General features: G+C 33.5%; 1 protein-coding gene across 2 annotated transcripts; it reads right to left on the reverse strand.

The window, feature by feature from the left end:
* Nucleotides 1–31,412: 31,412 nt before the first annotated feature.
* On the reverse strand, nt 31,413–76,961 carry LOC149580257 (serine carboxypeptidase 1-like). Of its 2 annotated transcripts, XM_089790109.1 has the most exons (16): nt 76,819–76,961; nt 76,353–76,412; nt 62,848–63,039; nt 62,606–62,751; nt 62,035–62,114; nt 61,725–61,847; nt 61,351–61,453; nt 61,191–61,228; nt 60,968–61,069; nt 53,815–53,895; nt 53,473–53,709; nt 52,886–52,951; nt 32,612–32,733; nt 32,002–32,115; nt 31,852–31,897; nt 31,413–31,623 (listed from the first exon to the last, which is right to left on the reverse strand). In XM_089790109.1, exons 3-16 carry the CDS (start codon nt 62,994–62,996, stop codon nt 31,540–31,542), a joined length of 1,491 nt encoding a protein of 496 aa, XP_089646235.1. In that variant the 5' UTR covers nt 62,997–63,039; nt 76,353–76,412; nt 76,819–76,961; the 3' UTR covers nt 31,413–31,539. The 2 variants fall into 2 exon arrangements, with proteins under 2 accessions (XP_089646235.1, XP_089646236.1); XM_089790110.1 differs by lacking the exons at nt 76,353–76,412; nt 76,819–76,961 and adding an exon at nt 64,630–64,748.
* Nucleotides 76,962–144,179: the final 67,218 nt, after the last annotated feature.

Below are 144,179 nucleotides of genomic sequence, written 5' to 3' on the forward strand. Positions count from 1 at the left end.
AACACAAAAAATGTTTGCACAAAATCTTGAACATTTTCAAACACAACAATGAAAACTACTTTGCAGTCGAATACATCTAAACACTGCCATTAAGTATGGGTTCTGAGTTCACTAAGATCCAAGAATGAAGAGCTTCTAAACTAGAATAGAAACCACAAATATCTCCAATAACATCCAATTCAAAAAAAATAAGATATTGTGAGTAATATCATTCTCAAACTCAACAGTGACATCAACCAGCTTTGTTGATGGGCTTAAAGAAAACCCTCAACTACCCATTTTCTTATTTTCCATATTGGGAGGGGATACCATCAATTTATCCAAGCCATTTATGGACTTAACATTGTTTTTCCCCTGCTTAGGTTGGGTTCTCCTCCAAAATCTTCTCTTCACACTTGAAGCGGAGTGTCATTCTCTTGCCTATTGTAAGCCTTTGTCCATTCACTTACTTTCACCATCACTACTTTGATGCATTCCTTTGGCATGTCAGAGCAAGCATTTACTATTTTCTCCCACAACCCCATCTTAGCCTTCATCATCTTCCACGAATCCTTGCAACTTAGGCACTCCACCACTAAATCTCAACCTCAATCTTCCATTGTTGGAAGATTCACCATTTGAAAAATGGAACCCCAATTTGTGAAGCTTGAGGTGGTTTTCAATCTACATTTTGAATGTTGCAACTTCCAAAATGATCTTGTAGTACTCCTAAAACCTTAACACTAGGAAGTCAAATACAACCAAATACACCACCAATGTCAATTTTCCCCAACACCTCCTTATTCCTACCACTTGGACTATAATTTTAAATTAGGTAGGAACTCAAAAAATAAATGTATAGGAAGTAGACTGATGAAATATATATTAGGTTGTTTTAAGTATGTGTGCAAGTTTAATTTGAATATTTTTGTATGGAAACTTTTGGTATGTTTCTAAATTTATCTAAGATCATTATTTTTTATTATAGAAAAACAAGCATTTGAAGGGGCCCCAAAACATTCTACATACATATTTTAAATGGAATCTAAAACCCCACACAAACAAAATACTACAAGAAAATAAACAATTAGAAAATAAGAACCCAAAGCCAAAAAAAAAATAATAGCCAAGGAAAACAAGACTAGCTTCCCAAGAGGCCTAAGCCTTACATCAAATAACAGATCTTAGAGGCAAAGAGATCCAAGTAGAAACACAAGCTACCCAGGCCAAATGACTATAACATCCAAATTTGGTACATACAAGTAGTCAATCAAATCCTTAGCTCTTAAGTAACTTCCACACAAATCATTACTAACACATACCTCAACCTCAATAGAAGAAAGATCCACATCAATAGGATTTTTCAACAATAGACCTAGTATCTGTGCCTTCAACAACCAAAGATGTAGGTACCTAGAATGAGAGGGGTAAAAGGGGGGGCTGTAATCATCAAAGTCCCTCAGAAAAAAAAAAAAAAAAAAAGATAACACCTAGAATATTCCTCACATTAACAAATAGGAAACAAACATCTCGAGAAGAGAAGACATCCCAAGAATGAGCATTGACCAATTAAGACAACAATACAAGCAAGAGAAGGGCCCACAAAAGAGGGACAAAAATTGTCAACCCCCCCCCCCCCTCCTAAAAAGAATATTTTTACTAGCCAAAATATAAATCTCATCCTCTAAGACACCACCAACTCACAAAGGGAATCTACTCAAATGTTCATTCAAATACCCCAAGTAAGAATATCCATAAGAGGATGGATCCTGAAATCAATAATCAAGAAACCACCACCATCCACATAGAAATTATGAGTCTTATCATAGACTCCTTCCTCTATCTCAATAGAAGATAGATCCGCCTCAAAAGGATTTGTTAGCAAGAGATTGATAATATGTGCCTTCACCAACCAAGGGCCAAGGAACTTAGAGGAAGGAGGAAAGAAAGAGACTAATATCATCATATCCCCTTGGTTAAAGAAAGACAACACCCCCAATCTCCCCCACCTTCAAAAAAACAAGAAGAAAACATCCAAAGAAGAGAAACCACCCCAAAAATGAGCATCAACCCTGTTGATGTTTAGTAGCTTCAATCAGATAAACCTTACAATATCTATATGTGTGTATATATATAATAATTTATTATTATATAAATTATCAAATTTAGCAAACAAACATGTCTCTTAGGACATGTCTCTTCATAACTTATACTTGATATAAAAACAAGAGAGTTATCTTTGAAATACACATACCATGTAGAGGCAATGCTAATACACTTACGACATTCCTTATAATTTAACATAGTATTAGAGAAGGTTTATGTTTTGAACCTATGCATTGATCATTGATTGTTGAGAAGAACAACACTGACAGAACACAAATATCAGTATAGGATGAAGTCAATAATATATTGAATGCATTGCCAATTATATAGAAAGAAAATGTTGATCCATCAATAATTAAGGAAGGATTAGCTTCTTGTGTATCAACAATTAATTAATAAAGACTAAGTTGGGGATAATATGACTCCGTTAGATGAGATCAAAATATCAAGGATATGAAAGTGTGAACTATCTAGCCTATATGAGTTAAAGTAAATTAGATGGGGGATGCTAGGACCATTCCTTTAAACTATTTGGCTTGCATGCTCGATATGTCTATCGTTGTGGATGGATATTAAATTTCAAATGAGTTTTTGTTATGCTGAATTGAAGGGCATAGATGAATAACATAAGGTGGTGAAAATGATAATAAGTGGGCATGTGAAAGATGACCTACTACAAACTAGGATAAAATTAGAAAACAAAGGAAGGGAGAGGTCACACACAGAAGTCAACTTATAACTTTTATAGAATATACACTATGGGGATGTATATGCCATAAATTGATAACCCTCTGAAGTTGGCAAATGATAAATTAATATGTATGGTTTTCATAGTGGAAATATAGGCTTGTGATTTATTTTTGAAATGGATTTACAAGTTAAGGTATTTCTACCACCAATTCATTCATGATGAGTGGATCACAAACTATAATAATTGGAGAGTAAGAGACATGCCTTCAAGAAGCTTTCAATGACTACTAATAGAAACTAATTCATGGATAGAAATAAGAGGTGAAAGAAATGATCTTGAATGTAGCAAGATTAAGAACCAACATCCTTGAGTATTGAACAAGATAAATTAGAGCAGTATGATTTGTTCAACAAATCTTTAAGTTTGATAATATATCAAAGGAGTATTTCATAATCATAGTTGGATATGATAATGGTTCATAAAAAGAACTAAGTTAGTTATTGTAAGAAGCGATCAAATAGGTCAGGGATATGACTTCTGATGAAAGAAATCCTACAGAGTGTACAAAATAGATATAATTAGTACTATTTTCAAAAGGGAGGTTAGTCAAATTCTTCAAAATTATTACTTGAATTTAATCCCAAGTTCAACAAGTGCATCTAGTCTTCCAAGTATGATGAGACCTATGGTTTGTGGAGACTTAGCACTAAGAATTATCCCAAGGGTGGCTCGGTTGTGCACAAATTTGAGTACACTTTTCGTTAGTTTATGGTTGCCATAGGAGAGAATACTAAACTAGACATTCCAAACATTGCTAGAATTGAGTATTCTACAGGGAAGATTGTTCATGCCTATGAGTACAAAAATGGTACAAACTATTAGGGGAAGAAGGTGTTCATGGTGGGATGTAGTAATAGTGGAATGGAAGTAAATCTCAATCTTGCTAATGACAATGTAAACCCCTTGATGGTTGTCTAAAATCAAATGCATGTGCACTGCCATGAGAAATCTTTGGAAAGTTCACTTTGGAGTGGTCATGGCATCAATAAGATGAAAATAGACATTTTGTAAAGATTGTGATCTCTTAATCAAGCATGGCCTAAGATGTTCCAAACATACAAAGGAAACTATATAAATTTTTGAAGTATTATCTTTTAGTGAAACTATGAGATGGGTTACATACCACTGATAGTCAGTTGATCCAAAATTATTCTTGAAAAAGGAGACCCAATATCATAATATTGGGATGACGAGAGGTAAAGTTCTTTGAAGAAGCTTGACATAATTTGATGTGATGCAAAATTATTTAAATGATTTAAAAGTGGGAATTTTACACTGTGGGGAATAATAAATGATTCATTCCCACTTGAACCATCTTTAGAGGAAAGATATCAGAGAAGAGACAATTCAAAATTCCAATTTGAGCCATCCCTAGTGAGGAGATGATTCAAAAGAGGAGATTTCCTCATTGAAGCAACTTGTATCAAGGACACATAGATAAGTATTGATTAGCTTTGAGTATCACATTTATCTTCTCGTTGTATTCTCTATCTTAATTGTATTTCAACTATTTGTGCTATAAGAGTTATTTACCTTGATCTTTTCATTGTCTCTGAGGATGTTCTTGTAGGAAAAGAGGAAAGACACATTATGCATGCAACCAAATATGAGTACCCTTCTATAAAAAAAGGGAGTTTAGAACATAGATTAGAGAGGGAGTAGATAGATGTCATATCTTAGTTTGCTTCCAAGAATCTTGGTCATATTGGTCAAAAGGAGTAGACTATGTTGAGATGGTTTCTCTACTAATTAGAAAACTATCATAGTTAAAGGGACTATGATTCATGGGATGACGTTCCATGTGAACCAAGGATATCTAGATGATTAGAAATTCCTACATAAATGTATACTTGTTGAAGTGGGGAGCATAAAAATTTATTAGAGGCAACCTTGGACAAAGAGAGGGAGAAAATAGAGGATATGTTTCATATTCAGAGGATTTTTTTCCACCTTATTGGAAATAACATTAACAAGGAGGGCCAAAGGTTAGTTTTTCTTTATGAAGAATAAATTCCAAGTGAAATCCCTTGTAATACATTCTTCTCTATGAGAGATAAGTTTGAGGTGAAAACCTTATTCTTTGATATGACCCATGATGGATGCCATGAAAATACCACATGATAGTATCTATAGTGAATTCATGTGTATGGGAACCCTCCTGTGTACATCATGATGAAGTGACGACTTCCAAATGATTATCACTTGTATTTGTAGAAGTTATTGGAAGATGATGTAACCTTACAATAACTTATACCATGATATATATTTTGAGTAAAGGTTGAAATAGATCATGGAAGGCTTTATCTTGTAAATCAACAACTAATTGTTAGATGTCATTAAATTGACTATCTATAATTTGTTTGTATAGATATATGATAGGTATTTGGTGAATATCTTGCCTTGATATTCTAATAGGCCATTACTACATTGAGTGCTGGGTGAATATCATTTGATTGATGTTATGATAGGCCCTTACTCAGTACTTGGTGAATATCATTTGATTGATGTTCTGATAGGCTAATACTCATGTTACCTAATATGGTATCAGAAGAGTATATGGTGAATGTCATGTGTTGATATTCTAATAGGCCAATACCCATATGATATTATATATGGAAGTCTTATGATCAAAGGTTTCCTTGATGTGATTTCCTAATATTACCAATGGTGTACTATTTATTATATGTCTTGTGTTTATCCTCCCTAGCTAAGACGGAGTGTTGATTTTAGTAGCTTCAATAAGATAAACCTTAAAATATATATAATTCTAAGACATAAGATGTGTGTGTGTGTGTTTGTGTTGTTAGAGTAATAAAGTTTTTTCTTATTAATTAAATCATATTGATTTAATTACTAAGTAACTTATTATCTCTATTTTACTTAAGCTAAACTTTAGACATATAATAGTTAATTATTTTATTAATTATTATCATGCAACCTAGGTTTTACCTTTTAGGGTTTTGATCTCATTTATAATGATGATCTCTCTTTGTATACATTCATTCAATTTTGATTATAGCAATTTCTCTTTTTGCTAATCAAGAATGTCTCATTTATGGATCTAGGAATTTAAACCTCCATAGCTTTTACTTCTCTCTTTCTATGATAGGTATTTCCATGTAGGTGATTCTTGGGAGCTATGGGGTTGATCTTTCATCAACTTCAACATGGTATTAGAGCACCAGATCTTCATGCCCCTATTTTTTTTTTGAGAGTTTTGGCATCTATTTTTAGATCTTTGACTTTCAAAAGATTTTGTATTGGATTTGGAGATGGCCTATTTTTTAGAGCACTTTGAGCTCAAACAAACATCATCATTGATCTCAAAGTGCTCGAAAACCCCCATTTCCATATAAAATACATCCACTTTGGATGCCATTGAAATCTAAGCCAAAAAAATTTTGCACCTAGGTCATTTGACCTAGGCACAGGAATTGAGATGAAGATTTTTTTAATTTTTTTTTTAAATATTCAGAGGCGTTTCAAAGTGCATGGGACCTCTTTTTTGGGCTGGCCCACTTGTACCTTACTATCAAGGAGTCTGTGTTCTTTTTGAGCACCAACATTTTTTGGAAAATGAGACATTTTTGTGGTCTTCCCACTGTGCATGGGGATCATAGACCCTTTCTTGGTCTTGTCACCCATACCTCTGTGCCAGTGGCCACATGGTCCATTTTTTGTGCTCGTGCTTTATTTTGGCACTAGTAACGGATTTGGACATGTGTGTGAGCAATCTACCCTTTACGAGCTATCCACCTCTAATTGTTACAATCCCTTAATCTATGGCATTTGACATGTGTGTGACATGGTTTGAGTGCACTTATTCTTGGAGACCTCGCTCCTCACATTGGAAGCAAAAAGGTCATTTTTTCTAACCTCATGCCTTAGTGCCCACCACATCAATGAGTGGTGGTAATTTTTGAACACTAGGCCATGTATGTTAAGTCTTTTATTCATGTCCTCTGGTGGTAAATGGTGCTTTACCTATGATTACATTTTAATTTTGCATTGAATGTGACTACAACACATGTAGGGGGCACTTTTGATGCAAAGTCAGTGTGCCATGGGAATTCCATAAATCTATGCCCATATTAGCGCATGATTTTGGGGTCTTTTTTGACAATAATTCTAGCCCTTTTTCTTAGGCTCACATTTTTTGGTACCACGTTTCTTGGTGTCTCTAGTTTTCGTATACATTTTTCCTCCATAGAGTGATCCCTATGATCCTTGGTCAGTGCACCAAGGGTACGTCTGTCAATACTACACATGGAGTTTTGGTATGCACGGAATTTGATGTCACATTTACATTTTGAGTGGGTGGATTCTAATTTCCACAAGGTGGATTTAGCATCTATGGGTGTACTTTTATGGGTACTTCTTGTAGATTACTTTCCATCAACTATTTTAGGAAATCTCAGCCTTTTATCATGGTTTAGTAGCCCATGAACTATTATCAGTGCCCTTTTTTTCTAAAGGCATTTTTAGCCATCAGATTTTTCTTTTGGCACCAAACCTTTGATATGACATAGTATTTTTGGCGACTAGATTTTTTTTGGTAGGGGTCATTTTTTCAAGCATTTTTTGCCCCGATGACCATTTGATCATCAAAATTAAACTTGTCAGTTGCTAGCGTTAGCATTGCATCAGCATTTGTGTCATCCCTTCAAGCCTTGTTTGAACCTACCTTCAATTTTTTGCTCATATCTCGAGCATACAGATTCCATTTTCTGCAAATGAGATATCGTCGCAAAGCTAGTTTTAAGTCATCACAGTGGTACATGTATTTTTCAATTTTGATTTTTTTTATGGTTTTTTCTACTGTCAAAATTAGGGGTTCTAATTTTGCACTCCAGGAGACCTATCTAGATCATCTAATCTTCGATTTGGGAATTATTTATATAATTGGAAATGTCTTTGAGAGATGTTTCTATTGATGTTGGTTATTTTTCTAGATTCTACTCTAGAAACATTCTATTCATTCTTTTTTTATTTTTGCATTCTAGTAGATATCTTGGTTGTTTCATGTGTGGAGATTGATTTCATTGCTTCAAATGATTCGTCATGGGTTGTATTATCTATTATATTAGTATTATATCTCTTCTAGTCTTTGTAGACATCTATTGTATGCATTCTTGCAAACACACTAAGATAAAGTGTCATATTGCATTTGTATTTTTATTTCAGTTATTTTTCCTTCTGATTTGAACAACCTCATCTAAGGACACTCGTATAGATTATTGTATTTTTTGGATTCTCCATATCTTGTGCCTTTTTGTACACACTTTAATCTGATTAAAGTTGCATGGGGGGTTGATGTTTTGCCTTTTTTTTCCATCTTCCTTAATTTTTCCAGTGAGTTTCCCTTTTGTGACATTAGCCACATGACATGTCTAAAATTGATCACCTCAGTACACACATACGTACTCTTTTGTGCATCTTGATCGTGCTTCCTTAACATGCAATTATTTTTGCCCACTTTTTTAGCTACCTATCACCTCACCCTTGTCTGCATCAAGGGGAGTGTTCTTTTTTTGTTTCTCATGCTTCCTTGGTTCAATGGAGTGAGCTATGTATTTAGATTTTGTTCCTATGTACTAGGTGGATGCAGTGGCTAGGAACCTATTCATTTCAGTGAGATAGATCATTTACCATATAGAGACTTTTCTTTTTGTTCCTACTTTTGTTGCAACCTTCTATGTTCGATTGATTAACTCTTTAGGCTTTGGTGTTTCATGCCATATGTATCTCCTAGTTTAGTTATTTTTCCTTTTTGTGCCTCTTGATTCAATATAGATATAGTCTTCTCTACCTGGTCAAATTCTATTTCAATGGAGGTTCTTCAAGATCATAAGTTAGTTTTAACAAAGCTTTGTAGCTTCTACATGCTTCAAAGGTGTTCTTCATGATCATACTTTGTTCCTATCTTATGAGACATTTCCTAGTTTGGAGGCTTCTTTAATCCTTCATTAGTTCTTTTTGACATTATTTCTATCTCTTTTTGGAGTAGGGTTTTTTCCCATGTGTTTTTCTCTATTTCTCCTCTTTTTAGAGATTTAGTTGTGCTTGGGTACTTCATTAGGCTTTGTTATTGGGACCCAAATTTTCTTTCAGTAGTAGTTTCTAGTTTTTTAGCCACTCCCTAATTTTATCTTAAGGGGGAGTGTTAGAGTACTAAAGTTTTTTTCTTATTAATTAAATCATATTGATTTAATTATTAAGTCACTTATTATCTCTATTTTACTTAACCTAAACTTTAGGCATATAATAATTAATTCTTTTATTAATTATTATCATGCAACCTAGGTTTTACCTTTTATGGTTTTGATCTCCTTTATACTGACTATCTCTCTTTGTATACGTTCATTCACTATTGATTCTAAAAATTTCTCTTTTGGCTCATCAAGAATGTCTCATTTGTGGATCTAGGAATTCCACCCTCCATAGCTTTTGCTTCTCTCTTTTTGTGATAGGTGTTTGCATGCAAGTGATTCTTGGGAGTTGTGGGGTTCATCTTTCATCAACTTCAGCATATGTATATGTGAGATATAAGTTATTAGAGAAATAAATAAAATTTATTATTGTATAAATTATCAAGTTTAACAAATAGACATGTCCCTTGGGACATGTCTCCTCATAACTTATGCTTGATATAAAAATAAGAGAGAGTTGTCTTTGAAATACTTATATCACATACAAGTAGTACTAATACACATACAATGATCCTTATAATTTAACAAGAAAAGGGACTATGCAAAAAGAAGGAGATTATTATGTCGAAGATTATCAAATCCATCTCTCAAAAAAATGTATAGTAGCCAAATTATTCATGTCAACCACCAAGACCCCAACTATCCACAAAGGGGTGTCACTTAAAGAGCTAGTCTAAACACACAAAGTAAGCAAATCAATAAAAGGAAGGACATTGTAAATAAGGAGGATAATTGAAAGGATGAAGTCATCAAAGCTTTATCCCTAAATAATGATCCCATCAACAATCATCCTCACTTTAGCAAAGAGGAGATCAACACCATCCACATAAATGCTACCAACCTCATCACCATTAAGAAAACTAACACCAACAATCCACCTCAGCTCAACATGTTGAGATAATGGGTGTTGCACATATTGCATAATATTGTTATATTGTATTATTTTATTTTATTATGTAATGTTGCACCTAGGTGGATGTGCAACATGAAAAGATTCTGATGGGATAGACTTGATGAGTTGTATTATAACATTGTGATAATATTTCATGTAAATATTTAATATTGAGGAAAAGAATTAAATTTCTAATATTAAAGGTGGGGTCAATGGGTTAGGTAGCACATGGTTTATGTAATACCACTTGGTAGTTTTGTGGGACTTGCTACTATATAAGCAACCACAAGGTAGTTGTTGGAGTGAGAAAAAGAAGGCAAAAAGGGAAAAGAGTGGAGTGGGACAAGGATTGATAGGTTAGCCAAAGAAGCATTTGTGAAGTTTGGAAGCATGGCATAGGATGTGTGGATTCATGCTTGTTCACATGGATTGCTCGATTGTGGCTATGGCTTTGAAGGCTTCCATGGTTATATTGCAATGGTATTTTTTGTTGAATAATAGATGGTGATGGATGCTTTTGGAGGCTGGGCTTTTTCCTCAATGAGGGTTTCCCAAGGTATATCTTCTGTCACAATTTTTGTGGGTATGTTGTCTATTCTTTTTCATGTAGATTTAAATTCTGTTTTTATTTCAGATCTATTATGAGTTATGTGGAAACAATTATATTATTCTTTGTTGCAAGTTTTCTTACAAGTGGTATTAAAGCTATGGTTTTATTATTGTAACCCTAGATTGAATCTATGAGAATGCATGAGATGAGATATTGGTAGTTTTTGGGCATGTGAAATTGTTGGACAAAAAGATTTTTTGGATGTTTCATTTAAATGAGGATTTTAGGGGGAGCTTGTAGACATGACCTCCTAGACAAAAATAGACCTCACCATTGGATCCATGTCAATGTTTCCATAAATTTTGATATATAATATGCCCTAGTTTGGCCATGTTCAGAGGAAATGAAAAATTTTTTTATTTTAAGCCTGTGATGGTTGTCAAATTTAATCCTGCCAGAATTTTTGTCACAAAAAAAAAATCATAGTGGAAATGGTAAAAAGACCGTCTTAGTAAAACGGCCATAACTTTCTCTCAGGATATCAGATTTTAGACTTCTTATAGGCGTTGAAAAGCTAATTCAGAGCACTATAACTTGGTGTAGGTTTAGTTCTATGATTTTGACATTTTTTCAAGTTTTAAGAGCCTAAAATTTAGATGTTGTTTATTTTGAGCACAAATTAGGGCATAACTTGGGCATACAGAGTCAGATTTTAGACTTCGAGTAGTCAACAGAAAAATCTTGGAGAGCTCTACATATTGGTTTAGATTTGGTGTATGGTTTCATAATAGATGAAGATAATCACACTATTTCCTTTCTTAAGGATACTATATCTATTATGAAGACTACCTATTCCATCATGAAATACACTTGAATTGTCAACCCAGGAATACAGGACTTGAAATGGGTTAGCATAGTACGTGCACTAAGTACCTTTAAGAGTCTTAACACCTATGCTAAATGCATGAAAAGAATCTATACTATTGTTACAAAATAGTAAACACACTTGGGCTAACAACAGATAACCATGGAAAGCTTTGGAAAATGAACCTAAACTAGTTAACAACTCAAAACATCCACCATGATCATTTTCTGCAAGTGTTGCAGAAACTTTCACAATAACAATGCTGCAGGACTAATACAGTAAATCTATCTTGAAAACAAGAAATTGCAAGGAATAAATCTACTCTACCTAAATCTATTCCACCTCCCAAGTGGGCCCCCTTGGTTGGCTTCAACTAACTATGAATACAACAAGTATTCCAAAATCACTCTTCCATTAAAATCCTTCTTTGATTACATCAACTAAATAATTCATGAAGAATAGAAAAAGAGTAACTTCTAAATCTTAAACCAGCATTGTCTATTTTATGATTATTTTCTACTAAGACTATCCCAATCCATTATATAGAGGATCAGATACCTTTTAAAAACATGACATAAAAGTTTTGAACAAACATCACCAAGAAAGAAGGTGGAAGATCAACCATGACAGTCATTTACTACTACGCAACAGAATAACAACTTGCAGAAAATATAGCAAGTTATGTCTCCTAAATTTTTTGGAACAATAGTTCCTCTATAGGTGCAACTTATCCATAGGAATTGTACTACACTTTCCTTGCCATGATCGATCTCCATCATCCTCTTCCTCTAGTGCAGTAATCACCACCCTTTGCATCGCTCTTCATTTTTCTTGAAAGTTAGAAACATCCAGAACATATATGCAAGATAACATTCCTACTCTTATTTAGATATTTAGAACATAGCTTAATATATTCATATGAAATACTATATTATAGGTATAATATTAAGAAAAGTATGTCATACACACTACCCATAGGTTTAGTAAGTTTTAGGTGCCTCTGGCATAAGTTCACAAGATATTTACACAAATGTTTTGGAATTTTTTTTAACAAAGTGCAAACAATAAGTCTAAAATATGAAAACTATATCAAAATTAAGACATTAATATGCCTTATCATTTGGCATGGTTTATTTTGTGATATATTGATCTGAATAGTTTATGGTTTATATTGATTATGGTAGCATTGTGAGTTTATTACATTGTATATTTTGGAGATTTAAGATTTGATGTCATTATATAGTCAATTCATATTTCAAATTGGTCTCATGATAATATAGTTATCAGTATTTGGTTTGGATATGTATGATGACTTGTTGGGTCTACAAGTTGTTCAGTGTTGTAAATGGTCTATACTTACAGGTTACATTTAGGTTTTCTATACCCTAAGTCACATGATTTGTTGATTTTTTCTTCATGTAGAAGGGATGAGATGTTGTTACTAGGTACAATTGTGGTGGAGGATTGTGGTTGACTATTTTATGCTGACAGGTTAGACACTTTGAGAATCATATACTCAATTCATGGATGTGATCATCATGTTATAGAGTTTGGCATGATGTGATTGGTTATATAGGTACATCCTTGATGTTCATTGGTTTGGATTCCAGATTTGGTTATGGTGGTATATCTCCTTGGTCGAGGATCATGGTTATTTGGTTTCTTTTGAGGAGCTCATGATGTGCACTTTGAGTTCTTTGATGGTTCGATACCTTGGTTGATTCTCATGGTTAGAGGAAAAAAATTTCATCATGATGTCATGGATAGCTTAGATTGATGGTTTAGTGGGAGCTTGTGATAGTGATGAGGTGACAGTGTAGCATTAGTTCCTAGTTTGGTTTGTATCTTCTTGGTTTAGAGATCTTGGTTTCACTTGGTGCCGACACTTTGGTTCTATGTATAAACTTGGAGGATCTTTATGTAGGAGATGGATTTTATGATGTCATAGACTTGGTACCATAGTTGAGTGGGATTTTTTGGCATTGATATATTTATTGAGTGCTTGCAAATGTTGGAGGTTTGTCTTAGATCTTGTTGTTGTAGAAGCATCTTTGACATTTGCATGGTGCACTTGTTATCTTCATGGTGTGTGAAGATGGTTAGATCTTGAGGACTCACATGGTTCTTGGTTATCTTCATGGTGTGTGGAGATGGTTCTTTATAGTATGTGGAGATAGTTTTCTTCATGGTGTGTGGAGAAGGTTGCATCTTGAGGACTAATGGGGTTCTTGGTAAAGGTGTGGTTTATGCTTCCATTTGACATGTTATCCTTGGTGTTAGGATGGTTTCATTTTTATGTCATGGTATACTCTTGATATGTGTTTAGAGTTGTGACATGTTATAGTATGTTCATATGGAGCATGTTGTCTCTTTTGAGATGGTAAGATCGTATTGTCATGTTTATGTTCTTGAGGCCATGGTTGGAACTTTGACAATGATCTTGGTTTAGTTTCTTGGTATTGAGTACATTGATCATAAGTTGGATACTTCATGATAGTTCTATATTGAATTTGGAGTTGGCATGGATTGATTGGTTACAGGTGCTCATGGATATTTAGAGATAGTGGTGATGTTGATTTCTCTTGGATTAGAGAAGTATTTGTTGGGACAGTTGATGGTTTCAAAAGAAAATCCAAGGGGCAGTCACCTGATATGGACTTGAGAGGAGATTGTTCTCAAATGAGTCTTGGTGGGAGACTTGGATATCTTGATGAGCATTCTCATTCCCCACTCTTGGTCTACTCGGTGGTTTGCTACTTGAGAGGTATAGCCCATTGTTTCTCTCAAGTGTATTATGTTTATGCTTGTCTTTCATGGATATGGATCTTGAGCTACAGTACATGACTTAGTTCTAGAGGGTTCATTTGAGAGATAGTTTAGCATTACTTATATCCATTTGCATATGTTATCATGTTGGTTGAGTTTGGGAGATGGTTTTATATTGGGCATATTCCTTGGATTAAGAATGGTTATTCCTTGATTAGGAATGGTTTATGAGTTTGATCTTCTTGTGAGAGGCTTACACCCATAATTAGTTATATGGTATGGTTTGGGTGTTGTTGAGGCTTCTTGTTGGGGTTTTATGGAGGAGATCATACTTGCACAGTTTACATCTAGAGATGTGTGTAGAAGGACATGATACATGTTATGATTTGCATGGTTTCTCTTTGGTTTTGGTTATCTTCCTAGATGTTTGGTTTTATTTACATTGGATTTGAGATTTGTTAGAGATTGTGATCACTGGTTTGTGCTCATGTATGTCATGTGAGAGATGGCATGGTTATTCCTTTATCTCTTTCATCTGTTGGTTTTGGAGAACTTGGGAGAGCATTGGAGACTTGTTATGAGAGTTGTTTTTGCAATATATTAGTTTATGTATTGTGGATGTCCTTGATACTACATGGATTCACTTCTTTGAGATGTTGTGAGTGGATTGGTCATAGATTTGACATTATCTTTTGCAATGGGAGCTTCTTGGTATATATGTGACGGGTATTGCTCTTGAGGCTTGTGATTGTAGGTTATAGATTGGATATGTTGATGATGTGAGATACACTTAGTATACCTTTGGAGGTATGGATAGTTTGATACTTTGATTTTGGATAGAATGAAAACCTCTAAAGCAAAGCCAATACTAAAGAAGAAACACATGGCAAAGAGATCCCAAAAGAAAGAGATGGGGAAGATGGGGTTGAGATCATCAAAGAATCACCCCAAAAGAAAATCAACCCCCCACCATCAAAAAATTAAAAAAACAAGAAATCTCCATCAAACAACTCAAGAAACAAATGAGGAAGAGCATCTCTTCACTAGAAAGTCAAATTCCTAGAACGAAAGGATGTAGAAGGACCAAAATCATCAAAAGACCTCACTTTAAAAAAAATCAGCACCTTCCATTGTCGTCAACCAACCAAAGAAATCAACCCCAAAAGAGAAAAAATGACCATAACAAAACTCCCAACTATGGGAGCAACCATTAGTCATCTAACCTCTAGTTGAGACAAGCCTGTAATAGAAGACTAGGTTCACTAGATAAAGGGGTCTACCATAGATATAGCCAAAGACTTTCAAAAACATCCTCAAAAGAGTACCACCCACACACAATACACCAACAAATAGTCCTTAAACATGCACCAAGCATACCAAACCACAATAGTAAAAAGGGCATCGATGAAAGCCACACACAAAACATGACCATCACTAGCTCATGATTAAGGCTAGTTATGAACAAAATGTTTCAAAGGAAAAATCTATTTTAATGAATCAAACTCATGATATAAAGATTCTAGAAGTTAAAGAAACACATTAAAAGGAACACATATATTTTAATGAATAAAATCCAACTCCTTAATTTTTTTGTGAAAACTTCAAAAAGAATACATAATTTTGTTTTAAGTATATGCAATATTCACAAAAAATAAAATCAAGAGCACAAGCATTCATCCCCTCAATTTTTTTTTTTAACTTTAACAATTATGTATTTTTAGACTCATCTCAGCTATATTAGAGTGAAATCACATTGTATTCTCAATGAAGCAAAAGTTAAACATCTAAAGAACATGAACATTAGTAGTAGACACAACCACCTCGTTGTGATCAATTTTGATGGTGCAGATAAAAATTATTCATATATTTTCATTCCAACAATAAAATTGAAGCATTACGCTAAACAATAAAAAATCCAAACAAAATAAAGTTCCCACAAAAACTCGGTTACCAAGAATTATAGATCATTGAGTCACTTTACACTCTCCACTAGAAATAATGAGTCATGGCCTACAAACTCATATCATTAAGTTTGTCAATTGATAATATTTCTTTTATCCCAAACCAATGATGTGCAACATGTCTATGATGTCCTTTACTCATCCAAAGGGGAATTGAATTTTGACACCGTGACATATTTTTCTTAAATGAGAGTCATCACTCAGGTACACCTTTGCATGATCATATTCTTAATACTTTGAAAAGAACATTCAAGTGGAGATCATATGGAAGGAAGCTCTAAAGTTTAACAACCATACACTTTATGATGTATGAGTTGTCAAGATCATGATAAATTTTCTTGCATCATCTTGAGAATGCATTAAGGGGTCATCATCTAAACCAATCTTTTTTCTTTTTTCCCTCTTTGTAAAATCTATAAAAGTTCTCAATCTTGTTGTGATTCCAATATTTTTCCTTAAAATTTTACTAGAGATTTTAATCTCCAAGATTTATATCTAGATTTTTCCTTCAACTTTTTCTCTTCTTACTTCAATCTTCCACAAATACTGCAAGTCTAGCAAAGAAAAAAAAATTATCAATAAAAATCCTCTATTTTCACTTTAAAAAAGTGTAACTCGGCCACAATCATATTTACTCTATTTGAAGGCTTGGTCATTCATCCACCACCATACATTATTAAGATGTACAACTTCTTTCTTAAGAATTTTTTTGTTAACCAATTATTTCTAGCCTAATACAAGTATCCCAACTCATTTCAAAGAGCTAGTGCAATGACTTTTTCATCTACATTAAAAAAAAAAATCTTCAAAGAAAAACATGAAAGCCATTTTGTATTTCTAGTGAATAGATCTATATTGGATTCTCACGTTGTAGTTGCTCTAAATCTAGATACATTAACCCATAAGTTTGTCTATAAGCAAATCCTCCAACATGAGCTCCCACAATGAAAATAATTAATGCCTATCAACCTCTAAATTTCTATCATAATTGTGTTTTCTATTTTATTGCAACAATATCTCTCATACATACTTGGACTTCCAACCAACCCAAAAATTAGTACCAAAACTCATCCATAGCACCTAGAACTTGAGGCAATTGCACTTTTGTACCAAATAAAAAGAAACAGAAATGTAAAGTGCACTTCCTACACTAATCGATGGGGTGCGTGCAAAAATTAAATTTGATAATTTCAAAGAAATAAATATATTCAATCTACCATGACATATGATTTATGTGAGAAAATGTTTAGAAGGAAAAGACCACTCCAAAAAGAAATTCAATGTATTACTTAGTAATCAACAATTAAAATAAGCTTCCAAAGTCAAAATCTAGAGGGATTCTAACAAAATAACAACTCCTACAAAACTCACTATGTAAAATTTCCCTCAAAAAATAAATAAATAAGAGAAGAAATACATTAAACTATAAAATAGAGCAAGAAACCATTTAAAATGTAGTACCAACAACCCTTGTTAAAATATATGTAATATCCCCTTGCTAAGCATTTTTTGCTTAATGAGCATTATGCTACTTAGCATGTTTGCATAGGCTAAGGAGTTAGGGTTAGAGAACTCATTGCGGTGATTTGATATAACTTATTTGGCGATGACAAGTGTTGCATTAAGCTTGCTTAGTTGAGATTGGCATAACACCCTTTTCTAGAGTGAATTCAAGTAATTTGCCCATGCTTTTTAGTAGGTGACAATCTCAACAATGGTTTTACCAATTGATGATGTTACTAAGCACACTTTATGATGCTATTTCTGCAATAATGTGGTGCAAAGGAGTTATTTATATTAAATATTTAATCGTATTAAATAAAGTGACCTGTGTGGGCACTTAAGGACTTATACGATACTACTTTTAAATAATTATTAACGTGGGCACTTAAGGCAGAGACAACTTAGGGAGACATAAAGTGGTTTAAAAATGCATAACAATAAATTGGCATTAGGTGTTGGAGGTCTTTAATAGGCCCTCTTGAGGTCATTTTGTATTCTTGCTTGGATTTGATAATTTGGAAATCAAACATGCTATGACCTTGTGAGCACAAAACCCTTGTAAGGAACATTATCTACATTAGTGGAAGATCTAATTTGTTCATTTACGATTTCACTCATGAATCACTTGTGGGAATTCAAAAGTGATTGAAAACCTTTTTGATGCAATAAAGTTTTCATACCATATTGAAGGGAGAATGATTGATGAAAATTGTCTATCATGTTTTTGAAGTAGATTATACTTCCCTTTGTTGATGATCCTTCTTCCCTAGTTGGCCACACAAACATGAGACTATATTGAATTTTGAAGGCATTGACAAATATATTTTGTGGGAGATCTCTTTGTTATTATGAGGAACCCAACCTTTCATTTGTAAAAGACGTTCAAATTATGTCCCTTGGAGGCATTCCAAAAGTGTGACATCCAATTCCATAACTCCTAGTTGAGAATCATTGGTGAAGAATTAGCATTGCATAACTCAAGTTTTCTAGGTATAGTTAAATGTTATGTGTTCTCATCATCAAATTCTTTAAAGATTCAAAGATGCAATTTAATTTCAGTTATAGAAATAAATAAGAATTGTCCCTAATTGTTGGCTTTCCTTGAATATTATGATTTAGTGAAATTATTTAATTTACTTTATTATTGCAAGTTAGAAACAAACTATTTATGCATCTCAATCTTTTTCTATAAAAAGATCTCACACGAAACAAATAAAAACAACACAAATAAGCACCCACATTTTTCACTTCTAATTTATTTATTATTTCTTTATTCATGTTGAGTAATTTTTAAAAAAACTTAAAAATAACATGTTTCTTACATATTAATAATTTTGAAATGTTATCGTTGTCGCACATGCTAGTGTTTTAGATGTGAAGGACTTGCAATTTGGGGGTGTTAGAGGTCCTTTAGTTGTGGATCCTGTTTCTTTTTCTAAAGGTGTTCATGTGGATGGATCTTCTTCCATAGTGAGTAAACATGGATCAATGGCTATTGGGTCTATGGGCCCCAAATTGATGCTTTGCCTCCAAGGCGACTTGATGATAGTGGGATGACTTGGCAGGATGTTGTGGTGCAAAAGATTGCTCATATTCCCTTGGTTCTTGTGGTTTTGGTCGGTACGAGTGAAGGTGGTCTTCCTATGTGTGGTCCCTTGTGAGTTTTAGGGTCTAGAGTGAACCTCTTTATGGGGGGGAATTTTGAATGGATATCATTATGTTGTTGATGATGAAATCCTACTAGAAGCTAGAGCATTTAAGGTCATCTTGTTGGGATTGGAAGGGCCCTCTTATGCCCAATATGTGTAATGGTGGGGGATGTCACTAAGCTGACAATCTCTAAACCTTTCCCTACATGTTGCCCTATTTCAATCAATTTGGATAAATATTTTGTTTCAAAGATTGAGCAATAGACTCAGGCCCTCGAGGTGGATGCACTCATTTTTTGATTTAGGGGGCTATTGGTCATCTCTCAAAGAGCTCCACAATTGGATCTCTAAGCATTGGGATAAATTTTGTCCAGATCTTTCCTTTGGTAAGTGGTTTTTTATTGCCAAATCCGATCCTTTGATGGTTAAACCTTAGCATAAGGACTTTATCCTCCCACTGAATCTTTTTGCAAAATGCCTATCCAGGTTTGTCTTCCTAATCTCCCTCTTCATCTCTAGCATTATTTTGTTCTTGAGGAAGAGGGTGAAGCTTTCCTCTGATATATTGCACTCTACCTACGTAAGGATACTTGTTGATATGGATGCTTCTAAAGGCCTTTTGACAGAGGTTAAATTTTGAAGTCCTATGGGCTCTAAGATCAAGTCTTTAGATTATGGGGGTCTTTCATTTGGATGCAAGAAATACTTTAATATGGGGAATGTCGTAGCAAAGTGTAAGGCTGAAATAATCAAATCTAAGAAATCCTCCTCATGGTGGATGGGGGATTTACGACAACATTATACAATAGTCAAAATGCCAACCTAATACTGTTGTTTTTTAGTGTCGAGATGTTGATGTTATCACTTCTTCAGCTCCGGAAGTTGAGTCTGGTCAAAAGGAGGTTGTTGTTGTGGTCCCTCCTCTGGTTGGTTCTATTACTAGAACCTCTTATGGCACTTTTGATTTTTTTGCTGATCACATTCTAATTGATGTTGTTGGCTCAGTGCAACATGGTCTGTAAAGGTTGAAAGTGTATGTAATAGCATTATGGCTTCCATGGATAAGATTAATGAAGTTGGTTATGTTCATAATGGCTATGTGATGGTTGGATTGTGTTGTTGGGGTAGCTATTGTTTATCCTATCTTTTTTGGTGTTGGTTTTGTTGAAAACATTTACAGAAATTTCCCTCTCATTCTTCTCCTAACTCCCACAAGAACAGGTTAAGGGGAGACCTTAAATTCTTCTGTGTTTTTTCTTTTGTAGGTGGTTTGTTAATTAAGTGTTTATCCTTTCCTTGACCACCAATAAGTTTTGGTGGGGGTTGCAATTTGTTTGGTTTGTAGATTGATTAGCTTTATCCCTATTTTGTATTTGAGTTTTAGGGCCCCTTTAAACCCTGTTTTACTCAATCAAAAATATGTTTCTTACATATAATATACATTATCAAAAGTGTAACTCTCTCTTAGAATTGTCTTATTTGTCATAGATGCCTTTACATTTCTAATGTAGGAAACTCAACCTTTACAAGTTATAACATTTAATTTAAATACTCATTTAAATATTTTTTAATTTTAGATCTTGTTTTGATATATCTTAAAATCAAAATTAATGTCTAAAACTTTGAAAAATGCAATTATGTATTTTGTAATTTAAAACTTATATCAATATATTTTATAATAAATAATTATTATTTTTCCTTAATATTTATTACACCGAGAGGCATTCTATACAATGGCAACACAAATGCCCAGCACGGGAATATGCCAAGATTCCTTGTCAATAAAAAAGAATTGGGAGCAGTTACAAACTTCCAAATTAAATATTAAAAAAGAATTCCCGAAATAATAGCTGGCCGAAATAATAGGAAGCCAAATGGAGGCCGAAATAATAGGCTTGAAAAAGTAGGGCCCGAAAAAGTAGGACCCGAAAAAATAGGGCCCGAAAAAATAGGGGCGAAATAATTTCAATATGATTTTTTTTTTTGTTAAATATAATTTTGCATGCATATTCATGCTTTTTTTTTTGCGGGGAGTGGGGGAATTTGAAACAAATTCGTGGAATGTGAAGAGACGTCTGTTAGGGGATATGAGGAGCCTCTCAGAAGTTATAAAACCAAGGCTCCTCATTTCATTTTCATTTTATGTTTTTGCAGGAAGGAAGAGGTGGAGGTTATTGGAGGATTAGATTGGAGTTTTTGAATAGGAGTAAATTGAAGTTTTGGAGTAACATTTTTGCAGGTGAGATTTCTATTTTTTATTTACATTTTCATTTAGATTTAGGTGTAGAAGTAAATTGAAATTCAAAATTAGTTATAATATTCTACTTTGATTTATATTTCAATTTTAATTAATTTCATTTATATTTAGAATTCTGTTCATATGACCGAAGTTGAGGCCACTAGAGGACCTGTGCAGAGTTTTTTGTGGAGATAAGCATGTGGGTACTGAATCAAGGCACATTAGGCCTCTTGGAGATGTAATTGCGGTGACTTCCATGGCTTTTTGAATCGAATAGGGCAATCTAAACAATCTCAAATCTGAAATTCTTTTTTTCCTTTTCAGCCGAAGACAGAACAAAGATTGCTTGCAAGAAATTTTGCAGAGTTAAAGATTTGATTGCTTATGGCCGAGTATTCTTGGTAACTGATATTTCTATTGTATATTCCCGTGCCCAGCACGGGAAGTTTTAATCTATACAATTTATTTTGTGCATTTAGTGCACAAACTAAAGAATGCATATGCAATCAATTTTTTTATCAATCTTTATGATAGCTTTTTTTTTAAAATAGAAAATAGAAATTATTCTTTTATGTATGTAGAAAAAAATTAGAAAGATTTTATGTATGTAAAAAATTAAAAGAATTCTATAGACATCTAGATTTATTGAAAAGAATTCTATTTACATCTAGATATTTTGATTGAAATAACCATAATGTAAAAACAAAATATAAAATAGAAATGTTAATATATGTATGTAGAAAAAATTAGAAAGATTGCATGCATCTAAAAAAATTCTATTTACATCTAGATTTTTTTAGAATGGAAAAAAATGGATAATAGAAATATCAGTTGCATGTTTGTAGAAATAAATTAGAAAAACATGTATCTAGAAATTAAAAAGATTCTATATGTGTCTAATTTTTAGATTTTACTTTATTCTAAACTAATTATTGATGGATATATATTTTAAAAATATTTATGTAGTTTAAAGTTTAGATTTTAATTAATTTGTATCCAAATAGGAAAAAGAATAAATATTTTATATATATGTAGATTAATTTCTATTTTTAAAATTTAAAAGTAAATGAGTACTTTATTCATTTAAAGTAAACAAGTTTTTAAGTAATATATTTTTATTTTAGAAATATATTAATCATAATGTTCATTTATTATTACTTATTTAATATACTTACTCTCAAATCTAAGACAATAGAAATGATATTTTATTAACTTTGAAATAGGGAAGTGTTAAGCAAGTTCGTTTACAAAAATACCAAAAATATATTTGGTCTTTGATCAAATTGGAGTTAATATTAGAAATATAAATATGATCATTAACAATTAAGCTAAATTCAGTTCAAAACAATAATGTTATTTAAATTTAAATAAATATTTTTGAAAAGAATTCTATTTACATCTACATATTTTGATTGAAATAACCATAATGTAAAAACAAAATATAAAATAGAAATGTTAATATATGTATGTAGAAAAAATTAGAAAGATTGCATGCATCTAAAAAAATTCTATTTACATCTAGATTTTTTTAGAATGGAAAAAAATGGATAATAGAAATATCAGTTGCATGTTTGTAGAAATAAATTAGAAAAACATGTATATAGAAATTAAAAAGATTCTATATGTGTCTAATTTTTAGATTTTACTTTATTCTAAACTATTTATTGATGGATATATATTTTAAAAATATTTATGTAGTTTAAAGTTTAGATTTTAATTAATTTGTATGCAAATAGGAAAAAGAATAAATATTTTATTTATATGTAGATTAATTTCTATTTTTAAAATTTACAAGTAAATGAGTACTTTATTCATTTAAAGTAAACAAGTTTTTAAGTAATATATTTTTATTTTAGAAATATATTAATCATAATGTTCATTTATTATTACTTATTTAATATACTTACTCTCAAATCTAAGACAATAGAAATGATATTTTATTAACTTTGAAATAGGGAAGTGTTAAGCAAGTTCGTTTACAAAAATACCAAAAATATATTTGGTCTTTGATCAAATTGGAGTTAATATTAGAAATATAAATATGATCATTAACAATTAAGCTAAATTCAATTCAAAACAATAATATTATTTAAATTTAAATAAAATAAGCCATGTTTACTTTGAAACATCAAACAACTAATTAACTAATACAATAATTAAAATAAATGAATCTATTATGACATAGAAATTTTTTTTCTAAGTATAATTTCTTTGTTTTTGAATCAATATGAGTTTTTTTTTCTACTTGAAAAGATAAACCATCCTAATTGTCATCCTTAGTTAACCCTAACAACAACCCCTACCTTAGCCCTAGCCCCAACAATGATGTACAATATAACTATAATCCAACATTAAACTATAATTATAGCACTAAAACATATCCCTATTGATATAACGAAAATCTCAGTCCAAACCATAATCTAAACCAAAACCCTACACACTAATATTGGTTATAGTCCTAACCCTAAAATCTAACCCTTAACTATAATGTAAAAAAACACTCCAAATATTGATCAAAATCCTAAACCTACCTATATGGATAACCATCATATTAAACTCTAAATCCAGTCCCAAGGTCCTAACCATGGTGTAAACCTATAACCGAACTCTTAAAAAATTTACTAATCCCTGATCCTAATCACATTCCCAACTTTAAACTTGAACCATAAACCATAGTTGTAACCATAATGATAAACTTAAACAAAACCCTAACCCTAAAGGTACAATCATAAAATTAATCATAGCTTAGACCCTAATCCTAGCACAAACCACAATCATGACCAAATATAAATCTTCACCTTACCCCTAATCATAATTTCAATGTTAACCCTAACATTAGTTTCAATCCTACCATGATATGAACCCTAATATAGACTTCACCTTGATCCTCACCCTAATCTTAAGTCTAATTAAACCCTAACTAAAACCTAATCTAAATGATATATCTAACTATAATCCTAACTGTAATTATCATACAACCCAATGCTAACCCTCATGTATATTTAATCCCTAATCTTAACTCTAAATATTCTATAAACTCTAGAATTGACCTTGATTCTAACCATAACCCTAAAATCTAAATTGTAACCATAGCACGAAAGGTGGGGACCCCCGCTACATGGCACAATTCTGGGTCTTGTAGCCTTGCAAAAGCACTACAGAGTGAGGAAATGTCATAAAGGTGACATGTAGTAGCATGATGCAATTTTGGGCTTTAGAGCATTGCAGAAACAATGCAGCTTAAGGAGGCGCTAGAATGGAGACTCATGGAAAGAAGAGGAAAGACATTCATGTCGTTGGCAAAAAACTATGAAAAGAGATAACATGATGTCTTAACCTCCCACAAAAAATGCAAGGTTGATCCCAAGGGGGAATTTGGTTTCCCCAAAAATGAATCATGGTCATCGATGAAGATCTTCCTCTCGAAATAGATGGCATAGATGCATCGTGAATCCTCACCAATGAAGGATTAAGTCGCGACCGTCGATGTAGATTCTCCCCTCAAAAAGGATGACTGAGATGCAACGAGGAAACTCCTCCCAATGAAGGATTAAGTCACATTCGTCGATCAAGATTGGCTTTATTTCCAATGGATGACTAAGATGTAGTGAAGAGATTCCTCCCAACAAACAAAGCAGATAGCACAAAAGGTGTGAACCCCCTCCATGTGGCACAATTTTAAGTCTTAAAGACTCATGAAAGCATTGTGGAGTGAGGAAATGTTGGAAAGGCAATGTGTGGTAGCATGATGCAATGTTGGGCTTCAGAGAATTGAAGAAACAATGTAGCATGACGATGCATCAGAATGGAGATGCATGGCAGCATCTTGTACAATTCTAGGCTTTAGAGTGTTTCGAAGACACTAGCATATAAAGAAACGTTAGAATGGGAATGCATGGCAACATCTTGCACTTTTGGGAAGATGGGAAGATAGCTCGCGAAGAAATAAGAGTTATCGAATCTCGCAGCATGAATCAACCCGACCAAGAAAAAATGATCCAGCGTGGTTAATGAAGAAACCGAGCCAACACAAAATGTTAGCCGCCAACTTTAGCGATGTTAACCCTCTGCAAAGAACCTATCCCATTTAAGGTCTCTCAGATCAGACATCAGTGATGGGTTGAATAGGGGGAAAAAATAGCACACAATGCCCTCCTAAATGAAATTCTAAATGTAACACTAATAACCACAGTCCTACTTCTTTCCCTAACCTTAACCATGAGTGTGGGAATATACATATTATTATATAGGGCACCTTATATAATAATAAATATAATCTAAAATCCCAACCCTTACTCCCCTCCTAACTATAACTGTGACCATAAGAAAACTTCTAAATATAACCCTTCCTCTAACTCTAACCCTAACCCTTAACCCTAACTATAATTGTAACCCTATCCCTACCACTAACTGTAACCTTGAATCTAACTCTACCATAATTGGACTTTAACCCTAACTATAACTATAACCCTAAACCTAACTCTAACCTTAACCGTAACCATAACCGTAACCCAAAACCTAACCCTAATCGTAGCTAGGATTCTAATACTCTGTCTACCCCTAACTCAAACTATAGCCCTAACTATACCTCAAACTCTAACCGTAACTCATATTCTAACCCTAAACCTAACCCTAACCTTGACCCTAACCCTAACCCTAAGCCTAAGCCTAACCCTTTGTCTACCCCTATCTCTAACCCTAACCCTAACCCTAACCCTACCCCTAACTCTAACCCTAAATCTAACTCTTTTTGTAAATCTAACTCTACCATAATTAGACTCTAACCCTAACCCTAACTTTAATCCTGACTAAAACCCTAACCCTAACCCTAACTCTAACCTTAACCCTGACTCAATCCCCTTACCCTAACCTTAACATTGATATAACTCTCTCTATATATAACCCTAACTCTAAATATAAACCTAACCCTAACCCTAACCCTAACCCTAACCCTAAATCTAACTCTAACCCTAACTGTAAGCGTAACCCTACCCCTACCCATAACTCTAACTGTAAATCTAACTCTACCATAATTGGATTTTAATTTTAACCCTAACCCTAACTCTAACCCTAACCTTGACTCAAAACTCTAACCCTAACCCTAACTCTAACATTAACCCAACTGTAAAATTAACTCTATTGGTAACTCAAACCCTAAAACTAACCCTAATTCTAACCCTAACTCTAACTCTAGCTCTAGCTCTAACCCTAACTCTAACCATAACTCAAACTCAAACCCTAAACCTAACCCTAATCCTAACCCAAATTATAATGCTCTGTCTACCCCTAACTCAAACTATAACCCTAACCCTAACTCAAACTCTAACCCTAACTCATACTCTAACCTTAAACCTGACCCTAGCCCTAACCCTAACCTAGAACCTTACCCTAACCCTAACCCTATCTATAACCCTAATCCTAACCCTAACTCTAATCCTAATCTTAACCCTAATTCTAATCCTAACACTAACCTTAACTCTACCCCTAACTCTAACCATAAATCTAACTCTACCATAATTAGAATCTAACCCTAACCCTAAACTTAACCCTAGCTCAAACCCTTACCCTAACTTTGTCCCTAACCATATATCTACGTATGACTATAACATTTTACATTACAATATCCTAAAAATAAAATATATATTTTTATCTAAATTAAACTCCTTATATTAAATTTAAAATAATATTTGACTCAAACCTTAACCGTAACCCTAACCTTAACCATGAGCATTACTCTAACCCTAACCTTAACCATAAACATAACTCTACACCTAACTCTAACCCTAATTCTAACTCTACCATAATTGGACTCTAATCCTATCCCTAACCCTAACTATAAGCATAACTCTAACCCTAGCCTTAACCATGAGCATAACTCTAACGTTAGCCTTACTATAACCCTAACACTAACCCTAATCATAACCATAACCATAACTCTAACCCTAACCTTAACCATGACCATAACATTAACCCTAACCTTAACCATAAACATAACTCTAATCTAAACCATAACCATAACTCTAACAATAACCATAACCATAACTCTATCCCTAACCTTAACCATAGCTCAAACCCTAACCCTAACTCCAAACCTAACTCTAATGCTAACCCTAACCCTAATTCTATCCCTAAGGTTAACATTAACTATAATGGTAACTTTGTCCCTAACCATATATCTATGTATGACTATAACATTTTACATTATAATATCCCAAAAATAAAAAATATATTTTTAATCTATATAAAACTCCTTATATTAAATTTTTTTAAATATTTTGAAGCATAATTTTATACTAACTTCATACAACTCTAATTAAAAATTAATTAACAATTTTATAGTAACCTTATCAAAATAAAAAATAAAAAGTAAATATTTTTCCTATTGCGCCGCGACTGCCACTAGCTATATATACCTCTATATATATTACGCCGAGAGTAATCGTTCTCGAGGCGCCTATTTTTATTTTCATTAATCCCAACTTCAATTAAAATAACTTTGGGATTAAATAAAAATAGGCGCCTCGAGAACGATTACTCTCGGCGTAATATATATAGAGGTATATATAGCTAGTTATTCTATTGAAACACTTTTCACAACAATACGCCTTACAATCAATAACCAAGTGGCATGCAATTATTAGTCCCTGCGAACTAATGTTCCCGGATGCTTTTCACAATTAATTTTAGTAATCAAAACTACTGGATTTCTAAGGTCAAAAAATTATTTTATTTTTAAATAAATTTCTAATCAATAATTCCTCTTTTTTCATTGGCTAATAACAATTTTTTTAGGGGTTAATTTGATTTATTGATGCTAAAAATTTAAAAAATAAATATCTAGATGCTTCTTCCAAATTCCAAACACTTTGGAAGGCTCTCGAACCAAATCTAGAAGTTTCTCTCAAACCAGTTGCATCCATTGAGTTACCATCAGAGTACCTTCCTGCCAACAGGCAGGGGAGGCAATGACAGAGAGATCTTCCACCGGCGATGTTTCAATCTTCTTGGTTGGTGCAAAAGTCTCATGAACATTGCTCATCACAATCTGAATACACTTCATACAAAAAACACCTCTGGCCTAATCTATGCTTTTTCCTTTTCAAACTGTGAAATCCTCCATGCCCAGCCAAATTCCTGTATAACCTTAAGATGTGTTATTTTATATCTACTTTTGGAACACGATTACAGAAACAAAAGGTGTCTATTTCCAGAGTAGAAATAATGCAACAGAGTACACAGGAACAACTCCACGTGCAGGAATGGTGACCATCATGGCCATGAAAAGCAGGAAGAACATTTGCATCCAAAAACTGATTGGCCTCCCTTTACTTCACCAAGGGCTGCAACAGCCTCTACCTAAAATTGTTGCACCTCTGCATTTTCATGAAATTTTGTTTTGTTTGAACTTATCCATTGTTTAACTATGTCATGCCTTCTCTCTACCAGTGCCTCCATGGACTTGTCGTGCACTTTCCCAGAAGAAATCTTAATCTTGCTTTGTTACTTGCCCAGAAATATTGCTTCCTCTCATACAATCACCCATTGTTTATACAGGCTTGAAAGAAAATCTGCGGCATGCGTACCCCTTGTAACCACACAAAAATCTGTGGAAAAACAACATCAATTACCTCGTAAGAACACTGTGGCCCTTGTCACATTTCAACAGCATAATTTATGACACCAATCTTTTCGGAATGACTTTCTGAGAGCTCTTAGATACACACAAATGCAATCCCCTTTCCAAACTCCACATTTTTTTTTATAGAATTTGCTCTGCATATGTCATGAACTATGCTAAGTAAACAAGATATATGTTTGACAAATGACCTCTTGTTTGACAGAACACCTGAAGATAATACACCTGATTTGTTTGACAGAATGCTTCAGAGATTTGTTATGGTGGACTTTATAATTGCAGATGCCCATAATGGATTTCTTGAAAGGGTATAAGATTTTTACCGAGAATAATTACATTTTGCGCTTGTAAAGCCGAATTCCATAATCTTTCATAAAAGCCTCTGTACACCATGCACATTCCATGACATTCATAAATCTTATGTTTAGTGAAAAATAAAACATTAGCATTTATCATGTATCTGTGATTATGTCGCCAGAAAGACATTCTCGAGTCAGGTTAAACGAAAACAACGAAGTTTTGTTTTCTTATTTTATGTACAAGAAAAGTATTATAATAGAAATTGTGAAACTTGCATTTTATCTTATTAAATGTAAACAAATTTATACATATGGATGAAATGATCAATAAAGATATAAAATAATAATAATAATAATAATTCAATGTTCAATTTTTTAATATTTTAAAATAGTGAAATTTTAATTGGCATATATATTTATTTTTAAGAATTGTTTGAATAAAAGCTAGTGAACTATAATTGATACACAAAGTGTCTTGTAATTGTAATGACATGATTCAAAATCTTCATTTAAAAATAAAAAATTATTTAATTATTTTTACTATATTTAAATTGTCAAATATTTGTTTTAGTCCCTACCAATATATTTTAGGGAACTAATGGTTTCAATTGTCAATTCTAATTAGTCTCACAATAAAAGTTGTTAAGCTCAATTTTATTTTTAGGTTAATTTGCAATTTATTGATTCTCTCTTTTATTAGTTTTACTTATTATTTGAGTTCTATTCTTTTTTTTCAATATAAATAAGTTTAAAAATCTAAAATTTTCTCAAATAGGATAACTAATTCTTGAATACTAACAAACAAAAAAAATCATTAAATTTTCCTTTTACATTTCTTTTCTTCTTTTCTTTTAATAATTCCAACTAGTACCTTCTATATTTTATCATTTTTAATTTTTCAAAGCTAATTGAATAAATTTTTATAAGATTTTGCATTTAGTGAAGGAATTTTTGTATCTTTTTTTTAACACACACAAGATGGGTGCTCACTTGGAAATTTAGATTTCTCTATATAGTTTGTTTGAGTATAGGCTAAAGTTCTTTATATGTGCTTTATAACACTCACACAAGGTAGGGGCTCATTAATTTCTACTATATTTTTAAAGTCGATTGGAGAGTTATTTGGAAATGGGCAAACTATGAGGCTTGGAAATTTAGAGTTAATCAATTTATTTTTTATTTTCCTAAGCTTTTTGTTTCAATATTCAAAAACAAATTTCTTTATTACAATTTTGAGTTTAAGGATTAAAACAAAAATAGATTTCCCTTTATAATAACCAAAATGATTAACAAAGACATAAAAATAATTTATCTTCCAACCCTTCCATAAGGCAGGGACTCAAGCTCTTTCAGAGCTCTTGTTGATTTTGTAGTTATAAGTGGAAACCACCCTACTTACAAGTGAATTATAGTGACACTCTCAATAGTCAATAATGAAAACGACTTGCCTTATGAAGGTTGAAATAATCTTAATAAAGAATTATCTCCTAATTAAGCATTACAACTTAATACTTCAAATTCTAACAATTATAGCAGACCGTCTCTTTTGATTTAGTACTGTGTTTATTGTACAATGATTTTCTTTCTAAAATCACTTGAAATTTTATTTTAAAATTTTGATTTTTATTCATGTAGTTTCACGATGTAATTTCTTTCCCTGTACCCTAAATAAATTACAATCACTTTTTATAATTCTGAAACCTATTTTTTCAAAGACAAAATGCATAGACCCGCAGGATGTTTTGTTCAAATAAAACCATCTATTATTAGAATTTAAAATAATAATAAATGCTATTTTAATATTACTTCTTAAACAGGCAAAACATTAATTAATTAATAAAATGCAGATTATCTTTCAAGATTTACATGTCGAAAGAATATTTTGAAAACTCGTAGAATTTTTTTAAAGAACGAAATAATAATGCATGGTCAATGCGCTATAAATGATGCAGATGCCAACCAGGCAAAGAAATTGATTCTCCAACCATACTTAAGCATCAAATACAATTTTCTGAAAGAGCAAGGAACATATAATTTATTTCAAATGTATTTTTTGTTTACAAATTACAATTGAAAGGTAGAAATGGGAGCATAAATTAAATTAGTTATTGGAAACTTGGAAGTAATGGTACTTTCATAATGCATCTCCAGCAAGGAACCTCGTATAAAGTGCCAGTGCTTCTACAGGCTTGTATTCTGGAACTGTGTGTCCGGATCCCTGCAAAAGAAGACTTTTCAATTGATTCAGAATTCAAACAAAAAAAGCATCATACTTCGAAGAAATTGTGTTTGACTCCAAAAAAGCATTAATCCTTTTCCTAGAAATGCTTAGGATTTTACTTCAAAGAACAATGATTTGCATCAAACTAACAACAATGCTACAAACAACTGTGCCCTGACTCTGCCATTTTATGGAAATGCAGTGTCTACCAAAACGAGATCCTACCTTTACAGTTGCGAAGGTCAAGTTTTTTGCATATCCTTGAGTATATCTGTGCACATTTCAAAATTCAGAATAAACACTTAATGTATTTCAGAAGCCAGTACATTTAATGCAGTTTTAAGGTAAAAATACAACAATGCAAAAGTTCTATACCCAGCAACTTGATTATCCACGAGCCATGGACGCCAGCTATCAGTTATGTCATAGCCCAAGGATCTTGTCCAAGCCTCAGATCCAGTATAAGGCACACACATATCATGATCACCACTGACATTAATCACACACATTAGAAAACGGAGAACATAGCCTAAAAGCAGGCGAATATTCTAAAAGGAAGAGGACACTATTATATAGTAATAGGCATTTAAATTTAAGAGGATTGATGTGTAAAGTGGAAAATTTAAGTCAGCCATTCAGAAAATTTGGGAGTGAACGATGAGAAATAATCCCTAATTACTTTAGAAGGCACTCACAACAAACTGAGTTGCAATAAAGTTAGAATCAACAAATAAATCAAATGCAAGAACTATTTAACAGCTACTAAACAAAAAATATTCAAACCTAAAAGATATTCAATAGGTGCATCATGCACAAATCATATGAAAAAGCTTATCAAAAACTGCAAACTGCAAGACATTTGAGAATAGATTATTTAACGAAGAATTGAAACCCAGTATATTAAATCATAAAAGGATAAAACAAATTTAAATTATTGTAAAATTAAGAATGACCTATTGCATAATGAAAACAATTTAAAGTCTACCTGTAAATCAGTGCACGGTAACCTTGGCTTGTCAGATTTTGATGGAAATTGATCATACTTCCAGCATCATGATTGTAATTAATACGGTCTGAACATAATTGCCAGTCCCCAGATACACTCTTCTGTAAGAGGAATAGATATGCATTAGATACTTCAGAAGAAATTACCTACTAGCTTTGAGCAAAAACTATAGCACAAACACACTGAAAAATAATGCAATCAAGAAGCCTAGTTGCATTCATTAAACCCCTTCAGCATTTTCTTATGACTTACAAAAATCCAAATCATATTACATGTTAAGAATTTGTAACTTTTTTGTAACTCAACTGCATTGTAGGCACATCTGATCATGGGTACATTAGTAAATTCCAGAGAAACAATGAACAGAAGAGAGCTATGGAGTCAAAATCACATATATATCATACTTCTGCATGTGCCCAAATTTATAGAATGACAATGAAATCACCTACAAGCTACTAGAATGATGCTTAGACTTAAAAGATGCCAATATTTGAGCACCGTGTGCTCCTACTTGACTATTCATGCATCACAAACTTCATATGGTGCTTATTTAAATGCATGACAAGGAATGAACATAGAATATACAAACGAAATTTTAGTATTCAAGCTATATTTTTCTTAAAATCTCCAAAGAACCAAAACTGGTCATTTTTTAAAGCATGGCAATGAAGCCACCTAGCAAGCCACAAGAATGATAAGAGGGCAATAAAAACATCAATGCTTATGAAACATATGCTCTTGCATTGAGTAATCATGCATTACAATTTCTGAAAGTCATATATCTAAAAGAATGATAATAATAAAATCATACTGATATCCACATGATAAAAACTATTATTATGAGATTTGATTACCCAAAAGCCCAATTCAAGAACTCAAAGACCATTAGAGAAATCAAATTTATTTATATTAAAGTCATGATAATCATATATTTACACCATTGTAAAGTATTGTGAAGTATCTTTTGAAAAATTGCAAATAATAGTAAAAGAATATGTATGGGCCAAATGCACCAAAATTACCAAAATGATTGATGAAAACGTAAAATGCGGAATTGGAATTAACATTGGTATCAAACATATCATGGAGTGTAATAACTCTCCCGGAATTGTAGACCAAAACTTGCAATTTTCAGAGTTTCAAACAAGTATGTAATTTCATCAAACAAATTGTATGCTGGCTGGTCTGATTGAGTTTTGCACTTTGTTTGATAAATAATCATCAAAGATTCACTTCACAATGATAATTTTTTATGATAACATTATTGCACACTTTCATTTCATAACATAGCCACAAATAAATGATTTAAGATAACTAAAGGAATTTCATACAGCAAAATTATTTTGTCAAATCTTGTATATAGCAAATATAACATAACGAATACAGAAATTTATTTTCAAAAAACAGCAAGAGAAAAATGGCAATATTTAATATCTCAAATCATGTATCTAGTTCCCCTACAGATTCTAACAAAGCATGTGCAAACGAGTTTGAGCTTGTCTTAGCTGAAACCTGTGACAACTACCATTCCAAAACACTGAATTTTCATTCTTGCTTGTCATTCGACAAAGGAAGTTGAGGATTAAAAATTGAACATTGAAAAATATTTCATCTTTAATATCATCCCCAATTATTAAATTCAACTTATGTTGCTTTGCCACTGATTTCCATGCCTTATATTAACCATCCAAGCAAACAAAGCTATGGATGCTCCATGTTGGTCTTCAAATGCAATTCTTCAGTCAGCTTTTTTTCAAATGACATTAGCTTGTGAACATGTGTCAAATTATGAATCTACCTTCTTGTCCTCAATTGTCACTTTGATATTGAAAATCCTTGTGCACTCTTCCTCTACTTTGAACTTGGAATGCCCACCAACAGCACACAAATCCTTTTGGATCACACAAGAAATCCTTTCACTAGACGAATCCTTTTACGCAACACACAAAAACTCCATTCATCAAAATCAATTACCATTAGTCTTCATAGCTTTACTGACAAGGTTGTATTTGTATTCTCCTTCATCACCCATGACATTGCTGAATCTGAGTAAAGCGTTGAACACCTCTCTTCCAAGTGGCCATCACTGTCACAATTAGAAAAATGTAATTTCCTTTATCACTGCCATTCTCTTTCTATTGGATGGAAGTATTTACCTTCTAAGGTTTTCCATTGTCTTTACTCTTGTTTTATTGCCATGTTGCTTCTATCTGTGTTTTTCTTTACTTTTTTTGCTACAAAGAAGAAACTCTCTTCAAATCCAACTCAAAATGGCTTGCTTGATAGCATGCTACATCAACGTCTTTCAGTTTTCACTTTAAAAATGTTATTTGAGGTGGGTGCCCAAACAGCCCAAAACATGCTTCATCAGTACGTTTTTATCCATGACATCCTTTATAATTTGTATAGCCCTCTTTTTAATTTCAAATTTGTATGACTATACACCTTATTCTTGCCTTCGGTGGAAAACAAATGTCACAGTTTTATTTGTTCTTCCTCACAGAAAATGGGATGAAACTGCTTCCTTGGCAGAGATTTGAAGTTATCCCACTATTTATAAATTCAACTTCCCAATTTCCAACATTCCAATGACAATTTGTAGATTTCCATACCATTTCAACACATGGCCTGCAAGTTTCTATCCTAAAAACAAAATTGTTGAAATGGTGTGAGATTATGAAGACTAATATGGACTTCCATCCATGAAATCCATTGGTCTAGCTTCTCAGCAATATCAATTTTAGATTTAGATCTGAAGTTCTTTGAAATTTCTCCACATTCTGATTCAGACTTTTCCATTGCCTTTTCCTCCTCTGAGGATTCTCCATCTCCAATCTCTCAGCGGCAGCAAGTGTAATGTTCTGTTACAGTATATGGTTTACAAACACTCTTTTTTCCGGACAATTTGACAATCAGTTGGAATGCGTACGGTGACCTAGAGGCTAATATGGCTGAGTGGAGATGGCATACGGATGTTTCTTTGCTGATGTACGAACATTTGAGGGGAGTTGTACAGTACAGGCATATGGTCTGATGTGAGGCAAAAGAGGTGCTGTACAATGGCACAGGAAGGGCTGTACAGTATAGATTAAGGATGCCGTACGATGAGTGTGGAAGGAGGTTGATGGCATACGGTTGAAGGAGAAGTGATGGCCATATGGAGGACACTATGAGCTGTACGTAGGAATCTTGGCCGTACAGATGGAAGGCCGTATGGGAGGCAAACAAGAAGATGCAATGGGGCCGTATGGTGATTTCCAGAGGGCAACACAGGGACATACGGTGATTTCCAAAGGGTTATGAAGTGTGTGGTGAGTTGTAAAAGAAGACTGTATGGTGAGATAAAGAGGGCCATATGATCAATGCATAGGAGGAGGGTGAATACAGAATGAAATACGGAATTTGCAGACAATAGAGTGCAAGATAAAATGCAAGGAAAGAAAACACAAAACGCTTTGTGAAATACCTTATTCATTCAACACAAGAAAATTTGATAATAATGACTTCATCAATTCGCAAGATAATAGTGCTCCGATTTGCCAAATCCGAGTGAAGTACTACAGGCGACAGAATAGGGTGAGGGTTGAATCCCACTGAAACCGGAAGAGCCAAATAGGGAAGATATTTCACTTCCGAAATGCCGAACAACAGAGAACTCCAACAAGAATTCGCAGTACATCGAAAATAATCCAAATTGCATACTTGACTACAATCTACATGTTGTGCTTAAATACCCTTCGGATAAACATCTCGAGGGTGTACAAGGATAGCCGACAATCAACACCTACGGAACAATTAATTAAAAATGGGTCCAAGATATACTAAATCAATTGGAACCCACCAATACAAACATTAATATCTTGGGCCCCAAATTAATTAAAATTGGGAACATTACAAATCCTCACTGCCCAAAAATTGCTTGTCCTCAAGCAATTCACAACTCCAAGATCCCAAACCATGTGTGGAGGTCGATAGTTGTATCTTCTAAAGTCTTCATGTAGCATCATGATCACATACACACACTTAGGAAAGGAGAGTAAATATTCATCAAACTTTCTCTGTGCCACTCTGATATAAACATTGTCATGTCCTGAGTCACCGGGATCCCAAGGATGCCAATCATAACATACATCGATGTCATCATGTTCATCAATCTCTTTGAGTATGGTCATACATAGACACTGATGTTGGTAAAAACCTAGTAATTCTAGTTGTAGATAAAACCTTGGCAGCAAACAGAACCCCGGCTGAAACCTCGACGATGGATAGAGCCTTGACAATGAGCAATGTCTCAATGGTTGTAGTTGCACTGGTGAACACACAATGATGATACAGATGACCACGACGATGACGACAAGCACAAGCTCAACGATGGGCACAGACTTGGCATCGGCAATAAACACAATGACGATGACTGACACAATGACAACGACAAATACAATGGCGTCGGTAACAGACACAACGACGGTGACTGATACAACGATGGTGACGGACACGACGACAACGACGAATACGACGGTAATGATGGTGATGGATGCAACGACGATGACAGCTACAAACTTGACAATGGTGACAAACACAGTGGCAAAGACAAACACAACGGTGGCGGACATAACGGTGACTGACATAAACTCGACGATGGCGATGGACACAACAATGGTGACAAACATGATAGTGACAGACATGGCGAGCGACTTTGCAATAGACATGGTGATGATGATAGACACGGTGACGGTGACGAAAACAAACACAACTATGGTGACGGATACAACCACAGTGATGAACAAACAACTTTGGCGATGGACATGACCATGGTGATGGACATAGCTTCGGTGACAGACACAATCTCGGCAACAACCTTGGTGATGGGCATAACTTGATCTGTACATGTCTTCACAAGATCTATGCAAGCAACCTCTTCAGTTTTTTGGTGTTCTCCCCAGGTTGGTGTAGAAGAAAGATTTAACAATTCCTCTTAGAGCAGCCCTGTAATAATGTCTTCCTTCTAGTGTAATGCATCATCCTTATTACTACCATCTATTTTCTCCCACTTGTGCAAATGAGATATTAGTTTTTCTTCAAAATGCTTGAAAATATGACTGACCAATCTACATGCAGCTATAGAGGGGATACATTCAAGATTACAAAGAGCCCATAACATAGATGTGATGAGTTGGGATATTTCATCCATCTCCTCAATGCCTGAAATCATAAGGCTCTCCATAGCAATTGAAACCTTAGTATCATGATCTTCCTTGATGGTGGCCAAAAAGTGATGAAACATGCCATCGACCAGATTTTGCAATTTGAGATCTAAGAGGAGGTTACCCATTTTAACATTTGCACAATCTCCAAGATTGTAGATTTTCTGCAAAAGGGATCAGCACTAATGTCATCTAGAGTCTGAAAGCTATCAACAATCAAATGCACAATCTCTATCATGGTGTTATCATCATATGGTGTTCTAGGAGCCAATATTCTCAAGATCTCATTGAGACATGCTACAACTGCCAACCTTTTCCCATTGTCATGGTGTCTTAAAACCCTGGGTTGACTTAAGGCATCTTTAGTTGGTGAGAGGATTCTCTGTATAAATCTTAAGGTAATTGGTTAACCTTACACAAACATACTTCCAACAAATCTAATGGAAGATCAACACCTTCACTAAGCTCCTGGCCAATCCCATGTAGTGTCTTCAACCACCACTCTCCATCACTACTTGGCGCCATAACGCTATCTCAATCCCAAAATCTCTCAATCATCCCAACAGGCTAGCAAGATAACCTAGCTCTGATACCATTATAATGTTCCGTTCCAGTATATGGTTTACAAACACTATTTTCTCCGGACAATTTGACAATCAGTTGAAATGCGTACGGTGACTTAGAGCCTAATACGGTTGAGTGGAGATGGTGTAGGGATGTTTCTTTGCTGATGTACAGATACTTGAGGGAAGTAGTACAGTACAAGCCGTACGGTTTGATGTGGGGCAAAAGAGGTCATACGATGGCATAGGAAGGGCCGTATGGTATAGATCAAGGATGTTGTACGATGAGTGTGGAAGGAGGTTGATGGCGTACAATTGAAGGAGAGGTGATGGCCGTACAGAGGACACTATGAGTAATACATAGGAAGTTTGGTCGTACGGTGTTGATGGAGAGGCCGTACGGGAGGTAAACAAGAAGATGCAATGTGGTCATATGGTGATTTCCAGAGGGCAACACAGGGATGTACGATGATTTCCAAAGGGTTATGAAGTGTGTGGTGAGTCATACAAGAAGGCCGTACAGTGGGATAAAGAGGGTCATACGATCAATGCACAAAAGGAGGGGGAATATAGAATGAAATACAAAATTTGCAAACAATAGAGTGGAAGGTAAAATGCAAGGAAAGAAAACACAGAACGGTTTGTGAAATACCATATTCATTCAACACAAGAGAATTTGATAATAATGACTTCATCAATTCAAAAGATAATAGTGCTCCGATTTGCCAGATCCGAGCAAAGTATTACAAGTAACAGAATAGGGTGAGGGTTGAATCCCACCGAAACCGGAAGAGCCAAATACGGAAGATATTTCACTTCCGAAATGGCGAACAACAGAGAACTTCAACAAGAATTCGCAATACATAGAAAATAATCCAAAATGCATACTTGACTACAATCTACATGCCGTGCTTAAATACCCTTCAGATAAACATCCCGAGGGTGTAGAAAGATAGCCGACAGTCAACTCCTACGGAACAATTAATTAGAAATGGGTCCGAGATATACTAAATCAATTGGAACCCACCAATACAAACATTAATAACTTGGGCCCCAAATTAATTAAAATTGGGAAATTACAGCAAGTAAAATGGATTCTAGCCTATCTGTTTTTCCCATGAATAGAAAGTTCTAATCTCATTTTTCATAGAATTACTACTTGAAATAATGAACAAATAGAGTAATAAATACAAATCTTTTTTTCATAGAACTACTACTTGAAATAATGAACAAACAGAGTAGTAAAATATGTATTTTTTCTTGCATGAAATCATTACAAAAGTAGACCAAAGATGACCAACCAAGGTCAGACTGCTCTCCTTGGCCAGGCAAAGTTTATTTGAAGAGCTGACAATTAACAAGTGGACCACAAATGTCTACCAACTAGCACTTATAAGCACCCAAAATTTAACTGATTAGAGCATTGTTAGATACAACTATATTAACAAAAAATTGTATGTTGACTACAACACCATTCCGTCCACCTCCCAGAAAAGAAAACTTGTCTTCCAAGAATCCAAAGACAAAGAAAACAAGTAATAATCAAGCAACATTAGATACTCTACTTGCAATAACAAAGTAAAGCAAGGAGGACCTTGATGTTGATGCTTTCCCACTGGCAGTTACAGTAACGCAATCAGTGCACAATGAAAGATGAGCAATAATCATCATGGATCAATCCATATGGAAGATAAAAGAGAACTAACAGAAAACAAAAATAGCATATCTAAAACATAGACCAATGTATGGAGAATACATTCACAGTGACCATACAGGACTATATAGTTAAGTGCCAAACAAACAAGGAACTCAACCTGGCAGCATATAAGAGTTTGGAACTATTTCACCCAATTGATCATTGAGCCCAAAATAGAACTACAGGCACTCTTAAAAGTATCTTGATCATGAAAACTCCCAACAAGAAAATATTGCACGGTATCCCTTGTGTGCTTGATGTGCTTTTGTCCAAATCACCAATTTGTAGAATTGATTCCACCTCTATCAAATATACAATTTGAGAAAGAGCAAAGTACAGTAGGCTAGAGGGATACAAGAGCAGAGCCACTGATTATTTCAGAAAGATACATAGACAAGGAGTAGACAATGGCACCAAACTTGTAATACCTGAATTTTAGCAAATTGAGACTTAAATTAAATCGATTGATTTAGCTGTCCAAAAATTATTTTTATTCCAAAAGGATAAATTTTAATTAATTAGTAATTAAAAGTTGAAATAAAAAATATCGAAGAGAAATATTCTGCTATAATATTTGTACTTAATGCCTCCCAATGCTTAAGTATAAATATATTGTTTTCATAGTGGTATGAGCAGAAAAACCTCATCAACTCAGGCTGGAAATAAATTATTGTGAACTGTTGTCTCAGATATTGTACTTTGCTATCTCAGTTTCAGAGATTTCAAATAAGAGGTTGGGATTATGCTAGTAATGTAGTATTGCTCTGCCACAGTTTTCACATCTGTGAGGTATAAATTAGAATTATATTTAACACTCCTTTCTCAGACATTAGGTTACTGAAGCAAGCTTAGCATTCGAATTGATTTGTATAGGATATATCTATCATATTGGTGCATCGTGCTTGTTTTCCACATATGTCCCCAATCATTTAACTTCCAATATATCATATTCCTCTATCTCATTTTTATATACATAGCAGTGACATGAATTTCTTGAATAATCAAAGCTGAATGTTATCAAATTTGAGGAAAGATAGTATAAGGGTCTTCATAAAACATGGCAACAAAAGATGGAGCAAAGTTTACAATTTCAGCAAAGCATGAGAACAGTCATACAATATTGAGGAGAGCAAAAAGAAGGTTGTACATCATAAACTCTTTTAGTATGCCTCTAGTCTGCATAGAGCTTTTTCTGGTTCTGGGTATGCTATAGATGGTTTGTGAGAGATTCCAATACTGCTTGACTTGCTTAATCATGTTTGTTGCTTTGAGCACCCTATTTTCTGTGACTGCAAGATCCACAAAGGTTAGAACACTATATCCACACAAAGCCATGAATGATGAAAAGGTACATACTTGTGGACATATGATAGGTGTTTTAGAAATGTTCTCCCAAATGTAACAACTTGACCAAAGCTGTAGCTAACTTGCTACCCAAAAACCTGAATTCTTCAGTACCCTTTGATTTATTTGCTTATATTTTGAATTCGTCCACCCGAGGTGATAACTTGTCATAAGGGTGAGCTATGTTCTTGCCAAACAAAATGAGTCATTTGGGAAGCCTTGGAGTCAAAAAAAACATTATGACATAAAAATGGCATCCCTGGTGAGTCTGTCCATCACCATGCTTTCATGTGTTTGAGTACATCCTTCCTTTCCAGACGAATCTCTTTTCGACCTATTTGTATGTCTTAAAATACCTTAGATTCCCTTCAAAATAGCATCATGCATCGCTCTTACAATCTTTTCTGTCATCTTTGACTCTGGAATCAGATATGTCCTTTTGCTATGCAAAATTACGTTTCCCACCATTTTGAACCTATCATCTGTACTCTTCCATCTAGCAGCTTGATAATAACAAGTAAAATCAATCTTGGCAAATTCAAATATGATGGTGGCGATCCAATTAGCAGAGACATAGAAAAAGGATGCGTAGACTGAGTCTCAAAGATGATGCATTGGCAATTATATTATACCATATTCAATATCAAAATTATATGCCCACAACATTCTTAACCACATATTGTTTGTTGCTCAAGTCTTTCTGATTGAAAAAGTAATTAAGATTGTTGTGATCAGTCTTACCCATAAAATTGCTACACACTGATAAGAATTGTCTAAACTTCACTAAGGCATGCATGATTGTGAGCATCTCCCTACTAAAAACAAAAAACTTATTTTCTTCATTTGTTAGTTTCCTACTTTCAAAGGCAACAAAGATATTGCTGTATCAAAACAGTTCTAGTGCCTTCACTAGAAGCACCACATTCCAACACGAAAAGAAATGAAAAATTTAGGACGGCAAGCAAGAGAGAAGAACATATTAGATTTTTCAGTTTGTTAAAGATCTACTAAACAACACCCGTCCAATTGAATGTTCACTTCTTAGTCAATTTGATGAGCAGCTAAAAGATAAGAGAAACCTTTTATAAATCTTCTATAATAGTCACATAATCCTTAGAATCCTCTTAATTGCAATAAATTCTTGGGGAATGGCCAAATCCCCAACAGACTGGGTTTTTTGTGGGTTCACTTGGACTCCTTGTTTGCTGATGACATATCTGAAAAAACAGAATCTCCCTATGGCTAAACTCACAATCGACAATGACTCTACTGTGCCACAATCACATTGAATTCCTTAAGTTTTCAGGCTATCAAACCCTTTCATGCCACTAGACCCTCATCTATAAAATTGTAGGTTGCTCCACTAGCAAACAAGCTAGTGATCTTTTGACCTGCAAGAACTCTGCATATTTTGAATAGATCGAATCTCTGAGTTCCCAATAGAGCTATGAGTGTATACTTCTTTTGTTTACTCATCTGCCCTAACTTCAATTGACTTGACCCTTGCCAAGACACTTGTGTTCTCATATCTAGGGTTATTTGCAATGGAAACTAAGTTTCTTTCTCTTAAGTGCATTTAGATTGTCTTCATTTCTATTAATAGTGGTAGAAATTCTATATGCTTGATTTTTCCTTTTCAAACTTCTTCCAGTTTAGACATGCAGCATTAGCATAGGAATTACGCTGAGGAAAAGATGACTTGTAAGAGAATGCACTTTTGATTGCCTCCACCAATTACCGACTCTATCAGTCCTACGAACAGAACCATCATCCTTTTATCAAACACATTAGGAACTTTGCATGCACCCTCTAAATTCGCCTGTGCAGTGTTCATAGAGTTTTTAAATTACAAAGCCTCCACCAATTACTGGCTCTATCAGTCCTACGAATAGAACCATCATCCTTTTATCAAACACTTTAGGAACTTTGACATCCACCCTCTAAATTCGGCTGTGCAGTGTTCATAGAGTTTTTAAATTATGCTGATTCTCAAAAGCAAACTTTGGATCAATCCTCTCAAATCTTTCCATCAACTTTTAGCTGAACCTTTCAATAGTAGTGATGAGGCTATACCCTTGTGTCACTATGCCATGATACCACAATTCATGGGGTGCCCCTTCTAGATGGAGTGAATAAATTTGATGGCTTCTTTTTAGTTCATTAGATTTACAGATAATTGGTGTTTTCTGGATGAGCCAAACACCCCCATTCAACATAGACGCAGGAAAATTACCTAAACATCGTTTGAATTCCTCATTAGCCAAGTTTTAAACTATTTTTTTCTTGACTTTACGACTATTACAAAATTTGATGTTGCAAAATACATAAAATTGCAAATCATCCCAAAAGTATTGCTCTAGGTTTTTGTATTTAACATTTTCATAAATTCTGTCACCTCTTCTTTTGGTTGATCTTCTCTTCTTTGCAAGAATTTTGGTGAGATAGGATTAGGCAGAAAACCAATTGTTTGATTAACCCTTGATGCACTTCTCCTTCCAATGTCTGATTCTAGAGTTATGAGAATATTTTGACCTTGCACAAATATTGCCATTATGTCTTTGAGCACTTGAGCTATATCCAAATCGACCACACATGACCTGAGCCATTTCTTCCCTCATCAAATCGCACCTCCTACCACCTACCATCTTATTTCCCCCAAATCATATATCCCTAATCAAGGTTCTCGTATATTTTTATTCATTTAACTCCAAGGACACCAATGAATGAATCTTAATTCAAATCTAATCTAATTAAACAAAGAATAAATTTAGCAAAATATGTAGAGATTAATTATGAACTCTTGCAAAATGGGCAATCGATAGTTCTAATTACTCCTTTTATTACAATAAAAATTGCATTTAAAGTCACTTTACTTGACCAGGCTTTAAAGAAAAATAAAAATATTATTATTAATATTATCAAGAAGTGCAAACCCTAGGCACTACAACACCTTGAACTTAGATAAGAAAGTGTTGTATGCTGCTCAAACAGTGAGTCAATGAAGCTCAATTACTATCCTTGTGTAGAGTTTCTATCAACTACTTCAGGTGTTTTGTTCTTACTGATGAGTGTATTTTTACCACATCAACACTATATAAAATACCATTGCATCTTAAAATCTCGTGTATGCTAAGATTTTGAAAGATCATACAAGTTACTCCATGGTTCTTTTCTGTCAGTCTTGTGATGGATAATATGATAGTAACACCAAGGGACTTATGTTGAATCCTTCTCAAGATAATTTAGACAATACTGGTTATGGGAGCTATTCATATGATATGGCAAATAAAGTGTTTTCAAGATGATTCCAAGTAATATGTTGAAAGTAAACAAGAGTACAGGTTAAGAATTTCTATTCGAATCCTAAGAACTTGAAAGATAACAATTGCTTTGGTGATTCCAACATACTTTGTTTCGCTGAATAAGGCGGCACAATCTTCAAATGTTGTGCAAGAAATTTTCATCTCATGAATGAATACCATCATAGAACAATACATATTCCATGATAGAAGTTAAGCGTCCACATAAAAGCTTAGGACCAACCTTACACTACACATAAATCATGTAATTCTAAACGGTATGAGAAAACAATTTCAACATCACAATACTATCAATCTCATTCATCTAATAACTTGAGACAAATAGTTTCGTGAGGGAACACAAAACTATGGGATCTCTAAAACACATCGAGTAGTCACCAAACTTTAATGAAAACTCTAATATTCAAGTAGTTTATAAAAACAATCTCCAATGTTCACCCTATTAAAAATGAGGGTCAAGCCTATGTCAAGCCCTTTATATAGGCTTCAAGATTTCAAAAGGCAATCAAGATCAAATTACAATAAATGGCTGAGATTTTCCCACATGAGCCCTAATTATGGTTAGGTCATGGAGAGAGAATCTATCACAAATGAGAAGGTCCACATGGACCAACAAGAAGAGGGCATGCCCACTTGCCTATAATAGCTCAAACTTGATTCTTTTCCTTAAATGTTGAGAATCTAGAAATGACTATTTCCATCTCATCCACAAATTCCACACTGAAACTTGGCACGGTCTCTTGTTTGAACTCCACAATGGCTATATTTCTTTCATACTTGTTGAAGTTTTTCTCTTACTCCACTATTGACTCCTAAATTGTGTAAATGACGTTTGAGAATATAGAAATTCTCTCAAAATTTTCTGCAGAAAAGGACTTTGAGGATTCCTTCTTGAACATTTCTAATCTTGTTCTTTAGTTGATATGATTCTTCATTTTACTTCTCAACCAATTCCTTCCTTGTGATTATTGACTAAATCATTGAGAATAGTCATAAGCTTCAGCTTCCCGCATTACTCCTCCATCTATTAGTGCATGTGCGGGAATCTTCACCAAAGCCTCCAAGCGTGGGATGGTCTCGTTCTAATAATGATGAGCATCTTCCCCTTCCCTCATTACTCCTCCATCTATCAATGCATGTGCGGAAATCTTCACCAAAGCCTCCAAGCATGGGATGGTCTTGTTCTGATAATGATGAGCATCTTCCCACAAGAACAACATCTTCCCACAAGAATATCTTAAGTTCTTCAGTGCATCAAATTCATGCCCTCAATTAACCTATATGTAGTACCTTAAACACCCTTGACCCATTTTCAAATCCTTGGGTGATTGTCTTGACCCACGAACTATTTTAGAAGAGTTGTAAGAGGACCAAAAGCTTGATTTTCTTGCATGATTGGATCAGCTAGGTGTTGTAAATACATACACAAAGCTTTCTTCTAATTTTTCACTTCCATGTTCTTTTCTTCCATCTTATTCATCCTTTCTTTGATTTTCTTGACAGAATCATCAAATTCCTCAATCACTTTTGCTTTAGTAGCATGCCCTATGTCAATTGTTGTCACATCATATTCCTCTAGGGTGATTTCATCCTTGACCTTATCCACCTTTGCCAGTGCTACATGTATAGTTCTTAATCCACACACATGCTTGGTGACCTTGGAGAACCTTGTTGCATTGCCCTTCTCTTTTGGCTTGCAATTCTACTCTAGGAATATTCTCTTCTTCGAGATGTTTTTGTTGGAATCATTAACCATTGCCCCAAAATCTTATCAACACCTAATACAAATGGAAAATTGAATCTGACCCACGAGAGGATGTTAAGTCATATCACAAGTCTCCAAGGAGGTGTTAACCCATTGAAGGGAGAGTCAACCCTGTGACCCAAGGCTTTGATACTAATTGCTGGAATCATTTGTTATTGCACCAAAAGTTCAAACTATCAATGCTTGATACAAACGCCACATTTAACTCAACCCATGGGCAATGGTTAAGGCATGGCACAAGTCTCTAAGGAGGTGTTGACCACCAAGTCAATACTCTCTATAGCCTATGCTTCAACCATCCTAGAGGGGTCAAATGCTTGCTCATGCACTTGTATCTATTCCCACTTTGACGTTATTTATTGATGCCATTCTTCTTTTGAGATGGGGATCTCTATCTCTATTGCTTCTTCAACAAACTTTGCTTTGAGAAATTCCTAAAACTAAAGATTAGTTTTTGAAGGAGGTCTTTGTTCCTCATTGCTTGGCTAGTTGACTTCCAGACTATCATGCATTGATAAGTGATTTAGTCTTGCAACTACCTTTCACTTGTTTTGATCCTTCATCTTATAAGAATGTCAAATATCTGTACACTAGAGGAACTAGCTGATAATGACGCTTCTACCTCTGGCCTCTATCTCTTTTGTGGATGTCTTTCACTAGGCACATCTGATCTTTCTTTGGCTTTTCCTCCCATATGATGCATTTACTTTTTCCAAGCCCTTTCTTCTATGGTGAAATTTCTCCTTTTCCAACTTCTAATGGTTGCCCTACTCTACTATTTTTTGAATTTGAATCTCCTATTTGGTCATTATGTCAAGAGATCATTCTTCACCTATAATTTGCTCACTTGACATTCAATCCACCATCTTGAGAATCTCATGATTGTCTTGGATAGCATGTCAAGATTTGTTTCTCCATGTCCCTTCCAACCAATATGGTTAGATGGTCTTATTCTTTACTTTCTTAATGTTTTGCTAAATCATGTTTGCATCCTCCTCCACTTGATCTAGTACTAGATGAATCCTACATATTTTGATCTTTCAAAGAGGCAACTTAGAAAACAACCTTTTCCTAACTTCATAGCCATTCTTGGCATTAGCCCAATAGTCTTCAAGGTGGCATAATATGCATGTATTTCATGCCATCCACAGTTCTAATTTTATTATAAGGATAAAAAGATGACCTTTCCATATGAATAGGTAAATGATAGAACTCTAACTTTTTTGTTGATCTTTCAGTTGCTAGCAAACATGGACTATACTTGTATTTCTTACCAAACACCATTATAATTTTACAATGAGGATAAAAAATTGACCTTTTTGTATGAATTTCTAAATGATAAAATTGTAACTCTTTCGTTGATCTTTTGGCAGTTGGGAGACATGGACATACTTCATCCTAAGTTGTCATGATAATTGGGAATTCAATTCCACCCTTCCTTTTCTTCTTCTTGATTTTGTCATATGCAGTTGATTGCCTCACGACTTCTAGCAACAACATTTTATATGTTTGAAATCTCAGAAGTCTTTAAGGGTGAGAAGAGAATCCTTGAAACCTAATATGTGAGAATGTTAAGAATTAGATGAACCAAGGGTTGTACTTTTCCATTAACTTCATAGCCTCTTGTGACAACCTTGTGTGAAAGTCTTCCTGGAGAGATCTAATTATATGCATGGCAGAAACATCATTGGCTTTTACGTAACTAGGCACATTATACAAGAGCAATTCTAGCTAATATTTGTGCAAATTCAATTGATTTGGAACATGCCTTGTGGGTTCTCTGCTCATCAATCCATAATACTTAGTAATCCTTGCGAGCATATATGTAACATAAGAGCTCATATAGAAACTTTTAGACTGCTCCAAATTTGTGAATTGCTTGTCCAAGTTGCCACTAGTAATCCTTAACCAATCCACAACCTTGACTCTATTGGTCACTTCTTCAATAAAATACCACATCCAAGGCTTGAAAATCCAAGATTGCAAGCACTTAAATATTATGCTCAACATAATCACTAGGTTGCTATACTCCTCTATAAGATCCAACCAAACAATTTATTTGGGCAATCTTGAATAATGAACCTTGGGCTTTAGTAACCAGATCCTATTTATAACTTCATTGCAAATATCGTCTCTAGAATTATGAACTCTCAATGTTCTCTCCTTGGATTTGTGAACCATTGAATGATACACTAGGATTCCAAAGGCCTCAACAATTACTAGTGGAGTAAGATTTTCTAGCAGCTTGCCATTTGGAGGTTGGATCACCTTTTCCTTTGATTTGTAATGCATTGCACACTCCACAATCAGATCCAAACACTAAATAGTGAGAATGAATCCAAGTGTCATCACAATTCCACTTTCATCTTGCCAAGAAGTGGGAAAGTATTTATTGTTTCTGAATATCATTCATATTGAGGTGGCCCAAAATCGTGTCGCCAACTCTTTTCCATTTCGCACGATCTTGGATTTTTGAAGAAATCCCTTCTTGTTCTTGATCAAAGCTTGCCTTGATAGCCTTGATCGTCTAGATTCTACTATCTTATTCCTACAAGACATGAATAAACAACATAAGAATCATACAAAGCTCACACCATTTCTCTCTGAATCTCAACCTCAATGTCTCACAATGAAAATGAAAACTCTTCTTGCGTAGAAAACTCAACCATGGACGTATTTAGCAAGTGCATTTATGGTCTCCATCATATCTTACAATTTGCTATTCCAAGAGAGATTCTCTTCCATCACCTTACAAGTTGCAAAAAATCTCTTGCATTCAACATTTTGTGTCACGCAATTTCCATTATTTTCAAAAGATTCCATTTTGGGTGTTAAATCTTCACCACCACACTTCCTTCGTGGGCACCCATTAGATAAAGGAGGGGATTTTAATATTTTGGCAACTTTTAAATATTCTAATGTTTCACCTTTACATCTTGGGCACCATTTAGACCTATGTACCCCCGCATTTCCAAGATGAGGATAGTAGGGGACGGTGGGAAGCGTTTCCGGGACAGCAAATTTTTTAGGTGATTTTGGGAACGGGGGGACAGCTATATATATAGGGAAATTTTTAAAATATACACTAAAATTTGCAAATATACATGATATTCATATGAAACTAAGCACAAAACATGTTATTTAAACATTATAGAACCTTAACATACACCATTTGAATGCCATTTAGGAAATAATAACTGATTTCAGTACTCAATTGTGAATATGCATATCAATATGTCAGCAAAAATATTTAAATATAAGTTTAGCAATGAAAAGTATCATAAAAATCTAGAAATCTAAATATGCCCAAAGGCTAGAGGGCTGCCATAAAGTTTCATCATCATGTTCAAGTTCAACATAGAAAACAAAATATAGAAAAATGAAGCAGACTGCTGCTCTTATTCTGCCTCTGTCACCATGGAAGCAAAAAAATCACCTCCTCTTCTTGCAAAATGAAAACCCCAACAAGCTGCAACACACTCCAACTTCAGGCAAAACCAAATAAATGTCAAAACAACCACAATGTGGTCATTTTTTACCTTTTAGGCCATTTGAAGGGGCAGGGCCCATTGGACAACCAAGTAGGGACAAACAAAATAAAGTTTTTTGTTTTTATTTTTTTTTAAGCTTCACAAAAAACGAGGACAGCTAGCTGTCTTTGTACGGTTGGGGGACTTCTGGAAGTCCCCTTTCTGTACTAGGGACAGCTGGCTGTCCCCTTTTCTTCTGCATTTTTTGCCTGACTGGGGACGGCGGAGGGGCATCCCATACCCATCCCCCATCCCGGGACATCCTCGTCTTGGAAACTTTGGCTTTTCAGGCAGGGACACGTCCTTGGGGTACATAGATTTAGACATATAAATGGTTTTTTACATAATACTTAGCCAAAGTTTTAATGTTTCCAACATCTCATTCAGCCATACCTATGAGCACATATTAGATACTTGGAATCATTTTGAACAATTTGAAGAATTTTAACTATCCTTTCAACCTCTTCCTTGGGCACATTTGAGATTCATGGGTGGATCTTTGAATTTGTGGAAAAATCCTTGAGCATGTAGGATTTGTGGCCTAGAGTGCATTTTAGACCTTGTGGAGGATTTACCACTTGAATGGAATTCCTTATTTATAGTCTTTTAGCAATCATGGGCGCATATTAGATGTGTAGTCGGATTTTGCAACTTAGAAGAAATCTCTTGGTCATGTGGAATCCATGCCCTTGGGCACTAATGAGACAAGGTTAAGGGTTATTGCACATTGGAGAAATTTCTTGACAAGCATGAAATAGCACCCTCGAGCACATTTGGGACTAGATGAAGAAATTTTGAGTTTGGTTGCAATTCCTTGTCTGCAAAGAACTAGCACCCTAGAGCCCATATTCACTATGGAGGGGAATTTTTGAAGTTTTGGAACATTCCTTGCCTTGGAAGGATTCACATTGTTGGGCGTTATTTAGCATGTATCAAGGAATTTAAACTTGAGCACAATTCCTTGATCCTATAGAACTAGTATTCATGGACACTAAAGAGACAAGGTAGTGGATTTTATACTCTGAGAAGGATTCCACGACTCTCATGGATTAGTGAACATGGGCACTATTTTGGCCTAGTGAAGGGATTTTCTTGCCCATGTAGGATCCACACCCTTTGGGCGCCAATTGGACAAGGTAGACGATTTTTTATTTGCTTAGTCACTTTCAATGTCTCTTTGATCAACACTTAACCAATTTAACGCTTCTTACCTTTTTCCAAGTTGGGTGCATACTAGAAAAGGTGCCATGGATTTTTCAACAACAATGCCATTTTTCACACCTCTTTCTTAATCAACAGTTAGCCAATTCTTCACATTTTTCTATTTTGAGCATTTATGATCAAGGACTCTCCATACTTAGTGAAATTTCATGCCCTTTCCTCTTTTGGATGTTTTCAAGAATGTCTTCAAACTTAGTATATTTTGGAACAACTGCCTCAACAATCCAACTTTAAAAATTTAGAACTGGATACCCCTCTGCTCATCAGTCACAAGAGATAGAACTGTCATAAAAAGACTTACTACAAATAGTAAGTTTGTTTAAATGCAAAATTAGACCAATGTATAGTGAAACTTACTAAAAATAGTAATTAGGCCATCTTGGGGTGCAGTGAAACTAGAAATATGCATACTAAAAACAAAAATATCCAAATATAGCAACTACATCAAAAAGCTCAAAATTTCATTAACATTTTCTCTAAAAGATAAATTCCTTTTAATATTTGACCAGCTTTGCTGTTTTTCACAAAGTATCCACTTTCAAAACCAAAGGTGGATGACATTTCACTTCTAAACTTAGCAAAAGTTGCTCAAAACTCATTTGAAAAGTGAGAAACTTCAGAAGGCAGACGCCAAAAGCCAAAAAGACCAACTCCACCGAAAAGTAGTGATCCCCATTTGCAATGGGGCACTATGTTAAAAGGTCAAAACAATCCACTAACTATAAAAATTTAAAGATTGTATCCTCCAATTTCTAGTGATAGACAAATAAGGTTTCCAATCTATCCTACTAAAGTTAATGGATAGACAAGAATGTATTCTCTGAATCCCTCTCTTGATTAAGTACGCAATTTCAAATTCTTCTCTCTTCCATCCAAAATACACCCGCACACAATTTGGCTGGCAACATTATTTTTACAATAATCAATTTGTTACATAACACATGTAGACCCCATAAATTAGGTTCCATTAAGTACTTATGTTTCCCTAAGTTGCTTTCCCTTAGCCCATGAAAATGAAAAAAAGGGCTTACAGGTCAATCCAAAATTTTAGTAGAGGGGACATGAAATACAATTAAAATCACCTCATGATTAAAAAGTTGACAAATGTGGAGAATGACACATAATCTCCTTCATCATTGATCAAACCTTATGTCGGGGACCATTCTACAATTCAAAGGAGCTAGGGTGTCTCCAATTTGACCAAAGAGAAAAAGAGCATTGGTAACCTTTTTAATTTTTCTAATCAAAGCGAAGTTGAAGATAGAAGTTTTGAAGGAAAATGTCAAGCTTTACTCAATGGAAGAAAGAGAAATAGACCTGCCCTCAATCGAAAAGCAAAGTTTTCACAAGGAAATAAGACTATCCATTCTCACATACTTATGAAAGCAAACAATGCAATGGCCAAGAAATAATGTGTTACAAAAAATCCATATGACTGGCAATAGAAAACGTAATCGCATCTTTTAGCATAATTTTTAAGTTCATACAGAAAGTAGGTTTTAACATCTTACAAAAAATGAAACAAAAAACACAATGAATCCAATGTCCACGAAAACATAATGTTGCAAGAAAATGAAAGACACACAACCATTTGAAAATTGACGACATACCGGCTCAGCGTGTATAGCTGTCCTCACTGATTCAGCATTTAACCAAAGTGTAGCAACCCGATCATCCTGATTTGACAAGCACATGGAAGATTAGAATCATCTGAATGAGCATTCATAAATTTATGTTCCCAAACACCTCCCAACAGATTTTAGAAACTGGAAGTTGGTCATAATCATTTCCATTCAACATTTTAATTCAGTTTAAATTTTTTGTTTCTGTTATAAAATGGCTAAAAATTTCATGGTATTAATAACTGCCTGTCGAATTCTACTAACCTTAATTATTTATGCTATAATTTACATAGCAAACGAGAACTTGGGCTAGAAAAGATCACAAGAACATGATTTGATGCATCCATCAACTATATAGTTTTTTTCGTATACTGGCCCTAATGAGATTTACAATAAAAGGGCATGTTTGCCAATTCCCATTAAAGTAAAACTAAATTATTGCAAAAAGATAGCAAGAAATAGAACTTATTAATGTGATGTATTACATGCACAAATAGTCCATGAAGCTATAAATGGATTTATAGCTCTACTTGTATATGATAAAATAAAACAACAATACAGGTAAAGGTGTTTACAAAGCAGGGGACTCTTGAAGAGAGCTGTGGCCATGTTGGAACATTTCCCTCTAAAACTGGTGCTCTAAGAGGCCATGCACGACCAAAGATCCTCCTCCTCACGGGATGAGGCTTTCCACTTGCACCCAACTGCTTGTAACTTTCAGGTAGGTTTTCCTTCCGAACAATAACCTCTTGTATAGCCGTGTCATGATAGCATGGCTCAAGAATGTCATATACATTAATTTTAGAAACCAACTGCAAAATTAATAATATAATTTAGAATTTTGATCATAGTCACGTGACAGATGAATTATCAACTACCACGTTAAAGAAAGAGAGAAATCTGAAAAGAACTTTAACCTCATCAATCGCAATCAGTTTTGCATTACAACTTTCATCTGTATAATTCCAATAATTTCCCTTGCACAGTTCCTTTGCCTCCTGCAATAACGAGCACAATTTAACAACAAGTGAGTGGATATGATATAATATTAACGCGAAACCCTATCAACCACTTAGCTGTGCATTACTAGTGTTTAACTGGGAATGAATAAATGCAATATTTGGCTTATGGCAAAGATAATCCGAAACACCGATTTCCAAAACTTGATATTAGGTGTCCCGGGGTCTACATTGGCAAATCGATCCTCAAATTCAACTTTTGAGTGGAAAAGGATTCATGTACCCAGCCCGAAAAAGCATTTATAAAAACCTTTGCAGAAGAAAACAAAATTCAATTGAAATACCTTAAGTTTCGCTAGGTCAACTTCGAGACAAATGTTTCACGCATTCATTAATCTCTGTATATCTGTCTTTCTGTTTTAGAATAAAAAAGACATTGCGACAAACACTGAGAGCGGGACAAGCTTTTTGGTTATTTTTTCCATATCTATATATTTAATGAAATAAGTTAAGTGGCTTTTTTGATGAATGCATGGATGGTCCGATGCAGCAGGTACGAAGTGTTTGATGGAGCGGCTTAAGGGAGTTTGGGGACGACTGGGTGTGAGGGAGCGATATGGGATGAGGATGGTAGATGCATTGCGACAGTGACACTTCTACAAACCTCACTAGCTGGCTCAATTGCAGAAAAGTGTAGATCTAAGAGGATTCAAACAACATTATTCAATGTCTTAAAAGGGAATGTAAGATTTCATGGACCTCTCATGGTTCAATCAAGTCCTCCGTCAACATTATAAGTTCATTTGAAAAATGTGATAGTTCAGATTCCTTTAAGTCTTTGTAATAAAGGGGTTATGGCCAATTCTTAGATGATGTCGCATGGGTGGCAAGTTATGTGAAGGCCCTTATTTTTTATGACAGAATACATGGCAACGTGTGTGATATACTTTCAATGTACAATGATTGATTGACGAGGTTATCATACTTTTTAATGGTGTTGGCTAAGCTCCAAACAAAATATATTAAAGACAAAAAATAGTTGAAGTTTTTTTTCTAAGATTTATGAAAATACAATGATTTTTTACAAAGTTTTTGCTGTTTTCGACCACAGACATAAATGAATAACAGATGTTGAAAATTTTGGAAAAATTCATTGTGTTTTTTACTTTTTAAATTTTGGTCAATGGAGCATTTTGTTTGGAGCTTAGTTGCATCCCTTTTTAATAGCAAATGTCTAACCATTTGGATGGCAATTGATGTCATTAGCAATTCACACACTTTCTAGGTGTTTTGGAGTTTCTTTTGGGTTGTTGGGCTCTTTTGGTCATTTTTCATCACATATTATAGTTCTCAACAGAAGGAAAAAAGGGTGGAGATAGACGAAGGGTGAAGCCTGTAAATTGTGATGTCGAGAAGGCTAATGCCACCATTTGGCATATATTGCAAAAGGGGGAAGTTACATGTGGTACATGGAAAGATGGCATAGTTGGTACCCAAATGTTACTAAGCTCTTCATGAAGAAGTGGAAGGAAAGATAAATCTCTTTGGAAGGATTGTAAAGGTTGATGAAAGTCTCATTATTGAAATGACTTCCTTTCCATGGAAGGCATGAAGTTCTATAGGGAGAGCGATCTTTCAAAAATGACTATCAAGAAGTTCCATAAAATTTCTAGGAAGAAGAAAATGTTGGAGAAGGTGAACAAGAGTTGCTATGATCCTAAGAATATCAAATTGGTTTGGAGAGAGTTGCTCAAAGTGATCATGGAATACTTCATGCTAGATGATCGTTGAGTTGTTGAACCATTTCAAATATGAGGTGAAGGTGTCTTTCCCTTTTTATTTAGTTTCATTCTTGAATGCTAGTATTTTGAATCATAGGGAAAACCCTAGCAAAACCCCATTCCTCCATGAAGGCCTAATTTTTCTTATTTTTGAACATTTTAAAGCTAGAGTCGATGGGCTCCAATCTCTAGCTATCTTTGATTTTGAGGAAGATAGGGAGGGTAATGATAGTTCTGAATATGAGGATGGGCATATAGATGTTGGAGATGAAAATATAGTCACCCTCCCTTGAAAATATCCAAAATGGTCATTAGGTCTCTTGTTTTGTCTAAAGGAAAAGGGAAAGGAAAAGCCTTCACTTGTTCCCTTACCTTTGGGAGTAAAAATATTGAAAAGCTCAAATTGCATCAAGGCAAAAGGAAGGAGGTCTCCTTTGATAACTCCCCAAGGGTCCAATTCTCGAAAGAGCCCATTTCCCCCTTTGATTTTGAAGAGTTTCTAAACACTTCTAAGGAGGAGGATGAATATTCTCATTCCTCTATTGAGCTTAGTTTGCTTGATTTTAACCCAGTAAGGAGATGACTATTGGGGTTTTAATGACTATCAGGTAGAGGTCAGTAGACTTCTATCATTTGATTAGATGGGCCTTTCATAAGGTTAAGAGCCTTAACCTTAAGCAGACGACTCTCTCAAGCAAGATGGAATACTTCACACTAGATTATCATTGTGTTGTTAAACCATTTCAAATACGAGGTGAAGGTGTCTTTCCCTTTTTATTTTCTTTCATTCTTAAATGCTAGTATTTCAAATCATAGGGAAACCCCTAGCAAAACCCAATCCTCCGTGAAGGCCTATTTTTTCTTATTTTTGAGCATTTTAAAGCTAGAGCTGTTGGGCCCCAATCTCTAGATATCTTTGATTTTGAGGAAGATGTGGATGGTAATGATAGTTTTGAATATGAGGATGGGCATATCAATGTTGGGGATGAAAATATAGCCACCCCTCCCTTGAAAAACTCCAAAATGGTTAGTAGGTCTCTTGTTTTGTCTGAAGGATTTAAGGGAAAGGAAAAGCCTTTACTCTTTCCCTTACCTTTGAGAGTAGAAATATTGAAAAGCTCAAATTGTGCCAAGGCACAAGGAAAGAGGTCTCCTTTGATGACTCCGTAAGGGTTTAGTTCTCGAAAGAGCCCATTTCCCCCTTTGATTTTGTAGAGTTTCTCAACCCTTCTAAGGAGGAGGATGAAAGATTCTCATTTCTTTATTGAGCTTAGTGAGCTTGACTTTAACATAGTAAGGAGATGACTATTGGGGTTTTAAAGAGTGTCAGGCACAAGTCAATAGACTTTTATCATCTGATTAGATGGGCCTTTCATAAGATTAAGAGCCTTAACCTTAAGCAGATGACTCTCTCAAGCAAGACAGAGGAAATCGAATCCACTAGGTGTGTAAAGGACAAAGCTCATAGTGCTACCTTTAAAGAGATTTGGTCAAAGGAATAGAACAAATTGTGTTTGATTGTCTTTCCAAAATGTATAAAGATATGAACATTTTATGAGAAGAAAGATAATTATGATGTAAAAGTTGGGGATTTTGAAGGAAAGATGAAAAAGCTTGAGGCTCATCTGTATAATATTATGATAGAATCACAAAGTGTGCAAATCCTTGATAGAGAACATGAAGATTTTGGCAACTAATCTCGAACAAAAGCATCAAGAAAAGGCTATAGCTAACTTGGACCAAGAGAAGGAGACAAGATATGAGGTCTCTAATGGCCCCAATAAAAGAATCCACAAAAATGTAAATAAGAAGGCAACGAAGCTTCCTCAGGATATTATTGATCTTAAGAAGGCCACAAAGAATAAGAACTAGATGGAAATGGAGGCAACAAAGAAATTGAAGAATTTGCGTTTGGCATGTTTTGCTTGTTGGTCTTAGTTTGCCTTTGTACTATTGGTTTGCTAGTGTTCTATTTTGTGCTAGCTTTTTACTAATAATTCTCTATTATTTTGCCTACTTTCTTCTTTGATTGACTTTTTTTCATATTCTATTTAGCTTTGCTTTAATTCCTTGTCGTATATAATATTTATGTAAAGGGTTTTAGATCCCTTCAAAACTTATTTTCACTTCAATCAAAAACTTCTATATTCAATTCTTATGGAAAAATAGTAAACTAAGTGAAAAAAAATTAAAAACATCTACGCATTAGGTAATAATGTCCTCTTTCTACTCAAAAAATAAATTGAAATTTGATATATACAAAACAAGTTGAGGATTGGCAAGTGAACCTATGTCTAAATTATACTTTATGTCACTCTTTAGATATGTTGTTTTGTGTTAAAAACTAGTTTTCATAAGAGATTTAAAAAAAAAAAACAAATAAATTTCAAAAAATTAAAATTTAAAAAATTCATCATTTACACATAAAATGACAAAAAAAAAGAGTTTACATCATCTTCAAATTCTCAATAATTTAAATTCACTACAAAACCTAATCTACATATCTAATATTTTATTGGTTTAATTCTCAACTTCATAATCAATCCATTGAAACCTTAGCTCCAAAAGTACTTCAATTTACAAATTAATTTTACAAGGATTAGTTAAAGATAGTCCCTAGTATGATCAATATACTTTTTATTATTTTTTTAGATTAGTTATATTTGCACAAGATGTTATTATGCCTATTTTGGTCTTTAAAAATTGATTATATTTTCATAGAAAGATACATTATTATGCCCATTTAGATGATATGTTTATCTTATATTTAATCTTTATAGTAAAAATTCTTATTGTTGTCTTTTATTGATTAAAAAATAGAGCCTCTATTCTTTCAATTTTAAAAATAAAAGTGAAAATAAAAAAGCATCTTATCTAAAACAAAATTATTGCAAATTTGATGCACTTTTTAGCACATTATTGAAGTAATACATAATTTATTACACTCCTCTCAAAACACAAGGCAATATAAAAGCATAAATTCTACGATGCCTAACTCATATACAAGAGAATTACGTAGCCTAAAAATTGACCTTTCTATAGTAGAATGAGAAATCCTAAGCATCATTGCTAGCATCAGTCCCCTAGAGTCATCAATTGGTTCCAAGAAAGACAGAAAGCAAAAAATGGGTCTAAACTTGTCTCCAACAATGTAACCCCAAAATTCTCTCAAAGCCAACTTACTATCGTAATATACAACACCAACAAGATTTGGAGAAGTCGCAAGGCACATGCCACAATCAATCTTCTCTACCTAAGTAGAATGTTTTACATAGCTGCATTTAATCTATAATCCAACCACCACTCGCCCATTCAAATTCAACTCATCCAACAATCAATGAGGGCAATAGAGGCGCGGTTGAATCCCCGCTACAGGCAACCTCACAAAGGTTTGGTCTACCCAACAACATGCATATCTACTTTGGAATTCAACAGAACAAACATAAAAGAATGAAAAAGAAAAACCTCTGGATTACTTTGCCCTGATGTAATACTTAAAGAACCAATGGCAACAGTGGAACCAACCGCAACCTATTGACATGCCTTCAAAGTTTTTGACTGGCCTTGAACCATAGATCAAACAACTTTCTTCCCCACTATCATCCAATGCCCAAATCAATTCGGCTTTTTTCTCCTCATCTACATCATTTAGTCATACTGAGGGCCTTATCCAAGGCAAATCTCTCTAGCAACCATTTCCCCTCTCATAGGCATCTTGAAGCTACTTGCTATGTTGAATATGAAATCCAACAGTTACTTTGTTTTCTTTCCAATTACTTTTGGCTCTTTGTATTCAGGATAATACTTTGTTATTGCTTATGAAAATATGTTGTTGTGTGATTTTAAAATTAAAAAATTGAATCATAAAGATTGCTATGTAGCCCCTTTTTGGTATCACTATAAATCTATGTTTCTTTGTTTTGTACTAATGTCAATGTAATTACCTATCATGTTAAAGGTTGTATGATTAGGGCAAGTTTTCGAGGATCTTGAACTTTTGATACTTAAAGCTAACATGAATCTTTCCTGGCACAAGGAGTTTTACTTATTCCCAAGAAACTTGTGATTAATGCCTAGAACACACAAGTTCATTGTTAATACAGGCTAGCATTTACAAGGAGGTAAATTTATTATTTGTTAGCATAATCCTTAATGACAACCTATTGTCTAGCTTTTAAACATTGATAGAAAGTGTTCTACCTAGTAAAGGAAGAGATCTATTAGTCGTCTAGACTAATTTTGTGCACCTAGATCGCCTAAATTGTCAGTGAAATTATTTGCTAATTTTTTGGGTGTACTTCTATAGGTGACTCAAGAGCTTTAAGCTAAGGTTTCAGAGTTTGGGTATTCTAGAGGCCATGGAGTGCGAAGTAGTCGACAAATGTCATTTTAAAACACTCGCCCAATATCCATTATGTTCACCCCCAACAACCGCTCACCAAAATCAACTGTACTTCTTACACAAAATGGAACAATCAGCAACCAATAAAGTTAAAAAATGATCAACTATTAGTACATGTGTGATCAGTTATTAGTACATATGTTATTGACTATTAGTAGATGTGTTATCATTTTTTTGGAACCTTTTAAAAGTGATGATTGAGAGCATCTCTAAACCCTCACCAGTCATTAAACCCCATTGCCGCTACTACTGTCTTCCCCTATTATGATACCATTCAATTATGTCTGCGCTGTTAAAATTCTGCAAATGTGCAACTAAAAGAAAAGGAAGAAGATTAAGCTTAGACTTGTGAAATCCCACGTTATTTCAATTTCCTGTGCGAGTTACCTCACTATCTCGCAGAAATAATTAACAATAAGACAATCAAGGTTTCATGCATCCTCTAACATGTATGCTGTGATGGTAGAGAATTTCCATCATGTTCTACAAGCATGTGTATGACTGTAACCTCTTGTGATTTTGTATGATTTCTTTTATGAATATACGCACCCAAGAGATATAATGTATGTGAAACAGAGCAGTGAATAAATCTGAGTGTTGTCTTTTTCTAAAAAACGAAGCAGAGAAATGAGAGAAGTGTGGTTGGGATTGCATTGAAATCAATCAGAAACACCATTTCAAAAGAAGTTGCAGCTCTAATGTCAACTTCATTAATGCTCCTGATTGTTCTTGCTTTGGACTAAATTACGCCTCATTTCTGTGGATGCTTTAAACCTCAATTTTTCTAGATATGTTCAGTAAAAACTCAAATTTCAATCCAATTTATTTGACAAGAACAGGCTATCGTTTCTAAATAAATCTACACAAGTTCTTATAAGACATTCATGCCTTCTGGAAGATTTATTGTAAACAAAGAATGAGAAAATACCTGAAAGATGTCATCTGATATAAGACCCATTCCATGGACAAATGGCACAAGTGCATTGCCATCAAATACATGATCTGTAACTCCATTTCCCACCATATAGCCCTGAAAACAAGTTTATATTAACATAAGTATTAGAATCGTTGTTGTATGGTACCCTTGGGTAGATTATATGATTTTCTCTATGACAGCTACCGTATCAGTAAGAATCCTGAAACACATTTACCTTAAAATTCAGAACAGGTGTTGCACCAGCTAAAATCCCTGTACATAATCACAATAAAAATAGTTCCGTAAATAACATTCTCACAAGGGAGATTTGTTTTATCTGAAAAATACGGCTGAATGTTAACCATTTATCAAAAGGAACTATTAAATTTGCACACCTTTGGATACTTCATATGACAGAGTTGGAACATAGATTCCTGCAAATGATTCTCCAGCAATAAAGAATGGATTTGATTGAAACTCTGGGTATTGCTCGAACCACTGCTCTCAATGCCACACACAATTAAAATTATAGTTTTTAAAAAAAACATTTGCCCGTCTTATACACTTACAGTCGTATATTCATCTATCTTCGTTACCGAATTTCTACCGTTTCGCATAAATGAATTTTATCAGCGACAAGTTTACAATTACCTTGTTGATGGTCAATAATAAGCAGATTCCTACTTCCATTTCTATTCTATGCTTGTGAATTAAAATACCATTAATCAGTAGATATTAAAAAAATGAGTTTTGAGGAACGATTTGGGACCTTTAAAAGGAAAGTATGCGTATCTTTAGCTGTCCTGATGTCCCCCGTATCGTAATCACTTCCTGTTTTAGAGTATGAAAAGCCAACTCCAGATGGCGAATCCAAATAGATGATATTCGATACCTGAACAAGAAGCAAGAAGTAATGTTACGAACGGTAAAATGCCCTCCGCCAAAGGAAAATAAAATACAGTCATTTCATGTTCGAACACTAAATCTAACATAAAATAGCTTCTGAATCCAATTTAAGAAATGTCAATATTCAGAATATTGCCAAGCAACACATAATGCCATTCCAAAAGTAACCACACCTTTGACCAGGCATATGGATTTAAGTGTAGCTTGGGCAAGCTTTTAGAACCACTTGCGGCCGGTTCAAAATTAAAAGGACCTACATTGGCAAGATCTTACAGTTAGAGCCGAAGAGCTTTCAATTTGAGTTTATTGATTTCATCTAGTAGCAGCCAGTCTCTGGATATCAAGTTTTTACGAGTAGGACAGACCATTTCAAAGAGGTAACTATAAGGATTCAATTATCAATAATTAGACGTGAAGGAAATGAATATAATTTGAACTCGCAATTCCAGACAATTAAAACTAGAAGGATACCATACCTCAAGTTCTAACAGTCAAAACTAATTTTCATTTAGAAAATTTGCACAGATTATCTATAAATACAAACTTGCAGAAGGCCTCTATCACATATTCAAAAATTAAAATTGATTGCAAGGAAGAATTCCTGCAGAAGTGTTAATCTTAGAAATCGGAATCACAAGGAAACAGTTTTATCTGGAGTCTGGACAACCCCTAAAACCCAACTCAAAACTTCTATTTTTGAAAATAGAGCATAAAAAATCGATAATAAACAAGGAGGAATCAAACCATGCTCATAAACGAATCCATCAAAACTTGAGCAACCTGGACCGCCATTCAACCACAGAACAACAGGATCTTTGGCAGGATTTCCTTGTGATGTAACAAAGTAGTAGTACAGATACCTTCCATTAGCATCGTCTACTGATATATATCTGCAAGCCAAACAAATATGCTTCCTATTTACATGTCCTTCAGTAACAAAATGAAAAGCAATCTGCTAAAGAAAAGAGAAGCAGAAATCCCCTTACCCTCCATAATGTTTTGAAGGAAGACTTTCATCATAACCAGGCAGGGACGTTATCAATGCTTTTTCCGGTGCTGCAGCAGCATAGTTTTGAAACCCTAACAATGAAAGAAATAGCCATGTCCAAATCCAGATGACCTTCCCAGAAGTCATTGCTTAATTGCTTTCAAGGGCAGCCCAGAATTTTGAGATTTAGCTGCAACAACAAATTATTTAACAGAAATTACAAAAAGATTAGAATCAAACGGTTGAACTACAAAGTTAATTACAAATCACAATTTTAACCAAAAGCTCACGAGACCTCTTAATTTGTGTAAATATTAGTTATTCCTTCAAATTTTTGCACTAAATAATGCAATATTAACTATACATGGTAAATTTATTTCAATCATTGTTGTGAACTTTGAGATCCGTTCGGTAACCAAATCGATTTACAATCATCTATTATATTAGCTAAACTTTGCAGAGGCATTTCTAGAAGTAATATTTATAGGGTCTGGATAGAGTCTGCAACAAATTTTTGAAAACTTGAAATTCGTTCCTCAATTGTCATAATCTTATAAACTTTAATTGCTCCTATACTCATTCCTAAATTGCGCAGAAAAAAGTACACTTCAACCGAAAAACTCAGGGTTATCAGTCTATGTATGAATCTTCAAGCATATATTGAATCTTTAGCTTCAAATGTTTTAAAACTTCTCTGTGAATAATCATTATCCTTTCAGCACAAATTAAGCGTAGCGTCACATCATGTTCTAACTATTTTCTTAGCCCTCGCTGCTCACAATTTTGTAGAGCATAGTAGGCTCTGCAGGTTCTGTGCCTGATGGAAACACGGGTTTAAATCCCGAGGGATAAAGTATGTGCATTGTATAGCACACAGTGGTTTTCTCGTATGCTCTAAGCTATTCTGAATTCAAGCAACAGTTAAAAGGACAAGACAACATGCATCCTGTCCTTTGAATAAACTTTCCTTAAATTTCTGAAGACCACATAAGCTAAAATGACGATAACGAGCAAGTTTTTTTCTTGCAAATCTTCTTTTAAATTATATAAATTCTAGCTTGAGTTCAGCAATATTTTGCACAGCCATGCTTGCTTTAAAGACACCCAATTGTACTAGTAGGCATTCTGTCCACTCACCAAGTTAAAAGCTGCTTTATGAAAGGAACATTGCTTACAGAAATTAAGCTCTGTTACGCAGAACAGTCATCCAAATGCCATATGAACTGCAACAGTCCTGGATAAATTCTATTATGATTTATACTGTTGATTAGATATGGCATATCTCATCACATCATAAACTAAAAATATTATATTCTGCTCATTTAGCAGCTGGAAAAGCCTATAGCCTCTCCTTTTCCTATCTAGTCCAGGCTATGCTCCAAAAAGCTTCAGCTTCTTCGCTTGAGAAGAAATACCAAATTATTGAAATTGGTGGCTATAAACAATAAAAGATATAGATTGTTGTCTAGGTCACAGCTTCTACCACTTTGGTGTATGAATAAGAAGCTTAAAAGGGGTTTCTCTAAACTTCCAATATTATCAGAAATTTGCATTCCTAGATTTTGACTTGACGAGCTCGAGGAGTAAAATCAACTTTTCGTATGTTGATGCAAATCCCACCTATCCGGGAATATTGTAGAGTATAAAAGAAAGCTCTGAACTTAACCATGATATGACTAAGAATATGCCTGCCGAGGTAAGGAATTGCCTTAGTAAATCTAGACTGCATCTTAACAATGGTCAGTTGTTTGTACATCAATCTGTTTGAGAAATTACTTACCCTTTCAGCCCACCACGAGAATTTTGTTAATGAATTTTGAGATTATGTCCACAGGCTCTCATATTTGAAACACATATCTGAAACCAAAATGTTCTATCCATTTTCCCTTCCAGCTATACGCTTCAAATATGTTGTGGATGACACCATTATGTAGACAATGGAAGTTTGTTAAAAGAATCTCAGCGGAGGATTCTGGCAGCCCAGATTCGCATGCAAAGGTCCTGAATTAGTTTGTTGAGTTCAATTTCTTTGAAGTAGATTAAGATGTAGTACAGGAGCAAGTGCAATTCCAGTAAAAAGTACAGGGGATCATCAAATAAATACAGTGCTAATGTTTGTATAAAAATAAAAAAAATAAAAAGGGGAGGAAAATAAAAGGAAAAAGAAAGAGTAGTGCATGTACAGGAAAATTGATTGCATTAAGCAATTCACTTAGGAACATAAATTTATTTATGCATTTACAAGTTAAAAATAAAATATAATTACTTACATGTTACCAGCTAACAGCAACATGTCTTGATATCTCTGATATTGTGAAATTATACTTATCTTAAACATACATAAAAAAATTTTTTTATAATACTTACACTAAAAGAAAGGTCACATTCACTATTATAACTCATAATTATTTATAAAACTCACACACAACAAATCTTTCATTTACTATAATAATTATTTCTAAAACTTACATAAATAAAAATCTTGGGAGTTTCTAATATAATATTAAAAGCTATTCAAGATATTATATTTTAACAATTATTTTTTTAAAACATCTTTCATATCTTATCTTTAACAACATTCTATATCATACAAACATAAATCTCTGATATATATATATATTTTTTTTAAACTTACCCAAAGCAAAAAAAAAAACTTAAAATTTTCTATATTGATATTTAAAAATATATTAAAGATATAATATGTTAAGAAATAAAAATATATTAGGCAAAAGTCTACGAACTGTAACTTGCGAGCCTCTCATGTGAGAGGTCTTGAGTTCGAATCTACCTTCACTTTTTTACCGATCAAAAAAGAAAAAGAAGAAATAAAAACATCTTAAAAAGACAAAATTATCTGTTATACTGATCTGTATATATATATATATATATATATATATATATATATATATATATATATATATATATATATATATATATATATATATGCTTATTTTAAAATTTTATACAAAGAATATATTTCAAATTTTTGTTTACAATTAAAATTAATTTTAAAATTATTATTAACAAATAACTCAAGCTATTATTGTATTTAAAAAATCATTAATAATTTTACATGAAAAATAGTTATAGTTATATTTATATTTTAAATTTTTCTAACATGTATCCTTTTTTTTTTTTTTTTTTTTTGTGATAATACTCTTGTTTCTTATGTACAAATTTCATACATTTACCTTATTTATTAGTCTACAATTTTATTAAATTCTTTATCCCATAATTTAACATGGCTCATCCTAGCTCACCTCTTATAGTACGGAATTGAAGACTTTATCATCTAGTTTTTGGCCCAAATTTCAAAATTTTAAAAATAAAATAGTTGAATAATAAGATGACTTGGTATATATATATATATATATATATATATATATATATGCAACATTCATTATGTTTTAATATTTAAAGAGATTTATCTAATCAAACATTCATATTTGAAAATCATTGAGGAATCATATGTATGAAAAAGAAGAAGAATTTAAGAAAACATCATTCAAAATATTAAAAACAAATATAATTTAGATCACATGTATGACCACCCTTACACATCACACACTAAGGGAAGAATTAAGTTTGGGAAAAAAAGTCAACTTTGACTATATAACACTTTTGGTCTAGGAATTAAGCTTAGTGTGTGATGTTTACATCATTCCCACATGTATGCTTGATTGTTCTCATTTTTTGTAGACACATTTATGTAACAATTTGTTATATCTTAAGTTTAATTCATATTAAGGACCATAGAGATAATATGTATTTAAAAAACATATGTTTTCTTAACATAAGAACTTAATTTACATCCCACTCATCTTATCCCTCAATATTGCTTGCCAAAGGATATTTTTAATACCTTCATTTTTATATATATCAAAATAGACATTCGAGTCTTGATCTTCTATAGGTTGTAAAACACTTATTATAATATCAAATTTATTTAATTCTCAAAATTAAATACATGTCAATCTTCTAAATCTAATTTTCTATATTGATATTTAATATTTTATAAATACTTAATTGAATTATCACACTTCATGTATTTACATTTAATAAAAGGATGTCCTTTTAATAACACGTGAGGAAAAATAACTTATGGTATCTAAGTTTGTGAACAAACAAATAAGGATGCAAGGTTTAGCATCTACTAAATTTATTTTTCCTTCTAAATAATGGATTTTCTAATGGGTATCTAGATGAAGAAATTTGCAACTTGTTTTCTTTTTCAAATAGATTTTACAAGGTATTCACATTTAGTATCTTAATATTATTCATACAAATATTCTTGTAAGTTAAAAACACCACAATATAATGTCATTCTACATTCACCACTTCTTAAGTGCCATAGCAAGATCTTTTATATGTTCATTTTTTCGTAAGTATCATATCTTCCAACTTCACATCTAAATTAATGGGACTAATTTCTATATGAAAGATTAGTTATTTTGCTTTCCATTTTATTTTCATTCCTAAACAAACATAGTGAAATTTGATATGCACACAAGAAAGTGGTCATTTCAACATTTTATGTGATACTACTTGAAGAAGGCTAATAATCATGTACTCTAACCTCAAAATTTATGCACTATTATATACACCAATAAAATTACACAACTTCTCTAATTAAAATCTAAATATAAACCGAGCAGCTAAATTTGAGACATTTTATTTAATTTCTTTAAAGACAAAATTTGAACGATTAAAATTGATCGTTTAGTGGACCCCTTCCTACAATAAACAGCCAACATATTGAAGCCAAACTTGAAAGATGTAGGTGTTCCCCACAACTTTCATTTTGACTATTTTAAAGGTGAGCAGAGCGCCCACGTTTTCTATCCACGAGGAATGTGGTCAGCATATGAACAGAGAAAAAATCATCTTCAAAAGGTTCCGTTTGTGATACTAAAATTTGACAGACACGTTAATGGTGTCCTACACGACAATGATTTGAACTCTCCAATTACGACAAACGGCATATTCTTTCTCCACTTGTTTGGAGTAGGTAAGATGTTGTGATAGGCATCATGAAATCATCATGCTCCTTTAACTTACCTTTCCATCGCTTTACGGTTGAACGCCTCTTATTTGGAAATAAACGCTTCCTCCACTTTTTGGTACAATCTTAGAGGATTATAAAAAAAGGTTTTTAAAGGGGGAATTAAAAAACATAGATAATCAGATTATTATTACTAGCACTTGCATCCAAAAGGAGGTGCAAGGGTAGCCGATAGGGTTTTTAATTAAAAGAATAATTAAAGATATACATAATAGAAAGAAGTATATAAAATTGGCATTATACAAATATATGTTACACTATAACCATTTTGTATTAATAAACAAATAATGGATTAATATTGTATAGTTTTTGTGCTTTTACATTTTAGAATGCATCATACATCATTAATATATCAATATTTGAATCTTTTGAAAATTCAAAATAATTTTCATTTTTATGTTCGATTAATATTTTTATAAATTTTTTTAATATTAATTATATTTAAAAAATAATAATACATGAACTCATTTTCATTTGTAATATATATTTAAAATATATTATAATACAAATAAAAAAGTATAAATATATAATATTATATTATATATTTAATTTAATTTATATTATATACCAGTTATGTATTGATAAATATTATCATTTTCACTACTCAATAATTACTTTATTTTATTATAATAATTTATTTTTAAAGAAATACAATCTAGTTAAAAGTTTAAATTATTTTATCAACAATTTGATATAAGTTATTAAAGTGAAATAATGTATATATATTTTTAAAATTAAAATTATATTTAAACTCATTAAAAGTGTTAAAACTATATACTATTGTTTATTTTGACATGTAATTGCTACATGCTCCACATGTCATCTTAGTGTGATTACATAGTGTAATTGCTAAATGTTCCACATGTCTTCTTAGTGTAATGTAGTGTAATCCCAAATGTTCCACGTCTTCTTGTGTGATTGAAGTGTTGTTTTTCTTCACTCTAAACTTCTTGACAAGTTTCCAATGAAACCCAAGAACTTCTGGTAGAACTTGGCAAGAAATTCATATTGTCCAAGTGATTTGTTAGGGTGTGATTGGAATGATACTTTCAAACCAGAGGAGGGATGCGACATCAAAGATGCAGTTGCTCACATGGCGAGTCTAGCATCTCTGCTTGAAAAGACACATTGCAATCTCAACGTTGCCATTCTCATATCCCTTAACTTTTCTTGGGTATATATGCTGCAACATTTTCTTTCCAATATCTCTTTGGCAATTCAAAATAACAATAGTCCTCAATTATTTAATTTCTCCCTTTTAATGGTATCATGTTTATGTTTATGCCGACTATCATATTTGCGGCATACAAAGATGGGTGAAAAATGAAGACAAATTAGTCTTAAATCTACCTGAGGTATGTGTTGTCTTAGATATAAGAAATATTTTTGAGAAGGGATACCCTTTCATTTGTTTAGATGAATATGTATCTGAAATTAATTGCATGGTAATGTGCAAGCAACAACATTTACGAGGGGATTGAATTGTACAATGTGAATAGTTGACTCAGGGTGGTTCCACCTCACTTCGCAACAAACAGTAAAAGGAGTTCCCTTTGTCGAGCTTTTGTTGGGAGACATTGTGAGTATATGAAGAATATACTGCAACTGAAAGAGATAAGACATTCTCTCATACTCTTGCCTCATCATTTTGAGGGACTTCATGGTGGGGATAGGAGCAAGGCAGCGACAGTATGGGCAGGATCAGCTCCCTTGCAGATGTTGCCAAGAGCTGCAGGAGATGCTCGGCTAATCACCATCCAACAATTATCCAATGCTCCATCTCAGTCACTTAAAACCATTTTCAAAAATTTGTTCACCAAAAAACCATGGAAACCAGATTTTGAGAGTTGAAACCATTTTCTGAGAGCTATTTGTTGGTGTGAGACAAATTCAGGTTGCTTGCAACCTCATAAGGAAAGTCTATCGGCTAATTATATTAATGTATTTAAGTAAATGTTGAGTTTGATATAAAACAAGAAAAATATTAGGTATAATATGTGAATATGTTATATTGAAAAGTTTTTGTGATTTAATTTATTTTTTGTGTGATTCAATTTATATTTCTATTATTCAATTTGCAATAGAAGAACTTTAATAAATTATTAAATGATCTTCACGATCTTTATTTATAGAATTGTTGAACTTGAATTAGGAACTTCTAGTCTTTGAAAACATATATACCTATATCTACCTAAGACTTGGGCGTGCTTGGAACACTAGTAGAACCCACTATCAAGAATGTGACATTTATGTCTTCTCTTGTTGGTAGTCAAACACTTTTGACTAATTCAATCATATTGATACAAATTCAAAGGCAAGCCAAAAATACTAATGCATATGTCCTTATGACTGCAAACACTAATGCAATGTTTAATAAAATCAAATGATGTCTGAGTACTAACGAATGAGATGGTGGAACTCTAATAGACCTAAGTCGTTATTCTTTTATACAACACATAGCATCTAAATTTGAATATTTTGTACTTGACTTGGTAGATATATTAGCTAGCTTGGATTAGGTTTAAATTTGATTTTGAAATGTGGGGGTCACTTATGTACTTATGTTCCTAACCCAAATTTTGGGATTGCACCTTATATAAATTGTCTAGACCTAATCCTTATGTATTCTCACAAGAAACAAAACCTTATGTGCATAAATGAGCTTGTATAAAGTTAGTAGAATTAGTTTTCATGTATGTACTATGTTTAATTCCATAGGTAATCAAGCTATAGAGGTTCCCAAAAAAATGTTTAAAAATAAAAGAAACTTCATATTTGACAAGCAGTAATTATGGATTCCCAAAAAAATGTTTAAAAATAAAAGAAACTTCATATTTGACAAGCAGTAATTATGGATTTGCATTGCTCTATGTTGAGCTCTCAACTTGCTAATCATAAAACAAAGTTTTTTATGATCCAACCTTGTTCTATGCCACCTTGGATTCCTAGTTAATTGAAACTTATTAAACATGGGCAAATTAGACACTATTTAGGTATCCCCTTTGGTTGGCTCTTTGTTACTTATGGAGTTGGTTTCTAACAAAATTGAAGGAAAATTTTTTTAATTAAGGAAATTAATCTCTTCCCTTATTGGTAAAATACAGGTGATTAATTGATTTTTTTTGGCCCCACGTGTTTATTACTCTTCTTGTTGGATGCCTTCTACAAAATGTTATGAGGATCTTAACAAACTTATCTGTCAATTTTTGTGGACTAATTGGGATGGCAAGGCTAGCTTCAGGACTTCCTCTTGGCTTCATTATATTCAACCAAAGCATTAAGGAGGGTTGGGTCTCTTGGATCCTAATATTCAAGGAATTTGCATTTATCTGCCAAATGGATAGCAAGAGCTATTTTAGGAGACAAACAATTGAAGATCCTAGTGCATAATAGAATTGTTCTTGTTGACATGAATAATAGGTGGCACAACATGGGTTGGCTAGATAAAATTTTACTTGCCCCTTTTTTCATATTAAAGCTTCACTTCCTTTGTAATCTATTTGGAAGGATTGGAAGTTGATTTGTAGTTGCATAGGTTGGAGGAATTTATTACAACATGGCTTCATCTTTTCTTGTTCTTCTATTTGGTGGAACAAGCTCATACAATATCATGGACAACCTTTAGATGTAAGGTTTCCTAAAAAGGTTCGCTATCATTTTAGAAAGGGTATGAAACATTTTGGTGACATATCAATTCTCTTGACTAGTTTATCTAACAAGATACCCAGGGTAACTTCAATTTTAATAACAAAATTAAAGGGTTTTCTACTTTGTCAATTTAGTGGTTCCTTGGGAATTCCTTATGAAGTTGTGTACTCCCTTGTAACGTTGTGTATTCAAAGACTAGTTGTGGTTGGAAATTTTTTCTTTTTCTTGCTTTCAGATTCTTCAAAGCTTTCTTTTTATTAGTAAGAGGTTGAAACCAAGATTATTTTTTATTATTATGTTTTGTGATTAATTATTATTATTTTTTTAAGTTTAATTAGACTTGAACCCAAGACCTCCCACATAAGAGGCTCACAATTTACCATTGTGTTGTAGGTTCTTGCCTCTTCAAAGCTTAAAATTAAACCCACAAATTAATAATAAATAGAATTAAACATTTTTAGAAAGGAAATATCTTAACATGAGTTCAAATTTTTTGAAATATAATGCTGATGAAAATGCTCAGATTTTGTCTTGGAAAGTGGCACACCAGAAATTGTTAAACAACAACAATGACTTCCATTTTTTTTTGGGTTCAAACAATCTTTATGTAAATTCCATATGTGGAATCTTAATCCTAGTTATTTTAGCCTATAATCAGTGTTTAGACTAGTATTGCAGTGTATTCTCTTTATTTTCATGATAGAGTCCCTCTGGTTTTTTCTATAACTACTTTTTTAATTTTTTGATAAGAATGATTTCCTATATATATATATATATATATATATATCAATGGTTATGGTATGCAATATAAAAAGTTGTGTTGTTCTCTAGCATATTTAATAGTGGTTTTTTTCCATAACTAGGACAAGGGTGATCTTTCTATTTTTTGTTATTTTTTATATCCTTTCATGATTATACTATGCGTGTGGATCATGCACATATAATTTAAATGGTCCATGCCAAGTGATTGTGGACATAAATTGTGCTTTATAACACTTTATTTTATCTATTTCTATTCAATATGTTGTCTTTCTTTCTTTCTTTCTTTCTTTTCTTATAGATGGGATGATATAAATGGAGTGTTTACAACCAATTTCATCATTTTCAAAAGTATACTATAAATTACTTAATTTTTTTAGTTTATGTATTTAGTTTTTTTGTAGCGTGCTTGGTATAATCCCTTTTTTGTAGGATATCTATTACTTTGCATTCTAATTCAACATTTTGATTGTAATTATCTTGTTTTCTTTCTCAATTGTATATTTCTTTATGTTCTTATTTAAGATTTTGGTTGTAAATTTCTTACAACATTTCCATTCTATCATTTTACCTACATTTACATTCTTTATCTTTGTCTCATGTTAAATATTGTATAAGCACATGATTCAAAAATCTCTTTTTCTAATACACATGGTATTTTCTTCCTAAAGAGAGGTGAGGGTTTTCTATAGTTCATAGTACATCAATCTTGTATTGATTAGAGTAATAAAGTTAGATAACATGATATTACACTATCATCTTATTTGACATATATTTTTTCTTATATGTTCACATCTCACAAATTTTGGATTCCATTATTTATTTTTGTCCTCACACTTCGAGGCAACATTAAGGAACCTAATTTCCTTTTTCTATATAATCATTTATAGACATATCTTGATATTTTATCTAATGCATGCCAAATGATAATAACTATTACACAATTCCATGTGTGTTAATCTTGCATTTCACATCATTATAGATATGAATTTTCTTCTCTTCATATCCATTGTATCATTTCCATTCAATCATTCTAAAGATGGTTATATTAAATCATTGATAATATTTCACGTGGTTATGCTTATACTCACTCATTTGGGGCTTTAATCAAACAATTATAGTAATAGTGGAACATTAGGAGTCCTACACCAAGGCTATATGGTTATAATGGTTTGGTAGCAATCCCACACCTCCTTTTCACCACTAAGGCAAATTTCTACAATAGTATATTAAAAGATACCATGTACCTAACTCTCATTCGATATTGTCTTAGCTTACATCTATTTATTATTCTTGGCATTTCTAGATACCACTATTTATGCTCATTTAATTGTGTGTGTGTGTGTGTGTGTGCGCGCGCGCTTGTGTGTTTGGGTGGGTATTTGCATGAGTGTGAGAGCGCACGTGTCTGTAGGCCTAATTAGGGAGTTATCATCATATGGAGTGCAAATGCACATTTTCCATATTTATATCCTTATTCGATGTGCTTATCTTTTAGTTCAACATTGGCTACTCATACACATTGATATGTATTATTTATGATAGATCACATGCAAGTAAAAGTAGATTGATAAAATATAAAGAGGGAAAGTGTATCCCTAGTATTTTTCCCCATTTAGATTGGACTCAATTCGGCCCTTTTACTCAATATAATATATTCTAGCACTCAAAACACACATTATTATTCAATATTTTCAAATTATCATACAATTGAGTTCTCATTCCTCAATAATCCAAAACTACAACTTACTTCTTCTTCACAAGATCAAATGTGTAGTTTAAATCTTAAATTATTACTAATAGGATGGATTTGAACTCCCTCTATATTTAATTAGATTTAATCAACGACCCATGTTGAATTAGATGTAGACCAATCACCACTCAATGACAAGTACACAATATTTAAATTTGAGTGCTAAGATGTTATATAAAATTTTCAAGAATTTCTAGGTCATGTTAGAGAATTATATTATTAGGGAACATTATAATACACATAATAAATAATTATAGAGTATTATATTTGTATATGCCTATATAGTATGCCTAAACATTTATATTCTACATGATATGTGTCTTGAATTCCAACAAAATAATATATGAGGTTGATTACAATAAAAATAACTGTGAATTGACACCCATACCAATTCACACCCACATGCACTCACACATGAATATGCATATAAAAGCAATCACACCCATATGGACTTGCACACACAATGTCATTCGCACACCTCCACACACACACACATATGACAATGCGCTCACACACATGCACATGCACTATATGCATATATAAGAATACATATCTAAACATTTATATTCTACATGATATTTCTTCACTTGCAAACACCCATACCCACACATGTAGGTCTAATATTAACTAATTAAATACAAGTTATAATTTTTTACACTTAAATGGTTTGTAGAAAATCTCATGTGTGTGTGTGTGTGTGTGTGTGTGTGTGTGTGTGTGTGTGTGTGTGAGAGAGAGAGAGAGAGAGAGAGAGAGAGAGAGAGAGAGAGAGAGAGAGAGAGAGAACTAAGATATATTATAAATAATTTTTCTAATAAGATTCTTTGTGTACCTTTTTTAAACTTATTTTTGATATACTATATTAAATAATTTAGAATATATAAACAATTAACAATAAGATTACAATATCACATTTATAAACGATTAACAATATAAATGACAATACCAAATTTAAAAATGATTTATTGAACTCAACATTTTGGTGAATTCATTTATTATTTAGGGAAAAAAAAACTATTGTCTATATGCAATAGAATCTTTTATAACAATTGAAGTTTTCATTGTTTAAAAGGTAATATACTACTAACTCTCCATGATGAAATTTTAAAAACACACTAAAATCAAAGTAGACTCATAAATAGTTTCTTCCTTGATTGAAGTTTCTCATGCCTATGTGATAGCTAGTTTTTCAACATTGTGTTTCCTAGATAGTAAAATAGTATATATATATATATATATAATAGTTAGACTAAATTATTATTATTCTGTATTATAAGGAGGGTAGTTTTTAAAATTATGCATTTATTTAAAAAATAAGTTATAATAATATAATAATATTTATTTTAAAAAAGAATAAGAATCTTAATAGAAATCATACCTACAATATTTCAATAGTTAAAAAAAAAACTTGTAAGATTAGTTGTTTTTATAACAAAATTCTTAAGTTCAATATGGTTTTTATTTTATGATATTTAATAAAATTGTAAGTTATTTCAAAAGTATTACTTGTTTAAAGGTTTTTGGTTTGTAGATGAGGTGAAAGATTTACAATATGTTTAGGCATAATAAGTCTTATTGAATATAGACATCAAAACTAATGAGATTTATATTCTCTTAGATCTTCATATTAATTAAATATACTTATTCATCTACCTTTTAGTCAACCAAATCTTTATAAAATTAAAAAATAACCTAAAACCTTCACACAATATCACCTAAATCACATAATTAAAATTGAAGACACCTATCATATAGAATATAAATATCTACTATTCTATATTCTTTTGTAACATCAATATCTATTGTATATATAAAGACAAGTAATATCATTGTTGTTAAACAATTCCAAACTATTTGTTTTGATTACACAATCCATGAAAGTTCAAATCTCTAAAATATTTAAATAATTTTGATAATATATATTCTAACTCATAGAAAAAAACAAATCCTCTTCACATTAATATCTTCCAAAAATAAAAGCTAACTACCATTCAATTCTAGGTTTCTTGAAAATCACGCTGACAAAAAAATCCCCAAATTCGAAGTCTCGGTCTATCCAGCTTTCAAAATCTATAATTTAGTAAACCAAATTTTCAAAACTTATCTTTCCTTGATAAGATTCAACTTTTTAATGCCTGAATAAGCACTTAGGCTAGCCAGAGAGGAGTTAAGAGATTAAAAAACATAGAAGTCGTAGCTAAATTTTTAGTTCTGGTTAGAGATTGCACTATCAAAAACATATAAACAAATTTAAAAGTTACAAATAGTATAAAAGCCTTACCTTCGCATGGAGATTCTCGGAAAAAATCCTGTAATTCCTCTCCCGGCAATGCAAATCTTCCTGCAAGGTAGAAATATGAATCGAATCAGATCTATTGCAGAACTGAACGCGACGTGCACTACGCACAACACAGTCTCGTATATGAAAGGACTTGCGCTTCTCAAGAATGTTAATTTATGTCTTTTCACGAAACAAAATTTCTAACGATTTCTGTTCTTCATACTATTTCCTGAAAACACGCTTGAATCATGCTCACACCAGAAAACACAAATAAAAAAGGAAAAACCTTCATCCAGGGGTTATTTAAAAATGGCGCTCATTGTTAAAGCATCTTTAAAATATAACAGGCTTTGGTTTAGTTGGAGCTTGTAGTGACAGAAACTTATAAGCAGTCCATTCAATTTAAACTTTGAAAGTTAAAAATGACTTTGCTTTCAAATGTTTCAATTAACATTTAAATCGTTACCTCAGAAACGAGATTCTTGAAAGAAACTCTGGAACTCCTCTCCCGGCGATGCAAAGCTTCCTACAATGCAGAAACATGAATTAATTCACAATTCCTGCGGAACTGGACGGAAGGTGCACCAAATATATAATGAGTCCACCAAATATATAAGCACAACACAGTCTCGAACAGGAAAGGACTTTCGCTTGTTCTAGAATGTTGAATCCTGGCTTCTCACGCAACAAAAAAATCAACGATGTCTTTCATTGGGACAAGCCATCATTCTTCCTTGAAAATAAGCTTAAATTTCACACAATACATCCAAACAAACAGCATAATCAAGCTTTTCTGACATTCATTTTCACAATCAAGAGGCCCGCGCGAAGTAATTCGTAATACTGAAGACTATTACCATTTCTGTGTCTGTACGCTAAAGCCTTCACACAATCTGTCAATTTCGGTCTAGAAATTAGGGAAATAAAATAATTAGATCCGATCTGCTGAGGATCAAACGGTGGAATCAAGATGTTGATGAAAACGAGGGGGAAATTCGAAAGTTGACCAGTTTTTGTATAAATGGACAATAAACAAGATCAAAATTATATTTACAAGCAAGTCGAGATTAAAAAATGCCAAGAACAAAGATATAAAACAGAAAAAAATCAAAGCTGAAACGCAAAGCAAAGTTCTATACTAAAAAATACAAAGAATTGATACTTACAGGGTCAATGAAGATAAAAAATGGTCCACATGTTAATGCATACAGCTTGAAGCAACGGCATAATTCGAATTGCTTCATAGATTTATAGAAAACAATTTATGACAGTAGTTTATCCCGAAAAGCTTGGGAAAACGCATATATCAATCGTGAAGGCACCAAAAATGGCGGAGAAAAACGATAAATCTAAAACCAACCCATAACTCCATAGTATTTATTGGAGGTTGTTAAACAACCCTGGGTTAATTAACGTCCCACTACAGCTTTTTCCTTAAAACTTGATACAACAATCTAGTGGGTTTTGTTCACCAATGTTACATTATAGGCCAAGCGAGGATTTGTGGGTTACCAATGCATATGTACATTGACATTTGAACCCTTATTTTTTAGGGCATACCATTTACATTTTTAAAAACTTTATTTTTTTCAATTTTATATTATATTTGTTTTATTCTCCTTTACAATGATGGGAAGATATTCATGAGTTTTGAAATTGCCATTTTTAAGATCAAATTCTTGATTCAATATGATTGGACACCTTGTCAAAAAATTATAAATGTTTTAAGACTAATTGCTAAGAGGAGCAATCTCTCCTTTACTTTGAGTTTGACTAAACCTTAAGGGTGTTCTAAGAGATATCCTTCATATTTCATTTATCATATAGATGGTAGACATGACAAAACTAGTAGCATCTATACCTATTGTGTGCTTAGCCTCGATACTAACTGATTGCTTGAAGAAATTTTAATCAAGTTGACAGCTACACCTTTGTATCGATGCCTAATTACAAGATTGCATTTCCCCCACAAATAATCCCACTGCACAAATAAGCATGTGGGGACATGTATAACATCATTCTCCAACAATTAGGATTGTTTGATGCTATTTGAGTACTAAGTGCAGATTAATAGTTAAAGAAAATTGTCCATTGCCCCGCTAAGATTGATGCCGTATTTATCAAGCAATAAAGACATGATCTACAAGGAAGAGTGATAAATACCCACAAAACATAAGTGAAACTAAACGTGTACATGTACATGAACTAGAGAGAATACTTCATACAAATGGACATATTTCTAAGCAAATACCCATATGGAATAAAGGGAAAATGATCGCACAACAATAACTTTGAAGGTATGATGTTTTTATTTAATCCATATTACATTCATGCTAACAAGTATGGCAAGAGGGGATTTACAACTAGGCATACCCTAAAGCATTACACAATTCTATATCTAGGCATATTGTTTTTAAAAAATTTGTTGCTCAACTAAACTTCCTATGATTTATAATTGTATATCTCATTCTTGTACAAATGAGAACTGGATCATTTAATTCCTTATGACAACTTAAGACACTTATGTGTCCAAAAAATTGGCCCAACACCAACTAATAATACAAAAATAATCCTTGTCTATGTATTGTTCATGTTTATGCACTATAAAACCATTCACGATATTTTTTCAAGATTTAGGTAGAATTTTTGTCTAGGTAACAACAATAAAGTGGAGCCAAATTAGATACCTACAAGTAGTTCATCCTTGATCCATCACTAGTTATTGGAAAAAACATTTCCACTTTTACATCTAAATAGCAAGGCACCTTACTTTAGGTTTGTGATGGCTAGCTTCTCAACTACAAAATGCATGCCTATCAATTACATTCCCTATTGAAATCTACAAGTAGACTTGTCCCATTAGTATGAACAACAATATTTTAGCACAACAAGTGTATTTTTATAAATGCAAGAGGTTACATTTGACCATTAATGACATTGTAGGAAAAATAATAGAGTCAGTGAGGCATTTGGCCAAATTGGTCCCAACATTAGCTCTAGTTGAGGATGTGTGTCTCTTACAAGCACAGTGAGAATCTAACTATTTACACAAAGGAGACAAAAATCCAAAATAGATGATAAAGGAGGGGAAATAAAAATAAATGTAGATATGAAAAAAATGCATGACAAGGAAAGCGGGTATGGGTATGTGCAGGATCATGGTGTGCCAAAAAGTGGCGATGTGAAAAAAAAAGAGTTTGAAGACGCTTAAAAGCGCTTCAAATTCCGCTCTGACTTTTTTTTACCTATCCAGGAACCAAACCTGGAAGGTTAAGCTGAGCCTTATCAGATATCCGATATCATATCGGATATCCGATTTGATATCAAATATCCGATTTTAAATCCAATATCCGACTAATAATTAAAATCATATAATAGTATGATATATTATTTAATATTATTATTATTGATATAAAATAATAATAATATTATTAAATAATATACCATACTATTATATTATAATATTATTATTATTATAATAATTATTATACTATAATATAATAATATTATTATAATTATTATTATACTATAATATAATAATATTATTATTATAATTATTATTATACTATAATATAATAATATTATTATAATTATTATTATACTATAATATAATAATATTATTATTATAATAATTATTATACTATAATATAATAATAATAATATTATATTATAATCGTATAATATTATACTATAATAATAATATTATAATAACATATTATATTATAATAATATAATATAATAATAAAAAGTAATATCTTATAATTTAATATATAATATATTATAAATTATAATAATATAGTATAATAATAATATTTTATATTATAATATATAGTAAATTAATATAATAAATATAAAATATAATATAAAAATATATAAAATGTAATATATATGTTATATTATATATAAATTATAATATTGGATATCCGATATAATATCGAATATTCGATACCTGCGCATGGATTAAACACAAAATCACAGACCCGTGACCCTTATTTTCACGCGAATTTGGGCCAGTCAGATCGGATATCAGATAATAAATCGGATATCAGATAGCAAATCAGATATCAAATATCAGGTATGTTCGCCCCCCCCCCCCCCCCCCCCCCCCCCCCCGACTCATTTTTAACCTAAATTTAATAGATTTTAACAAGATTTTGTTTGTTTTAGTTGAATCTAGGGTTTTTTTGACAAAAATGGTTAAAATTTAGATTTTTTTTTAATATATATTACGTTTTGCAATTCAATAGGAATGGCTGATCAAAATGATGACACTGAGGCAGGGAATAATATTCCTCGCAACCCACCACCAAACGATCCAGTATCCCCACAAAACCGTCCACTAAATGATCCTCTACCTCCTCAAAACCCTTCTCGAATCGAGGATTTGATAAATGAAAATCTCACTGAGTTGAGAGGTTTGCATAGAACATACAATAATGTACCTGCACTGGCTCCTATGTTATCCACTTTAAACACCATAGTGGATAACATTGAAACTCTTACAAACCAACAAAATGCCGCTCTTCGTTGGCGTGATGAAATGCACCAGATGTTTGATGATGGTTTGGATTATGATGAGGTCGCGGCCCTCAACATAACCAAAGACGATTTGGCAAGCCTTTTTGCTAACCCAAAAACGGGTATACCAGTTGACCCAAAAAAAACCAAACTATCGATTAAATGGTGCACAAATGACGCCATACGTGCAAATTTTTGGGACCGTTGGTGGATGGTCTTTGATATCCCTCCACATGGCAATTTAGACATACCATTTTATTTCCTTAAAAAATTATATGCAGAATTTGTGTTGAAACTTAAAGTGAACTATTGGAGCATGAAGCCCAACATGGGCTTAGGACTAGGAGCTCCTCAGGATAGACCCTCTTCCCAGCAGAAGAAACTTGGCACTTTTGTCCCTCCCCTGATATCTCCCCCCCTCCTCGAGTGCAGCATCCAGATATTATGGCAGAGGCTAGCTCTCAGACCATCAGAGCCATTCATAGGCTGAGTAGCCTAATGATATCTCAGGCTAGGTCAGTCTTGCCTCCTCGTGTTGATGATGTTGGTGCCAGTTCATCATCGGCTAGCTCATCACACGTTTGTGTGCCTCACACTTGCATTACATGCAAGAATATTTTCCTGGGTCCCATAGGTGATCTTCCTGAGTATCATTTTGTATTAGACGAGGATACACCAGACGCACGTGCAGAGGCTACAGACCCTGATGTGAGAGAGGAGGGGAATGTAGAGGCATGGACTCCTTCGGTGTCGGTACGTGTATACATTTTTTTGTTATGACATATGTGATTTAAAGTTAATTTTTATAATAGAGTAATTTTAATTTTTAAGCCATACTGACTTTTACATGTATGTGATCTTCATTCATGTTTAGTTGATGACCGAGGAGGAGCTCAGACAGATAGATGATGCTACACTCTCGGCCATTTCATTTGGCCTTGAGACATCTACGGTACATTATGTTGTGTTCGCATTTCTTTTTTCTATTTGATATTGTAGCATATATGGTTGCTAATCTTTCTTTTATCTTGCAGATACCACCTGCCCCGGGGGGACAAAGTGCGGGGGGTGAGCCAGCATGCATTGACAAAGGAAAGGTAATTAGATGTTTTCTAATTGATTAAATATTGATGCATTCTTGTAAAATGTTTGTGGTAATCTCATTTAATTACATTATTTATTGTATATAGGGTGTGGCTACTGGCGATGAGCCTGTACAGATTCGGCGTCCTAGATCATCAGGGATTTTCATTCGCACAAAGAGCCCCATTGTATGTATAAGTATCATTTATTTTTTATTTTTTTAATTGATGCAGAGGAAAGTATGATTGTTGTTCTATACAATTTCTATGATTTTTTCCGTACCAATAATGATTCATGTCTTGCATATGTTCATTACAACTTAAATAGGCTTATATGCACCTGTCCAACCGACCAAGTTGGTTACAAAGGTTTATTTAATCAAACAAATACCAAATTACTACTTTCCCTCCAAAACTAATATGTCCGTTTGAATTTGAAATTCAAATTTCAAACTATAGTTTTTATGCATTCCCTAACTTTCTAAACTATTCCATTGACTCAAAATTGGTCATATGGATTTATTAAATGCAACTAAGTAAATTTTCAGAAAATTGAAGTTTTTATTATTTTTTTCTCCAAACCACCGTACACTCTGATCTCCCCCTTTCAACTGAGATCACATATGACATATATAAAGGTCTACATGACTATTGGAACAACCATATAGGTGTTCCCAACTATAAAACAAACAAATAACCACTTTTTGCTAATACTGTTTAGACTCTAAATACCCTATTCTAAGGCCTTTTGGTCCCATGGAGTCACTTGGTTTATAACCACACCAAAATGCTTGTGGGCCTTACATGTGCCTTTATTACAAAACATAGACCAACTTGTAAAATATGGACCAAACCTTTATTCCAACTTCCTAATCTACTTGAATCCTCGCTTTCATGGAGTGGCAAGGTGTCCGGCAACAGAGATACTTATTCCCCCCTGCCACATAGGTTAGGTGCCCTGCACCACCTTTCCTCTCTCTCATTCTGAACACTAGTCCACCAAGTTAGTGATGTTCCTCTCAGTCTTGTTGTTGCTACTTTTACCTTCTTATCTGCCTCTATGTCTTCAAGATCAAAGTAGTTCTCAAGGGCCTCTATCCACCCTAGCACTTCTTCACTATCCATTTTACCCTGGTATATTGGAAAATCAATATGGTTCTTCCCACCATTACCTTGTACTGCCTTAATGATTCTCATAAATCTCCTTTCTTCAGGATCATCTGTTGTCTCATGCTCTTGCCTTGCATTACCAACCTCTTCTTCTTCATGGTTCTCTCCATGATTTCTTCCTCTAACCTCTTCTCCTCTAGGTTCTTGCCTTTCCTTTTCTAAGGATTCTATCCTTGCAATAAGCTTCAGCCTCTCTCTTCTCATCTGTCTTTCTTCCCTCACTCTAGATGCTTCAAGTTCTCTCCTCTCTCTTTTCTCTTTTGCCAACTCTTCTCTCAATTCTTCAAGTTCTCTAGCCATTTGATTTTTAGGAGGCATTTTCACAACAAGTTTTGTTCCTTCCCAAGGGCCAACTCATTGATTCTCTTTCTTTCCTCACCAAGAAATCTCTGGACACCACTTATGTACCTTTCAACTCTAGGACACACAAGGAGGAATTAGACACACCAAGGCTTCAACAAAGGGACCAACACACTAAGGATTTTCAAGATTATAGGTCTTGGTCACACTCCTAAACACCCAAACTTCAAAACCATCCTTAAAATGGCTTAAAAACCAGGGCCTGCTTGTTCAAAACCCCAAAACTCAATTCTAGAACGTTTTGACTTGTCTAATGACAAGATATGATCATGACAACCTACATGAACCTATCAAATGACACATCTACCAAATGAAATCCTAAAATCCTATCTCATGCCCAATTACAACTTTCTTCCACATATGAGTCCAACATTATAACTTTGTATGCTTCCATGAGCCATAATTGGTGCAAGGATTGCCCAATTGACTTCAAGAGATGTTCCATGACCTCTGTAATGCCTTGGATCTTCAATGTTCCCCTGATGAGCATGGGATGCTCTTGCATCACTTATCTTCATAAATAAATTCAAAACTAATTTCCGTGATATTAACAACTACTATTTTGTATCTCATAGGAGACTCCTGGTGCACATGAGGTTCGACGGGACAGTTATGTAGATTTGATGATGCGGCCACTCACTCCTGAGGAGGAGCCTACAATAGTAAGTTGTAGTTTGAATTCATGATTAAATATGTTATAAATTTAACATGCTATGAATTATAATGTTATAGTTTAAATTGTAGATTCATCTGACAAAGGTATTTGAACATATACAGCCCACAATCACAGAGGTACCAGCATTGCCGAGGGCATACGAGAGGACTCCTGACCGGTGCAGGAGGTCGACGAGAGAGGTATTTATTATGAAATTTTGATAGTATTAATCTCCAATACGGAAAAGATAATTATGCATTTGAGTAATTCAATGTTAGATACGTAGAATCATATAAATTTAGTAGTCTAACTTTGGGTTTTCCTTTTTTGTTTATGTAGGAGGCATCCGATCCACCTAGTGCAGCGAAGAGGCTGCATTTTGATCATCCACTAGCACCCTAGGATAGTATAGTTTTCGTAGGATGCATCATGAGACATTTTGAGATGGCATATGCCACATTGTATATAGAAACATTGATATTATACACATTCTGATGGCAGGATCAGCCACATTTTGTATGTGGATCTATGTATTTTGATATATATATATTTGAGTACTTTGTCTATGGATACATGATCTTTGATATATATTTGTGTAAAATTTTGTCTATGGATACATGTATTTTGATATATATTTTTATCATTCACGTGCACAATGATATACATATTAATTTAGTATCTAGTATTGTTCAATTTATCGTGGATCATGTGTCATGCCCTAAATTTTACTAGTAAAAACACAACAAATTTTTTTTTTTTTAAAGCTTATGAAGTCGCATAAGAAATTACATATTGTAAAACAAGGTTATCATTGAATAGGAGTTCAAGACTCATGTGAATAGTGTGAAGGTGTTAACATTTTAGTCACAGGTGGTTTTCAAATAGATTGGATGACAGTCTAGTTCAAGTTAGCGTCACGAGTCAAACGAGCAAGTTCAAGATACAACACTCATAAATTAGTGAGGTAATTCATATCCTAACAAGCCTCTGATACTAATATTCTATTAGGGTCTGTCAGTTGTATCATATGGACTAGGTCGTGATTCTAGCATGTAAGGGAAGGGGATCAGAATTACTTATTATCCTCATTACCAATGTACACACATTCATTAATCATTACAATATATATTAATGTGACAATTAGTATATTACTATATCCTCATTATCTATCAACATTGCTTCCTCACCAAATTATTGAGTGCACAACAAGATTGTAAGCAATCTACTAAGTTTTAAATTTATACAATCAATGGTATCACATAACATCTATGGATTGTTATTATCAACTAGTCATTTACAATACCACAAGGAGAAAACTTTCTTTCACATTTTCAAATGATAACAATGATGTCAAAGCAAATCTGTGACTCGTACCAATGCTTTCATAACAATATAAACTCCAAATGAAACATGCATATACAACCTTATCAATATTTTCTTCTACACGTACATTAGGTAACAATGATACAATCTCCTTCCATCACAATGGGGCAACATAAGGGACTTTTCAAAATCATAAGGAACATGGACATTGAAAGATATGGACAATGAGTAGCATGAACATTGTCCAACATGATCGTTGAGAACATGAACAAGCTGGTGAATCCTCCTTCACAAATGAGGGCACAATGTCAAGTTTTCTCATCCAACATCAATCTGCAAGATGATCATTCCAAGCCATTTCCATTGCTCCCTTGGACACAAATCTGCATATGCAACACAACAAAATAACAAGGACCATGGGTGCTTTCCACCCAACCATAGGCCTCAAAGAGACCACCCCCGCGCTAGGGAACAAGGCTCAAACTGGGATACACATACAATCTTTCAATGCATAAACATTACATTTCAAACTTGAACAATTTCCCCCCAAGACTATTTCACAATGGCTTCACAGATGGAACCATAAACATAGGGTGAAGGTGTGTTCTAAAATGGAGACTTTCCATACCAAACCATATTTGCAATAAAAAAATTTCATGCCCTCTCGGGGCTATCATAATTCACCAAATTTCATGCCCTCTCGAGGCTATCATAAATGAACCATTTAATGCCCTCTCGGGGCCTCCACATTTCCTCCTCCAAACCCACTACCATCAACTGTAACTCCTCAAACTTCCTTTCTACACCATACTTTCCTTATCACCCCCAGCAAGATATGAAATGTTATGGCATACAATGGAGCCCATACTCCAAGGTTCTCAATACATTTTTCGAACCCAACTTAAGCCCTTCACCCTGGACTTCTCTTCCCTTCCCACAAGGGTGAGTGTAAGTCCCAATCCCATAACAATACTCAAGCACAAAACAAGAAAACAAAACCAAGTAGAAATAAAACAAGAAATTTTGGCAAACACTCCACTAGTTTGGCCAAGACCCTCTAATAAAGCCTTCCCACTAACTTATTTTAGCAAAAACACTAAGCCACTGCATCCTTACGAACTTGTCTCCTCTAACGGTTCATCGATAGCCCTCACGAGCTCTGAGTTATGACCCTCGAAGGATCGACCTCAAAATGCACTTAGAGCACCTTGAAGACTCCTCGGTATGGGGTGGCCGCAAATGATGGATGGTCTTCGTGGCCAGAACAAAGGTGTGACTAGGGTTCACCTGCTCATCTGGAGCTAATGGGACTGACGATTTGATGCCAAGATCAGCGGTTTCAAAGTTACGCTGTGGTGCACCTATGAACTGAGGCACACTGCGAGTTTTGGCATCGAGCGAGATCGTTATGCTGAATCCAAACGGAATGTGATCTCTCAAAAATGAGATAGGTTATTATAGGCCTCAGGATCACCGTCCTGTAGCATTTGACAGCTTGTCGATAGCCCTCACGAGCTCTGAGTTATGACCCTCGAAGGATCGACCTCAAAATGCACTTAGAGCACCTTGAAGACTCCTCGGTACGGGGTGGCCGCAAATGATGGATGGTCTTCGTGGCCAGAACAAGGGTGTAACTAGGGTTCAACCACCCATCCAAAGCTAATGGCACTGACGATTTGATGCCAAGATCAACGGTTTCAAAGTTACGCTGTGGTGCACCTATGAACTGAGGCACACTGCGAGTTTTGGCATCGAGCGAGATCGCTGTGCTGAATCCAAACGGAATGTGATCTCTCGAAAATGAGATAGGTTATTTTAGGCCTTAGGATCATCGTCCTGTAGCATTTGACAGTTCATCGATAGCCCTCACGAGCTCTGAGTTATGACCCTCGAAAGATCGACCTCAAAATGCACTTAGAGCACCTTGGAGACTCCTCGGTACGGGGTGGCCGCAAATGATGGATGGTCTTCATGGCTAGAAAAAGGGTGTGACTAGGGTTCACCTGCCCATCCAGAGCTAATGGCACTGACGATTCGATGCCAAGATCAGCGGTTTCAAAGTTACGCTGTGGTGCACCTATGAACTGAGGCACACTGCGAGTTTTGGCATCGAGCGAGATCACTGTGTTGAATCCAAACGGAATGTGATCTCTCAAAAATGAGATAGGTTAATTTAGGCCTCAAGATCATCATCCTATAGCATTTGACAGTTCATCAATAGCCCTCACGAGCTCTAAGTTATGACCCTCGAAAGATCGACCTCCAAATGCACTTAGAGCACCTTGGAGACTCCTCGGTACGGGGTGGCTGCAAATGATGGATGATTGTTTGAAGACTACTCCATGTGTCACTATCTTTCTTGGAAAAAAAATTGCTTTTGAACATCAAGCTTGCAATATTATCAATTATTGTCAAACTTTTTCAACCAAGTCAAAATGTCAAATGCAAATATTTGTTTGCATTTTTTGCTAAGGGGAGTTTCATAAATTGACTTTGATTTTCTATGTCTCTAGTGCTTGAACATACTTAAAATGGCTCTTTGGTCTTAGAGCTATTGGTATTTTCTAACTTCATGGTCTATGATATGCATACTAAGAATTTATTTCACTAAATGGTTTCCTTGATCTATTGACTACACTTAAATTTGTTCACTTGTCATCTCTCTTTCTATATGTTCAATACAAAGAGCTAGAAGAGACAAATAATCTTTCTTACCTTCATCTCTCTAAGCACATGATAGAAATCAATTCTAAACTTGAGAAAAGGTTAGAGGAGAATATTTCATTCTTAAATTAATCTCCCTTAAGACCTTTACATACACACAGGGCATTCTTAAATTAATCTCCATGGAAGAAAATTTCATAAAACTAAAGATTCCATAGTGTTGAAACATAAAATCCAAGATCTCATTTATGATGGGATTGTTGATACCTCTAATGACTCATCCACTCATAGCCTTCATATCCAACTTCATATCATGTCAGTATGCATGTGCTATCTTGCTTATTGGCTTTAATTGCTTATCCTACATGCTATCTTCTTTCATGGATTTTATGGCTTATCCCAAATGTGCTTCATACAACTTTTCAATATGAAAGTCTTTCAAAACATTATACAATATTATGACTCTTTATGCTTTCAAATGCTACGATTGGTTCTAAAATGGAAGAAATCAAGTATTCTAATTGTTCATTCGTACTTTATGGATTTTTCTTATTTGATTAGTTTGATAAAAATAATTTTAATAATCATAATGTCATCTTTATGTCAAATAAGGAAAAAACCAAATTTGTAACAAGATATCCGCATGCAATTATCTTTCATATAGTTATAAATGCTCTTAAAATTGTCGTTATAGCCTTGTATCACATGCAAATATGATTTGGAAGAACTTGTTCAATATCTTCCTCTTATAATTCCTTACAAAGAACCTACCAAAATACAAAAACCATATACAAAAAACTACACATTTTACATCATAATACATCATAAATTTTAGAAATTCTCCCCAATACCACCCCCCTCCAACTCTTCATGATGTACCTACATTCCAATATCATACAAAAATTAGTAACTTATTGTATTAAACAAGATAATCATCAATTCATTAAATCATTATGAAGAAAATAACATAAGAAGTATATATACCTAGTCAAGTATTCCAATAGGGTCCTCTCTCTGTTTTAGGGTCTCCAACAAGGCTTCATGATCAACATTAGCAATAGTAAAAAGTTCTTTTACTTTTGGTCTTCCTTGATGCTTCAATAACTTTACATTTGTTGCTATAATAAGATGCGAATATATGAGAATTACTTTGTGCTTCTGATAGTCTTCGAATGTAGGAATTTCGTTCCTTCTAAGCATGTATGTCCGCAGCCATGTTCCAGCAACAACCACTGAACCAGTAGGATACGTGAATCCATCATCATCTGTGATCGGTTGTGCAAGTTTTTGTTTTCCTCTTACAAAATGTGCTAACCAATAATCGGATTTCTCATCATTCCCCTATGGTGCAACCAATGCAAAGACATGTCTTGGCTGAAGTAGATCTGATAGATGATTATGCTCAAGTGAACTTTCCATGTCATCATTTTTGATAGAGGGTATGATAGACAATGGAGTAAGATAATGTGGAGCCCATGTGTCCACCCACTCACTTGACTCACAGTGATCCCAATCACACTGAAAACAAGTACAACAAAAACAAGCTAGTTGTCGTGTCCAAATGGTCCATGTACTAGAATTAGAGCTCCGAAATGAATGCATTTTTGATGAGTCTGTCACTGTAGCACAATTTGATCTATCACCTATGGACCCTTCCTCAACCAACCAAAAGATCCTGCGTACCACTGAATTAAGAGTCCCCCCCTGTGATAATGCTAAACTACACCAATCAACAATGCTACGAGCATCAAGAAGCTCTGTTGTTGAAATCTTCAGTTGCTCCTTAACTAGAGCTCTCTTCACACATGCCCCTGCTCCATCATGTTCCCCTTTTCCATGGCCGGACTCAAAAAAACTCCAAATATGAGGCACCCCTCTCTCTATGTGCATCCTACACAACCAATAAAACATGCGAGCATTCTTGAATTGACCTGTACAATTATCTGACCAAATGATATGTCTATCCATAGCAATTGCATGCTCGTGTAAGAAATAAAAAAAATTCTCGAAACAATGTTGCACAAACTTGTGAGAGTGAGATCTATCATCACTCATATAAAAATGATACTCTCTAATAATCTTTCGATTATCTTCCGCACTATCAGGGGCATGTCTATATGTTATGTGAACAAAAATTGCAATCTGAATAGAGTTGTAATACTGAGATTGTGTCTCATTTTGAGGTTGCAATGTGTAGTTCTCAGCAAAATCAACAACTGATATAATAGTGCCAATGGGAAAAGTCTCCTTACACGTTCTAAATTGTTGATCCAACCACTGAGACCTGTGCCTATGTCTTGCATACTTGTAAAAAAGATTTGTCTTGAAATCTGAAATAAAATTAGCCACATTGATATCTTTTCCAACCAATTCACATCTAGAGCTCTCACTCCCACTCTTCAATGTGTATTTCACCATTTCATAGACCCTTTTTTTCACTATTGTCTTTCCAAGATCTTGTTCACACCCCTCATGGAAACATGTGTCAAACTTGGATAAGCCACCACATTCTGAACACTTCTCATTTAAGCAAGCATTTTTATAAAAGGAACAACCATCAACTCTACGACATTCTAACAAGTCTCTTGATGATTTTGGAAGCCCACTAGCCCCACAATCCTCCAACATTTCTTTACTATGCAAAGTAGAACGGATGGAGCATAATAGTTCATGGTGCATAGAAAACTCAACATGATATTTGCAACAACATGTATTCCGAATTTTGAGTGGCACACAATAAAATGGCTTCAAAGATTCAAAAGCCCTTTGTGATATATGAACACTTGGATGACTCTCTCTAAATTGTTTGAACAACATAGTTTGACTTACCTCCAAATAGTGTTTAGGATGTGGCGTGTGGTCTCTGATGCCAATTCTCAACTTTAAGACATCTTTAGCATTGGGTGATACTCGTGAGTTAGAGTGCCAAAATTGTATAATTTCTTCCTTCACATCGTCGGATAGCTTCTTATCAAAACATGGAAGTCTCCCACCAAATGCCCATGTTTCATTTTGAAGAGGATCATCAATTTTCTCTTGTCGACTAAGTGCTCTTCTCAAAGTAGTACAATTTAGATTCAAATCAATACAAGTTTGTCTCATATATCTACCCTTTCTCAAATGATGACTTACCAAAGAGGTTGTAATAACTCTTCAAGCAGCTCTATTATCCTTCTCTCTACTATTTTTCCCAACGCTATTGAGAGCACTGAAAAGATTCTTCACAATAATGGTTCTTTCTGATTTTTTTCCTTCTAAACTAGTCATAATCGTTTCATCAATTTCAATTATCCATTTTGGTATTTTAGAACCTTCATGTCGATTATAATTAGGAGATATGTAAGGTTCTTGTGCATTAAGTTCCTGTGCATTGTCATCTTCGACATGGTCAATTATGCAATTTGGATTATGACTTGGTGGCATTTCTTCTTCAAAATTTTCAATCTCTACATTTTCAATTTCTGCATTATCATTTTCAATAGGTACATTTTCATTCCCCAACTGTACATTTTCATTATCTGACTCTATGATTTCACCTTCTATTAATTCATCGTCAACTTGATTGATATTTAGCATACCTTGTCTTTTTTTTCGGTGTTTCATTTTGTCCTTTTCCCTATATGCTGCAATGTCTTCATTGGATATCTTCCTTTTACGTTTATTCTTTCGATGACTGCTGCTCCCCATTCAGATGACAAATTCGAACACCTAAAGTTATATTTTCGAATTCTTTTCGATTGGTTGGTCCCCAAAACACGACTTTTTACAAATCCCGTGAAAAAAGAGGTAAAAAAGTAATGTTGTCAGGTCTGTAGGGACAGTCAAATATTTGAAATTTATGCCAGTATAATCGGATATCCGATAATAGATCGGATATCCGATCCAGGATCGGATATCCGATATAGGAAAAGGACTTTTGGGGGGAAAACTTGCTAAGGTTTCCCTCCTTTGCCACAATAATATTAATATTATGAAAATATTTGGAGGCAAACGACTTTAATTTATAACTAAGTTAATAGTATATTAGTATTAGTATAAAATATCAATAATATTAATATAAAATAGTATTAATATACCTATAGTATCAATATTATTATTATACCTATAATAGTATTAATATTATTAATATAGATATAATAGTGTAAATATATAGTGTTTATTTATATTAAGCTACAATATATAGTATTAATATATATTATTATTATAGCTATAATAGTATTATTATTATTACTATACATATAATAATATTAATATTTAGTGTTTATTTATATTATAATTATTATCCTAAAATAGTATAAATAGTATATCCTAAAATATTACGTTATATATACTAAAATATTACGTTATTATATAGATATATTAATGACATATATATTAATATAATGATATTTATAATATATATTATATTTAATAAAAATATTACGTTGTTATATATATATTATATTATTATACATATTAATATAATAATATATAATACAAAGAGGGTCGTCATTTAATGGGTCAAAGTGGGTCATAGGTCACCCTATGACCCCCTTTGACCCATATGAACGACTCGACTATGTCCCTAGGGGTCCTAGGACCCTTAGGGACATACGTTGTCATTTAATGGATAAAAGGGGGTCATAGGTCACCCTATGACCCCCTTTGACTCATATGAACGATTCAAATATGTCCCTAGGGGTGCTAGGACCCCTAGGGACATATGTCGTCATTTAATGGGTCAAAGAGGGTCATAGGTCACTCTATGACCCCCTTTGACCCATATTACCCATTCGAATATGTCCCTTGGGGTCCAAGGACCCCTAGGGACATATGTCGTCGTTTAATGGGTCAAAGAGGGTCATAGGTCACCCTATGACCTCCTTTGACCAATAATACCCATTCGAATATGTCCCTAGGGGTCCTAGGAGACATATGTCGTCGTTTAATGGGTCAAAGGGGGTCATAGGTCACCCTATGACCCCCTTTGACCCATATGAACGATTCGAATATGTCCCTAGGGGTCCGAGGACCCCTAGGGACATATGTCGTCGTTTAATGGGTCAAAGAGGGTCATAGGTCACCCTATGACCCTCTTTGACCCATATGAACGATTCAAATATGTCCCTAGGGGTCTGAGGACCCCTAGGGACATATGTCGTCGTTTAATGGGTCAAAGAGGGTCATAGGTTACCCTATGACCCCATTTGACCCATATTACCCATTCGAATATGTCCCTAGGGGTCCTAGGACCCCTAGGGACATATGTCGTCGTTTAATGGGTCAAAGGGGGTCATAGGTCACCCTATGACCCCCTTTGACCCATATGAACAATTCGAATATGTCCCTAGGGGTCCAAGGACCCCTAGAGAAATATGTCATCGTTTAATGAGTCAGAGAGGGTCATAGGTCACCCTATGACCCCCTTTGACCCATATTACCCATTCGAATATGTCCCTAGGGGTCCTAGGACCCCTAGAGACATATATCATCGTTTAATGGGTCAAAGAGGGTCATAGGTCACCCTATGACCCCATTTGACCCATATGAACGATTCGAATATGTCCCTAGGGTCCTAGGACCCCTAAGGACATATGTTGTCATTTAATGGGTCAAAGAGGGTCATAGGTCACCCTATGACCCCCTTTGACCCATATTACCCATTCGAATATGTCTCTTGGGGTCCAAGGACCCCTAGGGACATATGTCATCGTTTAATGGGTCAAAGAGGGTCATAGGTCACCCTATGACCCTCTTTGACCCATAATACCCATTCGAATATGTCCCTAGGGGTCCTAGGACCCCTAGAGACATATGTCGTCATTTAATGGGTCAAAGGGGATCATAGGTCACCCTATCACCCCCTTTGACCCATATGTACGATTTGAATATGTCCCTAGGGGTCCTACGACCCCTAGGGACATATGTCATCGTTTAATGGGTCAAAGAGGGTCATAGGTCACCCTATGACCCCCTTTGACCCATATGAACGATTCGAATATGTCCCTAGGGGTCTGAGGACCCCTACGGACATATGTCATCGTTTAATGGGTCAAAGAGGGTCATAGGTTACCCTATGACCCCATTTGACCCATATTACCCATTCGAATATGTCCCTAGGGGTCCTAGGTCCCCTAGGGACATATGTCGTCGTTTAATGGGTCAAAGGGGGTCATAGGTCACCCTATGACCCCTTTTGACCCATATGAACAATTCGAATATGTCCCTAGGGGTCCAAGGACCCCTAGAGAAATATGTCGTCGTTTAATGAGTTAGAGAGGGTCATAGGTCACCCTATGACCCCCTTTGACCCATATTACCCATTCGAATATGTCCCTAGGGGTCCTAGGACCCCTAGAGACATATATCATTGTTTAATGGGTCAAAGAGGGTCATAGGTCACCCTATGACCCCCTTTGACCCATATGAACGATTGGAATATGTCCCTAGGGGTCTTAGGACCTCTAGGGACATATGTCGTCGTTTAATGGGTCAAAGAGGGTCATAGGTCACCCTATGACCCCCTTTGACCCATATTACCCATTCGAATATGTCCCTAGAGGTCCTAGGACCCCTAGGGACATATGTCGTCGTTTAATGAGTCAAAGAGGGTCATAGGTCACCCTATGACCCCATTTGACCCATATTACCCCTTCGAATATGTCCCTTGGGGTCCGAGGACCCCTAGGGACATATGTCGTTGTTTAATGGGTCAAAGAGGGTCATAGGTCACCCTATGACCCCCTTTGACCCATAATACCCATTCGAATATGTCCCTAGGGGTCTTAGGACCCCTAGAGACATATGTGGTCGTTTAATGGGTCAAAGGGGGTCATAGATCACCCTATGACCCCCTTTGACCCATATTACCCATTCGAATATGTCCCTAGGGTCCTAGGACCCCTAAGGACATATGTCTTCGTTTAATGGGTCAAAGAGGGTCATAGGTCACCCTATGACCCCCTCTGACCCATATTACCCATTCGAATATGTCCCTAGGGGTCCTAGGACCCCTAGGGACATATGTCGTCGTTTAATGGGTCAAAGAGGGTCATAGGTCACCCTATGACCCCCTTTAACCCATATTACCCATTCAAATATGTCCCTAGGGGTCCTAGGACCCCTAGAGACATATATCGTCGTTTAATGGGTCAAGAGGGTCATAGGTCACCCTATGACCCCCTTTGACCCATATGAACGATTCGAATATGTCCCTAGGGGTCCTAGGACCCCTAGAGACATATGTCGTCATTTAATGGGTCAAAGAGGGTCATAGGTTGGCCTATGATCCCATTTGACCCAAATTACCCATTTGAATATGTCCCTAGGGGTCCTAGGACCCCTAGGGACATATGTCGTCGTTTGATGGGTCAAAGGGGGTCATAGGTCACCCTACGACCCCCTTTGACTCATATGAACGATTCAAATATGTCCCTAGGGATCCTAGGACCCATAGGGACATATGTCGTCATTTAATGAGTCAAAGGGGGTCATAGGTCACCCTATGACCCCCTTTGACCCATATGAACGATTCGAATATGTCCCTAGGATCCTAGGACCCCTAGGGACATATGTCTTCGTTTAATGGGTCAAAGAGGGTCATAGGTCACCCTATGACCCCCTTTGACCCATATTACCCATTCGAATATGTTCCTTGGGGTCCGAGGACCCCTAGGGAAATATGTCGTCGTTTAATGGATCAAAGAGGGTCATGGGTCACCCTATGACCCCCTTTGACCCATATTACCCATTCAAATATGTCCCTAGGGGTCCTAGGACCCCTAGAGACATATATCGTCGTTTAATAGGTCAAGAGGGTCATAGGTCACCCTATGACCCCCTTTGACCCATATGAACGATTCGAATATGTCCCTAGGGGTCCTAGGACCTCTAGAGACATATGTCATCGTTTAATGGGTCAAAGAGGGTCATAGGTTACCCTATGACCCCATTTGACCCATATTACCCAGTCGAATATGTCCCTAGGGGTCCTAGGAACCCTAGGGACATATGTCATCGTTTAATGGGTCAAAGGGGGTCATAGGTCACCCTATGACCCCCTTTGACCCATATGAACAATTCGAATATGTCCCTAGGGTCCTAGGACCCCTAGGGACATATGTCATCATTTAATGGGTCAAAGACCTATGACCCCCTTTGACTCATATTACCCATTCGAATATGTCTCTTGGGGTCCAAGGACCCTTAGGGACATATGTCATCGTTTAATGGGTCAAAGAGGGTCATAGGTCACCCTATGACCCCCTTTGACCCATAATACCCATTCGAATATGTCCCTAGGGGTCCTAGGACCCCTAGAGACATATGTCATCATTTAATGGGTCAAAGGGGGTCATAGGTCACCCTATGACCCCCTTTGACCCATATGTAAGATTCGAATATGTCCCTAGGGGTCCTAGGATCCCTAGGGACATATGTCGTCGTTTAATGGGTCAAAGAGGGTCATAGGTCACCCTATGACCCCCTTTGACCCATATGAATTATTCGAATATGTCCCTAGGGGTCTGAGGACCCCTAGGGACATATGTCATCGTTTAATGGGTCAAAGAGGGTCATAGGTCACCCTATGACCCTCTTTGACCCATATGAACGATTCAAATATGTCCCTAGGGGTCTGAGGACCCCTAGGGACATATGTCGTCGTTTAATGGGTCAAAGAGGGTCATAGGTTACCCTATGACCCCATTTGACCCATATTACCCATTCGAATATGTCCCTAGGGGTCCTAGGACCCTTAGGGCATATGTCGTTGTTTAATGGGTCAAAGGGGGTCATAGGTCACCCTATGACCCCCTTTGACCCATATGAACAATTCGAATATGTCCCTAGGGGTCCGAGGACCCCTAGAGAAATATGTCGTCGTTTAATGAGTCAGAGAGGGTCATAGGTCACCCTATGACCCCCTTTGACCCATATTACCCATTCGAATATGTCCCTAGGGGTCCTAGGACCCCTAGAGACATATATTGTCGTTTAATGGGTCAAAGAGGGTCATAGGTCACCCTATGACCCCCTTTGACCCATATTACCCATTCGAATATGTCCCTAGAGGTCCTAGGACCCCTAGGGACATATGTCGTTGTTTAATGGGTCAAAGGGGGTCATAGGTCACCCTATGACCCCCTTTGACCCATATGAACGATTCGACTATGTCCCTAGGGGTCCTAGGACCCCTAGGGACATATGTCATCGTTTAATGGGTCAAAGGGGGTCATAGGGTGACCTATGACCCCCTTTGACCCATAATACCCATTCGAATATGTCCCTAGGGGTCCTAAGATCCCTAGAGACATATGTCATCGTTTAATAGCTCAAAGGGGGTCATAGGTCACCCTATGACCCCCTTTGACCGATATGAACGATTCGGCTATGTCCCTGGGGGTCCTAGGGAGATATGTCGTCATTTAATGGGTCAAAGGGACCCCCTTTGACCCATTAAAAGACGACATATGACCCTCGGACCCCTAGAGACATATATCGTCGTTTAATGGGTCAAAGAGGGTTATAGGTCACCCTATGACCCCCTTTGACTCTTATATATTAATAATATACATATATATTAATAATATAAATATCAATATAATATATATATATATATATATATATATATATATATATATATATATATATATATACACACATATACATATACATATTATATTATTATATTTAATGAAAATATTACGTTATTATATAAATATATTAATAACATACATATTAATATAATAATATATAATACGTATTTTATATATATATAAATTACGTTATTATATTTAGTAAAAATAATAATAATATATATTATATTTATAGATTGTAATAAGATTAACATAAGATATTATTATATATTACTAGATTATATCTTGTATGTTTACTAGGATTTTATCCTCCTTGGTGTGGTGGCGGGTTGCCTCCTGCGCCTTCGTCCTGTCTGGCCCGACCCGGAACCTTTATGTGTGTCGTGAAGGTTACCCCTATTCAGAGGGCACTGTCGATATCCTCATCCTTTTGAGCTGGGGTTCTTGAGGGTACGTTATTATATATATATATATATATATATATATATATATATATATATATATATATATATATATATATATATATATATATATATATATATATATATATATATAAATAAATATATATATATAATATATTAAAATATGCCTTTACATATTAATATAAGTGAAATAATTTAAAAATAAAAAACTAGAATGTTTAAATCGAATTTCCCTCCAAAATTTGAAGATTTTTGGAATTTGACTACCGAGCCATATCGGATATCCGATTTTGAATCGGATATCCGATCAGGCTTGGTATTTACCAACCCTGCCCGGTTAACCCCAAAGACGTGTTTATAGAGAGTTTTAGTGATACTCAGACTTCAGGTAGCCATCTGACAATGTTATTTTGATCGAAATTGAATGAAACGAAATGGGTTTTTTAATATCGCTCTCTAGATTCCATCAATATAATTTCTGTCAAATTCTGAGTTCGATAAGTATTTATTAGTTTATTATCAATGAGGATTATTGTAAAGTGCTGATTGACATACTGAATGAAAAATAGCTATAACTTTCAAACAGTATAACATTTTTTAAATCTAAAAGTTGCGTCACATTCTATACTTCACCTTGTATAAAAAAAAAACAAAAAAAGAAAAATTTGATCAAATTTTCTATTAGTTAGGGTGGTCAGACACGGGACTTTTTTTAATCCGAAAATTTTTTGGTAGAAAATTCATATTTAATTATTTATTTGGAATAAAAATATCAAAAAATATGCATCACATCCGGGCATGAGTCTAGTTTTCATATCTATAATTATATTAAAAAAATATTATGATTTGATTTTGATTAAGGTGGTCAGACATACACCTACTTTTTATTTTCGCCCTGAAATTTTCTTAGTACTGCATTAAAATTCAAACTTTTGACCAATCAATTATTTTTTTCTCCTAATAATGCCTAGTAGTTTAGAAACTACATTCAATTTTCTACAAATTATTTTCTTACAACTTTTTGAGATAAAGTCCATAATGTAACGCCCCGCTCGGGAACCCAAGAGAAATAAACCTAACATATTACAATGTTTACTGAACTATTTTTTTTTTTTGAAGTTTAAACAACATCAAGATAACATTAATGTGGAAGCAATAAGAACATACACAACAAATACACATTTGCAATTACAGATATAGTTTCAATTCCTCAAAGGTTCCTTTACGTTGAGTCACATTTAATAATTTTAAATTAATCAGTTTAAGTTTCCAAGTACAATGTCTCATGATCATAAAGAAATAACCGATACAAGATCGCATAAGCAAATGCATAAGTATAAACCATACAATGAAAGCACATCCACTAAATAACATCCACTGCACATGTCGCAGGGTATGTGAAAATAGATACAATACACCAGGATATATGATAACATATATACATTATCGAAAAAGAAGTCTTTGAGATAAGAAATAAGAATGATAAAGGTACATCTTCTACAACGAACATCCAACAGCTGGAAATGTGAAGGGGAACCCAAATGGTAAGAAGGCACTACCTCCCGACCGCGTGGTTACCTAGTCAGGCTTCCACTCCCACCGTGCAGGGAAGATAATGAACGATCCACAAATGACTATCAAACATAAAACACTCCTAGGCATGGAATACCTACTAGCCAAAACTATCTCAAAGGTAACACATACTACTCAAGAAGATAAAATAAACCAGAAAGAAAGAACACTCAATCCAATACTAACATCACATAACCAAACATCATACACAAACCAAGTATAAACCAAATACCAAGATCATAAGATAAAGTCAACAAAAGATAATCATCTCAAGTCAACAGCCACATGTCAAAAGTACAACATCCATGAATCACCAATCATCCTCAATGAAAGTAAATATCCACAATAAACACATCCGACAATAGATACACCACCAGAGATACACAAAAACTATAGAGGAGACTTAGGCTACATACTAGGGAGTGTCATCACATGGCTGCTTGAGTTACCCTGGACTGATCTCTTAATAGACCCCGGACCCTCAAGCGTTGAGTTACCCTGGACTGGTTACTCTGAACCTCGGACCCTCAACATCACACATATGGAAACTAGAAAGCCCTCTCAAAAAGACGAGGCACTCGTCTCATTCCCATCCTTAGTCTATACAAGCACTAAAGGCATGGGTAGATCAAAAATCTCTAACTTATCTTTTTAGTGTGTTTTTCCCCCCCATAAATTTTAATTACTAGGTTATCACTTATTACATAACTTGCATTAGGTTACCCTGGTACTGACCACTTTGGGTCCCAGACCCCTATGCAAGCCACTCCCAAGTCACATACCTAGACAACCTCTCCTAAGCACATAAAAACACAGTTGTGTCCCATACCACAACACCCATAAAGATCAAACTTGGTTCCTTAACAAGCAACCTGATAACAAGATGGATCAAACTAAATCCAAATACACATAAATGCTCACAAAACAAATCTCATAAGTATAAACTCCAATTTGAATCACAAGAATCATCATAACATCTAGCCACATAATAGTATCCAAGAAATCTCACAAAACCTCTGGTGTACATCCTAGACTAGTCGACATCTAAACAACACCAAAATTCAAAAAGAAATATAGACAGTACATAGAAAACATCATAGTCTCACAGTTGGATTTGATTGATAATATATTGTTGAATTAATGTAAGGTTTCAATTTGCGTTTCAATGTATGTTCAAGTGTATACGATTCTCAGTATTGCTCATACAATACACCCATGTATTTGTTTGAATTGAGGTTTTAAATTTCCAGTTTAATACATGTTTTCAAGTAAGTAAGTTTTTCAGTTAACCTTCATAATTAACCCTTGCAATTAAACTCATTCTTGTTCATATAATAACATATCAAGACTTAGAAGTAATATTAATCATTTATTAAATTATTCGATTACTAAATAGAAATATTTCCCAATTCCATTAATAATTCAAATGGTTAAATAGTAAATATTATTAACCATACCACTGCTGTCGTAGCCTGCGTTAGCAGCGTACGGCGCCGGCAGGGGTTATAAAAAATTTCTTTTTTTTTTAAATTAATTTTTTTTTTTTAAATTTAATTTATTTTATTATTATTATTATTATTATTATTTTTAACTAAGTCAAATTTCAATAATTTTGTTTATTAGAAGAACAACCCTTCTAATAAATTTAGATAAATTATTATATATGAAAATTTTAAGAATTGTATTATAATTCTATATTCTTTATTTTATAATATTTTTCTCAACGAACTTCATAACAATATTATTTTAATATATACATATTTTAATAACATTTATGATATTAAACTGATAGGAAAAATAAATTGAACCCTTCGAATTTTCAATCCTAAGATTTTCATTTCTAAAAACAAACCCCTTCCAAATTTAAATTTCTTAATTCCATTTTAATTCAAAACCCAAATTTCAATTTAATACTAAATTTCTTTCAGAAGTAAAACAAGGTTTTCTAAATAGTTTTTCAATCCCGATTCCTAAAAGAAATCAAATCGCAAAAGATTCAGAAGAAAGGTAGCAAGATTCATTCAATAAAATTTGAGAAAGCAATTTCCAACAAGCACGAAGAAGACAAAGATCCGAAAGTGTTTCTAGAATGGTTCACAAACCCTACCTTGATCTGATGCTAACAATCTGGTGAAACCCTTGCTAATCCGAACCCTTCCAAGCTTCCAAAGATTTCTTTGCTCCCCTTTCCAAAAGTGTGTTCCCTAAAAACCTGTGTGTGCAATAATGACCCAAAACCCTCTAATATAGAATCTAATTACCTTTTAGGGCTTCTGTCCCCACAACTCTAAAATAATAATTACTTTATTTAATTAATTCATTCATGCACAATTAATTTCCCTTTTAATTAAAATTATTATTTTATTATTCCTTTCATGCACGTTAAGTGAATTGTTAAATTACTTTATTTAACTTTCCACTTTACTTTAATAAATTTATAACTTTTTAAATCTCATGTGCACATTATTAAAATATCTTTATTCAAGTTCACATTTTTATTTTTTTAATTAATTTTATTTTTAACTCATGCATAATTCATGCGAACTATAATCTTTATGATAATTAAATATCTTTTTTTTTCCTTTTTAATATATTTTTGAACGTTTTAATTTGATAAATATTTATTAACTTAAATAACAATAATATTTAGCATTTATTTAAAAATGAACTCTAAATATATTATTATTAAATTAATAAATATTATTACGTTCTAAATTTAATCTTAAAACTTTTATCTTCAATTTAATTCTTTATATTTAATTAATTTCTCAATTAATTAAATATAATTAAATATTCATAATATCATAATAATTTTTCATTAAATTAAATTATTAATTTAATCTATTAATTAGACTTAATTAATAGAAAATACATCAAACACTCACAAAACAACATACACACAAAAATACTCACGGGTTTAAAAAGGGTAGACAGTCTGTTACGAGTCCTCCTTGCAGGACAAGTATTATAGGCTTATGGCTAGGATTGGACCTGATCATTATCTTCCCATTCTCACCATTTGAGTATTTGTAATAGGGCACGCTCATCCTGGCAATTCAGGGAAGTCGATGCCCGGTACCTACATCCTGCATAAAAGACGAGCATGTACATGTATATAATATATCTAAACTAAATAGACAATGGCGGGGAGTGGTTCATCATGTAGATCCCGACTAGCAGGTGACTACGACTCCCTCCCTTAACCACATCAAATACTTTAGACAGAAAGATAAAATAAACACGCGCACCATACACATGCAAGTATGGGGTAAGTATCGTAAAAATCACAAGTCTAACATCAAATGCGTACATATAATAATGTATCTCTATCAATACAACATAATCATCATTAAAGACATCCTGTTAACATTTTTATGAAAGAAACCACATTTACTAACTAGGATCATCAAAATATCCTTAACAACACATGAATGAAATCAACTAAGCAATAATAACCGATACATTTGTAATTCAAGACATGAAATAATATCATAATATTGTAAATCCAATATCTCTAAACTAATCAATGCATAAAATCAACCTAAAAGAATTTGACAATGATAACAGAACTGCGAACTAGGGGCAGGCACTACACATAACCACTTCAAAATTATGTGTCAAGTTGACATAAACCTGATTTGCTGATTTTTCACTGCCACTTAAGGCCATAGTTTGGTACACCATGATCTTGCACATACCCATATAAGGAAAAACAACTTCCTACAACTATTAATATGAAGAAAGAAAAATGGAATTTGTATAGTTACAACCAAAAAATGAAAATAATATACAAGTTAAATCCTATAGAGATCCATGACATTATGCTAGATATAAAAACTACAATACAAGTTCCTTCTATCAAAGACAATTTTTATTAAGGGGTTGATCTTGCTCAACCTAAAAATGTGTCCACTAACCATTTATGAAAAATGAAAGATGTGTAGGTAAAAGTTTACAAGCAATGGCTAGATATTGAATATTACCAATAAAATGTTCATGTAAACTAAGCAAAAAGAAGAACATCTCCAATTCACATCCTAGAGGAAAAAAATTCTAGAAACTATTTTTATAACCTATAAAAAGAACAACATGCCTCGATTCTTACTTCCACTAATGAACCACATAAATGACTCAACATTTAGCGTAACATTTAAATATCCTCAAGAATTGATGCATACCTTGCATCAAAGTGGATTTGTACATATCCATTGTTAAGTTTGCAATGTTCATGGTCATTAGACACCAACATGCATGACTTTTGATGTGTAAATGTTAATATAATTTTCCACATATGGTATAATTAAAACCATAATTCAACTCATTAATACAAACATCAACATTTCAAGGTACTTTTTATACAAAATCATTTTTTAATCAAACGTTCTTTTGTTTAAAGTAGTTAAAGCACAATTAGTTGTCACACTTTTATAAAGGAAAAGGTTAACAATAGTAAAACTATTAAACTTCAAGGACATAAAAGTGATATTTCTACATTAGGAACTTCAAGTTGATGAAAATTTGATGAAATTTGCAAAATAGGACGAAGTTTATGATTATAAATATTTTTCTCTAAAAAATAGAATAATAATTGACATGGTTTTTAAATTTTGAAAGTTGATTTTTTTATTGCTAAAAAATGTTGAAAATCAAGGGTTTTACCTCCTACAAAAACTATATGTAAGAATTTTTTGTGTTAGAAGACATGTATAGCTACTATAAGAAAAAATAAAGATTCATTTTCGATCTTTATTTTCTGAGCTATAGCTTTCCAAAGTTGGACTTTTTTGAAATTGATAGTTTTCGTCTCCCACCTTTGCTCCCCAATCCAATTTATACCAAAACAAAAATTATATACTCTTGAAGACGACTCTCTCCTCTAGTGTAGCATATAATTTTTACATTTTTTGATACAATTTAGTAAATTTTTTTTAATCTACCTCTTCAAGAAACTTAATATACTCATTTTCATTATTTAATAAATTAAATATAATTTTCTTAATCCAAATTCTATAAAAATTATATGGTTTGACTCATCATTCCGAGATCAATAAAATAACATCTTTGGGTCTACAAATTTATCAATTTTTACTAGGGAAATTGGGCCTCAAAGTGGAAAATTGTATTAAAATACATATTTTGGTGATGTGGCAGCCACATCAATAGGTTCAACCAAGTTTTATTTGGATGACTGGAACTTGGCCAAGTCCATGTATGGCTTGGCCCCTCGAGATAGATCATGTGGGTGTTAGTCCCTCATATAAAGGAGATAGCAAATTATTCATTTTGCAATCAAAATAATCAAGCGATTCTCTCCTAGTGGTTATTTGACTTCTAAATTGGTGTTTTGGGATAGAGTAGTGGAAAAGTGATATTTTATTGAGGATTATTAAAAAGATTTATTTGAGGGCATAATGGGAAGTCAAAGGCTTAGAGGAAAAAAATATGATCAAAAGAGGGATGAAAAATGAAAGGGCATACCAAATGTAATTAACAAGTTGTTGATGATAAAGAGTTACCTGGGTAAAAGCACAAAACTGTGTCACCATTTGGGATATTTAGGAGAATTTTGGCTGAAACACTTTCGGCTGAAAGGGTTTTGGTCATAACCCCTTCGGCCATACAGATGTGGTGCTTTCTTGCACCTATGTGGCCACTAGGGTTTCGGTTGAAACCCTTCTGGCCAAAAGGGTTTCGATTGAGAACCCCATGAAATTATAGAATAGTGAAAATGGCTTCTAGAGGGTCATTTCCACTATTTCAAATTTTGTTGGTTTAGAGTGTTTGGATAGTAACTGGTAAGTGGATTTTTTGTTTTTTTTTAAAATTTTAGTTATTACATGTTAGCATTAATTAAATTAATTATCTTTAAAGTGTTTTAGTAATTAAATTAATTATATTTTAAGTGTTTTATCAATTAAATTAATTATATTTAAAGTGTTTTAGTAGTTGATTATTTAAATTAGTTAATTATTTTTATATTGTTAGATAAAGAACTATATAGTATTTTTTAATTAAATATCTATTTAATCATAAATGTAGGTTTTATATCAAACATAGAAAATTCAAGTTGAGACCTAGATAACTAAAATAATTACATTTGAGAAAACATTAGCATAGTACAAACCTATATAGATAACTAACATATAACTTGAAACATTAGGTAGAATTAAACTATAATAAGTTCTAGTAGTTCAAACTTGAAAACTTAAAATTTAACTAATTTTAAACTTAGAAAACTTGGAAACTATAATATAACATGCATGTACACAAAACTTTGAAAACTTGTTAAGACCTCAAGATAGCTAAAAATTAAATACATTTTAGAAAACATTAACATAGTAAACCTATGCACTAAATAAAATGTGCATATTTTTTGTTCACATACATGAGCTAGATACATCAAGTTTCAATATATATTTAGCATGTATGCTAAATTAAAATGATATATATTTTTTAGCTACATTCAATTTTGTACATATATATACATACATGTTTTAAATTAAATTTAACTTTTAGTTTTATATGTACTTACATATATATCTTAACTCTGCATTTATAGACAGAGATATTCTTTGCATATCATTATGGCATTTGGTACTAGTGGTGCACCTATGTCCTTAGGGGAGGCTAGTGTTTAGGGAGGGGATCATAGTGCTGAGTTAGGCATAGTACATAGATCGATATCATCCTTTGAGGAGAGCCAATGTTTATTTAGAGATATAGTTGCTAGGTTATCTTGTGCTATAGAGTATCTCGATTCTACATGTTTGGCTTCTACCACTCTCCGTAATAGGGAGAAGATTATTTCTATGAGAGGTGAGTTATGCCATATGATTAAGACAATAGAGATGTACAACCTATTTGATGAAATCAGTATTGAGACTTTTTACTCTTCCCTTTCTCACAGTGTCACTAGCACTGTGAAGTATACATAGATTGATGGAGAGGTCTCCACTGCTATGGTGAAGAGTATGTTTCTCTTTTATATAGATAGGCTTAGGGTTAGAGGTTATTTGGCTACAAAGTGTAAAAATCAACTTGTTGCACCATTTATATATCCTTGCTAGTTAGCTACGCATCACAGGTGGCCATAAAAGGATGAGTTTCTTCTTTATTTCTGCAAATAATTATTTGCAAAATTTCATTTACATCATGATGTAGATTATACAGATTTTCCAGGTTATGTTGAACAGGGCCTTGGTAGATTTTTAGAGAGATTCAGACCTGCAAACACCTGTGCACCCATTAATAAATGGGCAATGGTGGGTCCAAATATTTTGGTCATGCCGAGAGCTCTACAAATGGCTGTTGCAAGTATTGTAGTGCCTACCCTCGTTCACATCTTTTCTAAACATGTTGTTGCTATTATTATCAGACTATGATGGACTAGTCTTATGTAGATGGATTAGTGGTATTATTTTAACACTACCAGACATTATGTTATGGATTCAATGGTTAGGTGATGAGATCATTTAGACTTTACATTTCATGCATACATGATGATCATTATATTGTTTTCAGTTATTATTGATGATTAGTTGGATGGTTTATTATCTCATGTGTTTTATTATGGATACTTACCCCATACTCGCATGTGTATGGTGTGCATGTTTTCTTATTGTATGGCATTTCTGATGTGGTTAAGGAAGGGAGTCGTAGTCACCTACTTAGTCGAGATTTACACGATGCATCACTTCCTGCCATTGTCTGTTTAGCTTAGCATTATATATATTGTATGTACATGCATGGTTTTTTTGCAGGTTGCAGGTACCGAGTATCGACTTCCCTGAATTGTCAAGATGAGCGTACCCTATTACACTATCTTAATGATAAGAGAAGGGAGATAAATTCTCAAGTCTAAATCCCAAACCCTTAAGCCAATTGTCCTAGTGAGGTAGGACAAGTATCTGGATATTTTACCCACCGAATGTGTCGGATGACATAATTCATGATTTTTAACCCTTTAGACTGATTTTGTGCGATTTGCTCTACGATGGGTTTTCATATTTTATCTTGGAGGTCTATGGTGAATTTTCTATTAATTAAGTCTTAATAAATAGATTTAATTAATAAATTAATTATTTGAGAAAATTAATATAAAATATCATGTTATTTGATATTTTGATTATAATTAATTAAATGAGAATTAATTGAGAAAAAAAGAATTAAATAAAAGAAAATTAGAAATTAAAATTAATAATAATAAAAAAATAATAATAAAGTAATAAATAAATAATAATAATAAAAGTTATAAAAAATTAAAATGAAAGTTATAAATATTTAAATAGAAAATTATATAAAAGTGAATTGGAGTTATAAGCTTGCATGGGAATTAACGCACTTTTCTATTTCTCAAGTGTCAACAACATGGGGGTTAGTGCATCAATTAAGCACATGGTGTCTACAACCCTATGGCCCATCTAGAAGGTTGGAAAAGACCTATGCTTAGTTGGTGACACCTTTTAGCTATTTCTAGAAGCATTCTAGATGTTTCCTGAGAGCTCTTTATATTCAGGCATTCCTAGAAGCTTAGACATAGCGTTTGGAGTGCAATTGGAGCATTGGAGGACTCAAGAATTCTGAAGGAGGGAGGAGCTTGCTCGGTGGGTTTTCTGAGGAAGAGCGATTTAGCATCAGAATCTGGGTAGATTCTTGTGATTTTACTTATGCTATTTCCGCATCTTGCATTCCCTGTCTTCTTCGTGTCTTCCATATGTCTTCTGAGGAATTTCATATTTTAAATGTATGCATTCTCAATATGGGTAGCTAAAATTTATTTGAGAAATTTTTATATGCATAGATCTAAAAAGAACATGGGGCTAGGGTTTAAATTGTAGCCAAAACCATTAGATGTTTTATTGAATAAATTTTGAGACCAAATAGTTTATAGGAAAATTCTGAAAATTGAGATCTTTAAATGAATTGTGTATATGCTCATTGTAAAATATACATGTTTATAATTTTCGCATCTGCATATATATATATATATATATATATATGCTATGATATTTGATTTAAATTCTGCGAGTACATATAAATACACACATAAATATAAATATATATATATATATATACATTGAATAATCGTACTATATAAATTGCAGCGAAAATATATATAAAATCGCATTGCGATTTGTATGGGATCAACGTTTGAAAAAACATTATTGTTATCATTTTTTAAAAAGTATATATATATGGGGGCGGACGGACTCTTTTCCCCACCCCTGTCAACATTAATATGACCACTGCGGTATCGCAGGGTACTGCGAGATCGTAGTGTACCTGCGGTCGGCAGGGTACCTATGACTCGCAGCGTACCTGTGATCTGCAGGTAATACATGCGCCGACAGTACTTACATCCTATGTGGTTTGAGTTTCTTTTTAAAATGGACATAGTTTAATGTTATTTCATATGTTATTTGAATATGAATTTTGACTTTTCAATGTTGCATTGTTATTAAATTATTAAATGTTATTATATATATATATATATATATATATATATATATATATATATATATATATATATATATATATATATATATATATATATATATATATATATATATATATATATAATATGTGTGTGTGTAAGTATATATATATATGTATATACATTATTAATAATAAATAATTAATATATTAATTGATGTTTGGAATTTAAAGAGAAATTCTTTAATAACAAGTTATTTTATAATGTTGAGCAATATAGATTCAATATAATCTTTAATTTGGAAAGATGAATATGAAAAGAATTTCAAATATTATTTGAAAATGATGGGGGTCTAAATGGGAATATAAGAGACATTTAGAACATTTAGAAAATTGAGTCTAATATTTTTTGGGAAGAAACTTTTATCTACCAATACAAAAACATGGGTTAGGATAAACGTGAAATTTCTCCACTTGATATTTAAATTGGAAAACATAAACTGAGACTTTTACATTTAAATTCAAGTTTGTGAACTTAGCAAAACCAAAACATGTGTTTGCATTGTGTATTCTTTATGCTATTATTTTGGGTTTTGGGTTGACTAGTGTTGACCAGTTATAGGACGTCTACCAGAGGCTTGGGGGTTATGTGATTGTGATGTTATGATGATGTTTTAATCTCGATCTTTATAAACCCAACCATGGTTATGTGATGGAATGCTCTATGTATTGGATGTGATTACTAATTGTTATAGTTGAGATTCTTATGAGACACTTGACTTAACCATTATTTTTGATCATCAATCAGTTATCCTTGGTTATTTTCTAGTCACCATGATGGGACTATAATGTGGATTTATTCTTGATGATGTCATGTTGTGACATGTTTGACTCAACCATTTTTGGAGTCTTCAATCAGTATGATTGAGATATATTTTGGTTTTTGAGAACCATTGGATACTTTGATTATTAGTGATACTTCAGTTGCCAATAGAGAGCTGTTGTGTTCATGATTTTCTATGGATGTTTGCTCATGGAGATTTGATGCTTTTATGCATATTTGATGATTTTATTATGGATTATCTTTTGTAATTTTGAGATTTATGATTCCATGAGCTTAGGGTAGGATATCTGCATGTAGTGACGGGAAGTGGCTTACAATGGGGGTCGGGGCCCTAAGAGGCTGCCAAGGTAACTCATTGTAAGTTGGATTAATAAGTGATAACATTCACACCTAATACTAACTGAATGAACCTAAAAAGATAAGTTTTTTGTTCTTGCCCATGCCTTGAGTGCTTGTACAAGCTAGGATGGGAGTAGTGAGAACGCATGGTTGTGACCTTGCATTCTGTAGTATGCCTCATCAATATGAGAGGATACTAGTGGCCGCATGAGATTAGTATGGACCCGTGGAGTTTAGCTAACTACCAGGGTAACTTGTACGTGATAATTGCGATGACACTTTCTCACTTGCATAGTAGGTTCCTACATGTCATTGTGTGCCTCTGGAGATTAGATGTCGGATTTTGTGTTTGGAACCTTTGAGTTAGTATACTTTCAAGATTCTTGGACTTGTAGAGATTTATGCTATGTGTTTTTTTGGATAGCCTATTTGGGACTTGAGATTATCTCCTCAGCACGGTGGGAGTGGACCACTTAGGTACCACGCGGTCGGGTGATAGTGTATTTTCCACTCTTATCATTTGAGATTCATTGAGACATCGTGGCTGATGCGTCCTTCATGATGGTGGATATGTATCCTTTCATTAATGTTTTAGCATATGTTAGATGATGTTATCTTATGCTTATATTTGCATGTTAGAATTACTTTCTACATATGATGTAGTATATGTTAGGAGTGACATTCCTACTATGTTAATACCGATGATCTCTTCGATGATTTGGAATGTACGCACGGAGGGATGGCTAGGGCCCACAATGGTCTAATGATGCTATTAACGGTCTGGAGGAACCGTGCACTTAGTTTATTATGTTTGATCTTTATGATGGATGTATATGTCTTCTATGATGATGTATCATGTGTATCATTTGATTATCTTTACTTTGATGAATCATGGATTAGAATAGGATGATGTACCTTATTCTATGTATGTATATTCTTTGAGCTTGTCATACCCTGTGACATGTATAGTGGATGATTGAGTATTTGAAATGTAATGTATAAACATTGGACTTATCATTATTATTTCATGTGGTTGATGTACTAGATGGATTCATGTATGTTAGATGTTTCTAGATGTAATTCAACGTTAAGGGATCTTAAAGAATGTAATATGTTATGTTTAATTTTAGATGGACATTGCTATTGCTTCCGTATGGTGCATAAGTTATATGCGGTATTTACTTTCATGTTAAAAAAAAAAAAAATGCTACCAAACTTAGTGAAATTCTAGGTTAATTCTTTGGATCCCTTGGCGGGGCATTACAAGTATGACTATTCTAGATGATACAGTCAGGACTCAAATATATTCTAGCATTGCCACAATTGCTATGTAGTTATAGGAGATGTCTTCAGATCGATGTGGTAGATAGATGTTATGATCTCGTAGTACCATTTTGACAGTTGCATCCTCTAGCACATGAGTTGATGATGTGTATGAGATAACATATATAGCATCTCCACTAGAGGTTTTTGCTATATCAGATGTGGATGCATTGCATTGTATGGCATCCTATTTAGCATTTGATTTTCTTGGTTTATATCAGGCATTATTGACAGTCACAGGGATTCCTCTTCATGACATTGGTGGACACATCAGTCATATTCTCTCATGCACAATATGATCACAACCCTCACAAAGACAGGAGGATATCCCTACACCTTCTATAGCACCTACTCCTATAGAGGGCCCTATAGCACCTATCCCCATACCTACTCAAGGTCCTATAGCACCTACTCCTACACAGGGCCCTATAACATCCACCCCTCCACCTCCTACAACACCCCCCCATACTTAGGCCCCCACAGTACGACAAGGTCTATTTACCACTATGATTTCAGATGAGGTGGTCGACCTGGACCAGGCTACTCTATCACTCCATGATTTTGATATCAGTTAGATCGGCAGAGCATTACATGATGCTACAGTAAATATAAATTTATATGTTTAAATTTATTTGTTACTATAATTTACACAAGTATAAGTTTAGCGTACTTGAGCTTTTATACATGTACTTAGAGACATACATATATTCAAGTGATTCAATTTAACTTGTGTACATACATGTGTGTTCTATAGGGTCTTAGTGATAAAATGTTACATTTTGGAGATCTTTAGACCCCAACAAATCCTGCACAACATGAGTCATGAGTATGCTACATTTTTTATTATATATTTGATAGATATATAAGCACATATAATATAATACATGCACCTATGTATAATTTTATAATTTAACAAATTTCTTTCATTTGACATAGGGTTTAGACCCAGATTGTAGAGCCTTTTGGGGTCATGGATTAGGAGGGGGATGTGGTTGATCTTATTTTACATGTCTATTTCATTGATGTTTCCCAAGACATTATATATATATATATATATATATATATATATATATATATATATATAGAGAGAGAGAGAGAGAGAGAGAGAGAGAGAGAGAGAGAGAGAGATGTTATTTAAGATACATGTGTTATTTTAGATACTTTTATATGGATACATGTTATTTCAGATACATTTGATGTACATGCTATTTTAGAGACATTTGATTTGGTATTTTGGAGACATTTATATAGTATTTTGGATACATTTTACATGGGTACATTATTTCATAGATGTGTTATTTTGTAGATGTACATATTATGTTTATGTTGAATTTATGTATGTTTTCAATATTCATATTTTTATTTCATAGATCGTGTGTTATTTTGTACATGTGTTACAACATTTAATCAATAAATTTAATACATATTTAAGAACATAAAGAGTACTAGTAAAGAATACATGTGTTACAAAATTTAATCACTAAATTTAACACATATAAGAACACAAAGAATACATATGAACATAGAATGTAATACGTGCTATAGAATCAATTTTAAGAGTGTATTTAATCAATGAAGGGGTTGTCCTAATTTAGCATGTCTTAAGGGGTTGTCTTAAGTGAAGGTCCTAAGGGGAAGTTTTAAGGGGAGGTCTTAAGGGGATGCCTTAAGGGGTTGTCTTAAGGGGAGGTCCTAAGGGGAAGTCTTAAGGGGAGGTCGTAAGGGGAACTCCTAGAATGGGATGTCTTAAGGGGTTGTCTTAAGGGGATGTCTGAATGGGAGGTCCGAACGGGAAGTCCTAATGGAATGTATGTACATATATATACATCAAATCATACACAAAATATAAATAACAATACATGTTCATCACCAAATTTAATATATATAAGAACATAAAGAATACATACGAACATAAATAATGTAATACATGCTAGAATCAATTTTAAGAGTGCATTTAATCAGTAAAGGGGTTGTCCTATTTTAGGATGTCTTAAGGGGTTTTCTTAAGGGGAAGTCGTAAGGGAAGGTCGTAAGGGGAACTCCTAGAATGGGATGTCTTAAGGGGTTGTCCTAAGGGGAAATCTTAATGGGAGGACCTTAGGGGAAGTCCTAATGGGATGTATGTACATATATATACATCAAACCATTAACAAAATATAAATAACAATACATGAATGTTCATAATTTGTACCATATGTCCAAGATCCATGATCAAATGTATATAGATTTATAAAATATATATCCAAAATGATGTGTATGTAGTAAATATGAAAGTATGCTCGAGCTGTATATAGAAAACAAGTACAAATAGCTCTGAACTAGAGCTCCATAAGCATTTTATTGTTAGGATCCTCTCTATTTTTAATTATCTCTAGAATATTTTTATGTTCTTCAATAGGCAGTTTCCACTTTTGATTTCCATGATGTCCTCTTCTTGGTATTGCATCGAATTGCAACTTTGTCGCTACAACATGGTTATTGTATTGTTAAACCTTTTCTCTAGGCATGTACTCAATAAATTCAATACCACTTTCAATTATCCTATTTTGTCGATAATATGTTCCTTCAACAACAACTGATCCAATTGGATATGATTGTCCATCAACATCTATAGTTCCTTTTGGCAACTTGTGTTTTGCTTTTGTGCATCTTAGAAAATAATAGTCTACATTTTCTACATTATCCGGTAAGGCTTGGATAGCAAAAATATCTCCTACAATGTACATAAAAATAGACATGTTTATAAAGAGAAAAATTTAATATGTGTGTGTGTGTGTGTGTGTGTGTGTGTGTATAAGTTTATTTTAATGAACATACATGTGCATCATATATATGTACATATGCCACAAACTTTCCATAACTAAATTAGAAACACACTCATAATCAGTTGAATATATAGGATCATGAATGTCAATGTCAATGTCAGCATCTTCAAAAGGAGGCTTTCTAACTATGTCCTTCAAATCCCAATGTGAAACATATCCACTCACAATATTTTCACATACACTCATTGGATTATCCTTCATGCAGTCATGACAAACAAATGATTTCTCTTGTACCTTAATCACTGGGGGTTTGTGGTGCCACGTAGTCACCACTTGATGTAAACTTCTAATACCAGAAATCATTTGACAATTGTAAGGATTAGATTGATCTATATCTGTTACAAATACTAATAATTTAATTAAAGACTTGAATTATAAGAATATGTACACACATGTGTATTATATCAAATCAATAAATATATAATACTTACCTTTCACTTCCCAAAAATAACACTTATTGTATTCAATATCTCGAGTAGCAAAATGATCTTTGCGCCATTCAACAATTTCTTTCGCACTCTTTATCCTACTACCTTCAATAACATGCATGTATATATAATTTAAAATATATTAAATCTGTGTGTGTGTGTGTAGAGAGAGAGAGAGAGAATCTATACATGTATATATGTTATAAGTAGATCAAGAACACACTAAATGTATGTACATATGTACCTACGAGTTCATGTTGTCAAACTATGCACTTTATACATGCTCCTGCTCCATCATGCTCCCCTTTTCCATGTCCACTTTCAAAGAAGTTCCAAAAAAACCTAACATTGCTTCTAACATGTTGCATGGTTAACCAATTAAATGCTTTTGCAGATTTAAATTGTCCTATGAGTTCATGAAATGAGATTTTAAAAAAATTATATAAATCAAATTAAAATTTATGTGTACAAATAAATATAAGCTTTAAATTTAAAGTCAAATAAAAATGTACATGTATACATACACTAACCTGCACAACCATCAGACTAGATCCATTGCTTTGAAACTTTTATTCCACGATTTCTAAGATCTTTAGAGAACATTACAAAATAATGAGCGACATAGCTCCTATCATGAAATCTATCATCACTAATATAGAAATGAACCTCATTGATGATAATGCATTCATTTTCCTCTAAACTTTCTATCTCATCCACCTCAAATTGTGCATGCCTATAAGCCACTTGTACAAATATTGCAACTTGTTCAAAATGAAAATATTGCTCTTGAAGCTCTGTTTGAGGTGAAAATGTATGGTACTCAAAAAAATCTACAATTGAAAGAATACAACTAGGTGGAAAATAATTTTTTGAATCATGAAATTGTTTAGCTTGCCATCGTGCACCATGGCAATGTTGGATATGTGGATATATCAATGGACGAAACTTGTTCATAAACTCATCATACCGTAATTCACTCTCCTTGAATACAATATTTTTGGATTCAACTCTTGTCTTATTTTGGTATGTCTCATATTCATATCTCATCCATGGAACTAGTGTCGATTCATCAATATTCTCATTTTGTAGTGGAAATTTAGATAAATCTCCACAATCTGGACATTGATTTATGATGCATTGTACTTTGAACTCATCTAAATCTTCTAATTTATCACATAATATAGACTTCACAAATTGTGACGTATTGCTAGGGATGACCAAATTTGGATCAAGTACTACCATAACTTTTTTATATGATTGCAAGTGCAGACCAAAGTCAACATGGTTTCGACAACAAGTTTTACATACCTTATTTATGCATACAAAGAAAGGACACATGCTCTCAAACATTCTCTGACATATTTTCACATTTCAAAAATCTTGCTTGAATGTTTGAAATAATTCACTTTGTGTTATATCTAAAAAATGTTTTGGATGTTCAATTTTTACCCTTGTCTCTTGATCTTTAATTTGTATAGTATCATGTCTATTGGAAGAAACACAAGATGATATGGTCCAAAATTCAATAACCTCTCTTTTTACATCTTCAAAAATTCTATCTTTTTGAGGAACTTTATAAATATTCACCCAATTATTCTCAATGTTTTCATCTAGCATATTTCTCCTCCTAATGTATCTTTGAATAGTTTTTCTAGATATATGTAGTAAATCGGAAATTACATGTACTTATTTTCTATGTGTCAACTTTCTACTAGATATAGTAGTCATCAACGCCCTAGGTGCAGTGCTCAAATCGCCTCCTCGAGTTGTTTTGTCAAATTTTTTATAAGCAATTTGCAAATTTTCAACTATTGTTTTATAAACATTATGTGCATGGTTTTCCTATTATCAACACCCAACAACTCCAAAACAGGCCTCATATCTTTTCTCCTAAATAATTTGACAAATAATTGTGCCTTTCCAAATATACTTTTATTTTTGAAATATTCATCCCACATGTTTTTGCAATTCTTTTTAATAGTGTTCTCTTTTACCATTTATATAGATGAAATTTGACTAAAAAGTAGGTCCTCATCCAAATGCATCAAATTTCCTACACCTAATAATATGTTTCTATCATTAGAACTACCATTTTATTCATCTTCATGAATCTTGTCCTCGTCATGAATCTCATCTTCTTCATTAACTTCAATAGGTTGGTTTTGATTATGTTTTGTATGACCTTTCATTTTGTCATCTCTTATTCTATCATATTTCCTTGATCTAGCCTTTTATAACCCATTCACTACTTCGACCTATAGGAAAATATTTTAATTTAGATTCCACTAGAAATATATTTCAATACTTCAATATAGAGTACATAAAAATAACTAGGTGAAAAAAATACCTTTTTGATGATCCTTTGTAATTGTCGTTGAACACCAAGAAACAACTGATAAACACGGCTTCAAATTTTTTTATTTTTTTTTGAAAATGCTCCTTTAAATTTCACAATCCACTGTGCCTTTTAATTATAAATTGAAATTAAAATCAAATTATTTTATATATGAAACCACAAATGTAATCATTGGTGTTTTTTGGGCCGATAGGGGTTATGGCCAAACCCCTTTCGGTCGAAAGGGTTACGACTAAAAGGGTTTCGTCCATAATTGTCTATGTGTCATTCTAAGTGGTAGCCAGACAAGCAAAAGATGCAATTTTTGAAAATCTTTCACATTGAATACTAATTTCTCCATACAAAATGATGTTCTTCCAAAAACTAAAAATACCTTTTTGTAGATCTTCGAGTCAAGATTATGGTCTTATAAATTTTGTAGTATTTTGATTATTTAAAATATGTTATATTTATAAAATATTACAAGTAGGTCTTTTAAGATTCAACAAGATGTGTGTTCAAAAAAAGGAAAAAAATAGTAAATCATGTTCAAAAAATAAAAACTTTAAGAATATGTAAATTGTTTTTAAAATTATGTAGATTTGATAGAAAAAGTTTGGCGGGAAAAAAAAAACTGTCAATTTCTGATAAGTTCGACTTTGAACACTTATAACTTGAAACATATAAGTCCAAAATCTTTTTTTTTTTGTCCTCTAGGTATACATGTCAACTACAACATAGTTCAAAATCAGACCACAATATGATCATTTGCATATTTTTTTTGGTGGGAACAAAACTCTATATTTTTAGCATTTAAAAAAAAAATTAAAAATAGACTTCAAAAATTTAAAAAAATGATGAAATTTTGACTCAATTAAAAAATAAAAAATTACAAGCATAAACTTCATTGAATTTTACACATTTCATTAGTTTACATCATCTTCAAATTCTAAACACAAATGTCCCTTTTCTATCATTAAAGTTGAACAATTTAAGTTCTAATATCCCTTTACTTTATAAAAGGGTGACACAGGTTTGTGCTTTTACCCACCTATTAATATTGAAGAAAATGCAACTCAAGTTTAGGAAGATGTTGGTGCTAGCAATCAAAATATTTTTTGGCATGCAAGATTTGATAGAATTGAATGAAGATTCTTGTTTTAATCAAGTTTCATTTGAAAATATAATACTTGACAACATAATCAAATTGCATTTTAGAATAATGTAGAAGGAATATTTTGAGAATAAGACTTTGATAGGAAAGGCACAATTATTTGTCATATTATTTAGAAAAAGAGAAATGACACCATTTTTGGAGTTGTTGGATATCAACAATAAGAAAATATTAGGAGTTCAAGTAAAAGAAATGGTACTTGAACATTTTCTTGATGCTTTGAATGTTGTTACTTTAGTAAATGTCAAGGAGTCAATTCAGCTAATGCACACAGAACATTAATGACTATGATTTGTAGAAAGAGGTTGATACATAAAAGACAAGTTTAAGAAATTTTGGTTTGCTAAATATTTTGAGAAGAGCCATTCAAAGATATATTTAGAGGGTAATTATGTTAGATGAAAATATTTTAAATATTTAGGTAAATATTTGTAGACTTCCACGAAAAGATAATTTTTTTGAAGATTTAATAATATGTGTCATTGAATATTAGACCAACCACTCTCGTGTTTCATCTAATAGAAGGAACTTTATATAAATGAGAGATGAAGAGAAGAGTTGAAAGATTTCACATCTGAACCACTTTGTTGATACAACACAAAGTGATTTTTTTGATGCATTCAAGAAAGAATTTCCAAATGTGTCAGAGAATGTTTGAGATGTTGCTTTTTACTCATAAATATGATTCATGAAACTTTTTTTTTCCAAAATCATGTTGAGTTTCATCTATATTTGTAATCATATAAAAAAATGTTAGAAGTTAATAAAGATATTGTTGTCTCTAAAAGTATAACACACCATTTGTGAATAATGTGTGATGAATAAGATAATGTAGATGAGTTCAATGTCTAATGTATAAAAGGTGAATGTATTGATTGTGGATATTTGAAGAAAATTTCATTTCAAATTGAGAATATTGATGTTGCAAAGTTAGTTATGTGGAAGAGATTTGAATATGAGACATGCAAAATGAAAACTAGAGAAGAATCCAAAAAAATGCATTGAAGGAGAGTAGATTGCCCTACCTTGATTTATGACCATATTTTTTACTATGATTTATCCACATATTCATTTTTTTCATGATGCACAATGGCAAGCCAAACATTTTTTTGAATATAGAAATTATTTTCCACACAATTGTATTCTTGCAATTGTAGATTTTTTTGAAAACTACACATTTTCCCCTCAATCAAAGGTTCAATTTCAATATTATCATTTTGAGGAAGTTGCAATATTTGTATAAGTGACCTATATATATGTACAATTTGATTTGGATGGGATAGAAAGTGATCCAAATGAGCACATTATCATCAAGGAGGTGCATTTATTTTTATATCAATAATGATAAGGTACATGATAGGAGCTATGTGACTCATTATTTTGGAATGTTTTTTAATGATCTTACACAACACGAGATAGCTACTTCACAACATTGGATTTGGTATGATGGTTGTGCAGGTAAGTATATACATCATCTCTAGCTTTGACATTAATTTTAAAAAGTGTACCTCATTTAAATGTAGAACTTAGATTTTCTTTTATACATGTATTGAAATTTATTTATTTATTTATACATGAATAATATATGTGTATGTATATGTAAATCACATAAAAATTTGAATATGCAAAAGCCTTTAATTGGTTAGCAATGCAACATAGTAGATGTAACATTAAGTTCATATGGAACTTTTTTGAAAGTGGACATGTAAAAGGAGAAGATGATGGATTAGGAGATTGTGTGAAGCATGCACAACTTGGAGGTAGAAAAATAGTTTTCATTTTTTTTAATGTTTCATGTATCTCAAGTACTTTTAAATTTAAAATTTGTACTTCATTTTTTGTAGGTAATATGGTTGAAAATTCAAATAAAATTGTTGAATGGTATTGATCTCATGTTGTTAATCAGGACAAAAAATGTAATAAACATTATTTTTGGAAAATGAAAGGTAAAAAGTGTTGAATTTATTTAGAACTTTAAATTTTTATTCAACTCAAGTATATATTTTACTTCTTTTGCAATTATTGATAGATAACAATATCATATTTTAATGTATATGCAATAGATGTTGATAGATCTAATCCATATAATTGTCAACCCATTGTTGGTATTAGAAGTATGCATCAAGTAATGACTATAGGAAAGCACAAACTTCCATTTATTAAAGTAAGAGATGAATCATACCTTAGCGATAACTATGTTGAAAATAATACAATGAGTCAATATGAGAATGTTGCAAATGGGATATGAAAGAGTTAATTAGAAACCCTCCTCATGAAGACAATGACAAAAATATAGATATTCATGATCATGTATATTCAATCGATTATGAATATGTCTCTGATTTAGTTATTACAAGCTTTTGTGTGTATGCATGTATATATGTACATATTTACATACATGTATTGGACTTTTCTAGTATAAACAATAAATTAATTTATCTTGTGCATGAGTGATGTTAGATTAATTTATATATATCTTATCTAATCATTTGTGCATGTAGTTGATATTTTTGTTGTGGTTTCCAATCTTGGGAACACAAAAGATGTCAACTACTATCTTCTTAGATGCATAAGAGAAAAATACAAGTTGCTAAAACAAACCATAGATGATGATGGATAGTCTTATCCCATTGGTTTAGTTGTTATCAAAAGAACATATTATTAACAAAAAAATATTGACAAATATGGAGTGCAATTTATTGAATACATGCATGGCAAAAATAAATCTACATTATAGTCACTTGGTCATAGCGACAAAATTGCAATTTGAGACAATTTCAAAAAAAGCATGCAGCAACCAAAAGGAGTGGTTGACTTTTGAAGAGCATGGAAGATTGTTGGAAATAATAAAAGATGGGGAGGATCTAGACTATATGTATTAAGAGATTTAGGTTATTTGTTAGCTTGTGTTGACTAATTAGGTAAACAATGCACACTTTCCACGTATCATCATTAGGGTTCGGGATCAGGTTGGGCCATAAGAAGAGGTTTGGGGTTGACAACCCCCCGACAATAGGGATTCAAGGGTGAGGCCCCTAAGGAATTTATTTTTTTCTATTGGTTGGCATGTTGTAATTGAAACATGCTTGTATAAATGACTTAGGGTTAGGGATTTTGTGTGTGATGATGAGATGGTAGCTTCTTGTAGGGGTATTGAGTTGCAAGGGATTATATTGTAATCAAGTTGAAATCTTTGGATAATAAGAATATTGGACTCATTGTTTGGTTGACGTAGCCCAGGGATTTGGTGAACCATGTTATATATTTATATCTTGTGTTCTCTTTTGTGTACTTTATTCCTTTTTGACATTGGTTTTATTTTCATGTAATTGTTATCTCTATCTTGTTAATCCTAACACTATCTTTTTTTTATTTATAAATCTAGATTACATTCAAATTTTAAGTAGAATCTTAAATTGAATCCATGTGCCTTTGATGGTTTAATGACTATATTAATTCTTGATAACTTTGTTATTTTGAAATGACTTTAGAATATATATATATATATATATATATATATATATGCATGATTGGTTCAGTGGTCCTATATTCTTGATAAATTTATGTATTATTTTTATGTATAAAGATCTAGATATATTATATGTATATACATGATTGAATCCATTTGGCTTTAATGGTTTTACATTGTAATTTATTAAATATATATCACATTTTTTTATATGTGTAATGTATATGCAAGATTGACCTTCAATGGTCCTATATTAAATTTATTGATGAGTTTGTTGTTTCTTGATGACTTTATGTATTGTTAAATTATATATAGAGATTTAGATATATTATACATGTGTACTTGATTGAATCCATGTGGCTTTGATGGTTTTACATGGTCCCTAATTAAATATTTCAATTTTTTTTATATGTGTAATTTACATATGCATGATTGGTTCAATGGTCATTTATTATATATTTTTATGAGTTTAGTGTTTCTTGATGACTTTATGTATTATTTTTATATGTGTGGTAAGGGGACCTAGGGAGTCCTACTAGGTCTTAATGTGTGTTATAGGTTCTAATAGGTCTTAATATGTATAAATAGGTATTATTAGGTAATAACAAGTCTTGCATTACTTAGTGACACATAAGAACCCATTATGATACATTTCTAGGTACTTAGTCCATACATGTGTGTCTTAAGGGGACATAGGGTGTCCTGACAGGTCATATTCCATGTTGTGGGTATTAATATGTCTTATCAGGTAATAATTTGTCTTACATTACTGAATGACACAAAAGGACCCCTTATGATACACTTTTAGGTATAGGGATCCACATGTGTCTTAAGGGGACATAGGGAGTCCTACTAGGTCCTAATGCATGTTATAAGTTCTAATAGGTCTTGATATGTCTTAGTAGGATGTGATAGGTATTATTAGATAATACTTAGTCTTGAATTAAAAAATTGATACTTAGGTATTATATGATACATTTCTAGGTACTTAGATCCATATGCATGTTAAGGGGACCTAGGGAGTCCTGCTAGGTCCTAATGTCTATTATAGGTTCTAATAGGTCTTAATGTGTCTTATTAGTACAAAATATGTCTCATTAGGTAATATTAAGTCTTACATTACCAAATGATTCATAAGAGCCCCTTTATGATACATTTTTAGGTACATAGATCCATGTGTGTGTTAAGGTGACCTAGAGAGTCCTATTAGGTCCTAATGTGTGTTATATGTTCTAATAGGTCTTAATATGTCTCAATAGGATGTAATAGGTCTTATTATTTAATAATAAGCCTCACATTATCAAATAAAACATAAGGAACCCTTGTGATACATTTCTAGGTACTTAGATCCATGTGTGTGTTAAGGGGACCTATGGAGTCCTATTAGGTCCACATGTGTGTTATAGGCTCTAAAAGATCTTAATATATTTTAGTAGGATCTAACAGGTCTTATTATGTAATAATGAGTATTACATTACCAAATGGAATTTAAGGACCCCTTATGTTATATTTCTAGGTAGTTAGATCCATATGTGTGTTAAGGGGACCTAGGGAGTCCTACTAGGTTCCAATGTGTGTTATAGGTTCTAATAGGTTTTAATATGTCTTAATAGGTCTTATTAGGTAAAATTTATTTTTACATTACTTAATGACACATAAGAAACCCTTATTGTACATTTTTAGGTGCTTAACCCATACATCTGTGTCTTAAGGGGACATAGGGAAATCTACTAGGTCATAATATGTGTTATAGATTTTTATAGGTCCTTATGTGTCTTAATAGGAATTAATATGTATTACTAAGTAATAATGAGTGTTACATTAATAAATGACACACAAGGTCCCTTAGTATACATTTCTAGGTACTTAGAATACATGTTTGTCTTAAGGGGACATAATGAGTCCTACTAGGTCATAATGTGTGTTAGAGGTTCTAATACATCCTAATGTGTATTAATAGGATGTAATAGGTTTTATAAAATAATAAAAAATCTTAAATTACTCAATGAAACATAAGGGCCCCTTATGATACATTTCTAGGTACTTAGGATACATGTTTGTCTTAAAGGGACCCAAGGAGTCATACTAAGTCATAATGTATTTTATGGCTCTAATAGGTCATAATATGTGTTAAAGGTTATAATAAGTCCTAATGTATCATAATAGGATTTAATAGGTGTTATTAATAATAATGAGTTTTACATTACTCAATGACATATATGAGCCCCTTACTATACATTTCTAGGTACTTAGGATACATGTTTGTCTTAAGGGGACCTAGGGAGTCCTACGATGTCATAATCCGTGCTATAGGTTATGATAGGTCATAATATGTCTTAATAGGATGTAATAGGTATTATTAGGTAATAAAAAGTCTTAAATTACTCAACAACATGCCCCTTATGATATATTTTTTAGGTAGTTAGGATACTTGTTTGTCTTAAGGGGACCTAGGGAGTCCTACTTGATCATAATGTGTATTATAGGTAATAATAGGTCCTAATGTGTCTTAACATGATGAAATAGGTATTACTATGTAATAAGGAATCTTACATTACTCAAATACACATAACAACCCCTTATTATACATTTCTAGGTACTTGGAATACTTGTTTGTCTTAAGGAGGCCTAGGGAATCCTACTAGGTCATCATGTGTGTTATAGGTTATAATAGGTCTTAATGTTTCTTATTAGAATTTAATAGGTCTTGTTAAGTAATAATGAGTCTTACATTACTCAATAATAATTTTTTAGGTAATTAGGATACATATTTGTCTTAAGGGGATCTAGGGAGTCCCACTAGGTCATAATGTATGTTATGGGTTAGATAATAGGTCCTAATGTGTCTTAATGCAAAGTAATAGGTCTTATTAGGTAATAAAATTTTTTTAAAAAAAAATTTAAATATTATCTAAACTAAGCTGCATATTAGACAAATTAAACATTGTAAGTCTTGCTTACATTATTTACATATCCCCTTATGATAAATTAAAATCATTACAAACATATTATGTCTAGACCCCTTAACAAATTCATTTAAAGTCATAAAACATACATGTTTTATTAAATTTTATAGTTCATATCTACAAATAATCTAAATTAAGCTACATATTTGACAAATTAAATATTGAAAACTTTACTTATATATAAATCAAATGATATAAAATTAAACATGTTAAATGCATATTTTTAAACATTATATAAATTAAGCTACATATTCGACAAATTAAACTTTGTAAACTTTTCTTATATTATTTATATTCCCCCTTAAGATAAATTAAATTTATTAAAAATATATTATGTCTATATGTTCGTTTAAAGTCATCAATCATACATGCGTGCTTAAAGTTTGTAGTTCACATATTAAAATAATCTAATTAAACATTCAACACGTAATCTGATCTAATTGCATGCATGAAAGATTGAAAGAAATAAAACATTTATAACACTTGACACAATATTTGGTAACCCAGAAACCTTCCAAATAGAAAGTAAAACTAGGGTGGGGATCATACCCACAAGCCTTATTACTGCAATATAAAGTTAGTTGTTAAAGGTTACAATTGACCACTTCTGATGATGTACCCTAATAGGAGCAATAAGGATTGTTAGGTCCACCTTGTGAAAGGAGTTACAACATACAATGAAGTATGCACTCTGTTAGGAGATTTGGAAAAGATTGTTAAGTCCACCTGGTTAGAGAATTTGACTGATACACCTATTAGAATGAATCAGTGATCGATCTCTAATCTACAACTCAGTTTGTTGAATGATATTCCTTTGAAATACAATGATTACCTAATTGATCGATAAGACTCTACTTTTCCTTATATTTCTTGTAGCCTTCTTAATTTGCACTAATTTTCTTCTTGCTTCTTTGATATGATTACTCGATAAGCTTGGTAGACTCTTCTATGCTCAGTTAACACTGCACTTTACCTCACATGTCTGGTGTCTAGTAGACATTATGAAGTTTGACATGAATTGTAATCAGATTGATTAGCTCGATAGCAACTAAAACACTTGGTTTGTACTACTAGTAGTATGACAAGCTTGATAGAAATTGTAGATCTTGGTAGACTGATTACATATCTCTTATCTGCAACTCGGTTTGCTAAATGAGATTCCTTTGAAAAATAATGATCACCTGATTGTGATAGACAAGACTTTGTTTTTTCTTATACTTCTTATAGCCTTCTTAATTTGCACTCATCTACTTCTTGCTTCTTTGATATGATTATTCTATAAGCTTGGTAGACTCTGGTATGCTCGGTTAACACTTCACTTTTCCTTAGATGTCTGGTAGACATTATGGAGCTCAACATGAACTACAATCAAATTGATTGGCTCAGTAGCAATTGAAACACTTGGTTTTCACTCCTAACAGTATGATAAGATCGATAGCAACTATAGAGCTCGATAGCAATGTAACCAACCAACTAAGTATTAAGTCACTAATAGGCAAATGATTTGACCATCAGGTCAACAATATATACTAAAAGCATGTATCAAATATACAAACCCAATGTCCAAAACATTTCTAAATATGCATGTATCAACAAGTGCACCTATCTAGAAGCACCTATACCACTAATGTGAACAAGAAAAGTATGAATGCACAACATAGATATAAATATAACATTAGTGAATAATGTATCTAGAAATGTGGACCAACAGTGCATAGAATCACATAAATAGATATCTCTAGATGCACACTACCTCATATGGCCCTCACCACCTACTCCATCACCTAATGGTACCCCATTGCAGGGTCTATAAATTATATAAACATAAATTAGATATACATTAGAATATTTTAGAAGAGTCTAGGAAATACATTAATTCAAAATATTTTAAACTTACAAACTAAATGAACTAACTTACCTATGTATCATGCTAAATATGTCTCATGACACTTTCACCCAATGGCGCACCTGCTATAATGGTATATAAATAAGATAAAGATAAATTAGAGGGTGAGTGCACTAAGATGGTGTACAAAAAGGGGGTATAAGTAGACACCTTTTTCCTGATATCAGGTAAATTTGAACTTGGAGGAGATATTTGAGGTTCATCCACTAAAAATGACAATATGTGTAAAATATTTAAATTATAGTTCTTTGAATCTACTTTCTAAACTGCTAGATTTTGTACAAAATGGATAAGATTAGGTGGATCAAACCCTAATCTCATGAAAAAATAGTTCCTAATTTTTAAAGAAAAGATAACATAGCTATTTTCATGTGCGGCACAAAAAAACATATTTATATTTAGTATTTTTCATAACCCTTTTGTAGGATGATAGTTAAGAGTCATATCTATAATTTTATTTTATTTTGTAATTTTTTGATGAGTATTTTTTTTAATGAATTCTTGAACTGACTACATCCTAAAATTTTGATACTTATTCATGTGCTGAGCATAAGTTGCACCAAAACAATAAAAAATGGAATTATTTTTTGAAATAGTGTATAAAATAAAGTGTAGAAAAAAAAAAAAAAATTATTTAGAATTTGGTTAAGTATATCAAAATTTATTTTAAAAATGGTAGACATATGTTTGTGAGGAATGTCAATACATTGGTAAAAGTAATTAAAATTTGCATTGTTAATATTGTCCAAAAATAGAAAAATATATATGGTTAGAACACTAAGAAGACGTATAATATTATGGTAGTGATTTTAGAGATATGCACTTCACTAGTAGCAAACTTGGTGAGGATAAAGATGAGAATTCATCTTAGAAGATGAAAAAATGTCTAAAGGAAAAAAAATTGAAGGGAAAATAATCTCTCAAGCCTTTGGATTGTTTCCCTATGCTATCACCAAGCCATAAAATGATTGGTTTTCTAGGGTTCAAATAACCTGATCAGGTTATGAAAATGAAAAAGTGCATTCAAAACCCTATTGGGTTTTGAATAACTAAAAGTAGGCTTTACTTTGAAGGCCATAACTTTCACATACAGAGTCTAATTGACTCCGTTCAAAATGCGTTGGAAAGATATTGAAGAGATCTATAACATCATGTAGATAAATCAATAATATGTCATATATTTTTTTATTTTCCATCAATTTGAATTAAGTATAATCTAAAATAGATAATCATTATTTTCTAAATGCATAATCAATAGGTAAACACGAATGCTAACATATTGTCAATTATCTCCCTCTAAAATAAATATAAACACACTCACAAACTAACTAAATAAATCCAAGATATCCCTCTTACTAACTCCTAAACTCTCTCATTCTTTAACTAACTCCTAACCCCTCTCTCTCTCTATCTAACTTGTTACCCTTAAGCACTATCTCTCTCTGAGTAATGCCTAACCCCCCTCTCTCACATCACCCCCCCCCCCCCTCTCTCTCTCTCTCTATTCTATCTCATTTTCTCCCTATTTTTCACTCTCTCTATCTTATCCCCCTAATCTCTCTCTCTCTCTCTCTCTCACACACACACACACACACACACACACACACACACACACACACACTCCCTCACTCACTCACTCACTCACTCACTCACTCACTCACTCTCTCACTCTTTCTTATCCTAGCCTCTCTCTCTCTCTCTCTCACACACACACACACACACACACACACACACTTTCATACTCTCTCTCTCTCTCTCCATCTCTCTCACACTTCCATACTCTCTCTCTCTCTCTCTCTCTCTCTCCATCTCTCTCACACTTCCATACTCTCTCTCTCTCTCTCTCTCTCATCCTATCAGCTCCCCCTCTTCCTACCCCCTCTCTCTCTAGTGCTTAGCCAAATGATCTATCTCATCAAAATGCTAGGTACCTAGCAATTGCATCTACCTAGTACATAGGAACAAATACTGAATACATAGCTCACTCCCTTGAACCAAGGAAGCATGAGAAACAATAGAAGAGCTCCCCTAATGTAGACAAGGGTGAGGTGTTAGGAAACTAGAAAAGTGGGCCAATAGAACTACATGTCAAGGAACCATGATCAAGATGCACAAAAGAATACATATGTGTGTACTAAGGTGATCAATATTAGACATGTCATGAGGCTAATCTGATAGAAGGGAAACTCACTGGACAAAGGAAGATGACGAGAAAAGGAAAAACATCAACTCTCCATGGTAATTTAATTAGAGTAGTGCATGTACAATAAGACACACGATATGGTCACTCCCAAGAATACAATAATTTAAATGAGTTTCCTTAGATGACACTACTCAAATCAATAGGAAAAACAAGGAAAAATAACTGAAACAAAAATTTAGATGCAATATGACACTTTATCTCAATGTGTTTGCATGAATGCATACAAATGATATCTAAATAGACCATAAGAGACATGGTGTTGACATAATAGATAGTACAACCCATGGAAAATCATCTAAATCAACAAAATTGATCTCCAGACTTGAACCAACCAAGATATCCACCAGAGTGCAAAACTACAAAAAACTAAACAAAATCTGCTTGGAGCATAATCTGGAAAACAACCAACATCACTTGAAAGATCTCAGAAAGACCTTTTCAACAATATAAAGAATTCCCAAATCAAAGATCAGATGCTCAAGTAATGTCCTCAGGACTACAAAAAGGAACTCCTAACTTTGATAATAGAAAACACCATAAGAAATATATTAAAACTAAAAAATACTTGCACATCTATGACAGGCTTGGAACTAGCTTTTTGATGATATCTCATTTGTGAAAAACATAGTCCATATGTTGGAGATATGAGTGAATAACTAAAGCTAGGTCCAAACAAGGCATGAAGAAGTGATAGGAGTGTTGATGCAATGCTAACATTTGCAAGTGATGAGCATAAATTTGATGAAAAATGGTTGTCGAGGCAAAAAAATGCCAAAACATGACCCCATCAAGAAAAAATATCTAATCATTAGAAACAAGATGGAAAACAAAGGGTTGGTGCTAGAAGAAAAATTTGATGGCCAAAATAGAACATGTGAGAATAAAAGCCTTATTATAAAAAAAACTTTGGAACACGTGCCAAAAAATGATGTGAAGTGGGACAAAACAACCCATGAATTGGTCAAACCTTCTTTGATGATGAAAACACCAATGAAATCTTCTAAAACATATTCCAAAAATTTGATGGGTTGCCAAAATAAATACCACCCATGAAAGGTCGGGAACTCCCAAAGAAGACCAAAAAATGGTAGGAGAAAAACATGAAACCTCCAATGGAATAACTCCAAACTACCACATCACATGGAGTTAATGACATGGATGGAGTGATGCGTGTAAAACCCATGTGGACATGCCTTGAAGGTTTGATGTAGGAGCATCATGGGTTGCATTTCTATCCTACATGTTTGTCAAGTTTCTTAGTTGCTACCAAGTTTTAATGCCTTTGGTTGTTGAGTTTGGAGTGGTTGTCAAGTTCCTTTGGTTGCCGAGTTCTCTTTGGTTGTTGAATTCCTTTGGTTGCTGAGTTCAGGGTGGTTTTTGAGTTCGTTTGGTTGTCAAGTTCGTCGAGTTGCCACATTTTGTCTTGTCCTTTGTTGACCAAGTTATCTAGTGCGTGATTTCTTGTTGGAGCCAACCTTTGCATTTAATTTTGTGAATAGGTATTTGTTGAGAGCTGACTTGTGGCTTTTTTTGGCATTTAATGTAAGGATTTAATTAGTTGGTGTTTGTAAAAGGAGTAAGTCAAAATATTGATTTATATACACATATTTCTATTCCTAAGAAACCTTGGAGTGACATCAGTATGGATTTTGTTCTTGGATTGGTTAAGACAATGAAGGGGTATGATTCTATATTTGTTGTTGTGGATAGATTTTCTAATATGGATCATTTCATACCTTGTAAGAAGATAGATGTCAAGCATGTTGCTGAGATTTTCTTCAAATTGTTAGATTGCATGGATTACCAAAAAGTATTATTTCTGATAGAGATAGTAAATTTGTTGGCTATTTTTTGGAAGACTTTGTGGAAGAAGATGGGTAGTGAGTTGAAGTTTAGTTTAATGAAGTAACAACACCAAATTGTAATCTAGAACCTAAAGAAGATCAAGACGAGGCAAGGTTATTGAGAGTATTATCTAGGGAAAATTCAAAACCTATTGTAGAAGTTGTTCCTAATGATGAAAAATTAGATACCAATACTATGTCAGATTGGATCTCTAAAATAGAGAAGTTCTTTGACTATGAAAGAACTCCTAATAATAGGAAGGTGACAATTATAGTTACTATGTTGAAAGGGCATGCCTCATTGTGGTGAGAGCATTTCCAAATTGATAGACAAAGGAGAGGAAAGGACAAGATTAGGACTTGGCCAAAAATGGTTAACAAGGTAAAGAACAAGTTCCCTCTTACTAATTACCAAGTTAGCTTGTTGAGAAAAATAAAAAATCTAAGACAAAGAGACATGACTATGAAGGAGTATACTAAGGAATTCTATAGATTGGACATTAGCTCTAGACATGTGGATGATGATGTTAAGAAAATTGCAAGGTACCAAAATGGATTAAGATCTGGGATTCAAGATGAGATAAGTTTTGTGAAATTAAAAAGTGTGGAGGAAGCACATCAATATGCCTTGAAAGTTGAAGAGATCTTGAAAAAGATGCATGAACAAAGAAAAAGAGGTAGAGATGGTAGATTCTAGAGAGATAGAGATAGATCTTATGGAGAAGGTGGTGAATTTGACAATTCTGTGCAAGATAAGGGAAAATATGAATGGAAGAATGATGATAAAGGAAAGATTGAGTGGAAAGGTGGTGATTCTTATTGAAGAAGTACTGGTTCTTACCGAGGAAGAGATAATTCCTATTCTAGAAGTGGTTTTTGTGGTAATTGTTTCAGATGTGGTAAAGAAGGGCATAGATCATTTGAGTGTAGATCCTCTAAAAGTGAGCAAGGTAACATAAATATTATGATTCAAGAAGATACTATGGGTTCGCCAAGTGGACCTAAGGCTGGAGAAAATCTAACTTGAGATCCTAAACCTTATCATGTTTCATGGATCAAAGATGAGCATAAGATATTGGCAAGTGAATAATGCATTGTGAAGTTCAAGATTGGAAAATTATTTTGATGAAGTTTTGTGTGATACTATGCCTATGGATTGTTTTCATATTTTGTTAGGTAGACCTTGGAAATATGATAGATATGCTATACATGATGGAATATTGAATCACTATACTCTTTGGGTGAATGGGAAAAAGAAAATATTTCTTCCTTTGACTGAAAGTCCAAATGAGGTTAATTGTACTACTGTAAGAATTTGCATGGTTAATGGGAAGAAATTTGAAAAGGAAATGAAAAAGAATCAAGTCTATTTTACCATAATTCTTGGAAGACCAAGTTGTGCCAGTAGCAACTGAGTATCAAAAAATAGTGTTAATTGAATGCCAATCAGTAGCAATTGAGTGACATAAGGTAATGACAACCGAGTAACAATGGAAACAAGTAATATTGACCGAGTGCTAGTGGAAATTACAAAATTGTTGAATGAGTATAAGGGTATTGTTGTAGAGGATATACCTAATGGTTTACCTCCAATGAGAAGTATAAGTCATTACATGGATCTGATTCCTAGAGCTAGTTTTTTGAATAAAGCACCATATAGAATGACACCTATTGAAAATGAGGAACTTAATAGACAAGTGGATGAGTTGATGCAAAAATCTTTGGTCAGGGAAAGTTTGAGTCCATGTGTTGTATTTGTTGTATTAGTACCTAAGAAGAATGGAGAATGTGTACTAATTCAAGAGCTATTAACAATATCATAGTGAAATATATGTTTCATATGGTGAGGATGGATGCCATAATGGATTATTTGAGTGGAGAAAAGTATTTTACCAAGATTGATTTGAAGACTGGCTATCATCATATCAGAATCCAAGAAGGTGGTGAATGAAAGACTACTTTCAAGATAAAAGATGGTTTTTATATATTGTTGGTTATGCCTTTTGGTTTGACTAAAGCACTTAGTACTTTAATGAGGATAATGAATGAGGTTCTCAAGAGATTTTTGGGTAAGTTTGTGATTGTTTATTTGGATGATATTCTAATATTCAGTAAGACTAAGGAAGAATAACTTGAGCATGTTAGACAAGTATTTTTGAAATTGAAGGAGGAACAATTGATGATTAACTTGAAGAAATGTTCTTTTATGCAAGAAGAGATTGTGTATTTGGGATATCTGATTTTAGTTGATGGTTTGAAGATGGATCATGAGAAGGTTAAAGCAATTCTGGAATGGCCTACACTTGAGAATGTGGGTGAGGTAAGATCATTTCATGGTTTGGCTAGTTTTTACAAGAAGTTTATAAAGAATTTCAATTTTTTTTGTAATGTTATGAGAGGAGATTAAAATTAATTCAAGTATACACATGGAGCTAATAATAGTTTTGAGACTCTGGAATAAAAGGTTGTTGAGTTACCTTTATTGGCTTTATGTGATTTCGATAAGGTACTTCAAGTTGAATGTGATACAAGTGGTAGTACAATGTCAAGAAGGTAAACATGTTGCTTTCTTTAGTGAGAAGTTGAGTTACCTAATGACATGGATAAATATCCTATATTCAATTATGCTGATTTATAAAAATACCATACGTTAGATCATGAAGTTATTGTATCAAATAATTATCTAAAGAATCAGATTGAAGAGGTTGAATAGATATTGGATTAGAAGGTTGGTAAGAGCACAAGAGGGAAATATTATTATGAGTATTTGGTAAAGTGGAAGAAAAAACCAATTGAAGATACTACATGGATTTCCCAACCTGAGTTGGATTCAACTCAGGTTGTGACATCTCAATGATTCAAGAGAATCATTGCTTTCAACCTTGGTTGTTTGATGTAAGAGCATCTTGGGTTGCATCCCTATCCTGCATGTTTATGAGTTTCTTAGTTGCTTCCAAGTTTCAATGCCTTTAATTGTCAAGTTCTTTTTGGTTGTCGAGTTCCTTTAGTTGTTGATTTCTCTTTGATTTCCAAGTTTAGAGTGGTGGCTAAGTTCCTTTGGTTGCCAAGTTTGGAGTGGTTTTTGAGTTTTTTTGGTTGCTAAGTTTGTTTTGTTACTGAGTTCACCGAGTTGCAACATTTTGTTTGGTCCTTTGTTGACCAAGTTATTTGTGTGTGGTTTCTTGTTGGAGCCGGCCTTTGCATTTATTTTTGTGAATAGGTATTTGATAATAGCTGACTTGTGGCTTGTTTTGGCATTTAATATAAGGATTTAATTAGTTGGTGTTTACAACAAGCCCACTTGTGGTCGTGCATGTATTTAAAGGCATCTTGAGTAGAATCTTAGGAAGAAGTAAGGGGGAGTAACATAGGAAGAGTAGAAGCAAGTAGGAATGCAAAATTTATCATTGTGGATTGAGTTTGAATTGTAACATTGTTCATAACCAAAATTCTTTATAGCTAGGCATGTATTTGATATTTTGATGAATCTATAATGTGTTTGGCTCCTATCTCCTCTGGTTGTTATTATTTTTATTTTTTTTCTACTATGTTTACTCTTGTAGGTGGCTTGAATATCTAGGTGTTCCATTGGCCCTAGTTACCTCATCCCTCCCTGCATCAAGCTTGGCACTAAAAATGAATGAAATCACTAATGGACATAGAGAAGGAGCACAGTATCCTAAACAACTTCGTAGCTCCAAAAAGAGGTCCACATGGCAATGACATGCCCTAAAAAAAGTCACTCCAAAAATGCCTGACAAACTAAGCCAAAAATATAGCTTGATTGTGGGTCCATAACCAAAGGTCTACACTGACATGTCAGTCTCCAAAGGAAATTACACCATCATAAAGTGTGCTCTAAATTTAAACATGCAATTCAAATTAAATGTGCAAGCAAAGAATTTGAGGAGAAATGTGGTGAGAGGTGGGGTCAATTTCCAAGTACTAGTTTGATGAAAAAACAACCCTAAATGATTGTAGCTCTCAAAACAAAAAATCACTCTCCACAAATAATGCCATGAATACATGGAAAAATAAATCACACACCCAAAGTTTCCGTACATGCTTATGCATTTGAAAAAGCCACCTTCTCTGATAAAAAATTGCCAACTCCTAATTGAAAATAGAGTGTTGACATCATGTGGAGAGTAAGAAAGCTAGCATGGGGATCTAAAACTACCAACTCTTTCATAGCCTGAGGTGGGAGTTTGAATAGGATTTAGGCCTAAGGAGGAGGCTAGTCAACATGGCATGACACCTAGAGAGAATTACGTCAATGTGGAAAGATACAAATGTCCCACAAAAACACCATGCAATGCCCAAAAAATACATGCATAATTTTCATAAGCCCCAAGCTCAAGACTTGTGATATCTAAAGTGGTATGGGCCTATGTGTGAACCAAAAACATGTATACTAGGTTCCCAAAACAAATGCACCAATCCTAACAGATGTAGAATGTTCACAACAAAAGCTTAGTGAGACCATAGTCTTCAACACCTTAAGGTAACTCTACCTCACCAACTCATTTAGAGACCACAATGACTCCTAACAACCTTCAACACAATCCCACACTTCTATACAATCTTTCAACCTTCAAAATAACTTTCCCTCTTTGTGATTCTAGGGATCAATAATGGGAAAATGAGCATAAGTAAGGAAATGGGCTCCAATCTATTCCGTAGACCAAACTAACACTTGGCATGTTCCAAGGGACACCCAAGGATTATATTTCTACTAAAATTTGGCTTCCCCCAACTTACACTATGCAAGGTTGCCCTTAAGATGCCTAATTCTCCTTGTAGTTTTTTACTAGTTTTAGGATAGTAGCTTGATATTTTCCCACAAAACTTGGCTAAAAAACTAGGGTTTCAAAGACCCTTTTGGAAGTTATCTTAATCACCCAAATACCAACTTTCCAACCTACTCCAACACCCCTTAACCTACACAAGCCTCACAGGCCTAATTGGCCAAATTAAGCATGGAACACTTGGAATGAACAAAGATGCGTATCTAGGTTTGGTTTCTTGGTTTATAAGATATTACCTAACTTATTTCCCCATGAAAAAATCACTCACCAAGTTCTATGGCCTCATTTCGGGCCTTGTCCCCAAATTCCTCAATTTCTTAATTGAATACATGCAAATATTCAGCCTAAGGAATGTTCATAGGACCCTTAGATCCTCTAAGAAAAATTCACCATTTTGGAATCTTAAAGTACATTTTTCTAACCTTGCAAATTCTAGAAGGTTGTGGAAAACCAACTATAGAATTGCAGGTTAGGGCCACATCTTCATGAAAACCCTCAATTTTAGGGTTTGCTAAACTACTTGTAGTAAAATTGCTATAACTTGCTTTAAAATAAACCAAAAAAGATGAAATAAAGTGAAATGGAACCAAGACTCAGAGACCTATCAATTCATCAATTGGATTTGATCTCCCAATCCATACAGTTCTATACAACCAAGAAATGACTAGAAAATCTATGTATTCTTAATGCAAAACTGCTTGAACATATGCCACATCACACCTTTGAATCCCTTGAGGGTATTAGGATATAAATAAATCTTTTCCAATTGATATTTGTATCATTATAAAAATTACAAAACAAGTTGCAACTTTTTGAAAAAATTGTCAAAAATTTGTTAGCAATAGTTGTTAAAAAAACAATTTTTCAACTATTGCCTCCGAGGACTTAACTACTTGGAAATTTGAAATTTTTAGGATCCAAATAGGATGTAATGACTCATAAAACTACCAAGATTTTTTTAATTAGCAATATTATTCATTAAACACAACAAAATGCAAGATCCTTAAGACTAAGTGAACTTAGGTTTATATAGGCACCTTAAGTTCCTGGACCTAACAAAATGATCATCATTATTACATATAAGAATAAACTAACATATTAAGTGAGGTGGATCATTAACCCTTTTCTTTCATCACGAGCCTTCTTCAATTTAATCAGATGACCTATTATGTCACCTAGTTGCCTTGCACCATACTCTTCTAGCCAAAAGTGACTCAAGTCCCTTGTGTGGGAATTTCCGAAAGATTAACACCAATCTTCTCAATATCCTTAGGAGTCATCCAAGTTGTTTCCTCCAAAGGATTTCCATACCATTTAACTAATTATTCATGGTATGCGTGCCTCCTAGTTTTCTTGTTGATCCTCTTTTCTAAAATACACTCAATGCTTGGTGGAACTTGCCTTGGTAGATATTGGAGTACATTTGCAAGTGAAGAATCAGTAGACCCTATAACACCAATGTCAGTAGAGCTAGAAGGATTATAGGCATAAATGTGTGATACATTAAATATAGGTGGAAGACCTATGTCAAAAGGTAAAGAGATCTTGTATGCATTACGATCACATTGCTTAAGGATTTGAAATGGACCAATATTCTTCATGCATAGTTTGGTATACTTCCCTTTAGGAAGCCTCTCTTTCTTAAGATGGACCATGACCATGTATCCAACCTTAAAATGTACTTCTCTCCTCCTTACATCTATTGTTTTCTTGTATTTTTGAGATCTCTACTACAACCTTCCTCTGACTTGTTGGTGGATGTTCGTCATTACTTCTATAAAATCATCTACAAATAAACTCCTCTGACCGATGTTTTCTACATCTCTAATCTCAAACACACCCATAGGATGAGAACCATATACAATTTGAAGAGGGCTTAGTCCTATACTCCTATTTATTGAGTCTTTGTAAGAGAACTCTCCTTGAGGTTAAATAGTATCCCATGCAGCACCATAGTCTTTGGTAAGGCACCTAAGAAGGTTACCTAAGGACATATTGATGACCTTAGTCTTCCCATCTGATTGAGGATGATAGGAAGAAGAAATAGCAAGATTTGTACCTAATCTTTTCCATAGGGTACACCAAAAATGTCCAACAAACTTAGGGTCCTTGTCTAACACAATGGTAAGAGGAAGTCCATGAAGTCTTACGATCTCCTTGAAGAAAAGCCTACAATACTAGAAGCATCATATGTTGTTTTACAAAGAAAGAAGTGTACAATTTTGGAAAACCTATCCATAACCACATACACACTGTCATAACTAGATTTGGTCCTTGGACGACCAAAAAAAAAGTCCATGCAAACTAAATCCCAAGGCTTGGTAGCTATAGGTAATGAAGTGTACAAGCCTTGATTAGAACTTGTTTCCTTGGCCATCTAAGAAATCAAACAAGTCTCTACAAACTTCCTAACATCTGTTTGGATCCTAGGCCAGAAATGAAACCTTCTTACCAACTCTAAAGTTTTTTCAAGGCCAAAGTGACCAACTAGGCTTCCACAATGCTTTTCCCTAATTATATTTTCCCTCAGAGAGCACTGAGGTATACAAAATTGACTCTCTTTGCTTTCTTGAATGTTATAATCTACAAAATCAGTATGATACCTATCTCCTAATTCCAAACAAACTTGATAAGCTTCATGAAAATCTTCATCATTAGGATGCATATCTTTTAAGGAAAAAATACCAACACTTTCCATTTGGATTTCTTGAATGGATAAATTCCTCCAACTCAAGGCATCAACTACCTTTTTGGCCACCCCTTTCTCATGCTTCATAGAGAAGTGTACTCTTTCCATTTAATGTGTCTATGGTTTAGTTTTTCCTATCTATTAAAAAAACTTAAGACTTGATTGTCAATGTCAAAAGGCCACATGCCTACTTTCTTGACTCTAGACACCACCAATTTCTCTCTTACTAGCATCACACTCTATAGTGAAAACCTTGTTAAAATAAGGTGAAATTAGTATGGGCTATTGTGGCACCCTTGTTTTCAAGTATTCAAATGTATGTTTTGCATCTTTAGTCCACTTAAATTGAAATTTCCTTCCCCCTTTGACAGTAATAATCATAGGTTCACTTGTCCCACTAAAATTCCTTACAAATTTTCTATAAAAGCTAGCAAGGCCTGTTAGAGTAAATAATTATTATTTACCTTTTACTTAAATTTACTTAGGTTAATGCATTTAGTTACTAGTTGTAGTCTAGGAGTTGTTGACAACATGGGAGTTTGGTCCTATCTAAGTCATACTTATCTCCTCACCTTGATTGAAGATATTCCACCTTTTGTGGATGTATGATTAGTTGTCAACCTTATCTCCCAACATCTTCTAGCTTGTTCTAGAAGTCTCCTAGAGGCCTTTATATTTAGGCTCTCTCATTGTATTTGATAACTCATTTTCAAAACATATTGTATAGAAATACATTTTTCTTTGTTTGCAATATCTTCTCTCTCAGTTCATTTAGTTTTTCCAAGCTTTACCTCTTCCTTCTTTGGTTTCCCTTCGACAGGTTATTTGCATGCGGGTGATCTTGGTGAGCTATAAAGTTGGCTTTCATCAACTTCTACAAGGCCATGTGAATTCTTTACCTCACCAATAGATTTTGGAGTAGGCTAATTCAATATGGCTTCAACCTTAGATGGGTCTATCTTTAGGTTGACTAGAGATGACAAACAAATGGAACAAAAGATCTTCCTACAAAAACACACATTTATCCAAAATTGATCTTCAACTTCTCCTCATGTAGCTTCTTTAGGATCATATCAAGATGTGTTATTTTTTCATCCTTATCCTTGCTAAAAATCAAGATATCATCTAAAAATAAATAAAATGAAAACATTTATGAAAGGCTTAAGGACTTCATTCATCAATCTCCTAAAAGTGCTTGGAGCATTGGATAGGCAAAAAGGCATCACAACCCATTCAAATAATCCTGCATTGGTCTTGAAAGTAGTCTTCCACTCATCCACATCTATAATTCTGATTTGGTGGTAGCCACTCTTCAAGTCAATCTTGGTATAATATCTTGTGTTTCCCAAACAATCCATGAGATCCTCCATTCTAGGCATTGGGAACCTATATCTGATAGTTATCCTATTTATGGCTCTGAAGTTAGTACATATTCTTCATGTACCTTCCTTCTTAGGAGCTAGTACTACTAAAATAACACAAGGGCTGATACTCTTCCTTATGAAACCTTTCACTAACAATCCTTGGATTTGCCTTGCTACTTTAGCACTCTATTCTGGAGTCAGTTTGTAGGTAACCATGTTGGGTAGTGTGGAGCCAAGAATAAGGTCAATGCAATGGCTTATCTCCCTCTTAGATGGAAATGTATCTATATTTTGATAAGAAACTATCCCTTTATACTGATCCAATAGATTTGCAATTTCCTTTGGTCCAACTCTCCTCAAAGTCTCTTGTGTTTGCTTCTCCTTCTTAGGTATGTTCTCCATAGGTTTCATCACAACAGAAAAACATGGCATCTTATCTTCTTTTAGTCCTTTCAAGAATTCCTTTTCACCTCCTAACATGATAGTACTTGGTGTACTCTTATCCTTAGGCTATCCTACCAATGGTGTCATGGTATAAGTTTCCCCATCTTTGGTTAAGGTGTACACATTGGTCTTCCCTTCATGTTGGGCATTTGTGTCATATTTCGAAGGCCTACCAAGAAGGAGATGACAGGCATCCATATCCACAATTTCACACTTTACTTTATCCCTATACTCCCCAAGCTAAAAATCAACATGACATTGCTTATTTACTAAGGTCTACTACTCCTTACTTAGCCAAGAAACCTTACAGGGATTTGGATGTGGGACTTTTTTTGAACCTAGTTTACTGATCATCTTAGTGGAGGCTAAATTTTTAGTAGAACCTGAATTGAAAAATCACTTTACATACCTTTCCTTTCATCTTGTAGGTTGTCTTGAAGATAGATTTTCTTTAAGGAGGTTCTTGGTTGAGTGGTACCAAGAGTGATCTATTTAACATCAAACTTTCTCGTCTCTAGGCCTACATGTTCATCTTGGATCAATTGGATCCTCCTTTATCCTTGGTTAGTTGAACCTATCTTTTTTGGAAATCAAAATGATTGATGTCCAACTTAATTTCAAGAGAAATACCTTCCAGTGAACACACTTGTTGCTCTTCCTCCAAATCTGCCTCTTGGACTAGGTCTTGTTCCCCTAAAGGAACCTCTACTACTATTGTTACTTTCTATCCCTTAACTACCACTAGCCTCTCCTTGGAGTCTTGGGTAGTTGCCTCTTCCATGAAATCTACCTCTTCCTCTAAAAGTGTTTCCTCTTCCTCCTTTTTTATTTTGTTCAACTTTCAACTTTTGCTTTTCCTCAATCCTAATGGCAAGTTGCTAACACTTATGCACCAATTCCACTAATACTAGGGTTAATTTATCTTGTATATTATATCTAAGCCCATTAATGTACCTTGCAATTTTTTTCTTTTCATTTTCATACAATTTAGACCTAAGAGTCCAGGTATGAAATTCTTGATTGTAGGCACTTACATCCATGCCCTTCTACTTGAGATTATCTAGCCTCTTGTGAAGCATCACTTTATAATCCTCAGGGAAAAATTGCTTCATGATCTTTGTCATCATTCTCTTCCATGTGGAAATGGGCTCCTTCTCTTCCTCTACCCTTTCATTTTGGAGGAACTTCCACCAACTTGTCTTTTTCCACTTTCATCTTCTGATTTGCAAGTATCTTTATATATTCAAAATGGTAAATCTCCTTATCCTTCCTTCCTACCCTCTATAGGGCTTCTACCATGATCCTATGATCTTTAGGCATGTTAGGAAAGTTATCTCCTTCTTCTTCTTCTTCTTCTTCTTCTTTAGACTCCTCATGGTCTCCTCTTCATAATTGTCCCTTCAACTTATCAATTTCTCTCTTTATTGCCCTATTTTCCTGTCCAACTACCTTAATCTTAGCCATTTTTTCTTTCACTATCTTTCCAACTCAATGTTTGTTATCCTCAAATGAATATCCTCTCCTTTTTCCATCTTGTTCTCCCAATTAGATTATTAGTGGCTCTGATACCACTTGATGTAGAGTGTTCACAACAAAATCTTAGTGAGACCACATTCTTCAATACCTTAAGGTAACTCTAATTTACCAACTCCTCTAGAGACAATAATGATTCCTTCTAACAACCTTTAACACAATCCCAAACTTCTACACAATCTTTAAAAGTTCAAAACAACTTTCCCTCTTTGTGATTCTAGGGATGAACAATGGGGAAATGAGCACAAACTAGGAAATGGGATCCAATATATTCCTTGGACCAAATCAAAACTTGGGACATTCAAAGGGACACTCAAGGATTATATTTCTACTAAAATTTGGCTTACCTAACTTACACTAAACAAGGTTGCTCTTAAGAGGCCTATTTCTCCTTGTAGCCTTCTTACAAGTTTTAGGAAAATAGCTTCATATTTTACCATAGAACTTGGCTAAAAAGCTAGGGTTTTAGATACCCTTTTTAAAGTTATATAAATATCCCAAATACCAACTTTCCAACCTACTCCAGCACCCCTGAACCTATACAAAGCTCACAAGCCTAATTGGCCAAATTAAGCATGCAACACTTGAAATGAACAAAGATGGGTACCTAGGTTTTATTTCTTGGCTTATAAGGTCTTAACTAACTTATTTCCCCATGAAATAATCACTCACCAAGTTTTATGGCCTCATTTCGAGCCTTGTCCCCAAATTCCTCAATTTCTTGACTGAATACATGCAAATATTCAACCTAGAGCACACTCATAAGACCCTTAGATCCTCTAAGAAAAATCCACCACTTTGGAATCTTAAAGTAAATTCCCTAACCTTTCAAATTATAGAAGTTTGTTGAAAACCAACAATGGAATTGTAGGTTAGGTCACATCTTCATGAAAACCCTTAATTTTAAGGTTTGTTAAACTACTTGCAGTAAAATTACTATAAATTTCTTTAAACTAAACCAATCAAGATAAAATCAAGTTAAATGGAACCAAGACTAAGAGACCTATCAATTCATGCAACTATATTTGATCTCCCAATCCATACAATTTTGTACAACCAAGAAATGCTCATAAAATCTATGTATTCTTTATGCAAAACTACTTGAATGTACACCACATCACACCTATGACTTCCTTGAGGGTGTTTGGATCTAAATACATATTTTTCAACCAATATTTGTATGGTTAGAATAGTTACAAAACAAGTTGCAACTTTTTGCAAAAAATGTTGAAAAGTTGTTAGCAATAATTGTTGCAAAAAGTGATTTTTCAACTATTTCCTCCTAGGAGTTAACTACTTGGACATTTGAAACTTGTAGGATCCTAGTAGGATGTAATGACTCATAAAACATACCTAGAGTCATTTTAATAGCAAGATTACTCATAAAACACACCAAAATGCAAGATCCTTAGGACTAAGTGAACTTAGGTTTATATTTGCACCTTAAGTTCCTTAGCCTAACAAAAGGATCATCCTTATTACAACTAAGCATAAACCAACATATTAAATGAGGTGGATCATCACCCTTTGTATTACATCATGATCCTCCTTCAAGTTAATCAGATGACCTATTATGTCACTTAGGTGCCCTTCACCACCAATGAAAATTACAATGCTCCCAAAAACATCAAATCACTATATTTCATTGATAGAAGAATGGGAACCAAAAAAGGCCAGCAACATTGATAGAAGGTATTGGCAATTGGAGTGCTCATGTGAGGACAAAAAAGGGACCTTCATACTTTCTCATGCAACTTGAGTGACAAGCCCCAATACAAATTTTCAATGGAATAGTTTTACATCTCCTAAATCAAGGAAGGCATTGACTTTATTAAAAAAAGCATGCATTCCTTTTTTAAAATTATTGATAAATTTTTAATAAAAAATATCAAAAATTTCTGTCTCAATTTGTGTGCTTAGGTCAATATGTCATGGGTACGAAAATTTGTTGCCTCAGAGTTCAACAGTGTCCAAATTAGATGTATTTTATATAAAAATGAGGGGGTTTTTGAGTGCTCTAAACTCAATGGCGATGTCCATTTGGGGTCAAAGTGATCCAAAAAATAGACCCTCCTAAATTTAATACAAAAAACCTCTAAAAGCTCAGATCTGAAAAGCAATACCAAAACTCTCAAGAATGGAATAGTGGCATGAAGATTTGGTTCTATGATACCATGTTGAAGTTGATGAAGTTCAACCCACAAATCCCAAGAATCACATGCATGGAAACACTTGTCACAGAAAGAGAGAAGCAAAAGTGATGGAGGCTAGAATTTTGAGATCCACAGATGAGACATTTTCAATGAGAAAAAAGATAAATTGCTATTATCAAAAGTGAATCAATAATTTACAAAGAGAGATCATCCTTATAAAGCAGATCAAAAACCTAATAGGTAACTAACCTAGGTTGCATGATAATAATTAATAAAATAATTAATTATTATATGCCCAAAGTTTAGTTCAAGCAGACTAGAGTTAATTAGAAAATATATAATTACTCTAATAGTTTTATGCTTGGAATGATGTCCAATCTCAAAGAACTTAGAAGAGTGTATGGAGA

The sequence above is a fragment of the Cupressus sempervirens genome, chromosome 1 (genome assembly GCF_028749045.1).
Source record: "Cupressus sempervirens isolate cs-2001-9-10 chromosome 1, ASM2874904v1, whole genome shotgun sequence".
NCBI classification, from domain to species: Eukaryota; Viridiplantae; Streptophyta; class Pinopsida; order Cupressales; family Cupressaceae; genus Cupressus; species Cupressus sempervirens.

Bases quoted from the DNA above. Each gene is read 5' to 3' on its own strand.
- LOC149580257 (XM_089790109.1), bottom strand. From the start codon at position 62,996: ATGACTTCTGGGAAGGTCATCTGGATTTGGACATGGCTATTTCTTTCA. The intron at 61,848-62,034 runs GTGTGGTTACTT...CTTCTTGTTCAG, and splicing joins ATCCATATGCCTGGTCAAAG to GTATCGAATATCATCTATTT. The intron at 61,229-61,350 runs GTGTGCAAATTT...GATTATGTACAG, and splicing joins GTCATATGAAGTATCCAAAG to GGATTTTAGCTGGTGCAACA.